Source organism: Dermochelys coriacea, chromosome 14 (genome assembly GCF_009764565.3).
Source record: "Dermochelys coriacea isolate rDerCor1 chromosome 14, rDerCor1.pri.v4, whole genome shotgun sequence".
In the NCBI taxonomy this organism is placed as follows: Eukaryota; Metazoa; Chordata; order Testudines; family Dermochelyidae; genus Dermochelys; species Dermochelys coriacea.
Window position 1 is genome coordinate 2,199,758 of NC_050081.1, and position 114,993 is coordinate 2,314,750.

At 46.8% G+C, this 114,993-nt stretch overlaps 2 protein-coding genes across 8 annotated transcripts; both read left to right on the forward strand.

Moving 5' to 3' along the window:
• Window positions 1-3,261: 3,261 nt before the first annotated feature.
• Window positions 3,262-92,249, forward strand: RNF213 (ring finger protein 213). Of its 5 annotated transcripts, none has more exons than XM_043496307.1 (67): window positions 3,262-3,418; window positions 5,690-5,837; window positions 12,757-12,950; window positions 18,996-19,721; window positions 20,803-20,987; window positions 22,384-22,542; window positions 24,264-24,460; window positions 25,059-25,348; window positions 29,286-29,554; window positions 30,573-30,791; window positions 32,129-32,329; window positions 34,126-34,179; window positions 34,456-34,609; window positions 35,317-35,475; window positions 36,526-36,624; window positions 38,058-38,180; window positions 39,000-39,183; window positions 39,895-40,068; window positions 40,290-40,448; window positions 40,786-41,372; window positions 41,872-42,037; window positions 42,752-42,969; window positions 43,540-43,680; window positions 44,283-44,444; window positions 45,027-46,170; window positions 48,020-48,213; window positions 48,899-49,051; window positions 50,589-54,185; window positions 55,672-55,814; window positions 56,125-56,220; window positions 56,724-56,842; window positions 57,701-57,823; window positions 58,840-58,916; window positions 59,759-59,906; window positions 60,429-60,564; window positions 61,028-61,219; window positions 61,567-61,706; window positions 62,426-62,580; window positions 63,001-63,219; window positions 63,686-63,867; window positions 64,785-64,905; window positions 65,828-65,928; window positions 68,096-68,278; window positions 68,911-69,080; window positions 70,396-70,498; window positions 71,663-71,777; window positions 72,163-72,373; window positions 72,721-72,914; window positions 73,438-73,560; window positions 74,720-74,830; window positions 75,411-75,653; window positions 76,689-76,770; window positions 77,233-77,267; window positions 78,670-78,764; window positions 79,607-79,766; window positions 80,843-81,023; window positions 81,996-82,090; window positions 82,858-83,109; window positions 85,243-85,375; window positions 86,293-86,376; window positions 86,781-86,961; window positions 87,117-87,318; window positions 87,500-87,577; window positions 87,952-88,149; window positions 89,084-89,173; window positions 89,269-89,447; window positions 89,991-92,249. In XM_043496307.1, exons 2-67 carry the CDS (start codon window positions 5,729-5,731, stop codon window positions 90,142-90,144), a joined length of 15,621 nt encoding a protein of 5,206 aa, XP_043352242.1. In that variant the 5' UTR covers window positions 3,262-3,418; window positions 5,690-5,728; the 3' UTR covers window positions 90,145-92,249. The 5 variants fall into 5 exon arrangements, with proteins under 5 accessions (XP_043352242.1, XP_038227099.1, XP_038227101.1 ...); XM_038371171.2 differs by having other exon boundaries at window positions 32,129-32,327; window positions 34,127-34,179; window positions 38,997-39,183; XM_038371173.2 differs by having other exon boundaries at window positions 32,132-32,327; window positions 34,127-34,179; window positions 38,997-39,183.
• A 1,169-nt stretch (window positions 92,250-93,418) lies between these two features.
• On the forward strand, window positions 93,419-109,951 carry ENDOV (endonuclease V). 3 transcript variants are annotated; one of them, XM_038372322.2, is made up of 9 exons: window positions 93,420-93,665; window positions 95,346-95,517; window positions 96,597-96,731; window positions 97,269-97,308; window positions 98,047-98,159; window positions 98,533-98,601; window positions 99,342-99,470; window positions 108,305-108,381; window positions 109,610-109,951. In XM_038372322.2, exons 1-9 carry the CDS (start codon window positions 93,610-93,612, stop codon window positions 109,635-109,637), a joined length of 819 nt encoding a protein of 272 aa, XP_038228250.1. In that variant the 5' UTR covers window positions 93,420-93,609; the 3' UTR covers window positions 109,638-109,951. The 3 variants fall into 3 exon arrangements, with proteins under 3 accessions (XP_038228252.1, XP_038228253.1, XP_038228250.1); XM_038372324.2 differs by lacking the exon at window positions 108,305-108,381 and having other exon boundaries at window positions 93,419-93,665; XM_038372325.2 differs by lacking the exon at window positions 96,597-96,731 and having other exon boundaries at window positions 93,419-93,665.
• The last annotated feature ends 5,042 nt before the right edge of the window (window positions 109,952-114,993 follow it).

Sequence of the window (114,993 nt, forward strand, 5' to 3'; positions counted from 1 at the left end):
CTTGGGACCGACATGCCCACAACAACCCTGCATACAGCACCATCTGAGCAGGCAGCAGAGAAATGAAACTGAAAGCAGAGTGAGTTTCAGAGGAGCAGCCGTGTTAGTCTGTATTCGCAAAAGAAAAGAAGGACTTGTGGCACCTTAGAGACTAACTGCTGGAAATGGCCCACCTTGATTATCACCACAAAAGGTTTTCCTCCCCCCCCCCCCGCTTCCTGCTGGTAATAGCTCATCTTAAGTGATCACTCTCCTTACAGTGTGTATGATAAACCCATTGTTTCATGTTCTCGGTGTGTGTATATAAATCTCCCCCCTGTATTTTCCACCGAATGATCCAATGAAGTGAGCTGTAGCTCACGAAAGCTTATGCTCTAACAAATTTGTTAGTCTCTAAGGTGCCACAAGTACTCCTTTTCTTTTTCCGAATACAGACTAACACGGCTGCTACTCTGAAACCTCTTAGAGACTAACAAATTTATTTGAGCATAAGCTTCCGTGAGCTTCAGCTCACTTCATCGGATGCAGAGTGAGTTGTAAGTCCCAGAGGCACCCTCAGGTGAGAGCTTCTTTCATTTCTCCCTCCAGCGAGGAAGGATTTGGCAGAAGCTTTCCCTGTTCCCCAAGGGCTGCAGAGGCAGAATGGGACGGGCTGTATCTGCCTGCAGCGGGTAGGGTGGCCAGATGTCCCGATTGTATAGGGACAGTCCCGATATTTGGAGCTTTGTCTTATATAGGCGCCTATTCCCCACCCCAATTTTTCACACTTGCTAACTGGTCACCCTAGCAGTGGGGGTTGTTTTTATGGATATTTCTAGGGTAGAGGATTTTTGGGGGTGTCTGGCTGTTAGATGCACCCAGCTGTAAACTAACACACCTCTAGCAGGGAAAGGGGGTCTCAGACCCATTCCCCACAGCGTGCCCCCTGGTTGTATATTGTTGTCTGCCACTCCCAGAGATGGCAAACTAGATGTGCCTGCAGGGCTGTGATGAGCCCATCAGCAAGCAAGTGTAGGCTGGCATGAGCTGTATTCCAGACAGAGAGAAGGGCCCTGAGCTCTTTGGAGGGGATAAGAGAAAGAAATCAGCTATCTCCTCCCACAGGCAAATGAGGCTAGACACTGGGGAAGATCAGGGCCATGCAGCAGGGATAGGTAGGATGCCAGAAGACACCGCCTGGCCTGGGAGATATGGAGACACCTCTGTAAGTACATCTACATCACAAATGATGCTTTACTCAAACTAGCACAGATGTGCAGCCTGACCAAGGTATGACCAAGAAGCTATTCAAAACCTTTAGTCTCCTCATGCACCCGAAGATCTCAAAGCTTTTCACAGTCTTTCATGCACTTATCACACCACCCCTCAGTTTACAGATGGGAAACTGAGACACAGGGAGGTCCAAGGTCACACACAAAACCTGGGAAGACACTGGATTTATGGCTTAGCTTTATTACAATAATCTGCCACCCATTAGCCCCCCTCCCCTCGACTGTTCTATGACTGCAGAGGTGTTAATGGGTTATTTCACATGGAATGGTTCCTTAGAATATCTGCTAACCACTTATGCTAAACAACCTGTTGCAGCAGCTGTGACACTCTGAGGCCTGGTCTACACTAAGGACTTACATGGGTATAGCTCTCTCTCTCAGGGGTAAATCCACACCCCTGAAGCCAGTTCTATCCTCTAAACTTACAGTGGTATAGCTCTGTCGCTCAAGGATGTGAAAAGTCCAAACCGCTGAGCAATGCAGTTGTACCGACCTAACCTCCAGTGTAGACAGAGCTATGTCGACAGGACGGCTTCTTCTGTGGACCTAGCTATCGCCTCTCACGCATGTTGGTTAACGAGGGTCTTCACTGAAGCCCTACAGCAGTGCAGCTGCGCTAGTGCATTTGTGCTGATGCAGCACTTGAAGTGTAGACCTGCCCTGAGAGATGTATCTATACGGCATGAACCCCAGTGGGGAAGTGGATTATCTATGTCAGTGGCTCTCAACCTTTCCAGACTACGGTACCCCTTTCTGGAATCTGATTTGTCTTGTGTATGCCCAGATTTCACCTCATTTAAAAATTGCTTTCTTACAAAATCAGACATAAAAATACAAAAAAGTGTCACAGCGCACTATTAGTGAAAAACTATCGACTTCCATTTTTACCAGTTATAAAACAAATCAACTGAAATATAAATAATGTACTTACATTTCAGTGTGTAGTATATAGAGCAGTATAAACAAATCATTGTCCATATAAAGTTTCAGTTTGTACCGACTTTGCTAGTGCTTTTTATGTAGCTAGGCAGATATCTGGATGAGTTGATATCCCCCCAGGGGTACACGAAGCCCTGCTCTATGCAGACGGGAGATGCCCTCTCCTAGGCATCCATAGTGTCTACACTGAAATGTTTTCCTCCTTTCCCCCCCTGCTGCTGGTGATGGCTTATCTTAAGTGATCACAAGTGAGCTGTAGCTCACGAAAGCTTATGCTCTAATAAATTTGTTAGTCTCTAAGGTGCCACAAGTCCTCCTTTTCTTTTTTCTCCTTACAGTGTGTATGATAAACCCATTGTTTCATGTTCTCTGTGTGTGTGTGTATATAAATCTCTCCTCTGTTTTTTCCACCAAATGCATCCGATGAAGTGAGCTGTAGCTCACGAAAGCTTATGCTCTAATGAATTTGTTAGTCTCTAAGGTGCCACAAGTCCTCCTTTTCTTTTTACACTGAAATGGTGCAGCTGTGCCACTGTAGGGATTTAAGAGTAGACATACTCCCAATCCCTTTTCCAGGCCTGGAGAAGAGCTCTGTGTGGACAGAAATTGGTCCCAAAAAAAGCTATTACCTCACCCCCCTGTGTCTCACACATCAGCGTTAGCAGGCTCGGGGCCTTGGACGCTACATAAATCAAGAACTGTAGATGCCCAGCGCCTGCTGTGGGACCGAGTCCGGCGCCCCAACTTGTGTGTCTAGGCTCTGGGCGCCCCGCTGCATTTCTGTCCGGGGCTGCTGCAGGGGCGTCGGGACAGGAGCCCTGCCTCTCCCCCGCGGGGCTCCACACAGGGCGGGCGCCTGGTGTCCAGCCGGCTCCGACGCGCCCCGTTAGCGCCAGTGCTTCTGCCGCAGGAGCCGCTGCGGTGCGGGGCGAAGGGACCTTTCCCCGCCCAGCCGCAGCAGCAGCGCCCCGGGGAGCCAGCTCCGCCCGGCCCCCGCCTCCGGGCGCGCGTCGCTGCCCCGGCTGCCCAGCGCTGCGCCGGGCGGGGGGCGGCTCCGAGCCCCTCGGGCCGGGGCGGAGCAGGGGGCGCCCGGGGCTGCCCCGCGGTGACGTTTGGAAAGCGAAACTCGGGGCTCTCCGGCGACGCGCACTCGCAGAAACAGAAACTTTGCCGGGTCCCTGGGCGGCGGCAGCCGGCGCGGAGCTCAGGTGAGCGGCCCCGGCTCGGGGCTCGGGGAGCTCGGCCCGGGCTCGGCGGTCGAGCTCAGCACGGGGGTGCCGGAGCCCCGGTTCCCGCCCCAGGAGCTGGTGGGGGGCTCTCGCTGGCTCGGGGCTTTGCAGAGGGCACGGACCCGCCTACCCCGCTGCCGCGCCAGGGGCCTGGCTGGGGGGGTCCCCCGCACCCCCTGCACGGCCAGGACGGGCCCGGCTGGGGGGGGGGCGCTGTGCGCACCCCGGGCCTCCCCTGCCCGGCGGGCGGGGCTGGGGGATGCGCCTAGCGGGGGCGTGGCCGGGCCGCTGCTCTCCCGCGGGCACGGGCAGGCTCCGCCGTCGCCCCTTCGCCACCCCGCTCCCCGGCGGCTGGGGCAGCTGCGGTAAATCACAGCCCGATGCATCCTGGGACTTGTAGTCAGGAAACGACTCCTTCCGCCTCGCGCTTTCCGGGGGGCGCAATTTGCATACAGCGAGCGTTCCCTGCCTTGCCATTGGCCGAGCGGCTGAGCTCATTAGCATGGGGTGCTCGAGGACAGTGAGGAAGCTTCTGTTTATGTGCCCGGCGGGCGTGGGAGGGGCTGCGAGCTGAGCTGCAGGCTGGCCCCGCCCCCTCAGGCAGGAGTGGCTGTAGGTAGGGGGCTCGTGAGGGGTGGGGGCGGCGCATCAAAGGGGAGGGGGGCCCCCTCCCCTCCCCTATGCAGGGCTGGCTGGGGGCGCTCTCCTGTCCCCCCCACTCCCCTGCCCCAGAGAGGCACTGGCAGCAGCGGGGTGACCCTGCGGCCCTGGGCTGGGGGAGTCTGGGCTGGGGGGGCCCTTTGTAACTTCGCCAGGCCTGGGGCAGGTGTTGTGACCCTTTGGCCAAGTGCCATGGTTGTGGCCTTCCCCTGCGTGCGTGCGTCCGTCCCTCCTCGGTCCAGCGTGCACCTGCCCTGTCGTCCCACCCTCCCGCCTTGGGCCTCCCAGGTGCAGCCGTGCCCCTTACGTGCCTGGTGCCAAGTTCCTTTGTCCCGAGTGTAGGCCAAGCTTGTGGTTATCATTCTTCTGCTGCTTTATTATTTGCAGGGCAGTAGTATGCCGGAAGCCCCAGTCCCATGGTGCTGGGTGCGGTACATACACGCACACACGACAACAAGCCAGTCCCAGCTCCAAAGAATTTAGGGCTGGATTTTCAATTTAAGAATTCAGCTCTCCTTTAGGCACCCAAATAAGTGGAGATGCTGGGTGCTGAGCAGCTTTGAAAATCTGGCCTTTTACTAAGGCAAGAGGCAACTGACACATACAGTAAGCAACTGTGCAGTTTGGATCCTTCCTTATCCCCTTTTTAGTCAGAGCCTTCTTTAACTGTGATCCTCCAGAAAGAGGGTATATCAGGTTCAAATCTCAGTATTGGTGGGACCTACAGCTCCCCAAAAAAGTGACTCCATCAGTGTGCATCCGATGAAGTGAGCTGTAGCTCACGAAAGCTTATGCTCAAATAAATTTGTTAGTTTCTAAGGTGCCACAAGTACTCCTTTTCTTTTTGCGAATACAGACTAACACGGCTGCTACTGTGAAATCCGTCAGTGTGGTTTCTCATGATTTTTTTTCTTTTTCTTTAAAAGAAAAAAAAAAAGTATAAAACTTAGCTTCAGTCCAGAGTTCCCGGTCAGTTTTTGTGGCTTTATAATTGCATTCCCTAGCTTTTAAAACATTTTTCTCTCCCATGTTGCTGTTTTGCAAAAATAATGCAAATACGCAAAACTGACTCTACAGCAAATGTCACCAAAGGCAAATAAGCAAAGTTAAGGGGAAAAGAGGTGGTGGGGGGGGAGGAAGCTGTGTGTGTTTTGCAGTTTGTTTATTTTATATACAATTATCTTGTTACCACATGCACACAAAGGAAAGGAAATAGTGGGTTACATTTTACAAATCTGTATTTTTGTTAAGTCTGTACGCACACATATTGTGAATGATTTAGGCTCTTAAAACAGTTTTCATTAATTTATTTTGCTTGAAATATTTGCACTTGTTTTTTTAAATAAATGAACTTAACAACTGAAGTCTCTGTCACTTGTGAAGTATGGGAAGCAGGGAGATTTTCATTTTATGCCCAAGTAATGGTTTGTAAGGCCTTGAAACATTGCCTATCTGACCTCTGTAGCTTTCACATTTTCTTAGTGTCCTGAGGGTGAAATTTAGCAAGAGCCCAGGGTCGCTAATAATGAATCAATGTTTTGCTGTCTCTCTTAACCATTTGTGTGTGTCTCTCTTCCTGCTTTGAAACAGGTGGCATAAAACTTTTCCCTGAGGTGGCAGGCTGCAGGTATGAAGTGCCCTAAATGTGACTACATTTCTCAAGATGCTTCTCCCAACTTCTGCAGCAGCTGTGGGTTCAGGCTGGTCCCCCACATCAGCACACAGAGTATGGAAAAAGGTAGGAGGATGGGGGTAACTTAGGTTTACTGCTTGGCTGACTGTAGGATATTGCAAAGAGGTGAAGTTATTTGACATGTACACATGATGACATACAAATAGTACTTCAGCAGCAGAGGTGCTCTAAACTGGATGTAGCCTGGGTCCCCGAATCAGACATTGACTGTGGGATCCCATACCCCATATGGTTGGTATACCAGATCTGAGCAGAGTTGACAGATAGATCGGAGAAGGTGGGGTCCACTGGAATATGCTCAGGCCTTGACACTTTGAACCCAAGCCAGCAAAAAGGGAGGGCGGAGGACATCCTAGTCCTACTAGCCAGGAGGCAGGTCTGGAACGAGTCACTGCGCTCCCACTGGTAGGGTGGCTCACATGGTTGGGGGATCCCTACTGGAAGAACCTGACCCTAGTCCTGGCCCCAAAGCAAGAGAAGAACAGAGTGAGGAGGTCGGGGGAGACACCTAAATCTGGTCCCATGGCTGGGGAAGAGCAGAGCATGGGAGAGGTACCTGAGGTGACCCCCCTCCCCACAACTGCTGCACAAACCAGATTGGCTGGAGGTTGAGTGCTACTCCAGAACAAGGACACAGACATAACTATGGACCACATGGGAGGGTTTGAGCCAATGAGCAGGTGGAGGGGGGCCGGTGCTGGGAACAGACAAGCCCAGGAACTGGGAAGATTTGTAGAGAGAACAAAGAAAGAGCAGCGGGAAAAGTAGCAGTGCTGAGCCAGGCAGAGAGAGACCCAGATAGAAGCAGGCAGAGCTGAACCAGGAGCTGCTTGGAGGAGAGACAAAAGGAGACTGTTAGGGATGCACAGGCTGGAGCTTCCAGGCCAGCTGATACCAAGTAGCAAGCAGCAGAGGGCATGGACAGGTTGGACTGACCCAAGGGTGGTGCGGTTGCATGGACACAAGGCAGAGAATTTGTGGCATGTCTGACTAGGTGTGGGGGTAGGGCTGCATGCTGTATCAGGGCAAGGGAGTTGGTGTAACCCCTGCTAGAGATCCTGACCTGGATCTGCTCCTGGCTTTGCTGGGTTGGATAAAAGTGTTGTGCTATTGTAAAACATGGAACTTGTTCCAAGGGTTACCTCTGATCTCATGAAGAGAGGGTTGGAATTTATGCAGAGGTGTGTGGGACCTGTTCCCCAACCCTGGGAATCTCCCATCTGACAATGGGCAGGGTGAGAATCAAGTTGCCTGCCCTGTCTCTACCTCAGAAGTGGTGTGCCAAGTCTTCATTTATTCACTCTTGTCATAAATGTAAAGGGAAGGGTAAACACCTTTAAATCCCGCCTGGCCAGAGGAAAAACCCTTTCACCTATAAAGGGTTAAGAAGCTAGGATAACCTCGCTGGCACCTGACCAAAATGACCAATGAGGAGACAAGATACTTTCAAAGCGGGGGGGGCGGGGAGAACGACAAAGACTCTGTCTGTGTGATGCTTTTGCTGGGAACAGAAAAGGAATGGAGTCTTAGAACTTAGTAAGTAATCTAGCTAGAGATGTATTAGATTCTGTTGTATTTAAATGGCTGATAAAATAGCTGTGCTGAATGGAATGTGTATTCCTGTTTTTGTGTCTTTTTGTAACTTAAGGTTTTGCCTAGAGGGATTCTCTGTTTTGAACCTGATTACCCTGTAAGGTATTTACCATCCTGATTTTACAGAGGTGATTCTTTTATTTTTTTTTCTTCAATTAAAATTCTTCTTTTAAGAACCTGATTGCTTTTTCATTGTTCTTAAGATCCAAGGGTTTGGGTCTGTGTTCACCTATGCAAATTGGTGAGGATTTTTATCAAGCCTTCCCCAGGAAAGGGGGTGTAGGGTTTGGTGAGGATTTTGGGGGGAAAGAACGTTTCCAAGCGGGCTCTTTCCTGGTTATATATCTGTTAGATGTTTGGTGATGGCAGCAATAAAGTTCAAGGGCAAAAGGTAAAATAGTTTGTACCTTGGAGAAGTTTTAACCTAAGCTGGTAAAAATAAGCTTAGGGGGTTTTCATGCAGGTCCTCACATCTGTACCCTAGAGTTCAGAGTGGGGAAGGAACCTTGACGTGGTGGCAGAGTGGTGGGATTAACTTGAAATCATTTTGAGATCAATTTGAGATTTTTTTGAACAAGAAGCACAGATCTTAAAAAGGAAATTTTTTTTTCCTTTGGGCTGCTGAAAAGCAGGTTTTTGGCTGAAAGCAGTTTGAAGGTTTTTTTTTCTCTGCTTTGGGGCCAGAGCAGAGACAAAAGGGAATTGTCTTTTATGATTTGGAGTTTTCTCTACCTAAGGACAGGGTAGTTAACCTCCTGCAGGGAAATTCACAAGTCTTCACAGACCTGACGAAGTTTTTTTTTTTTTTTAACCTAAGAGCAACTAGAGGGTTTTTTTGCCTATTTGCCTGGAGAGCAGGCTGAGTGGGGGCGGTGGCTGGGACCCCGGCTGCACTGGCAGTAAAAATCAGCACGTGTGCCGCAGGTTACTGACCCTAATCTACTTTATAGATGTCGTTGTTGTTGTTATTATTATTATTTATTATTTATTATTATTGTTACTATTTATTGCAGTAGCATCCTTAGATGTGTATTGTGTTGGGCACTGTGCAAACAAAGGATTTTTTTTAATTGTTTTTTTTCTGTTTCCTGCTTTGTTACGATGGATAAAGGAGGCCTGAAACATTCGTTTGGGGTGTTTTGCCAGAAGCTGGGTTTGGGCAACAGGGGATGGATCACTTGATGATTACTGGTTTCAGAGTAGCAGCCGTGTTAGTCTGTATTCGCAAAAACAAAAGGAGGACTTGTGGCACCTTAGAGACTAACAAATGTATTTGAGCATAAGCTTTCGTGAGCTACAGCTGAAGTGAGCTGTAGCTCACGAAAGCTTATGCTCAAATAAATTTGTTAGTCTCTAAGGTGCCACAAGTACTCCTTTTTTCTTTTTGATGATTACCTATTTTGTTCATTCCCTCTGAAGCACCTGGCATTGGCCATTGTTGGAAGACAGGATTCTGGGCTAGATGGACCATTGGTCTGACCCAGTATGGCCATTCTTATGTTTTTGTTTTTGTTTCTGAAATTTCCTGATTACTTTTTACTTTAGAAATATTTGGAGTGTCAAGGCTACTCGTCATTGGTTTGGCAGGAGTACGCAAAGAGCTCTAATGCCTTAAACTGAACGGGCGGCAGGTGCTGAATCTTTAAGCAGCTTTCTTTTCCAAATGTTAAATAATCACTGAAGTTAAATAGGTGCTAATAAAACACATGATATTGTGAGCAGTCTAATTGAAAATCCCTTCTCTCTCAGCTTTCAGTCTGTAGCAAACATATCTCACCTGTGAGCTATTTGTCTGGTTATCATCAATAGGGTAAAATGGTAATGGGGTTTAATTCAGGCCTGAGCCAAATGGCTTATCGGTGTTTTCATTCAAATCTTTCTGCTTTAAGGTTGTTTAGATGTCATGGCAATTTGAGGAGACAAAACCAATTCAGTGTATGTTTGTTTTCTCATTACAATTCATAAAACAGGCAAATATAAAGCTAACTTCCCTACAACACTAAACAATGCAATAATTAAATTGAAGTTACAGTGGTGATCAGATGAATTCATCAAAGAATTAACAGCATAAATTAAAATCAGTAATTCAGTAAGAAAGTAGATTGAGTCCACTTCTTGCTCATTTACCTGGACTTTTTGAGATTGCAATTTGAGCTGCTAACACTTCTCAGTCCCTTACCCTGATTCACTTGCAAGATTTCAGGCATTGCAGCTTTGCACCCCAGGTGCATTGTGCAATTCTGGTAGAGCGGGATCAAGCTTAACCTTTGGCTCACTTTTGAGGCCTTCCCTCCAACGGACGTTTCTCCACTGCATGTGTCTGAGGCCACAATCCTATGTTTTTCTCCCAAGAAGGTGAGAGCAGGGGAACAACAGGAGATGACTCCATCAAAACTTTTACAACTCTTTATCTGGGTTAATAGTTAGGGACTTACAGATGGGTCTCTGGACCTTAAGGCCTAGCCACTTCCTTGGACCTCACTTGTAGCCCATTGTCTTTTGACCTACACAATTGTCAGTGTCCCTTACTCATTCAAACCTCACATTTCAGCAATGACACTTAGGGCAAGTCTGCACTATAAAATTAAGTCAACCTAAGTTTTGTTGACTTACAGTCCCTCAGTAATTAAATTGCTTTTGCACGTCCACACTACGCTTCTTGTGTCAGTAGTGTGTGTCCTCATCAGGAGCGCTTGTACCGATTTAACTGTTAGTGTGGGGCATTGCTGGACATCTTCTGAAAGGCAGCAACAGTCGATGTAAGCAACACCGTGTTTACACGGACACTGCATCAACCTAACTACAACAGCCTAGGTGCTGTACCTCTTGTAGCGGTGGAGTTACTAAGTCGGTGTAGTGGGACAGTTACGTTGGTGGGAACTGCATTTTAGTGTAGATGCTTACAGAGTTATGTCAACCTAACTCTGTAGCATTGGCCAGGCCTTAGGGCCTCACAACCCACAGTAAGAAATTACAGAACTATCACCTATGGTTTGACTAGGTGAACTGAGCGAAAGGTCATCTTGCTCTAACAAAGCCCAAAGAAAAACTGCTTCAAAGCTGTTTTTGAGATCCTGTTAATATAAAATCAACGAGGAGTTTGGTGGCACCTAAAAAATATCTTAACAGATCTGTTAGTCTTTAAGGTTCCACCGGACTCCTCATTGTTTTTGTGGATACAGACAAACATGGCTACCCTCTGATACTTGTTAATATAAAGTAATTAAAAATACATTAGATTTAAGGTTTCAGAGTAGCAGCTGTGTTAGTCTGTATTCGCAAAAAGAAAAGGAGGACTTGTGGCACCTTAGAGACTAACACATTTATTTGAGCATAAGCTTTTGTGAGCTACAGCTCACTTCATCGAATCCAGGCAGTGGAAAAACTGAATGCATCCGACGAAGTGAGCTGTAGCTCATGAAAGCTTATGCTCAAATAAATTTATTAGATTTAAGTTCATACTTACACTACTATAGAGCTATGTGCCCTACATAACAAAACTTTCAGCCTAGACAGGGTCATGGGACTTGAGTTTGTAATGTAAAACACAGTGGAATTATTTCTCAAATCCTTTCCTGCCCCTTTCATGCATGATAAAGAAGCGAACAAGGGCACAACTGTGATTTCTATCCCACCTCCTTTGCAGGCCACCTTCTATATTACATTTGTTATTTAAAACCACCATTTTATTTTTTAGATTTTTTTTTTGCATTGTATTTGTTTCCCTGTTGTTTTTTTGGGAAGGGAGAGGAGATTTTATGCTTTGGCTCTTGTGATTTATTTACGTTCTTCCTGTTCTCTGAGGGATAGATAAGCTCCTGGGCTTTGTTGGCTTTGCCTTTCATACCCACGTGCGCACACCAAGGTTCTGTTCACTTCACATTCCACAATTCTGCCCTGAGGATTATGCAGGAGCAAACTGGTAACATCTGTGATACAATGGTGAATGCACCACTCAAGATGGTACTGCATAAAGCCATGGCACCTATGGGAAGCCAAAGGTGTGGGGGATTCCTGGAGGAAAAAGGAAGGAGTTGAAAGCAATTGAAGAAGATTGGAATGACATGCTGGTGAAGGCAGATAAAACAATGTGAAAAATACACAAGTTAATGATACCCTGAGCACAAAAGCACTATGAAACCCAGCTGCCATAAGCAAGTATCTGGCAGGATAGGTGACAGTGTTGATTTACTACTTGTCTGCTACCAGAATCGGTTCCTCCCCTAGAATCTGCAGCTCTCATGCTATGGCAGCATCTGCATGGTGGGATGGCAGTATGTGCAGACGTGTGGACAAAGGATAGCTCTAAAGCGTTTTCTTGTGCCATGTATCTGACCCTATCATCCGCATGCAGATTGGTTTGATTGCAAATCATGGCATGTTTCATCATATGTTTTTCTTACTTTCTTATGGACCTTTTTCCCTTCCTGTGCCTCCGGTAACAGATTTGGAGGTGCCTTGTGAAAATTTATAAAAAGAAAAGGAGTACTTGTGGCACCTTAGAGACTAACAAATTTATTTGAGCATAAGCTTTCGTGAGCTACAGCTCACTTCATCGGATGCAGACTAACACGGCTGCTACTCTGAAACCTGTGAAAATTTATGGATACTATATGCTGGCCTGGTTATTGGGATGTCTGCTGTATGAATATATTCCTTTAAGTCAATCGGGGGCTCTCTGAAATGTAGGCAGGAAGGAGAAGAATGGCTGGAGAAAGATAGGTTTCAGAGTAGCAGCCGTGTTAGTCTGTATTCGCAAAAAGAAAAGGAGTACTTGTGGCACCTTAGAGACTAACAAATTTATTTGAGTGCCACAAGTACTCCTTTTCTTTTTGGAGAAAGATAGCCACCTATCAGCCAACACTTAAGAGTCATTAAGGGACAATGCTGGAACTATTAGCTTTAAGGTGCAGCCAGCTCTGTAACTCTGATGCTTTTTATAGATGCGGCGGGCATATTTCTGCACTGAACAGAGGAAGGGATGCTTTGAGATTTCTGCCTGGGAGCTGAAATATACTTTCAGGACCAGCCCTCTCTCATCTCCTTTTTTACGCTATAAGTTCAACGGTTTGTGCAGTTTTGGTAACGTGATGCAAGTGGTCTCAGAGTGGGGCTTCCAGTTTAGTCATGTTCACTGGCCCTTCTCTCTTAACCTTGGTTTAGGGTTGAGCATTGCTCCTTTCCTCCCTTCTGAAGTTATTTCTAGTGTTCTCTTCGGAAAGGGGTGTGGAAGCAATGTTCATATCTCAGTCAGTGCGTTTAATTAGCACTTGTGATTTCTCTCCCTCCTTTCCCCCCACTCCAGTTGAGAATTACATTTTGTCTCCTCCTTGTTTCCTGACTGCAAAATTAACAGAGAACTTTTTCTCAGTTGTAGGAAGTGGAGATGTAAAGCCAGCTCCAGTCCCTGAGGGGGAAGTGGAGAGTGGGAGAGAACTGAAGGTAGAGGGCGCCTTCACAGTGCCAGCTGCTGATGGACGACCACTGATCAAAGAAACACAGGGAAAGCCAGGAGAGCTGCTGTTGCAGAGCTTGGGGACTCAAAGCGGTGTCTCAAAGAGGAAAGTGAGTATGTCGGAATGCGGACTGTGTACTGTGCAGAGACCTTGAGGAATCTTCATGTTTCCCTGCAGTATTGGAGTGGCTAAGGCCTCCGGGTGCCAAGTAGGATGATTAAAGCAAATAACTCCTCTGCTTTCTCTCTTATTTACAGTATGAGGCACCTATTACTAATGCTTTTTGCTTATGGTCTGGAACCACTAACTGCTGGTCTGGAACCACAAATTTTTTTAAAGGAAATCTGATACATATTTTAACATCATAAATTTTGTAGCGAATGGTGTCTCATTGTATGTTGCTGAGATATTGAATTATAGAGCTTCCCCTAACAATATATTTCGGGCAATAATAGAATCGATAAATGATACAGAAAAGCTTCAGGATTAAAAATCTGTCTGTCCAAAGTCAATATCTGCCTATTAGGGGGTTTGTCAGCCAATCCTGCTACGTTAGGCTGGGTCTACCCTAGAAACCTTTGCCAGTTAATAATGTTGCTTAGGGATATGAACTTTGTGTGTGTGTGTACCAACAAAAGCCCTGGGGTAGACATGGTTATACCAGCCAAAAAATGCTTTTGACGGTATAGCTTACTTTCTTTGGGGAACTAGTGTAAGAAGCTATACCAGCAAATAGCACTCTTTTGCTGGTCTGTGTTGCATCTGGACTAGGATGGTATGCTGGTACTGTATAGCAAAACCTTTCTCACGTGGACAAGTCCTTTAATGTCCGATTCTCATATTGCTGAAAAGTTTAAATGCTTGGGAAAACAGATTCTCAGAGTTACTTGGATTTCAAATCCTCTTTTATTACAACTTATAGCAGAGGACTTAAAAAAAAAATTGTTCCAAGATGTCTCTTTCTTTAATGACTTCATAATGGTGACAGCTTTTATTAAGTTCCAGAATATTCTAACTCAGATCCTCAGACATTTAAAAAACAAACAAACAAAACCCTCTGTTTCCAGTTTTGTGGGAGTTGTTAAAATCTCTCATGAACATAGAAACTTTAAATCTACTATCCTAATTAGATTTTCCAAATTCTAATTAACATTTTATGATAACTTATCTCCAATTCTTTGAATGGGATTCATGTGGTAAACATTGGCCCAAAATTATTATACAACAAACAATACTTACACAACAATGCAATAAACCATTGTATGAAATGTCATACACCAGAATACATGTGGAGAGATGAACAGGGAACTTATTTTGTAATATGACTTTGGCAGAAATACCTACAGTTATGCATTTTTGCCACTGGCATAGTACTTTCCCTGATTTTATTGTGGTGGGGGCAGTGTGTTTGGGTTTTTGTGGGTTTTTGTTGTTGTTGTTGTTTTTTTTTAAATCTGTAACTTTCAGCACTGTGATTTTGTATGTAGATAAGTGAATGTAATGATAACAGCTGAACAAATTTCACTGAGACTTGTGAGCTTCCCACTTAAAACCTGGATTTTCTGTGATGGTCGGAGAGCAATATACTTGCAGGGTGCAATGTATCCAATGCAGCGTGTAGCCCATAGGTCTAGTCTGCTGGTTTGCTTTATTATATGCTGCCTATTATCTACTGGTTTGCTCATTTGTTTTATTGTATTTCGTTTGGTTTACTCTGTTTTGTTTGGCTGTAACACAAGGAACCTACAGGTCTGTGTCCTGTATGATTAGTTTCAGCAAGTTAGCATAAATATGGTGAAGTAGGCTTGTGACCTTTGGCATAGATAAATGGCCTGAGAGTCACCCCTTAGACGTATCTACCTAAGAATAGGAGTTGGAACTCGGTGGTAAACAGTGACCACAGGGAACACCGCAGGAACGTGGAAGTAACGACCATAAACCCGTTCAGGCAAGAAGTGACAGGTCTGAGAATGAGATAATTGGCATTAATATGTATAGATATGTTAGGCTATAGAATAAGTGCACCCTGATATTGTGTGGGTGAGGAAGTTAGATTTGGGCATGGAAGGTTAGGCATTAGCATGAATAATTCATGCTCAGGCCCTATAGAGGGCAAATCACCCTGTGGAATTATTATTCTGTTAATTCTTCCTCTTCTTTTGAGTTTTAGCCTTTTTCTTTATCTTTGAATCTTTCAGCTGTCAATTGTTAACTTAGCTACTCATCATTTGACCCTTCAGCTCTATTATTCACCATCAATCTTGGGCATTGAGGAACCTGGACCGTCATAAGAACAGCCACACTGGGTCAGACCAAAGGTCCGTCTAGCCCAGTATCCTGTCAGCCGACAGTGACCAATGCCAGGTGCCCCAGAGGGAATGAACAGAACAGGGAATCATCAAGTGATCCATCCCCTGTCGCCCATTCCCAGCTTCTGGCAAACACAGGCTAGGGACACCATTCCTGCTCCTCCTGGCTAATAGCTGTTGATGGACCTGTCCTCCATGAATTTATCTAGTTCTTTTTTGAACCCTGTTATAGTTTTGGCCTTCACAACATTGCAGAGACGAGGCTGGTTCTTTGTTTCTTACCACCAGGTCCCCAAAGAGGGGTGTGAGTATACTAATCTAGGAGCTTCCGAAAAGCATGATACCCCAAGGATTGTATTATTACCTTTTGGTTCTGTGATTTGGAGCTTTTGGGGCCTTTTTCACATTTTAATAAAAGTCTCTAAGGCTGTGTTTTGCCCTCCGTGTGAGTGTGCTTGCCATATACTCCGAGGGTTCTTACAAGATTTTGAACTCACTCTATTGAATTCTGTATAGCCTCATTTTGGGACAAGAACCTTATTATCTTCTGGTCAGATCAATTGGTGAGACTATAATAATAACCTCTAAAAATTCCAGGCAACAAGAGGGCTAGCACAAGGCCTGTGTACTGCCTAAGTCCAATTTAAATCTATGGCTTAAACAGGACTTCATTGACTTATTTGGGCTGGCCTCTTTCACAAGAGTGAGCTATACTAGAATTAAGGCTCCTGGGGTCGGTGGGTGGGTGAGGTCAGTGGTTCCATTCTTTCTCTATTTTGGGTGAAAAAGTAAGTATTGCCGTTGATGGTTTGCATGGTGTCTGTGCAGGGCTGCTGTCGTGGAATCATAGAAATGTGGGGCTAGACGGGACTTTGAGAAGTCATTTAGTCCAGCCCCTTGTGCTGAGACAGGACCAAGTAAACCTAGACCATTCCTGGCAGGTGTTTGTCCAACTTGTTCTTAAAATCCTCCAGGGATGGGGATTCCACAGCTTCCCTTGGAGGCCTATACCACAGCGTAACTATTGTTCTAGTTGGAAAGTGTTTCCCTGTATCTAAACTAAATCACCCTTGCTGCAGATAAAAGCCTATTCTTGTCTTACCATCAGTCGACCTGGACAACAGTTGATCATCATCTTCTTTATAACAGCCTTTGACATATTTGAAGACTGTTATCAGGTCCCCCTCAGTCGTCTTTTCTCAAATCTAAACGTGTCCAGTTTTTTTAACCTTTCCTCATAGTTCAAGTTTTCTAAGCCTTTTATCACCTTTGTTGCTCTCCTTTGGACTCTCTCCAGTTTGTCCACATCTTTCTTAACGTGTGGTGCTCAGAACTGGTCACATTACTCCAGCTTAGAGACTAACAAATTTATATGAGCATAAGCTTTCGTGAGCTACAGCTCACTTCATCGGATGCATTTGGTGGAAAATACAGTGGGGAGATTTATATACACACACAGAGAGGAAGATGATGTCTGTCTGTATCTGTATGAGTTTTTTCATGAAGTTGATAGAATTCCACTCTATACACAAAAGCTTATGCTCAAATAAATTTGTTAGTCTCTAAGGTGCCACAAGTACTCCTTTTCTTTTTGCGAATACAGACTAACACGGCTGCTACTCTAAAACCTGTCATTAACACCTCTGTAGTCATAGGATAAAAAGGGTTGTTAGTGTATTACAGATTGTTGTACCATAATAAGCCATAAATCCATGGGAGCAACATGTCTACAACATCAGTGCATACCCTTATTTCCATTGTCACTTTGGTTCCTGTAGGGACTGCGGTGCAGATTCCTTGTACAGTCTCTCCTTCTCCAGTGTAGCAGGTTGGTGAGTGAAGTGGTAGTTGGAGAGGGTATGCTTTCTCCTCCCCCCCCCCCCCCAAGTCTCGAGCACTCTATGGATAACATTCATAAGGAGCAGCAGGAGGAAAATCTGACTTGTTTCAAGTAGGGAAAATAGAAAAATATATATTTTTTTAAAATTTCCCATGCCATAAACTAAAAATGCAAGCTACAGATAAACACCGCAATATCAAGTGCTACTCTCCCCACCCTGACAGATAAATATTGATTAGCAATTATATCTCACTTCCTGATCTCTCTGAAAGTGAAGCCATTTTTCTACAGACAGCAAAAGTTGCAAGTGGTGTAGTCTGGAGTGAGTTGGATGATGCTAATTCCCTTTCCAGAAAGAGGAGAAACCAATCCAATTTGAGGATAGCAGCCTATCTCCTACAAGCCCACAGCAGGTAGTTCTCATGAGTAGTTCCTCTACCCTGAGCAGCCTAAGCAAGTGCATTGTCCTGAAGCCCCAATTACCAGCACAGGTGTCTGTTCTGGGTCAACAGTTGGATGCCAGCCTGAAGTGATTAAACTTAATAATTGCTGTCAGCAGTTTCTTGAATGATCCCTGCCTGATGCATTGGGCATAGCCAGTGTGTCTGTAATTCCTGTGTATACGTAATTCTGAATCTGGAACCAGTCTCTGTTCACAATCTCTGTGCTGGCAAATGAGGCAGATGGTTTTGTTGTTTCTCTCCTTTCATCACATAGCTCTAAGTCTGTCCCTCCTCCACCTTAACATGGTGCTTTGCAATCGCTGTCCGTGTCCGTCCACATTCACCACTGCTCTCCCGCTATGGTTTGTGCTTGGTTACCTGCGACCCAGCTGTATGCTCATTGGAGTGACATGAGATGGGAAGATCTTTGTTTTTTTTCCCACTTACTTGAGTTTAAAACCAGCAAATATGGTGACTCCAGCCTGGGTTTGATGATTTTGACTGGCAGGTGGGTGAGGAAGCAACACAATTAGTTTTGGAAGAGGTCATAAGACAATTCTCAGCCAGGAAGAGCCTGGCTTGAGGGAAACCCACAGATACCATTCTCTCACTTTCAGCTAGTACATCCCTTCCATTGCTCCAACACTCCAAGCACTCACCAGAACCGTACTGTGTGTTGTGAAACTGACCCTTTTATTTCGTATTTTCAGTCGGAGGGATTGAATAGAATGTGTAAAAGTCTTTAGTCTGAGATCCGTCAGAGTGATGCTGCCACTTTACGGTAGCAGCATTTAAAACTGTTCTAAGAATTTTTGTATCAGATTTGGTTTCTTTATCAATAAGAAGAAGGGGGAAAAAAAGCCTTTCCTGCCTACACCCGGCTCCCTACTTACATTGCCTGGACCCTCGATTTCACCTTCCCCGAGGTGTGAAAAACTCTAGTAAATACAGCCAGCTGTAATAATGGAACAAGTGAGAAGCTGGCAGGAAGGCTTAGACTTGTCCTTTTCAGAGCATCATATTATACAGTCTACATATTATACAGAACTTTTCATTCTGCAGGTTTCCCCCAGAGACCTTTACCAACCATAGATCCTCACTCATGAAATGCAGCAACCTCTGAGCTGGAATATATATAAAACAGCGGTTCTATACCTGCAAGAGTGTAGGACATGAAGTAAGGAAGAGTAAGGTATTCACTTAAAATAGCAGTGCTTAGGTCAAATGCAGTTACCTAGTTTAGAATTTGGTTAGGCCTCTCCTAGTTTTAAGTAGTTCACACAAAGCATTTTCCTTCTTTCTGAACTAAGGTAGGATTTTATTTTATTTTTTCCTTCCAGTTGCCCTTTGTCTTTAAAATCGGAAAGTGATAGCATAAGCAAGGATGTTTTAGGGACTGGGGTTGGAGTATGACAGAGACGGACTAGTTATTCTGTCTCCACTTGCAAGGGGTTTGAGGACATACCAGCTATGTTAAGAGAAGCAGTGAATACAGGATTTCTCCGCTGTGAGTAAGCGAGGATGTTTGTGATTTTTTTGGTTTTTTTTACTTCCCTACATAGAAAAAGAGAAAGAGGAGTAAGAATAAGAAGAATCCTTCTGACTGTGGGCTGCAGGACTCTTTGACCTCTATAAGTTCAGCACCTTGTAGTCTGGACTCTTCTTTGAGCTCAGAATTGGCTGGTGCAAAAAATCCAACACAAGAAAGCCAAATCCAAGAGAATGAAGTGGCCAAAGCAGAGGCTGATTTATCTCCCTGTAACAACGAAAGTCAGATTAAAAGTGACCGTTCCTTATGCCCCTTGGGAAATGAGGGTCAAAGTCCAGAGACGATTGTGGAAGACAATCCCAGCAACAGTGACACCATGCACCAGTCAGTGCAGAATGGTACCAATGATGAGCTTGCTCAGCCTGCAGGCTCCAGAATCACAGAGGAGAAGATGGAAGATGAAAGTTCCCCAAGTGATGGACAAATGAGCAGAGAAAATAAGGAATCTGACAAGAAGGAAAATGAGAGCAGCCCTGCTGAAGTTGGCCAGCCTTCAGGAAATAGATCAGATACCCAGATGTCTGGGGGAGACAGAGATGCACTGGCTTCCAAAGGAGAGGGAGAGAGTGTGTCCTTAGGGCTCTGTTCCAATATGGAAGCACCTGCGAGGAAGGATTCAAATTCTGATGCAGACCATCAAAGTCAGAAGAAGAAAGTCTCGTTTTCTGAAGCTGAAACAACACAGAGCAGGAAAGTCGAACAAGAGAGGAAGCAGCAAGCAAGTGCTCCAGTTTCAAAGGTAAACTGCCAAATAACCATGTGATTATGTTGGAATAAGTTTCCTTCTTTTGAACTTTGAAATGGTTACTGCAGTAAAATGAAGCCTGTTCGTTTCTGCCAACCCAGTTGAACAACCTGAGGAGGTAGGGAGGAAGTAGGGGGCGCTTTGAAGCATCTTGCCAGTCTGTTTGCACAGGTGTATCTTACATCTGTGAACTTCTCTATTCACCTTTGGTTAGTTCCAGGGTGGAAGAGTTGCCCTTAGTACAAGAATAACTGTACTACAGCAGTCCAAGTGCCTCTCCATTGCTGGGTGATTTACTAAACCATCTTGGGGTTAAAAGTCTTATCCTCCCCTCTCCAAAGCCCCCCTTGGGTTCAGCTTTATCTCTGAGCAGAACTTTATTCAGTGAAATGAGTGTAATTTTCAGCATTGCTCTTGTCAGTTTTTTCTCTGTTATTAACGAAGCGTGTACAGCTGGTAAATGGCTCAGAATCCCTGTCAGTTTTTCCCCATAGAACCTGAAAAATGCATTGTGTTGAACTTTATCTCGTGATTCAGTCTCCCCTTCTCCCTCCATTCCCAATCTCACACCAGTGCTCAAAACAATCCACACACTACAGAAATGCCTATACATTGCCTATGTTGCTTCATTATGCCGGCTTTACATCTCCTCTGAATGTGGGGTTCAGTCCCAGAACGGACTGGTTGAATTGCAGATATTTTCTCTTCCTTTATACCCCCTTCTCCAGGAACCTGCAACATGGTGACTTCTGCTAGCCAACATTGGCATTAGATTCCATGTAAAACCTGATCAGAGCAGTCTTGCAGCTCTGGCTGTTAGATTGGTCAGAAGATTCACCCTCATTTTCTCTGGCCCTGGGGAGCGACGAACTGACCGGTCTTTGGAACTGAACCTAGCCCTTGTGCAGAACACTAAACACAGGCCCAACTGAATCAGTTTTGAATTGGGTTGTTTGACATGCAACATCTTACGTTAGATATCTCATGCCACCTTGAACAGATCCGGTTGGTTTCTATTAAAGTCGTGTCTTTGAGGTGCACTGCTTTTGACTCATTCTGTGTGTTTGTGTCACAGGACGTAGAAGTGGAAGCCAAAGGAGCTCCAAGAAAGGGGACAACTGAAGAAAAGGAAAAGAAGACAAATCAAACAAAGGCAATTGAAGCTCCTAAAAAAGAGTATGCATCAGCTGTTACAGGCAATAAGAAGGACAAGAAGCAGCAGAAAAATCAGGAAGCCAATGAAAATAGAATTAAGCCAAGGTAGAGTATGCCCTCTTTTTTTTTTTTTTTTTTAAGCTGTTGAAAGTGATGCGGCTCAGCCAGTAGAGGCTACTGGGTAATTGTAGCTGGGTACTCTTCCTTTTCAGCATAGACTAAGCTTAAAATAAAAGCTTCCTAGTGTTTGAATTATTCACAACTTTGCAAGCCAAGTGGTTGATTTTTGTGTGGGGGGTTTTCTGCTTTTGCAGTTCAGTGGAGTTACGCTGAGGGAAGGGGTTCTCCTATTGGTATAGGTGATCCTCCTCCGTGAGAGGTGGTAACTAGGTTGACAGAAGGATTCTTTCATCAAACAAGCACTGTCTACATGGCTACTTAGGTCAGCTTAACTACCTTGCTCAGATTGATGTAGCTGGGTCTGTCTAATTTTCTGTTGTAGACCAGCCCTTAGATTCAGTGAGGTGGAAAGATACAAGAAGGTTGTTCCAGACAGGAGGAACTACAGAGGAAGGGTTCTCTCACCAGCAGTGGTGAGATTACAGGGAGGAGGCAGTTGCTAGATGAGCAAGACGGTAATTAGAGAGAGACAGAATCTGTGAGATAGGCGGGAAGTGGGTCCATGAAGAGAGTCAAAAATAAGCAGGGTAGTTTTTCAAGTGGATTTTTCAATGAAACCAATAGGGAGCCTGTGAAGTTGCTTGAGGAGTGATGTTCTGTGATCAGATTTCTTGGTACGTGAAAAGGAGTGGGCAGTAGCATTATTCTTCACATGCAAGAATCTGGAGAGCTGGGACTTGAGGTGTCCGAATAGAAGGGATTGCAATTGTCAGGGTGAGAGTGGATGAAGACACTGGTGACTGTTTCCTTACAGGCAGTCAAAGCTGTAGCAAAAAGCAACATTGTTGTGGTTTGGTGGTGGACAGATTGCAGAGAGCAGGAGATAAGGGCAAGAGAAATATGTCAGGGTCAAGAATGATGGAGAGCAATGTAGGGACATAGGAGGTATGAAAGGTTTTTTGAGGGTGCTGCTTCATCAGAAGTGGTCTTACTGTATTTCACTGGAGCAATACTTTGCCTCCAAAATGTGTGTATATAATCACTGGTGTGTAATCCAAGGTTACATCCCAGACTGTTTTCCTATCAGACAGTAACTAGTTAGATTACAGAAGTGTGTTCTCTGTCAATACCTGGCTATAGAAAATTTCTTATTCCTAATTTTTATCTTTGTATGTAATGTTCACTTTGCTAGGAGAATACTATGTATTGGCCTTCATATCTGTCCAGATGTTGAGGAGTTTGCAATGAAACTTATATTAATGCAACTCATGGAGTTGACTACAAATAAGCAAACAAACAGCTGTTGCCTCTCATGCATTCATTTTTTTTTAATTACACAAATATTTAAATAGTATTTTAACTTTATTTTCTCTGTCATTAGTCAGGTGAATCTTGGAGAGGGTGTCACAGTGTATTTCCATGCAATATTGTCTAAAGACTTTAAGCTAGATCCTAATCGGCATAAAGTGTTCATCAGGGCACAAGGCATTTCAGGATATTTGAATTGGGAGGATAACATCTGTGAGTTGACCTGCACAAAGTAAGTACTTTTCTGTAAGTTCCAACACTGCTTAATTTTAATTTAGGCCTCTTATTTTAACTACCTGCCTCACAATAACAAGAAAGCAGCAGATGTAGGTGTGGTATTTTGTCTCTCCCCTGGCTTTTGTAATTTTTCTTATGCAGCCTTGTTTGGACTAGGAACAAAGGTACTTAGGTAATTTGACTTTTAAAATGCGGCACACCTTCAGACTTAGTGTAGAGACCATTTAACATGTTCACAGTCATGTTAGTTGGTGTTAAACTGTGTTTACACTTGATGGGGATGTTTCAAGTCACATTAGCTGAATCACATTTGCTAACTTGACTTACAAAAAAACATCATTTTTCTTAGTCTAGACAGGGCCTGTGATCTGTTATCTGAAATAAGGCTTGGCAACATTCATGTAGGATAACATCAGGGCCTCGTCTCTTAAAATGTGGACCTAGGCTAATATTTCATTTAGTACTTTGGAAAGTATGTTTTTGTTTTTGTTTTCTTTTTCCCCCCTCTGAACCTGCTGTGTGATTGTTTTATTTTCATGAAAGTGGGGCCTTTGAGCATGGTGAGACCAAATCCATGTATGTATCATTATTATGGAGGCACCTGGTAGTGAATCTATAGTAAAGGTTGCCTTTTAAAATGGGCAATAAAATATGGGGTTTTCCCTAAAAAGTAGGTGGCCAGTCAGTTTGGCATTTCAGTTAGTTAATTAGGTCCTTTGAATTTTCTAGGTAGTTTTTGTTTGGTTTCCCATAGAGTTGCCAGCCTTCTTTCATCACCTTTAACCATCCTCCTGCACACAACCCTTTATCAAACTACCCTCTCACAACCCAATCACCTAGTCCCCCCCCACCCCCAATCTATGACTGCTAGTGTTATAGAAAAATAATGTAGGGATGAGAGGTGAAAGGGGCAGAATTAAGGTTGTGGTATATGGCAGTTGTGGTAATAAGGTGTGTGCTTGTGTGTTGAAGAGCTCATGATATATACTGTTAAGTGCTTTATCTTTTCAGTTCTTTGTAAATTTGTATTGTGTGTGTGTGTGTGTGTGTGTGTGTGTGTGTGTGTGTGTGTGTGTGTGTGTGAGAGAGAACCCTAACTACTTCACAGTGATGTTTATCGTTTGTATGACCGTAGCTCCTAGGAGCCCTAGTCGGGGACCAGGACCCCAGTGTGCTAGGTGTCATGCATCACAGAACAAAAACATAGTCCCTGCCCCAGCGAGCTTGTATGTATGTGTGGGAACCACAGTTGAGGAGGGAGAGAAACCAGCACCATAGACTTTAAAAGAAATATTCTGATTATGGGCCAATCAAGAAGTATTTGCTAGGCGAGTGAATATGTTTATATACCTAAAATAAATCATAATAGCCCATTGGATGGTTGAGTGGTATCATAAAACTGCACTGTGCTCTGATGATACTTAGGCCCCCATTTGGGAAAAGGGAGCAAATATGAGCTGTCTATTTGTCGCATTTAATTTCTGTTGCTGGGTAGGGTGCTCATTGGCTGATATCATAGTTGTGCCCTCCTCAGCTGTTTAGTTGGGTATTGGGGCAAAATATCAAACATATAATGAAGAGGGGGATCATTTTAAGTCTTTCCCCTCTTTTTAAAAATTGGCAGTTTGGGAGGATAGCAAGTACTAGAGCAACCAATGTCTGACTTGCCTGTTGTCCGAGCTTGCTGCCACTGTTAAGCTGTTTTGTATTGAACAGGGACCTGGGACAGCATGGACTCCTCATTGAGGGTTGTGTGACTATTTCCAAGGACAACATGAATAAACCATTTCCCTACAAATACGTTATTTCACGTGGCAAGAACAGAGAATATGAATTCATTTACAAACCTTGCCCAGAAAGAGTGGTTGTGAATCGCCTTTTATTCATACCATCTAATTATCTAAGCTCAGGAGGTAAGGTGATTTCCACAGTGTGTGACTGTTTAGTCTTCATCATAGTTATGCATGTTTAGATACTACTTATTTGCCAGACGATGCTGATGTTAATCAGCCTTATCAGTGACACCCAGGCAAAAAACCCATGTGAGAGAGCTTGGGGTATTGTGTAGAAATATGGAAGGACAGATTTTGATGAAATCATCTAACATAAATCATTTTATCTTTAATGTCCTCTGGTTCACACATTTAACAACACATGTACATCTGTATGTATGTCATATTTATTGAAACGTAATTGCTAGTCAGTGCTGCTGCCTTTGAAGTACCAACATTCCAGTAAAAAGTTGTCACTCCAGATGTGACAGACTTGATTCCTGGAAGAGCTTAGAATCTAAATGGAGAAGTCAAAGAGAGGGTGGGAAGGGAAAAATATGTATGGAGGGGAAGTGACCTGTGGCCAAGCTGGGAACAGAACTCGGGTCTCCTTCATCCCATTCCAGTGTCCCGTGCTGGTCTGCTCCCAGGTATGTGAGGCAGCAGGGAAACTGAAACCCCTGCTTCTTGTCTTACAAGTTAATGGCTTTTTAAAAAAAAAAAATTTTTTTTAAATTAGATTGGCACCAGTATGATGATATAGTGTGCACTAGACCTCCTGATACTTTAATGAGACGCTTTAAAAATTGGGCTGGATGGGATGATCGGAAGAAAAACGTTGAGAGAGGGAAGCAGATAGCAGCAGAAATTATGCTAGAGACCATCTTCAGCATCCTCACCACTTGGACCAACATCAACATGAAGAACTTTCTCAACCAGTTGTATCAGTTTAATAAAGTCACTGGGAAGCCAATGGTGTATGAGAGCGAGCCGAAGGAATGGGCATCACTAGAGTTTGGAGAAAAGCAGGTAAACTAATTACATTTGAGAGTGTATTGGGAAAGAGGTTGAAATTCAGTTATTAAATATGCAATTTTAACTTTGCTGTTGAGATCCTTTGTCTGTTTTGCCTCCTCTGATGGAAGTAATGGATAATTTTCTATTGTGTGATGGGGTGAGTTGTCTCCCTGAACTTTTGATCTTAGTTGCAGTATGAGGTTTAGTGCACCAGTACTTGCTCACCAAGTGGAGCCAGAGCATGGGGTGTGATACTTGCTGGGATGGCTTTAACAATGTTGATATTTAAATTATTATCACTGTGCACCTGAGTTAACACTTCACTGAGATAAACCGTACGGCTCCTATCTCAGAGCTGTTGTTCCAGGCTCTTTGTAGACTTGGACATCTCTGTGTCGATTACACTTGGCTCACGTTTGTGCGGTCATCTTTGCAACTGTAACAGCTAGATACTTTTAATTTAAAATAAATAAATAAAATTTTTTTTGAGATCCTGAGCACAAGATATTGGCTTCAGAGAGGGGCCAGGATTGCATATAGACATGTTCTGGCTGTTTCCTGAGTAAAAATATTGGTAAACAATTTTTTAAAAGTCTTTGCTACCATATCTCTCTCTGGCACAGTAGGTTTTCTCTGTGCTTATTTCTAGTCCAAGCCTGACCCACTCTGGGTTATGAGGATATTGTATCCCAAATTCTCCCATCTGACTGAGCTAGATTAGACTGGATTCCTTCTGGACTCCATAATCTGCCACCAGGAGTCTTCATAGAATACTTCACCATCTCTTTAGGGTTTAGAGCTCTCCCTCCACAGATCTTCCAGACAAGGAAGGTGGGTGGGCAGGGGGAGTCCAGGCTCTAACCATGTATTTAACTTACTTTTTCTGGTGAGTTAGGAAAGTGGTGGTTTTAAAATGACTTTTTTCCTCCACCATTCACCTGTCTTTGGAATCCCTTCCCCATCTGAGGCCTAATCCAAAAGCCACTTGAGTAAATGGAAAGAATCATTTATTTGAATGGATTTTGTGTCAAGTCTATATTCCCTTTTTATTCTTTCCCCCTAATAAAAGGGCTCGATGTGGGTGGCTTACTTTAGAGCTTAGCAGCGCTCTTCCATTTGGTGTCGGAGGGAGGGTTGGCAGATAACAGTTCCTCTAGCTGAACATATAGCCTCGGCTGCATTTTTTAAAAATCAAATATGTATACTTATCCTCAAGGCAGACCAAGGCTTGAAGGGTTTAGCCATGCCCAGTGAAGCAATATTTCAAGTCAGACTTCAGGGCCTGCTATTAATGAGGCTATTGATATAACAGGCATCACAGAAACTTGGTGGAATGATGACAATCAATGGGACACAGTATACCAGGGGATACAAAGTATATAGGAATAATCGAGCAGGTTGGGCTGGTGGGGGTATTACCCTATGTGTGAAAGAGAGCATAGAGTCAAATATAGTAAAATTCTTAAATGAATCAAACTGTTCCATAGATTTTTCTATGGATATAAATTCCAGGGTTGAATAATAAGAGTAGAGCAACAGGAATATACGAGTGACCACTTGACCAGGATGGAGACAATGATTGTGAAATGTTCATGGAGATTAGAAACAGAAAACCCAATAATAATGGGTTTATTATAATATCCCCATATTGACTGGGACTATGTCCCTTCTGGAAGGGATGCAGAGATAAAATTTCTAGACACCATTAATGACTGCTTCTTAGAGCAGCTAGTTATGGAACCCTCAAGGGGAGAGGCAATTCTTGATTTAGGCCTAAGTGGCACACAGTGTCTGGTCCAAGGTATGACTATAACTGAACCGCTTGTAATAGCGAGCACAATGTAATTAAATTTAACATCCTTGTGGGGGGGAAATACCAAAGAAACCCACCACAGTAGCATTTAACTTCAGAAAGGGGAACTACACAAAAAGGAGAAAGTTAGTTAAATGGAAATGAAAAAGAATAGTCATAAGAGTGAAATGCCTGCAGGCTGGATGGAAACTTTTTAAAAATACCGTAATAGAGGCTCAAACTATATGCGTACCCCAAATGAAAAAAACAGTAAGAGGATCAAAAAAATTCCACCATGGCTAAGCAACAAAATGAAAGAGGTGCTTAGAGACAAAAAGGCATCCTTTAAAAATTAGAAGTCAAATCTTACTGCAGAAAATAGAAAGGAGTATAAACTCTGGCAAGTCAAATGTAAAAATATAATTAAGCAGGCCAAAAAAGAATTTGAAGAGCACTAGCAAAAGATACTAAGGCCTGATCTATATTACACAGTTAGCTTGATGTAAGGTAGCTTACATCAACCTGATTATGTCAGTGTGCACACTACAGCCTTGTCTTGGTGATGTAAGTGCCCTACTACACCAATGTAACTCACTTCCATGAGAGGTGTAGGGCTTATGTTGGTGTAGTTAGGGTGACACAGTGTCTGTGTTGACAAAACAGCCAACAGCTGATGTTTCACAGCTCCATGCTCCATGTCAGAGCCCAGCTGCCCCCAGCTCCCCACTCAGGGAGCCGAGAAACCCAGGCAGCTGCTCCTGGCTAGGAGCAGGTAGGTGAGAGCTGGGGGGTAGGGACAGTTTGGTTCCCAGTAGGCAACTGCGCAGAGGGCTCTCAGCGCCCCAGACTGTGCCCCCCTTCAGTCGGTGAGGATGCGCACAACCGACCGAAGGAGGGTAGTGTTGACATCAGCCACCACAGTAATTACTGTGGTGGCTGTAAATCAACCTAATATAGGTTGACTTAGGGCTGTAGTGTAGACCTGCCCTAATACTAACAGCAAAGTGTGTGGGTTTTTTTGTTGTTTTTTTTTAAGTACATCAGAAGCAGGTGATCCAGTGGTTATAGTGTATTTGGACCTTCAAGAAGTCTTTGACAAGGTCCCACACCAAAGGCACTTAAGCAAAATAAACAGTCATGGGATAAGAAGGAAGGTCCTCTCACCTATAGTAACTGGTTAAAAGTACTAAATGCAGGGTAGGAATAAGAATGGCCACACTGGGTCAGACCAAAGCTCCATCTAGCCCAGTATCCTGTCGGCCGACAGTGGCCAGTGCCAGGTGCCGCAGAGGGAACGAACAGAACAGGGAATCATCCAGTGATCCATCCCCTGTCGCCCATTCCCAGCTTCTGGCAAACAGAGGCAAAGGACACCATCCTTGCCTATCCTGGCTAATAGCCATTGATGGACCTATCGTCTATGAATTTATCTAGTTCTTTTTTGAACCCTGTTATAGTCTTGGCTTTCACAACATCCTCTGACAAGGAGTTCCACAGGTTGATTGTGTGTTGTGTGGAAAAAAAATACTTCCTTTTGTTTGTTTTAAACCTGCTGCTGTATAACTGGGTTCAAAAATAATTTGATAAGTTCATGGAGCATAAGTCCATTAATGATTATTAGCGAAGATGATTAGGGATGCAGCCCTATGTCTGGGTGTTCCTAAACTTCTGACTGCCAGGAACTGGGACTGGAAAACGGGATGGATCATTCAATAATTGCCCTGATCTGTTCATTCCTTCAGAAGCATCTGGCGCCGGATACTGGGGCTAGAGGGACCATTGATCTGACCTAGTATGGCCATTCTTCTGTTCTTAGACATAGAAACTTTGAAGTGGTGCCTTTAGGAGCAACAGATTCTGGAAGGTTCAGATCTGGTGGTGTGGAAGATGGCTTTATCTAACCAGTGTCACTTCGTCACCAATCTACAATGGTCAGGCATGATGAAAATCCAAACGCCTTTCTAGAGTCATAAGCAGCAATAAACAAACCTTTGCCCTGCAATAAGACAGTCATCATTGATACCATTGGATACCGTTCCGATAGCTATCTGAAGAATAGTGGGAAAGAGATAGAGATGACCCCTTTGGGGGGGGGAAGGGGAAGTTGATCAATGCCGTTGGATTATGTGCCTTTTCACCCCCTCCCCTTTGTTTTAGGTGAGGGAGTTACTGGTGGACTACTTGAGAAAAGTAGGTCAGCCATTTCTTGATCAGAACAGTGCTAACGTTCCACCCAAGGATGTGACAGTGAAGAGCCGGTTGGGGCTGGGGCTGATCAGTGTTGTATTGGGGGAATTCTATGGACTTCCAACAAACAAAGAGGACCTGAGTCGAGTATGCAGCCTTCTGTGTTTGGAGCAGAAACCACAAGAAATCTTACTCCATGAAATGAATCATAACAAGGCAGTGTTTTCAGTGGTTTCGTGGTAGGTATTTTATTAGTTTTGGGGTGTGTAAGGTGAGGGTGTGATATTTAGTGGATGTGTGGAATGACTAAACTTCAGAAAATACTTTTTAAGCGGAGGCAGCCATTAACTATGTATATTTGTCTTGCACTTTTCTTATCTGGATTGGATGGAACTGAAGTGTGTATCAGTCAGCAAGGTATGCAGAACAGTCATGCTGTGGTATTTTTAATAAAAATAGAACTCTAGCTTGCTAATTGCTTCAGAGTTTTTATAAATCCTCTCAATCAGCATGGGGCTTTTTTTGTGTGTGGAAGATGTTTTGGGGGTATGAGGAAGTTGGAGAGGGAGGATCTGAGATAGAATGGCTATATGCATTGATGACCACAATGGCATGCCCAAATCCACCCAGAGTTTGGTTGCAGAATGGAGGAAATTTGGCACAAACTAAAATAATTTTATAGATGGCCTGAAAATGGTATGGAAGTTTATTCTTTACCATATGATTACGTTCTTGGGGACTGTATTCTCTCTCTTCCCATTTCTCAGCATTTGTTGGTTTGTCCTTTGATGGTTAGTCGAAAGACTCATTTATTTCTTCTTAACTGCCTTCTGCAGAATGGTATACTCAACCACTGTCTTCAGACATTTCTATCTAAGGAGCATGCTATCCCAGTGCCTTCAAGCTGGCACTTACTGCATGAGATGTTTCAAATAGTTACAGTGATCACGGATGTGTGTAGTAAAACCTTGCCTCTATTTTTCAGTTGTAATATTGGGACAGGAGGTGTCAGTTTCCACAACTATAGTCATATCAGCAGATTTTGTGAAGTGAGAGACAAGGTTACAGCCGCTTTCCAGTCCTTCACTTATATGCCCCTTCTGAGGAGGTGGTTGCAAGCTGCTGTAATAAAATGTCATTTGTAAATATGTACTTGCTCAAGCAGCGCCTCTGAGATTTTTACTTTTGTGCCCAAAACTGTGTGACAAACATATTTACTAGCCATTCCTAACATGGATGATCTCTTATCCATTCTAGCATGAAACAGTACTTGAGCCACTTGTGCCAGAGATGCATCGATGAGCAAGTTGACCAGTGGGTGTGTGTCCTCCCTGTTCTGCACTTTTTCACTCCTTCCTTTGACCTTGATGAAGGCATGATGGTGGATAGTCACCTTAAATCTGAAGAGATCTGGGCAGGACTGGAAGGTCTTCCATTCATTGAGTTCAGGAAGAAACAGGAGGAGTCTTATAAAAAGTGAGTTTTCCAGAGTTACTTTAGTTTTTAAAGTGCTTTATAACTGATGATGTCTCTGTTGCTTAAAACTCTTGGCTGCTTAGCTCAGTTAGCTAAACAATTTACTACATCACCATCAGTGGTTTGGGGTATACGAATACATCTTTTATTCTTATTAATGTTTTAGGCTGAAAGTCCACAAGCGCACCTTACCATATGGGGAATATAGAAGAAGGCAGAGTATCTGCATTGCGTGCATGCGTTGAACTGAATGCTGTAAGCTTGGTGACTGTGATATGTAATAGTGCATGTGTGGAGAAATCCCGATTTTTTTTTTTCCCCAGGTTCTTCTGTCAAGGTTGCTTTAAATCTCATGTGACCGAAACATAACCCATTAGATAGATGTCTTAATTTCTCAGAGGATTTCTTTATCTTAGTGCTTAACTCAAGCATCACAAATGTACATTCTTAACAATTTCAGATACTTTTTAATTAGCTCTAATGAAATAAAGAGGCTTAAAAGAAAGAAAACTATGCATGAGTCATTTTGACACATGTAAGATGTTGAATGTAGCTGCAGTGCATGCTGGAATTGTGTGTTTTCTGGGGGGTTTTTAGTGTTGCAAGCAAAAGCATGGTGTCTTACAGTGCATAATAGTGTAAAGAGGGTGCTGCTGATGTGAAATCTCCAAAGAAGGGCAGGAGGAGCTGCACTCCATCCTGTCAAGCGGATGAACATGGCACTATCCCTGTTAAATTGGGTGCCATAGTGGTCAATCCAGGCTCTGAGCAGACTTTCCCTGCTAGTGTGAAAAGTTAAATGCTGTTTAAAATGTCTTTTATGTAAACCACAAGTAGCCAGATTCTGTCTCCCGCTCCCTCCTTCGGGCCCTTTATATTGCTCTAGTGCAATAAAGGAGTGAGAAGGGCCCGCAAGGGAATTCCTTGGTGCAGGAGCAATATGGGACTGATGTATACAGCCCAGGGCTGCAGTCCTTTTTCAGCTCCCAGCATAGAGGAGTTCCAAGAGTGGGAGCAGGGAATGGCTGGAGCGTTCTGTGCTCCAGCAGTTCTGGGCTGTGGAGCAGCCCATAAGCATTCAATAAGGCTACCGTAAGTTAGAGCAGTTTCCCAGGGTCCCAGCACAGAATCTGGCCCAAATATAAAAGGAGAGAGAGAGAGAGAGAAAATGTGTATGAATAGTATGTCCTTTTAATTCTCCCTGACATCAGGTTTGAGTACAGAAGGCACCAGAGTACAAAGGAGATGTCTCTTTTTGTTAGTTTTCTGTGTGCTGTCCCAGTCTTCTGTATAATTCACAGCCCTCCTCCCCCGTTTTTCTTTTTCTTTCTGTTCAGCAGGGTCCTATTGCAGCTGATGAAAGGAAAGAAGCATTTGATGGAAGTAGACAGAACACTGGTCAGGTCGTGGATCAGCTTGCTGCCTCTGGGGGACTTGGCAGAATTTTTGACTGATTTATCTGTTGAGCTGTTGGACTGTCTTCTAGGAATTTATCACAGGTTGCAGAACACCATGATTACATTCCGCAGTTGGGAGGTTTGTCTTCTGACTATTTTAACCAAGTAATGGTAAAGTCAATGGTATCAGTGAGAGTTGGGTGCCTAACCTGTTTTAGGAGCTTTTGAAAATCTCACTAGGCAGCGATTTTCAACTTTTGGCACCTAAATATCTTTGAAAATTTGCCCCAACTGCTTTATTGGGAGTCATTTCTGGGTTATATGGACTGGGACATAAAAGGGTTGGAGAAGATTATTTTCTTAAAGTATTGAATTTCGCCTCCAGGGCTTATTATATGAATTGGGTACTGAGAATCTAGCTAGAGTGTGGAACAAATCAATTTTTGATATATTATTCTGCATCTGTCTGAAAAATATTGACCTGTAGTTCAAATGGATATATGTTGCTCACTGTAAGATTGGTAATTTTTGCATTTGACATCACCTTTTGGTGTATGGTTTTTATTTTATTTTTCATTTTTATTCCATGTCAGTACTGATTACAGTAGATCTATATTCATATAAAACAGGACAGTGGATAAGCTAGTGTAGAAAACTTACGTTTACAGATTTAAATGATGCAGTGTTTGTGAAAATCTATTTAGTCTTGGCAGAAATCGTAATAATCTGGACCTTCTATGGAATTGCAAAATGACTGAGAATATGGCTGCAATTTGTGAATATTAATTTGCAGGATTTTTTAAAACGATTGTTGCAGAAACCAGTGAAGTTAGGGATAGTACCTATATACAACTTTTCATTTTGTAGTTCTCAGAATGCTTTGCAGGTGGGGAAACTGAGGCACGGAGAGGGGGGGAAATGATAAAAGCTTCTAAAAACCTGACTTTTGAGGAAAATTTTAAAAACTGAGCATGTTTAGCCTTGAGAAAAGAAGACTGAGGAACAACCTGATGATAATCTTCCAATATATTAAGGGCTGTTATAAAGAGGACAGTGCTCAATTGTTCTCCATGCCCACTGAAGGTAGGACAAGTAGTTTTGGGCTTAATCTGCAGCAAGGGAGATTTGGGTTTGATATTAGGAAAAACTTGCGAACTATAAGGGCAATTGAGCTCTGGAACAGGCTCCCAAGGGGGGTTGTGGAGTCCCCATCATTGGAAGCTTTTAAAACCAAGTTGGACAGACCCTTGTCAGGGATGGTCTAGGTGTTCGTGGTCCTGCCACAGTGCAGGGGCCTGGACTCGATGACTTCCTGAGATCCCTCCCAGCTCTACATTTCTATGATTCTATTCTATGAAGTGACTTGTCCAAGGTCAGCCAGCAGGCCAGGGGCAGAACCAGCAATGGAACTCAAGTCTCTGCAGTCCCAGTCCAGTGCTCTAACCTCTAGGCCATACTGCCTCAGGTGCATTCCTGCCCCTGCTATGTAATTCAGAGGAAAAGATGAAGTTTATTGTCACACATTTGAAAAGGTTAATGAAAACTGCTGAATCTACTTCTTCCTCCTGTTGGATTTACCTTATGGGTGTAATTCAAAAGTCAGGGGCCAACATTTTCAGAAGTGATAATTAATCTTGGGTGGCTCAGTTTTTGTATGCTGAACATGAAAAATCTAAAGGGACCTGGTTTGCAGAAGGTGGATGTTTAGAATGTTCTGAAAACCAGGCCCCTTCAAGGTTTCTGAAATTGGGCGCTAGTGATTACTGAAAATCCCTCCAGGATTTTTAATGTTATGTATTGTGTCTGTGATAATTTGGATTAAAATTAAGCCCTTAAACCTATATCTTTTCTCTATATTTTCTGCATTTACAGTTGTCTGGGCCAATTTTAGTACAATTGCTAGTGCTGTGGTTTAATTTTTGTGTCTTGCTTTCCCAGATAGAGAAACTTCTAGAAACGCTATTGCATGTCCTGGATCGTAACCAGCACAGGTAAACGAAAGGCTTCAGTACACTCTTCTTAAAGCTTAATTCCCCTTTTGTCTTTGACACTGAACTATGCCTCGCCTATGAAGTGAGGTTCTATCTGGAACAGTTTAGCTCTCTTACCGAACCGTAAGTCGCCCATAAAACCCCCTGGTTCTTTTGATTGTTATTTTTTTTTAATTCTCCTTCTCTTTTGATAACCTGAAAGGATTTGAAATGCCCTTGTGCTTCAGAAATACTACACTGAGAAATTTGTTTCATTTCTTTATTCTCTTTAATTAGGATGCTGCAAGTGAACTCTTGGAAATCCTGCTTGCATATCTGCCTAAAACTTCATCAGATGATTTGCCTGAGAACAAAAGAGTTAAAATATTACAAGTTACCTGCTACTAATGCTGAGATCATTTCAAGGATTTCTAGATTAGAACCTTTGGATGTGAGTGCTAGATAAATAATATTATTTGTTGTTTAGAACAGATGTGGGACGATGGCTGTATTTTTGTATTGTTTTCTAAAGCTCATTTTGATTGATGTAAATTGTCTCTACTTAAAAAAAAAAAAAAAGGCCAAAAACCTGTAATAAAACTACTTTCCAGAGTGACACACAACCATGTAATTACTTTGATTCTTCTGATCTTTTTAAAATAGTACTTATTCTTCTGAGATCCATCTGCATAATTTCGTTTTTGAAGTATAAACTACTGTACTTAAGGTCTAGTTTTATACTTCTGTAGCTTTTTTCTCTAAAATATCACTTTCTAAACTGCCTTGTGATCCATATCACTTCACTATATAGATGTTTATGTAATTTATTTTTATGTCGCTTTATGAGCCTTGGTTTCATTCTCCCAGTCTAGTTAGGGACGTTGCAGAGGTAGTCCAATGGTATGATTTCCTTTTCGCTTTTTCTCCCCATCCTATGCTGTCACCTGAGTTCCATCAGACCAAGGAAGGAGACCAGTGAGCACTCTCGAACGTGCATCTTCCAGTCCTCTTCTGTCTTGCACCCCACAAGCAACAGGGTTTTGTTGTTGGAGTGGTGCTTTAAAGTGTTATGTTTTAGACCTATAATGCATTATGTTTAAACCAGAGGTATATTGTTCTGCTGCTTAGAATAGTTGTTTTTTCTTTCCTGTATAACAGGGTTCAAGAGATGAAACTATGCAGAAGATTCCAGTGATAGAAGTGTTCCAAAGAGCTCTGTCAGCCACCAGAAGCTGGTTTCGGGAGGTGTTAAAGCAGTATTTACTGCAAGGACATACCAATTCAATTGTGACATTCAATTTTCCTGATGAACTTACGGTTTGTGTTCTTGAATGTAGCACTTCGGTACATCCCTCCCTAGATGACACATTGGGTTACGTTGGTTAGTTACACCAGTTTTTTGGTGGGTGCGACTGGTGCATCATTGAGAGGGTCTAGAGCAGTGGCATCCAAACTTTTCAGCCTGAGGGCTGAAGGTATGCTTTCAGAAATGTCAAGGGGCACCAATCAGTACATGGGGCCAGATTCTCTCCTTGGTGCACTCTGTGCTGCTCCAGGAAGCAAAAACTACCCACAATTAGCCCAGATGGGAATTCCTCTTGCATGGGGGAATTCTCTGGTCACAGAGCCAGTTTGATCTGCTTCCTGCCTCTCCTCAGAAGAGGCATGTCTGAGGCAGGGAGAAGGAGAAGCTAGACTGTGTTGTGCTCTGGCTATCCTCAGGTAGCTTATGGTGTCTACGGAATGCTTGTCGGCTGGCACAGGTTAGAGCAGATCCCCACGCTTCCCTAACCTGAGCTGGGGCAGAGAATTGGGAAGTTGTAACTGGGTGCTGCTTTGGTTTCTCTTCTTCCCCTCTCCTGGGCTGTCCTGAGTGTCTCTGTGGGAGAGGGCAGTCATGCTGGGTGCTCTCTAGCCTCTTTCAAAACTATTCAAGCTCCTATCTTGCTCTCTTGGGGCATCCCGCAGCCTTTCAGGTGAACAAACAGAGCAACAAGTTACAGCCCCCTGATTTTTTGCCCTTGACAACAGTCAGCTTCAGCTACAATAGGGAAGGACAGCAGCTGTTCAGAACATGCCTGGCTCCCACCAGAGCTGTTTCTACAGCTTCAGGAGAAGTAGGGCTCCCTGCCTCCTCCGTGTTGTGATGAGACTGACTCAGACTCTCGTGTTTAAAAATGGTAGGATGCAGCTGAGGGAGCACAGACTCAATTCATAATCAAATATAAACTTTCTTAAGAGTTGCCTTGGAGGGTCACAGCTTGGACATTACTGGTATAGAAGATGAGTGACCTTTTTTAATCACTCTGATTTCTTTCCTGGATTGCTTTTAGTTTTGATTGCACTGTGTTCATTTTTATTTTTTAGGTATGGAACCAGTTTGTGAGGATAAGCTTTCCTGATGAACGCTTCACTGAGGAGTGGAAGAAAACTTTACTTTCAGTTCTGGAAGGGAGAATTAAACAGGTACCAAGAAACTGGAGATTTCATTAATTACACATGCATGTCTCTAAAGCTCAAGGGATAATATCTAGAACCTATTGAACCAACCCTTGCATATTGCTACTAGAACCTAAATGGACTTAAAACATTCGGCTCTTTGCATTGGCTTGTTCATATGACTATAACCACTTCTGTTATAAACAACATTTTTAAAGGGTCTATGAAACTGGGCATAAACTTTTGCTATGGTGTCGTCCTGATCTCTCATGTATTTCTGCTGTCTCATCTCTAGCAGTGGCTAGTAGCTGGTGATTCAAAGAAAACTGGAAAATTTGGACAGGTTAAATATTTTATTTAGTTCTGTCAAAATGAAGTGTAAAATATTTTTGTATCTACCATGATTATTATTATTGTTGTTGTTGTTTATTATTTTATTTGTATAATGGTAGCACATAGGAGCCCTGTTGTGCTAGACACTGTAAAGAGCCATATCGGGAGGAAGAGACAGTCCCTGGTCTGAAAAATTTGCTATCTAAATTGGTAAGATCACTGTGCTAGGCAGGAAGTGATGGCTGCAGTTTTCTTATACTCATCATGGTGTTCTGAGAGTTCATGGTTAGAAATATTTCTGTTAGTAGTAGTTTAAAAATAAGTTGTAATTACAAGGCACATTTCCAACCGACCTGTTGACCAACTTGCGTGACTCTGTGTGGGCTAGGATGAGCTGGTTCCTGGCTTTAATATTAATTTTAAAACTCCAGAGAATTTACAGTCAGCATTTTGTGTGACTACTGAACACCAAAAGCTGTTCTTTCTTGTAAGCCAACCTTCCCACAAAACTGAAACTTGATTATAATTTTTTGTTTGTTCCTGTACTGTTGGGGTCCTGAATGCTACTTTTACACTAAGAGGCTCCTTCCTGCCAGTTTTCAGAAATGTCAAGTTTAATTAAAAATTTTATTTTTAAATTTCCATTTTTACATGGTGCAGCAGTGGTGTTGTCAGCATGTGAATCTTGTGGGTGCTTCACTGGAAAAAAAAAAACAGGAATTTTTCTCCCAAGCTCCTAAACACTTAAAACTCAACAGCTTTATGTGGAACTGATACTTGCCCAGAAACCTGCTTTGGAGGGATGGAAACAGATTTAATTATTAAATATCAGTGTATATAGTGAAAATGGCCAAATATTTCTTTATCTCTCTCTCTTCATGCCACACCTCTCTGCTACCTGTCACATCTAGCCAAAAGGAAATAGTGCAATGCTGGTGGCTGCATTTACTCCTATTGGGAGCCGAGTAAATAAATAATAGAAAATTGACCTTTCATCTTGTGGTGGGGTTTTTTTGTTTTTGTTGTTGTTATTGCCTCAAAATGTTCCCCTCCCTCTTCATGTTTTCAGAGGACATATTCTTAAAACATGAAATCAATGAGAAATATTTTCTGTTCATTCCCAACAGGAACGACCAGTTCGACAAATTGCAGCCTACTGCCATCACCACGACAAATTTGAAACACTAGACCATTCCATTGGCAAATCTTTTGAAAACTGTGCCATGGAAGCAGTTAATGTTGCATGCCAGGTAATATATGTTCTCTCAAGTGGGAATCTCAGATACAGGTACACCTGAAAACCTCCTGAATGTATGACCTGCTAGCTGTCAGTGGTGTTGGTTGAGACCAAAATAAAATTGTACATTGAATTGATGTTTGAACAATTGGTTTAGAAAAGCAAAATGTTGAGAAGAAATCAGGAATGTAAGGGGTTAGTGTGTGCAAAGGGACCAAGAAAAAAAATACTTTTAACACCTTCACTGGTGTTTGCCATCACAACCTCTTTGCCAGCCACTTGAAAGGCAACATACTTACATAGAATGTAAGTCAGCAAAGAAGGTGCTTTTTATCCCATATATCCAGGGATCTGAGTTACCCAGGAAAGAATTCTCTGTAGTATCTGGCTGGTGAATCTTGCCCATATGCTCAGGGTTTAGCTGATCACCATATTTGGGGTCGGGAAGGAATTTTCCTCCAGGGCAGATTGGAAGACGCCCTGGAGGTTTTCGCCTTCCTCTGTAGCATGGGTCACGGGTCACTTGCTGGAGGATTCTTTGCTCCTTGAAGTCTTTAAACCATTATATGAGGACTTCAATAGCTCAGACATAGGTGAAAGGCTTTTCGCAGGAGTGGGTGGGTGAGATTCTGTGGCCTGCGTTGTGCAGGAAGTCAGACTAGATGATCATAATGGTTCCTTCTGACCTTAATATCTATGAATCTATATCGCCCAGCCCTGGAACCCTACTAAATTACACATGAATGTGTAATGACTTTATGAATGTGTAAGGTGGACAAATGCAGTTTATTCACATCCTTGTGCATCCCCCATCCCTTTGTGTCTTAAGCAGTCTGAGAGTAATCTGCTTGATCTGGTCTCTTCCTACAATCTGGACAAATTTGGCAAGCTTGTGTCAGCAGTTATCACGAAATCATGGCCAAGCAGCAAGAGTGGGGAACCTATGGATGACTTCGATGAGGTTTTGCATCATCTGCTTGTGTGGTCTGACATTAAGCATCTTTTCAACTTCAATGGTACAGTTTTATGTGAAGTTTATATTGGAAGATTGTGAAAGAGATGTTCCCACTCTTTCCTCCATGGTACATAGTAACAAATGGAAGGAGGATTGAGATTGAGTTGATATAAATCTTAATAGTTAGATTGGATGTTGGAGAGCAAAAGTTAATGAACTGTCTAAATTTCATAGGAAAGCCCTATATGCGTAACCAGGAAGTATTCTGTGTTAACCCCAGTGCAGTCTTGTCCGGGATTTGTACTGTAAGAGGGAATCACAGGGTCTATGGATAAAGGAAAATCTACTGTAGTTTCGATTTTCGAACAGTGGATTTGGGGAGGAGTTGAAAATTTGAGACCTTATGGTAAATGAGAAACGGACAAGACAGTTGCTTCAGGTACTGAAGTGGGACTTTTTTGTTTCTCCCCAGGGATGGCATCCTAGGAATGGGGGTTGGATTTTTGCACTGTGCTGTCTGTCAGTGGACGATGTATCAAGATGTCTCAGTTTAGATCATGGGTATTTGTGAGTGACTAATGAATGATGTATATCGTTAGTATGGTGGTACTGATACAACACAACAAGATTACAGACTTTACAGTTAGGTCATGATGAAAAGAAGAGACGTAAAGTGTGTTTCTTTTCCATATAGCAATAGTTGCCTCCAAAAGCCCAGAACTAGGAAGGAGGAAGAAAGATTCAGGATTTAAATCCTTTGTTTCTCTGATAGGAGCAGATGGGAAGATCCTGGAACAACTTACTGATGTTGCTAAGAAGTTAATGGCTGTGGCTGACTCTGTGTTCACAAATGTTGCTGAAAACCTCCTGAATGGAAGTATCCTAGTAAAACATTTGGAGCTTATTATAAAGCACAAGAAACCGTTTATTTGCATATGGGAATTACGTAAGTGTGCATGCCTGTGTGTTTAAAGGGGGATGGGCTCTAGGCCTTCTCTGATAATTCTGGAGGGTGTTTTTATATGGTGCTCCCAACTCCATGTTTTTCATTACTGATGTGCAGCAGCATCACCTCCTGAAGTGTATCATTTTTGGAGGAGATGAGTACTCTCCTTCTGCCCCACAGTATGGGGTTTCCTTGGTGATTATTGCCAATTTTAATTTCAGAGCATAAGCATCTCTCATCCCAAGAGAAAAAGCAGCAGCAGAATGATCTGGAAAAAGTTCTAGCGTGGAGAAGGGAAGAAATAGTCTCTCTAAAGAGAGAGAGAAATTGGGTAGGAACCCTTCTGGACATGTGCAGGAAGGTGCACTCATTTATAAAAGGTATGTTCTTTTGGGGACCACTTTGAAGTGAGATCTTTGAGGGTTTCCAGCAGAGATGATTTTGTTCAGTAATTACTGGATTGGACAAAAAGTGGGGAATGAGACGAGCAACAATTAGGGAGAGGAGGCTGAAAAAAGTCAGTGAAGAAACTTGCAATAGGAAGAGCAGGAGAAGAAGTGTTTTGTGTATTTCATGTTACTAAGGGATTGATACGTCTAGGGATCTAAGAGACTGATGTTTTGTGGTACTGAATCATTCAGTGCCTGATCAAGAGAGCTGGAATATGAGAATAGGGTAAAAAGTTGCAAACTGATGTTTGACTTTCTTTGTTTAAAGTGGATATTGTTGCAGTTGAGGAGAAGTATCACGAAAATCTGGACACAAAAGAACTGTCTGAAGTTGTGGATGTGAGAGAGCTGAACTTTCCCATGGAGGGCACCCAAGAAACATACTACAACCTGAGCCCAGAGTTGAAGAAGGTGGCTCAGATGATGCACACATACAAGGACAGTCACATCTTCCAGCTCTGCTGGGAGAGGGCAGCCCAAATGATGGTGGAGGAATATGAGGATTCAGAAGGGCAGATTATTCCTATATTGAATCTTCATGATATATTCTCTCCTTGTTACCATGAATATAAAAGACTATATAATGAGCTGAAATCCGGAAAGCTCACGTTTGCCGAGGTAGACATTATATTCAACGATTTTACAAGCCATTATGAGCAGATCAGCACTGACCTTCAGATCATGTGCAGCCTTGACCCAGTGGACAATAGAGCATGGATAGAACAACGGCTTCAGCAAATCCAGCAGTACCATGAACTGCACTTAGCTTTCGACTCTGCTAAGGTCATTGCCAAGGTCATAGAGGGCTTAAACCTCTCCGGTGACTTTAGAATCCTACAGATGTTGTTGAACTTTGTGAGTATTTCACTTTAAACCAACCACTGTTCAGACACTGCTTAGGAAGACATTGTAAATCTGAACCCTGTTGTAAGTCTTTCTCTGTCTGGCAGGTTTAATGTTTGGTTCCGAACAGCTTTACTGAGGCCATGCACTGTGCAGTCTCCTTTAAAATAATAATAATTAATTAATAATATAATGCTTTGCATAGATCTCAAAGCACTTTACAAAGGTGGCTAAGCATTATTATCCCATTTACAGATCAGGTAGGTGAGGTGTACAGAGGTGAAATGACTTACTCAGAGTAGCACAGGAGCTCAGTGGCAGAGTAACTCAGGTCTGTGGACTCCCAGCCCTGAGTTCCATCCGCTAGACCATAGCTGCCACATACTGATTAATATCTGATGCTTCTGTTTTAGGTGTGGGAGAAGGGTTCTTCCTTCATTTCCCCCACCAGGAGGAAGTTATATTGACCCTTACTAAATTGTGGATTCTTTTTGATCCATATGCTTTGCAGACGGACACTTTTGAATCCTTTAAGAAAGAAAAATTGGACTCCATCAGCTCCGCTCTGATGCGTGCTAAGGAACGGCTGCAGGGGATCACAGAGCCCCGTCGTAGGTGCCTTGAGGAACTCGTACTCAGGAAGGACTTCATCAACTGGGTCAAAGAGGCTCTGGAAGGTAAAATAAATGTCCTCCTCCTGTTTGCTTTTGGGAATTGGGCAGGAAAAGGCACAAGTGATGGAGGGGTGATGCCATCTTCTCGGGATTTGAGGAGGTCCTGACCCATCTGGTAACCATGTTAAGCTGAGGTAGAACTGACCTATCTCATACAGAGCTTCCCTTTATGTATGTGGGTTTGAAAAGTTCTGGGCAGTGGCCCCCAGAAGATAGAATACATGTAGATACTAATTAGATGGATTTGACGAATGCTGGTACGCTGTCTGACACCTGCTGGTTGATGCCACTGCTAGCTATCAGAGATTGCAATGCTGATACACTCAGTGCAGCTTGCTTATTAATTGAGAGAACAAAGACCATCGCTCTTATTTAACAATAATAGGAGTGGCCTCGCTAATTCTCTATCCATCAGGCCAGGTACTTGCCCTTTCCCTCCCCAAAAGTAGAGAGTTCTGTTTCCTTCCCTGCTGTTGCTCTGCTCTACTCCACAGTTTACTCCTGTTAGAAAAGAAAGGACCAAGGATGTGGGTAATGGGGAAGGATCACCCAGTGAAGCTATCAGGAATGAGAGCTTGCAGCAGAAAGTGGAGAGGTCTGCACTGAGATGTTTCTAGGCGATGATTTTACAGACTCCATGGCTTAAGCATGCTGGCATCTTGTTGCAGAACGAGATGAAACAAAATAGCATTGAACCCCATTGTCCATTTCTCTAAGATATCAATGAGCTGAAGGTGTTTGTGGACCTGGCCTCCATCTCAGCTGGGGAGAATGACATGGATGTGGATCGCGTGGCTTGTTTCCATGATGCTGTGCTAGGCTACTCCTCCCTGCTGTATGAGCTGAAGCGGGAGTCGGGGTTTGAGGAGTTCATGCAGTGCTTGAAGAAGTTGTGGAAAGCCCTGGAAAGTGATGAGAACCTGCCCAAGAAACTGGTAAATCTCGCAGTACTGATCCTTCAGTTCATCTTGTTACCCTCCAGTTTTATAATACAGCTGGGGGATCGACGTGAAGGCTGGCATTCCTACGGGCAGCATATGGGGATGTAGATGCAGCTCTTTTAAATACCTGTTGTGTTTCTCATTTTAATTAACTGAAGCAACGTGATCGTGAGCCTAAGCTGCTGCTGTATGCTAATTCATCCCTGTGTATCTATGTACAACAAGAGGCTTTAGAGCAGCGCAGGCTCTTACCTACCATCTAAGCTGCGGTTGATAAGACTTGATATTCTTTGGGGTGTAATGTAGTCAGACCCCTTAGCAATCTGCTCATTGTGTGTCCCTGGATGTCAATTTTTAAAAGCTCTGGCACCCTGCATGTTACTGGGGGATTATTCCATGACTGACAACAACTCCCTTCTCCTCCTTCGCCCTTGCTGGCAACTCTGTCACTTATGATCTCTGTTGGATATGCCAGTGTTTAGGATGATCTCACTGTGTGAACCGGCAGACAAAGTGAAATAGTGAATTGGAGTAATCTGAGTTACTTCCCTCCTCTCCCTGTAGTGTGATTCTGCTCGACACCTGGAATGGTTAAAAACAGTGAAAGAGAGCCATGGATCCGTGGAACTGTCATCTTTATCGCTAGCAACTACAATCAACAGCAAAGGACTATACGTCATCAGGGCACCGCCAGAGGGCCAGAAGGTGAGACTTCGCTCATGTGCCTGCAGGGTGCACTGTCCCAGTGTTCAAGGCCTTTTTGCCCCATCCATCTGTCTGCCCATCTATCCTGACTGGCTAGCTTTACAGTGCAGCAGCTAGCAAAGAGCATTAATCCTGCAAAAAGAGTCCAGCTGTCTGGAACAGTATTGAAAGAGGTTTTGTCTTGTCTCCAATGCCACTTGAACTGTTTTTGGTGCCAGTTCAGGGAGACCTATTGTGGTAAAACTATTTCCAGCAATAGTTCAATTCCATCGTGTAGCAAAGGTTATTGTGTGACGGTAGAAGCAGCAGACAGATCATGTGGGGAGGCTAAAGGCTTTTCCTATCGAGTCCACCCTGTGCCGACAGATTTCTGCTACTGTCCTAAGCTGCTGATCTCTAATTAACACCTGATGCTTTGTTTCCTAGGTTATAGCTCTCTCACCCCCTTGTCCAGCCTCTCTTAGGGTGTAGCACTGCCCTCTGTGTTCCTAGTTACAACTGGCAAGACAGGAAAGCTCTCCACAGCTGTCCATGAGCATTGTATAAACCAGTGAAGATGAAAATAAAATGTGTTTGCACTAATGATTCGTATTCATTGGCAGGTTTCTCTGGACACTGTCCTGTTTCTCAGCCTCCCGGAGAGTCATGGTGACAGTGAAGAGATGCGACAATACTCCCTGGAGGAGCTCCGGGAGCTGCTGAACAAGCTAATGCTGATGTCAGGAAAGGGAGACCAGGGCATGGAAGTGGAGAAATTTTCTGAGGTCAGGTTTCAATAGCTACTTTCCATGTTCAAGGTATTTCCTGCTGTCCTGGGGCTGGAGGTTAGACTAACCTTACCAAGTCAGTTTTTAAATAGTCAATTAACATTAAAAGTTGCAGAGGTGGGACTGACTGCTTCAGGGATTGATAACGGGATACAAAGCCTTTCTCCTCCTCAGTTTCTCCTATTTGAATGTGGACCAGGTTGGTGTTTGAACCAGAGGTGTTATCCCCCGTTCTCCAGCCTGTGTGGAGTGAGTTGGCAGGTCTCATTCCAACCTGTAGCAGATAGCTGTCCACATAACACCTGATCCCCTTGTTGGCTGTTCCTGCAGAGTGGTCAAGGTTTGACTGGGGCCATGGAGACTGAATTCCGGTAATCCCTGCAGGACAGCTGTGAGCCCCATTAGGGCCTTCAGTCTCCAGGACTGTCAATCCAGGCACCTTTCACTAGCTCCCAAATTCTGTCCCTTTCCCTTTTAATTAAAGATAGCTGTGTTGATTCACAGCTGGGAAGAAGCACCTTAGCCTCAACAGTCCCTGTAAAATCGGTTTCTCACTGTTTTTTGTTGTCCCCCACACAGGTGTTTTCTAATGTCCAGAGACTTGCACTGTCCTTTATAGACCTTTATTCAGCTGGGAACATGCTCTTCCGATCCTGGATTGCCAGAGTGTACTGCTCACCCACGAGCGAGGTGTGTATTAGCATGGACTTCCATCTGAAAGTCGTCGGACAGCTTTTTGGAACAGGAGACATGATGACAATGCTCCTGGACCTCTGCAGGGAGATGGAGAAGATCCTAGAGAAATGGAAATGCTTCATGTCTGAGAAGCGATCTCAGTATTTTTACCTGAATTACTACACCTCTGAGCAGTTGGTTTACCTATGCAGACAACTTGGAATGCTGCAGCCGAGTGAGAATGCCATAATGATGCTCTCATTCATAAAACACAACTGCACCAGACAGGATGTGCGTATGGCCTCCAAGTACGCGATGTCTGAAAGATCAAGGAAGAATATTTCTGATCTGCGGGAGCTGCTGTGCAGTGAGAGAGACTTGACTGCACAGCTGCAGCAGGTCTGGGGCTTGTACATAGCGGACATGAGCTCATTCCTTCCGGGCTTTTGGGATATTAATACCCTCGGCAGTTGTCTGGCCAGTCTGGCCGATTTGGAGAAGGAAAGTGTCACTCGAGTTCTCCCACAAGGCCTGCACGTTGGCAGGCCCAACCTCGTCATCTGCCCTCGCTCCGACGTGCTGACTTCAGCACTGGCCATCTACATGCATAGTCCATGCCAAGCCCTGCCGACTTACGCTGAGGTGCTCTTGTGCACCCCAGAGACTGACTTTGAGCAAGTGGGGCTCTTCCTGCGGCGGTGCCTCACGCCGGTCTGCAAAGGGGAGAAGATTTACACCATGCTGTATGCAGATGAGCTAAGCTATGATGTCAGTTACAGGCTGGAGAAGCTGTTCCAGAACCTGTGCAGACAGCTCCACCAGGACAACTACCGCCTCGTGATCCTGTGTGACTGTGAGAGAGAGCACAGCTACATCCCTTCCGTCTTCAGCCAGTACAAAGTGCACATGATCCCCCAGCAGCCACTACGGGACATCCAGATGTACCTTAGGAACCATTACAAAGTCACGCAGCCAGCAGGATCAGCAGCTTCTGTGTTCAATGACAACATGTGTGTTGGGATCACGTCCTCCAAAAGAGCCGGAGTAGGTAAGGTGCCCTGGGTCCAGGGCCCCCTGCGGGGCCGCAAGCAGGTTTTAGGAGGGCCGTCAAGCAGCGCCAGCATTAGACTTGTTGGGGACTAGGGCAGAAAGCCAAAGCCCCACCGCATGGGGCTGAAGACTGGGGCCCTGAGCCCTGCCACTCAGGGCTGAAGCAGAAGCCTGAAAAGCTTAGCTTCACCGGGGGCCCCAGGCAATTGCCCTGCTTGCTACCCTCTAATGCCAGCCCTGGCTTTTATATGTAGAAAACCAGTAGTTTTGGCACAGGTGGGCCATGGAGTTTTTATAGCCTGTTGAAGTGGGCCTCAGAAAGAAGAAGATTGAGAAGCCCTGCCCTAGGCCACAGAGTCTGCTGTGGTTGTGAAATGCTGAGACTAAAACGTGTAGTCAGGCAAATAAATGTGGTGTGTGTATCTGGATGAGTGTGCAGTTTTAGAGCCTGATACAGAACACGACAGCTGAGAGACTGTGGGGGTCTGTCACTGAGACAAAGTGAGAGAGTTGATATCTATTGGACCAACTTCTGCTGGTGAGGAAGACAAACTTTAGAGCTTATGCTGAGCTCTTCTTTAGGTCTTTCTTTCAGATTTCCGTTGTCATTCTAAAAGCTTTTATGACCTTGTGCTTTAAAACCAGTTTGTTTGTGACTTCTGGGTCCTGACCTCTCTCCCAGCATGGCACCAGTGGGCTTTGCTTTTCTGCATGTACTATAAGCAGTTCAGACTTGTACAGGAGCCCTGTGACGAGGCCTAGATACTTCCACACGCCCTCTGGAACGTCTGCCTTGGCAGTGCCCTATCCGAGAGATGCTGATTAGCTGTCCCTTCCTATTGGTGCAAGGGGCTCAAAAGGGGCTGGCAGGCACCAGGTTCACTGCTGTTACGAAGCCCAGAATGGGTGGAGATCCGGCATAGCCAGCTCCAACTCCAGACTCTCTGCAGCACCCAGGGTAAGGGCTGCAGTCTGGCATTCCTGCTATGGCCTCTCGTGGCTGGAGCCAGCTGGGGTAGATTAGAACAGGGGTCGGCAACCTTCGGCATGCGGCCCATCAGGGTAATCCGCTGGTGGGCCACGAGACATTCTGTTTACGTTGACCGTCCGCAGGCACGGCCCCCTGCAGCTGCCAGTGGCCACGGTTCGCTATTCCCAGCCAATAGGAGTTGCTGGAAGTGGTGCGGGTTACCCTGATGGGCCATGTGCCGAAGGTTGCTGACCTCTGGATTAGAACAACCTCCACATTCTCTCATCTGACTGGGGCTGACATGGAACCAGCCAAGAATCTAGGAACTGCAACCAACTCCCTCTGGGCCCCCTTTCCCTCAGCTCGCCCAATGGAAGCAGAGTCAATGGCAATTGATTTGTACCCCAAAAAAGGGGTTTTATGTCCCAAATCCTACCAGAGAGGAAACTTGAGGACACTTGACATAGATACTTGGAAGCCTGCCTGCCAACTACCAGTCTTACCTGAGATTATGACTTTTAAAAACAGCCCCATGTAACCTAAAATAGTTTATGTAAGTCATAAAGAAAAGATCATGAATAGCAACATCTCTCTCACCAGACTCTTCAATGGAATCCAGCAAATATGGGCAAAGGCATCATTCTGTGGCAGGAGACAGCTTCAGCTCAGTTCCTGAGCCACCAACAACCACTCCAAACAAATTCAGGCCTTTCCTCCTCTCAGAATAGATCCTTAGTAAGATGATCAAGGGGCAGACTAGATTTAGGAAGTAGCTGTCCACTTTTTTCCAATATGTCAGTCCACCATTTTTTTACATATTTTTGTTTTCTAGCTCTCACTTATAATTAATATGTCCCCTTTTTTAAAACGATCACAGGAAAATCTCTGTATGTGAAGAGGCTACATGAAAAACTGAAGACAAAACTACATGATACTAGCGTGCCTCTAAAAACCGTCAGGTTGATTGAACCCCACGTGGATGAAAGCAAAGTGCTGAGATCTCTCCTGTCCTTCCTGCACTTGCAGTACCAGCAAAAACCCATGATATTCCATTTTGATATCACCTCATCAGTGAGTACCAGCAAAACCCCATGATATTCCATTTTGATATCCCCTCATCGCAGCTTCACCTATCATGAAGGGTATTCGATATCTTTCCTTTAAAAGTTTCCTGTCTGTTCTAAGTGAGGTGTTTTATTAGGAGGTGTTATTTCTAACGAAAAAATAGTTTAAGCTTAAATATGAGGGGAAAATGTAGGCTTGGAAGGATTAGATTTTGATTGGTAAATGTGGGTAAATGTCTATTTTACCATACACACACTCAAACTGATGAAGAAATATTTCTACAGTAATAATCAGAATTTACAGATTAATTACAAAATAAGGAAACAACTGCTTGAGAACTTCATAGAGTCAAAATCCAGTGATTTAGGCTTTGGAATTAGGCTTACCACCAATGGACTAGCAAACGAACAGTAAAAACAAGTATGATTTGTTGATTTAAGGTTGTTTACTTTGTATATTTTGACATGTGATGTTGACAGTTTGTGCTTTAATGGTTTATAAAGTTTTAGCTTTTTGAATCTCAACATCAACTGTCATTAAATAATTGTTTGATCCCCCTGTAGTTTCCTGCAACTGTGGAAAATTATCCCTGATAAAAATGATTAAATATAAACGTGTATTTCTGCCAAGCCTATAAATTTCTCTGTCTCCATTCTTTGTTCTAATGTCTCTTTCTCTGGTATTCACTAAGGTCCAGAGTGGAATTCCAGAATTTCTCTTCAAGCTGTTAGTTTTACAGTATCTGACAGACACTGATGGGAAAATGTGGCTACGCCAGCAGTGCCATTTGTATATCGTTGAAATTCTTGATGTACCTCCAGCACCTAAGAAACCAGCAAGATTTGTACGTATATGTAAATTCTCTACATTTGTCACTTGTCTGCATGTGTTTTTGTGTTACTCGTATTTATTTTGAGGTATATTCTATGCAGTGATGTAATACCTCATATTTTAATGTATTGGAATGCATTGTATGTCTTCAGTACAGAGTGCTATTATAAATGTTCCTGCTTTACATCACAAGCAGACAATAAATTAAGGCTACAATGATTTCCTTAATTCAGTCACAGCTAATTGCCACTTCTTGCTGGCTGTACGGCATTGGCTGCACTAGAACGTTTGCATGGAAAGAGAAGCGCAAAGTCTGATCTTTTAAACTATATCTTGTATTTGTGACAAAACTTGGAATTTTATTTATTTATAATATTTTTATAAATTCAGAAGTAGAGTTGGGGAGAGAGGGAAAGGACAGAAATGGCCCCCCTCTGTGAGGTGGTATTGAAAAGGTAGGGAGGCAGTAAATGGGGATAATAATGTCGTGGGGGTGGAGGGAGAAAGGGAATATACAAGGGAGAGAGAATTGCTATTGTAGCTACACTCACATTCTGCTCTACACTTTTTAAAAGTGCCCCAGCTTTGTAACCCTGCAGCAGCTAATCAGCCCTGCCAGAAAAGGGTGTTTACAATCTGCGAGGACAGGTAAAAGAAACGGCATGAGAGGATTAAGGCCAGCACCTTACAATACAATACTCTCCAGCTACCACACACCACACAAAAAATCAGTAACCCAGGAACCTATCCTTGCAACAAAGCCTGATGCCAACTCCACGTATTTATTCAAGTGACACCATCATAGGACCTAATCACATTAGCCACATCATCGGGCTTGTTCACCTGCACATCTGCCAATGTGACATATGCCATCATGTGCCAGCAATGCCCCTCTGCCGTGTACCTTGGCCAAACTGGACAGTGTCTACGCAAAAGAATAAATGGACACAAATCTGACATCAGAAATCATAACATTCAAAAACTGGTAGGAGAACACTTCAACCTCTCTGGTCATTCAGTAACAGACTTAAAGGTGGCAATTTTGCAACAGAAAAGCTTCAAAAACAGACTCCAATGAGAAACTGCTGAGCGTGAATTAATATGCAAACTAGATACCATTAACTTGGGCTTGAATAGAGACTGGGAGTGGCTGGGTCATTACACATATTGAATCTATTTCCCCACATTAAGTATCCTCACACCTTCTTGTCAACTGTCTAAACGGGCCATCTTGATTATCATTACAAAAGTTTTTTTTCTCCTGCTGATAATAGCTCATCTTAATTAATTAGCCTCTTACTCCACCTTTTCATGTTCTCTGTATGTGTATATATATGTATATGTATATATATGTATCTTCTTACTATATGTTCCATTCTATGCATCCAATGAAGTGAGCTGTAGCTCACGAAAGCTAATGCTCAAATAAATTTGTTAGTCTCTAAGGTGCCACAAGTACTCCTGTTCTTTTTGTAGATACAGACTAACACAGCTGCTACTCTGAAACCTGTCACCTTACAATGGTTTATTTGTTTCCCCCTCTCTTATAGATTTCACATGGACAGAAGTATAATTTCCTTGATGTGTTCCCCAAAATAACATGCAAGTCTCCCAAGGAAGTCCTGGATATGGATGTGCAAGGAGGCCCATCTGAGTACAGCACAGAACCTGGAATGGATCAGAAAGAGTTTTGTAGTGAGGCCTTCCAGAGACCTTTCCAGTACTTGAAACGATTTGACCGTGGGGATAACCTTGATATGTTCTGCTATGAAGAAGGCTCTGTTGAAGGGACCCCAGTGGAGTGCCTACAGCTGTTCCTGATACATTGTGGGGTGATAGATCCCACCTGGTCAGAACTGCGAAACTTTGCTTGGTTCCTGAATGTTCAGCTGAGAGACTGTGAAGCTTCTGTTTTCTGTAACCCTGCCTTTATCCAGGATACTCTGCAGGGTTTCAAAAATTTTGTAGTCACCTTCATGATTTTAATGGCAAGGGATTTTGCAACGCCCACATTAAACATTTCTGATCAAAGCCCAGGGAGGCAAGTTTTTGACATGAAAGGAGTCACAGAAGAGGATCTTATTCCTTTCCGCATTCGGAAAAAGTGGGAGTCTGAGCCCCACCCATATATTTTCTTCAACGAAGACCGTGTATCCATGACGTTCATTGGCTTCCATCTGCAGGCCAATAATGATGGTGGCATTGATGCCATTAATCCCATGAGTGGCAATATCATCAAGAAAGATGTAATGACCGTACAGCTGTACAAGGGATTGGTACTTCAGAGAGTTCCATTCAATATTAACTTCGATCGGTTGCCCAGAGATGAGAAGCTAGAGAAACTTTGCTTGGTTTTGGGAATCCAGTGGGCAATGGACCCTGATGAAACCTACGAGCTGACAACAGACAATATGCTCAAGATTTTTGCTATTGAGATGCGATTCAGATGTGGCATCCCGGTTATTATCATGGGGGAAACTGGCTGTGGGAAAACGAGGCTTATAAAATTCTTGTGTGAGCTGCGCAGGAGTGGTGTTGATGCAGAGAACATGAAACTTGTGAAAGTTCACGGAGGCACAAGTGCGGAGATGATATATGCCAAGATCAGGGAAGCAGAAGACATTGCTATCTCCAATAAGCGGCAACATCAGTTTGACACAATCTTGTTTTTTGACGAAGCCAACACGACTCAAGCCGTCGGCAGCATCAAGGAAGTTCTGTGCGACCGCACAGTAGAAGGGCAGCCTTTGGTGAGTGGCTCGGGTTTGCAGATCATTGCAGCATGCAACCCTTACCGTAAGCACGCAGAAAAGATGATTCAGCGTCTGGAGTCGGCTGGTCTAGGCTACCGTGTAAAAGCAGATAAGACCAAAGATAAACTTGGCTCCATTCCACTGAGGCAGCTTGTGTACCGTGTCCATGCTCTCCCTCCAAGCATGATCCCTCTGGTGTGGGATTTTGGGCAGCTCAACGATATCACTGAAAAAATATACATACAACAGATTGTACAAAGACTAACTGAGTCTATACAAATATCTGCAGCTGAAATTGGGGTAGTAACAGACGTGCTTTTTGCCTCTCAGAGGTACATGAGAGGAAGAAATGATGAATGCAGCTTTGTCAGCCTGAGGGATGTGGAGCGCTGTGTGGAAGTTTTCAAGTGGTTTTACAGCCACAGTGAGCTTCTGCTAAATAATTTGGAGCAGTATCTTGCAGAGAAGGGGTCTGATAAATGTAAATTAAAGAGAAACAGAGTCATCTGGTCCTTGGTACTTGCAGTCGGTGTTTGCTATCATGCATCCTTGGAAAAGAAAGAGTTGTACAGAAGGGTTATCTGTGAGTACCTTCCAAAACCTTATGATAGCCAGAAAGGGATTCTGGAAGAAATCAGCCTAATGCAAGATCTGTTCTTGAGTGGCGTGCCTCTGCGAAATACCATAGCGAGAAACTTAGCCTTGAAGGAAAATGTCTTTATGATGGTCATCTGCATTGAACTTAAAATCCCTCTGTTTCTCGTTGGAAAGCCTGGGAGTTCCAAATCCCTTGCCAAAACCATTGTGGCTGATGCCATGCAAGGGCAGGCTGCTTATTCTGATCTTTACAAGGAAATGAAACAGATCCATTTGGTGTCTTTCCAGTGCAGCCCCCACTCCACTCCTGAGGGAATTATAGGTACCTTCAAGCAGTGTGCTCGCTTCCAGGATGGAAAGAACCTGAAGGAATATGTCTCTGTGGTGGTGCTCGATGAGATTGGGCTAGCAGAGGACTCTCCAAAAATGCCCCTGAAGACTCTGCACCCACTCTTGGAAGATGGTTGCATTGATGATGATCTGCTTCCTCACAAAAAAGTTGGTTTTATTGGGATCTCCAACTGGGCCCTGGACCCCGCCAAGATGAATCGAGGTATCTTTGTATCACGTGGCGATCCCAGCAACAAAGAGCTCATAGAAAGCGCAAAGGGGATCTGCTCTTCAGAGCGCATCATCCTGCAGAGAATCGAATGCTACTTTCCCATCTTCGCGGACGCATACGAAAAGATTTGCAAGACCCAAGACCGAGAGTTCTTTGGTTTGCGCGACTACTACAGCCTCATAAAAATGATTCTAGCTTTGACTAAGGCCTCAAAAAGAGAGCCCACACCTTGTGACATAGCACAAGTTGTTCTCCGTAACTTCAGCGGCAAAGATGACATCAATGCCTTGGATATATTTACATCTAGGATCCCAAAAGAAGGAGAAATACACGCTGATGATGTCAGCACCATTGATCTGGTCTGGCAGAACATTTACAGCGACAGTCAGGATGGTGAGTGCAGATACCTGCTGGTGTTAACTGAAAATTATGCAGCGCTGCAGATCCTCCAACAGGCTTTTTTTGCCGAAAGACAGCAGCCAGAGATTATCTTTGGCTCCAGCTTTCCCAAGGACCAAGAGTACACCCAGATCTGCAGGAACATCAACCGTGTGAAGATCTGCATGGAAACTGGGCAGATGGTGGTCCTTCTCAACCTGCAGAATCTCTATGAAAGCCTGTATGATGCCCTCAACCAGTATTACGTGTACCTTGCTGGCCAAAAGTACGTTGACTTGGGCTTGGGGACCCATCGAGTGAAATGCAGAGTGCACCCAAAGTTCCGTTTGATAGTCATTGAAGAGAAAGAGGTAGTTTACAAACACTTTCCCATCCCACTGATCAACAGGCTTGAGAAGCACTACCTGGATATCAATACCGTCCTGGACAAAAGGCAAAGAGACATTGTGCAGGAGCTAATGAAGTGGGTGAATGACTTCATAGCCTTTGACACAGAGAAGCATCTCTTGGGGAGGCAGGAATATAGCCCTTCTGACGTCTTCATTGGTTACCACTCTGACACCTGTGCCTCAGTCGTCCTGCAAGTGACAGAGAAGCTGAAGCAGAGGTGCCGTCCTGATGAATTGATGCCAAATGTGCAGCAAGAAGCCCAGCTGGTGCTGCTGAACTGTGCAACACCAGATTCTGTAGTTCGCCTGGGCAGTTCGCGGCTGAGCTCCTGTGTGGCAGATCATCTGGCCAACAGATACTTTAAAGAGCAGCAGCACACCTCTCTTGTGGATTTTCTCCAGGCTCACGTCCATGCAGAGTCCAGACATTGCACAGTCTTCACGGAGGTGAGTCTCCCTAAAATTTCTCTCTCTCCAAAAAGATCCTCAGGTCCACAAACTGTCCATGTACTAGGCTTTTGAATTCTCTTTGTTGGTAATACAGTATCAGTTCACGTGGGTAGGGGTAATGTGAGCCTTCTCATTGTTTCAAAACCTAGATCTGCAATTATAGTGATGTGGGGTGAAAGGTGCATTTCAGTGATCGCGCTGATTCATCCTGGAGCCTTTAATCTCTGTGTGGCCTTGGCATCCATGAGGTAGTATTCCAGACGCTCTCTAGAAGGAGATTTTTCAAGGGCACAAATAGGAGTAAGCTGCCTAATTGCCCTTTTGTAAATCTCCCCCTCTACTCACTCAGCCAAAAAAAAAAAATTAGCCCTTACCAAGAGCTCCAGATCCAGGTGTGCCAGCGGTTTATGATACAGGAGGAGAAGTAATTGAATTGAAATGAAAAGGAAAACTGACAAAGGCGCATCCTATGCAGCGTTGTTTTAGCTGTGGCAGACCTAGAATATTGGTGTTCCACCTACACAAAGCTCTTCCTTGGGACCTGCTCTTCAAAGCTTGTCTCTCTCGCTAACAGAAATTGGTCCAATAAAAGACATTACCTCACCCACCTTGTTTCCTAAACGCGTGTCCTGGTGGTATATTCTTGTGCCATGTGAGAGATCTAGGTTTAGGTGTCGCTTGTAGGTGTTAACATCTACAGCCACGCATGGTGGGATGGGACAGGAATGACAACTCCACTTGTATAGTGCAGGGCTCAGAAAACGAAACTGTTCACTCCTCAATTTTATGCTGTTAGTTCTGAGTAGCAGCAGAGGCAGACAGTGGGGTTATTCACAGGAGAAGACGACTTAAAACAAACAGGCTGGTGGAGGTGTCGTGGAGCAGACTGTTTTTTTTTCCCCCTTGTCCTTCCTTGCAGCTATCAGAGGACTTCAGATTTTTCAGACACTTACTAGCCAGACAGTGGGTACAAACGAAGTTTATGCACAGGATCCAGGGCAGCACCCTGGTAAAAATCTTTGCACCCTACTCCTCCCACTTTCCAGCACTGTGGTTGGAAGGATGGTGGGCCTTCTGACTGGGGCATATAATACCTCTAGACCCTGCAAGTCAGGGCCTCCTGAACACTTGTCTTCTCTTTGTATCTGTCTCTGGCTAGTAGGTTTGGTCCTCCAATTAGTCCATGTGGAGCCTGAGAACTCTGATTTCAGGGGCACGTTTTAAAAAAAGCAAAACCAAAACACACCCTTTAACACAGTTCATGAGATCAGCATGTTGGGGTTTTTTAAAAAAATGTAAACATGATGCAGTTGAGACCCAAGGATCAAGAGTGCTCAGAGGAAGAGCTCTAACAGAAAGCGCCTTACAAATGAGGGCCTACAGCAATCTTCCAGAGTGTTGGCAGGCAAATGCTGTCATTCAGTTGCTACTTTCCTTGTTCATCTCTGAGCTAAGAACTCACATTGCAATTCTTGTCTCTAAGATCACCACTTTCTCCAGGCTTCTGACAGCCACTGACTCTGAGCGTTTGAAGGCAGAAGTGCAGGGTAAGGTTCAGAGCCTCTCCATCCGGTCCTGGTCCCTTCAGCAGTTCGACACAGAGCACTCATTCCTGAAGGAGATTCGGTGAGTCTGTCTGCCTTATCCAACTCTGAAGAGCGGACACTCTAGGTTAAGTTAAATGATGATAGATCATTAGAGCAATAAATAAATACCAGACCAAAGAGAGGGAAGGAAGGAAGAGTGCAGAGCTGAGGAGTGGGGTTGCTAAGGTGACTCGGAGCACAAGTTATGTTAATTCCAAGTTGTTGGGGCAGGGGAATTTGAGTTTAAAATGACACTATTCTTACACAGGTGGATGTTTAATGTCTTGTTCTCTCTGCAAGAACCCAAAGCTCATATGGAACCATTTCCTCCATTTTCTTTCTGCCCTCAGGAATTTCCTTGATTCTACATCTGGAAATAAAATCCTAATTATTCAGACGGACTTTGAAGATGATTCTCAAAGTGCCCAGCTCATTGCCTCAGCCAAGTATGTCACCTGTGAGATAATTGCTGACTGTGGTAATGTCTTCCCTAGTCTTAACTTTGCGCATTATTGGAGTGTCACTCATTGGGTCCTCCCACTCTGCAATTACCATTGTAGTAGATTTGATCTAACTTTTGCAAGGGCCAACCATGCTTGGGACAATGTTAAAAAAGACGGATCAAAATGAAAACTGGCGCACAGAGCGGGGTTGACTTGTGCTCCCTCTCTGAGGTAAGATTTATATTTGAAAGCTTAGAAATGCAGGGGGAAGGAGGGGATGTCTACCAAAATGAAGTTATTAGTGACAGGGTCAGGACAGCCTGCTGTAGGTCTGAGAGTCCCAGTCCATGTTTGCCTCTTCTTGGAGGAGAGGGGAGGAAGAGAACCCTGTAACCTTTGACCAGCGTTGTGGAAGGAGGGAATATGTGTCCTGGAAGCCTGAACAAGGTTGTCTTGTACAGGGTACTGTACTGAACTTGTCCTCGGACATTTCCCTTCCCTTGTAGATACTCAGCTGTTAATGAAATCAACAAGGTGGAGTTGGGAGAAATCTCAGTCTTTGTCTACTTTATCACTAAACTGTCCCGGATAGAAGGTGGAACCTCTTACGTGGGATTCCATGGAGGTAAGACTGGCATTTTCAGAGCTCAGCAAGTTTGTTCATTTGAACCACAATCAAAATACTGTAGTGATTTTCATTTGGTACGTTTTGCTTTTAAAAAAAATCAAGTGTCAGTGCTTCCTGTGGCTTACAGAGCTGCCCCAGCTTGCTACGAGCAGCACCCCATCTGTATCCTCCCCTGCCATGAGTCCTCCTAGTCTCTTCTGGAAGGATTCCTTATTTCTGTACTCAGTGCTAAATAAATGTTCTTCCAGTTTCATTTGAGAGAAACACCGCTAGAGCGTGACTCCAGCTGTGGCCCCTTCCCCTTCCTCCCATAGCTATCTCATGAATAGATCCCAAGGCTCTATTTTTCCCAGCAAGTCCTCCACCAACCCTGTTGTGCCCTGAGGAGTCTCCTTGTTTTAATTGGTTTCAGAGTAGCAGCCGTGTTAGTCTGTATTCACAAAAAGAAAAGGAGTACTTGTGGCACCTTAGAGACTAACAAATTTATTTGAGCATAAACTTCCGATGAAGTGAGCTGTAGCTCACGAAAGCTTATGCTCAGATAAATTTGTTAGCCTCTAAGGTGCCACAAGTACTCCTTTTCTTCTTGTTTTAATTGCATCCTCAAGGCCCCCATAACATGCTTATCCTTCCAGTCAAGGAGAATCGTACACTACTGTATCCAGAGCAAGTCATTGCAACTCTTTAATTGACAGGAAGGATTACTGTTCTTTTGATACAAGAATCAAACCCTGACAATTCAGAGCACAAACCACTAGCCTGTTGGACCAAACCTCTGTTTGTTGTTTAAAGGTGCTGGCAGAAAGTTCTTCAGAAGCTGTTACAGACCTGAAATGTCTTGTTCTCTGTTTCCAGGGCTGTGGCAGTCAGTGCACATTGATGACCTCCGCAGATCCAAGGACATGGTATCTGATGTGACTGCCCTGAGGAACCTCACTATCAGCCAGCTGTTCTGTGAGGATGTGAACAAGCCTGAACGTAAGCCACATGCTGGGTATTCCAACAAGCGTGGTGATGTACCCTAAGGGAACAGGATGAGAGGTTCATGCATCCCAGACGTACTAATGTGTGGAGATCAGAGAGTCAGCAGAGGAAAGAAAAGCATCCACATTCAGCACAGAGGTTCTAATAAGAATTTAAGTATTATAAGAGTTTTCAAAACTGTGAGAAATACCATAAATCTGAAGTAACTTTTGTACACTGGGCAATAGCTATTTATTTCTGGTAGAGCTAATCCATGTTTCTGGGCATACTAGACATAAAATCTCAATTTATACTTTCTTTGGAGGGTGTTGAGTTGGCTACAAATGATGCACTTGCACTACCCCCATCATCTTTAAAGATGTCCCTTCCAGCTGCAGGCCATCAGTGAAGTCATTTTGGTGGTTTCAATTTAAATCCCCTATTGTCTTTTGTCACAAAACTGTGACACTCATGTTGTTGGGCACCACTGGCGCACCCTGTCTTAGGACTGGAAGAGAAGGGGGTACTGCATTTCAGGACTCGGTTATGGGAGAAAGGGTCCTAGGATTTGAATAATGGGAGTTTTGCCACTCAGAAATGCACTGCTCTGGTTAAGTGTTGAAGGAAGACCAACTAGGATGATTTGACACTGGAAACAGTTTTTCTCACGGTCTTGTTTAGATTTTAGTTCACCTAAATATGTAGGAAGAAAACATTATACTTTCCCCAATTCTTCCTGCTTTCTTTTTTCAGTAGAGGACTGAAAATACAATTGCAGGTATGATGCCAGAACCTACCCCCCGCAGCTCTGAAATCATAGTCACTTGCTTTCTCTCTTTCCTTCATGAAGGCCTGCAGGATCAGCATCTGTAGCTGTGCTTAGAGAGCCATACTCAGCAGACATTTAGGTGATCTGAGACTACAGAGGATCTAGGGCTTTAGTGTCCAGTCTGTATTAAAAACTTTCATCCCATTGCCCTAGCAGTGAATTGCTTTTCTTTCTAATTAGAAGTTGTGTGTTGTGGTTGTAGCTATGATAGTGGATGGAGAAGAGCAAGAGGAGGAGATGGAGGTTGAAACATCAACGTCTGATGCTGAGGAATGTGATGTAAGTTCGGAATCCATTTGTTTTACTTGGAATTACTAAATTATGCCTCTCTACTCTCTCTGATAAGGTACATGACACATTTTATACCCAAAGTCATCTCAGATCCTTGCAACTCTGATGTTATCCCATTGTTATTCACATCAGAAATGCTGATGATTGAAAATAACCATTAAAGGAATGATTCCATACATCATTCCAGGGACTCACCTGGGCCACTCTGTCCCTCACTTTGAGTCTCTGTCGGCTGTTTTAAAGGCCTCTGTAAGTTGTTTGGGCCTTTCAAGCTGAGGCCTGCGTTTCAGAACTCTTAGCTTTATTCATCTGCCATTGTGAGTTGGTATTTGCAGTTGAAACCATGTTAGTATCGAACTCCTGTTCATCCTAACGAGCGAACCTGTGCAAGAACCTTGGTAGTGCTGGCTTGTGCTCCTCATACTTTATGTGAACTTGAAAGAATGTGTAAATGTCAGACTGACTGTGTCCTGCTGAAGTCTGCATTTCCCAGGTTGTCTTGTTGCAGCTCCTAAGTTAATATTATCACCTCCACTTCTGATTTCTGAGCTAGCTGATTATCCAGTGGGAATCTTGTCCTACCTTTCAGTTAATGTTGGGTGGAGAGCCAATTCGCAGCAGTCACGGGAGAAGTATGTCATGTAAAACGTGTAGCCTCGTGCAGAAAAGGCTGTCAATGTGAATCAAAGGTGAAAGGAAAGGAGGAAGACAGGAGAAAAGTTGCATATTTACATAGGCATGTTAATGCGAATATAGTTGTAATTTAAAAAGGGGAAACATGCACGATCATAGAGTAATACCAGGTTTGTTTTCCTTCTGTACCTGGAAAGACCCAAGTCCTGGACACCACCACTCTCCTGAGGAGCTGCGTGCAGAGTGCGGTGGGAATGCTACGGGACCAAATTGAGGGCTCCTGCCGTAGTACAAAGAGGATCGAGATTCTTCTTGGCTTTCTGTCTAAAGAAGATGATTTGAAAGGTACGAGTTCCCAAGCCTTGCCCTGGATTTGTAAGGGGGGTTGAAGTTCCTTGTGAGGCCCTCTGCTGAGTGACATTCACATCATGAGAACTGGATTCTGCCCAAAGACCCAGTGATGAATCCACTATACAATTCCAGGGCGGAGAAATACTTGGAAAACTCTGCTTTGCTTGGTTTAAGGTGGTGAGTAATGCCCTTTCCTCTTTTGGATCTGGAGCTTTTCTGAGACTAGGTAGCTGGATCCAGTGGAGAGATCCCCAGGATCCAATAGTGTCTGCACATGGTCTCCAGAATTATGCACACCTCACTGGAGTTTGTCTGCATATATTTTAATTCCATCCTTGGTGATAATGCCTTGTCTGGGGTCTCAGATCCTGGACAGCAACCTCAGGAGGTGCTATAAATCAGTCAGCTTCCTTCGTTGACTGGGTTGTGGATAGAAACTTGCTGTTAGTCACTTCAGCATTTGGCATGTGTGTGGGGGTAAGGAAAAGGGGTTGCTGAGCTCTCTGCTCTTTCCAGCTTCCTTCCTGAAGATAGTGAAGAATCGTCTCTTCAGCCTCTTGAAGAAACAAGAAGAAAATCCCTTTAACTTGAAAGACTGGGTGCTGCGGGAGGCTTCAAACATTAATGCCCTCCAGGAGGCTGGGACTTTCAGGTATGGACAGCAGCTAGGCACATTACCACTTGGCAGCTTTTTAAAAATATCGTCTGTATACATGGTAATGATAGCAGAGAAGGCACGTTCATGTGCTCTGAATATTGGATCTATTTAAGAATGGTGTAATAGTCTCAGCCCAGTGCTGGTAACTCTCTAGTCCTGTGTTCTCCTTGCTTCAGCGGAAGCATGGCTTGGGCATTGTCAGCTGGATGGGCAGTGCCAGGGGAGGGAGACCCATAAGTGCACTGTTACACTGAATGAAAACAGTGGAGAGAAAACCACACACCAGAGAACCAGGTGGAGAAATGCAGTATTGGGTCTCTCTCCCTTGCTTACAAATGTAATTGAGCCTATTTCCCCTTGGAAACGTCCCGCAACAGCCACGTGTTGACTTCTGAACATGCAGATCAGCAAAACTCACTCTCTACTTTGTCTGCGTCCGTGTCTCTGTCACCCACAGACACACCCTGTGGAAGCGAGTCCAGAATGTGGTGACTCCGTTCCTGGCTCATATGGTGTCAATCACAGACAGAGACTGCAACCTGGAGTTATTGGTCAGGCCGAATACAGAGGGCTGCGTGAAACATCTATGGATGTTCATCTTCAGTGATTTGAACCTTCTGAGCATCCCTTACAACATAGGTAACAGCAGGTGAGCTGCCGAAAAGTGCAGTGGGAGGGCTGGGGTGAGCAGCATTGAAGGCCGATGAAGTTAATGGCTCTATATCTGCATGGAGAACTAACACAAGTTGTTTTCTCTTGCAGCATAAGGGCCAGGGAGGACGTGTAATCGACGGGCCCTACCAACACTGTTCTGTGATTGGCAGGAGGGCTTGTGTTGTCCAGTCCTACAATTCTGTCCCTCTCTTCCAAGTGCTGAATTCCTTGCTTTTGGCACTCAGTCCCAGCCACCTGCTTGAAACTGACCTGAGCCCCCCAAGTGGTAGCACTGAGCACTAACTGCCCACTGTCTTCTGTTTTGCATGTGCCCCCTCTCAGCTCTCAGACAGAGACGATTCTGGTGCAGAATGACATGAAGGTGCCTGCACATGCTGGCAACGAAATGCCCTTCAGCTGGAGGATAAAGGATTATTTGGAAGAGCTGTGGTTGCAGGCTCAATACATCCCAGGCACTGAAGGTGAGAGCCCAGTTTGAGCTCAGTAAGGAAGAGCATTGCAGCTAATTCCTTTGCTGAAAACCCTGGGTTGTCACTGCAACTATTTTTTTATGACTATGAGGCTGCTTTCAGTGCCCCTGTAAGACACTAGAGTGCTGTGCATCTAACTTTATCTTTTTCACTGTCACTCTCGTTTTCTGTGCCCCCCATATTGGAAATAGCTGGGAATATCAAGAGTTGATGTGTCAGTGGACCCCAGTACACTTGTCTTTTGGGCCAGGTCTTGCCTTCAAGTCCCTTACCAGGACATGGGATCCCTTTCATAGCAGACAGCAGAGTACTGTGCTAAGGGAAGATGGGGTGTTCTAAAATTAGTCACTCAGCTGCTACAGCAATGAGCATAGACTGATGGTCACAGAAATGGGGAAATATGATGGTGCGGTTTCTGCTCACATCTGTTGTGCTGTTCAGGTAAACGTTAAAGATCTCTGGGCCTTTTACAAAGGCAGAGAGAGGTGATCTCAGTGCCTGACCAATATCCCTCCTCAGTAAAGCGGGCAGCAGCCTTTGGGGCTATGAGGGGAGGTAGCACTGAAGGTACCACAGCTGGGTGTTTTGTTGACAGTGTCACTGCCCCGCCACTGGTTAATTCAGTGCCGCGAAACCCCTTTGGGAGGGGAGCTGTAGCGAACTAATTTTCCTTGTAACATAAAACTTCTGTTTGCATCCTGATGTTCCAGGCCATACGGAGAAGTTTGTGGATATCTTCCAGAAGACTCCACTGGGCGAGTTTATTTCCAGTCTGGCTGAGGCAGAAAGGAACATGCTCTTTCACTGCTATGTCAGAGACTTCATCCTCCTGACCATAGGCCTGTCCTCTTCTGAGGAGTTACAGGTCAGTGTTTGAACGAAGGCCCAAGAATAATTTAGATGTGGGCGCAGAGCTTATTTCATACATGATACTGAAGAATGTACACTAGAGCATTCACCTGGCCTCTTCTCAGGGGACTCAATCTGAGTCCCTCTTGTGGAGGTGCCTAGCAGTTGGATGGCGAAAGAAAGATACAACTTGCCACTGGAACCACTGTTTCAAATAGATGGAACAGTACTTTCAGAAAGTCACCTGGTCACCTCTGTTAGGAGCACCTGGGGACACTGACATGATAGCATATTTACTGAATCCACTCAACAACAAAGATTTGCTCAGTAAAAAAATATTTAAAGTAATTTTCTCTGTATAGCACTGATTAATTCAGGAGCGTTCTTGTAGGCATTTTGGGGCAGAGAAAACTTTTCTTTTCTTTTAAATGTTCAGTTTCTGCAAATCGCCCTCTTATCATGCATTGAGGAACTGAAGGCAGCATCTATAGGCGGAGAGGAGAAGATGCTTTCCCTGCCCTGGGTCCACCTTGGGTACCATCAATTTAGGAACCGGCTGCAGAACTTTTCCAGGATCCTGGCTGTGAACCCCAGTGTCCTGAATAGTCTTCTCTACCAGGCTGAGAAAGGAAGCGCTTCATCCCCTTATGAGATGGTACGGTCTCTATCTGTCATGATTGGATTCTTAGCCCTGGGAGGAAGAGAGCTCCAACTAGCACAGCTCCCCTACATGGCAATTCCATTCCCTTTGACCTGTCTTTCTATTTCAGCAGCAATAAAGCACCTACAACAGTGGGAACTGAAAAATAGATATGGATCTTTAATACCCTGGATATTCAACCCATTATCAGATCTGCCCTATAGTAATGGCAAGGAATAAATAATTTACCACAATCTGGGTTAATCTACGAGATCTGCTAATGACCTGAGCCAGGGGCACATAAATCCTGTAACTCCAGGAATACAAACCAGTGTGCACAGCACTCATGAGTGACCCTACAATAACAAACCAGAGCACACAGCCCACTACTCACAAGTAGCTGTGAAACTGAGCTGGGAAGAGGATGTTGCCTTTCCAGCTCTCAAGTTATACTAAAGCCTGTGTGTGTGCGCCTGTCTAGGTTCTGGATGTGTTTGCTGCAATGGCTTGTGCTGAGATGCTGGAGGATCAAGTGTTGAAGTCCAGGCCACAGATTTGGCTACAGCAGGTGAAGAATCTTCATATGCCCATTGAACTTGTCTGTATGGAGAGCTGTTCTAAGGATAGTGGAAGTCAGTGCCATCAGCTGCTCCAGGAAGTCAAGTGAGTAACATGGATCCACTAAGAATCTGTCTTGAAAGACTCCTTGTAACTTGCTCTTCAAGGGGACGATGTCTAATATGGACTGAATGTATCTATAGTACTGTTGTTTTCAGACTAAAACTATTTTAACCCTTCCAGGGTTACTGCTGGGCTGCTTTGATTGTCATTTCCCCAGAACGTGTCTGTTCTGCATTACAGGGCTTTCTCTATTTTCCCAAGTCTGTAATAAAAAAAAAATCAAAAAAACAAATCAGCAGATCCCATTCCAAATGGGATCCAGGATCATTTTAAATCTCTGGATGAAATCATTGGGTGGCTCCTGGTGCTTGGTAGACTGCCACTGTTGATGTTACAACTCATCTCCACATTAATCTCTCACGTACACTGACTCTGGCAGACATTTGGAGCTTCACCCCAGTCTTGCTTCCTCTCCGAGGACAGTCCCAGACAGTTTAAAATTAACTAGTGTCATAGGAAAACAGGAGCAAGTGAGGGCGAGGAGAAACACTATAGATAGTGGAGATCTCTTATTAGCTCCGTGATATAGGAATCAAACCTGTATGGGGTTGTCCTTATCCGCAATCTAGTCAGCGTATGGTTGTTTACTCGTATGGTGATAGCGCCTAAGAACTCCACTGTTCTAGACGCTATATAAAGAGACAACAAAAAGGCAGTCTTTGCCCCAAGGAACTTGCAATCTAAGTATGAAATGAGACAATAGAGAGATACAAGAAACAATCGAGAGGAGCACAAGGAAACAATGAGACAGTGCTTGTCAGCGTGAAAAGCAATGGTCATATCACACTGCTCTGACTTGATCTTCTGATGTTGCCTTTTCCCTTCCTCCTCCCTATTTCATTAATTTCAGCTCAGGAGGCTCCCTTGTGATAGAATTGTAACTGCTTTCTCTCCGACAGGCTTCGGTGGAATCGGGTCTTCTCTATGTCCCTCTTTGTGGAACACATGGTGCTTGGGACTGAGTCCCTGATTCCAGAATTGCAGGATCTGGTAAAGAGACACATCTTGCTGCTAGGCAATGTAAGAGAATCCTCATTAAGCAGCATCTGGGGTTGAAGTAGGGATCCCTCCTCTCTTTCTGAAAGATTATTTGAATTTGCTAAAGGAGTGCTATCCACACCCTGTTCCTGGTCATTAGTTACAAACAGAGCTGGGTAAATCATTTAGAACAATGAGTTCTCAACACATCTCATCTCTCCTTCTCTTCATGAATTGCCTGCAAACATTGCGATTTCCTCAAATTGTCCTTCATAGCCAGTTGCACAGATCCAACAGTGTAGCTATAGGAGGCAGGACCAAACCTGTCAAATCTGTGGACTGGATGTGAGACCTGCCCTCTGAAAAGCCCCTGCTAGTTCTGTTCTGCATGCAGAGTTGCAGGCAGACTTGCTGTTTGCAGTCAATCAGAAATCCTGCTTCAGATATTAAGAATCTTTTGCTTCCATAAGTCCATTGTCATTCTGAGCTGCCTGTAGGAGCTGCTGAGCTCCCTGTTGTTTTGCTGAGGCTTCCTGCTTATTTCCTCCTCTGAATGAAGGATCCATGTCCCCACAGACCCCAGCTAGAAAGGGATCACCTGGGCCTCCCTTTTCCAAAGGTGAGTCACAGAAGCAGGCAAAGGAAAAGCCTATAAAGGAGAAAAATCTGCAACAGCACCCAGAGGGGAGCCACACAAGAGTGGTGCTTGAAAGGCCACCCTATCCCCTAGTCCCACAGCTACTGCAATTTCAGAGGTCCCCGACTGCTCTCAAGAACTGTCAACCCAGCTGCTTTTCCCTGTACCAAAAAGTGTGGTGATAGATTGCTGTGCTAATGTGAACAAATATATATAGGCATTGCTGGCTGCATTTGTGGGTTTTTCCTTCCTTTTGCTTCTCCTGTCCCTGGAAATCTCCATCTAAAGCAGCAAAGTAGAGCCACTTATTGTTGCTCTCCCTTCCAGTGTCTTCAGTGGGACTCTGACATCAAGACTCATAAAACTTTCACGGCAGTGATGAAAGTGCTGTACCAATGTAAGGAGGAAGCCAACGCAACTATTTGCAAGTAAGGTCATTGGGACGGGCATGTTCCTAAAAGGGTGTGTTTGTAGGTTTACACTAAGCATTTTAGGGTTTTGCATTGAGCCTGGAACAGATAGTGTAGCATGCAAAGCATGTGGACTCCAGGGTGAGGAGAACATAGTTCAGCCAGGACACTGACAGGCTGAGCCTTGGGAGATGGGAGTCCCTACAGAGCTTGTAGGGGGTGCGCAGGGAGGACCCTTTCATCTCCTTTTATGAGACTATAATTTTGTATTTTCCCAAGTGTTTTTTCAACATATTATGCAGTAGGCTAACTTCTGTGTATCCTGTCATTACTTCCAACTTCCCTATTCCTTCAGCAAGTGCGAGGCAGCTCTCTCATGAGCCTATGAGCTTCAGCATAGATTGAATGAATGAAATTTGCTGCTGTTGTAGGAATGGGCCAAATTTATCCTAAATGTAAGTTGCGACCATGGGCAGTGGGTGAACTACTGGCTTGGGGAGGCGAGCTCCGGCAGGTGCTCTCCTGCCTGGGGCCAACCCCACCAGCTCCAGGCCTCCCAAGCGTCTGCCCCAGCCCCGGAGCACCAGGCGGCTGGGCGGGCAGCACAGCCCCCAGCCTGAGCCCCGGAATGGCAGGCAGGCAGCTGAGTGTGGCCTCCAGCGTGGTGGGTGGGCGGGCGGTGCAAGCACCGTTTCCAGCTGTCTGGTGTCCCTGGCTGCAGGCTGGCGCCCAGTAGTCCCATCCCAGGGCAAGGGCACCGGAGCCCTCCCAAAAGTGGGGGGGAGGGCGGGGCGGGGTGGGATCCCTGCCCAAGATGGAGGCGAAAGCAGCCTCCTGCCCGTGTCCCAGGCCTCCCCAGCCAGGGCAGGTGGAGGGACCCAGGCTCCCCACACTGGCCCACGCAGCTCTTCCTGACCCGGCTCCAGCTGGTGTTGCGGGAAGCCTCAGAGCCGCAGCCTGGCCATGATAAGAGCTGGGTGGACAGCTGTGTGGAGCCACCATGGACCCTCTACCTGACCGTGGTGCGGGGAGCCCGAGCAGCCCCCAGCCTGTGTCCCCGCCCGCCTGGGGCAGGTGGAGGGTCCATGACTCCATAGCTCCCGCGTGGCTCTTACCGTGGCCAGGCTGTGGCTCTGAGCCCCCACTCCCCCCAGGCTGGAGCCGGGTCGGGGAGAGCCGTGCGGGCAGCTGTGGGGGGCCGGCATGGAGTCATGGACCCTCCTCCTGGAAATGGGCCAGGGGCCTGCTCTTGGCGCCCCAGGCAGGTGGAGGGTCTTCCGTGGTTCCTCACAGCCGCCCGGGCTCCCCAGCCACGCTCCACGATGGCCTGGCTGGGAGGGAAGAGGAGGGGAAGGGGGCAGGGTCCACTCCGGAGAAAAGCAGAAGGGCTATGGCCTCCTGCCCCCTCTCCTCCTTATTCCAGCCCACTGGCCCGGGGCCCCACCCACATGGGAAGGAAGAGCCACGCCCACAGCAGAGCTTGGTGGGAAGCAGGAGGGAGCCTGAGGTTGGAGTGTGGGCAGGGCCACGTAGGCAGTTTGGGTAGGCTTAGCTTTCCCCTGCCATTGATACCCGCCGCCCCTGCTAGTGACCTTAATATGTGGGATGAACTTCACCCTTACATTCTAGAGAATATATCTCTGTGGAGTAGGCCAGCTGGAGGCTCTAGATCACTTGGATTATCTGTTTGAAAAGGTATCTAGGCAGGTGGATAAAAATGTTCTTTTGGTTTCCTGGCAAAGGAGAAGCCAGTAATATTTGTCACAAGCACTTTTACATGCTAAGCTGTGAAAATAAGAGAATAAAATGAATAGATTATTCCATATGTTGCCCTAATTTACCTTGTGACCTAATTTTGGTGGGTGCTTACAAATGCCAGTGCAGGGTTCACGCTGAACTGTAGCAATTAATTCTCTATCTATTGGATATTCTATGCTGTAACCTGGAATCTTATTCTTGTTTTTATGCACCAACAACTTTCTGATGTATGGCAATTTTGTATTCATCATGGTGAAAGCTGGATGAATAAAAACAACTTGCCGCCTTATCCTCTTCCCTGACCTTGAGAGACGTGCCAATGAGACCCAGGTTCCCTCTTCTGATCTTTAATCTGAGTTGCAGTAGAAGACTCTCTTTAGGCCTGTAGCTTGACTGCTTGGATTTAGTTGTGTTGATTGGATTACAGATATGGTCTGAAGCCATGTCCGATTTGCCTGGAAGACCCTAAGGATCCAGTCAACCTGCCTTGTGATCATGTCTTCTGTCAGAGTTGCATCAAACAGTGGCTGACACCGGGGCAGATGTTCTGTCCATACTGCAAAGTTAACCTGCCAGATGACTGTAGTGTAACCATCTCCCAGGAGCTCAGGTATTCCATCCTTCCTATGACAACCCTGTGTCACTAACCCTGCAGCAGGAGATAATTGGGCTAGTTATGTTGGGAGACCCTGACCCTCAGCACTGAAGGTCTAAGTACAGGAAGAGTTGGCAGGATAAATTATACTGGTCTCCGGTATTTCCCCTCTGCCCTGTGTTTAAAGATATGGCGAGGAAGTTACCTCATTCCATTTAAGATGTTTCAGATATTCTGTAAAGCAAAGTGCTATTAGTGGCTGAATCAAGCAATTGAACTACTCCCTATCTTGGGTCACTGTTTTCTGCTTCTTAGCAAGAAGTCAGCGGTAACGGTGTCCTGGGTTGCTGGCAATCAGATCACAAATGGCAATGGGATACAGTTTTCATAGATAATAGCTCTGAGAAATGCCTTGTAATAATGCCTTGTTAAAACTCTGGTTGTTGATATAGAGTCTCGTTTTGCTGATAAAATCACCCTGTTGACCATGGACACTTGAGCTTTACGCACAGTGTCAGGCATAGAGTTTGAGGCCAGAAGGAATCACTAGATCATCTAATTGGACCTGTATAGCAGTGCCACGCAATTTAACTGGTTCTGCAGTTGTTTGGCTACCTTAGTAATTTCTTTTCCCACCATTTCCTCAGTGTTGCAATAAAGAGGAACGCCCAGTTCCGTCAGATGTGCAATAGCTTCTTCATAGACCTGGTTTCCACCATGTGTTTCAAAGATAATGAACCCCCAGAGAAAGCGGTGATCCAGGAGCTGCTCAAACTGCTGTTTGTTCACCGGGAGCCTTTGAGAATAGGCCCAACAAGTAAGCTCAGTTCCTCTTGCGAGTGTCAACAACCTGATTGAATCTGTTCTCCTGCCTCTCTCTGTAGCCCAGTGTTTCTCAAATGTGGCCACCAGGGGCTTTTCGTGTGGCCACAGCCTCCGGGGTTGTGAATGGGGGTGGGAGGGCAAAGTAGTCTCCTCTCCCACCCCTGAGCCACCAGCAGGGGTTGGGTCTTGCTCTCTTGTGGAGCCACAAACGCCAGAGAAGCAGGTAGCTAGTGAGTTCCCCACCCTCCTGGCGGTGGTGAGGTCAGGCTCCAGCCCTGGGGTGGCAGGTGGCAGCTTACAGCTCTGCTGCAGTGGGCTCCGTCCCCCAGCTGCAGGGCTTCAGGCTCCGGCCATGGGCTCCAACCATGGGGCTCCAGCCTCCGGCTTTAGCCTCACAGCGGCAGGCTCCATCCCTCAGCTGCAGGGTTTGAGGTTCCAGCCGTGGGACCACAGGATCCAGCTCCGGCTGCAGGGCTCCAGTCCCCGGGTTCACCCCCCACTCCTGATCCTCGCTGTGACCCCTGGCCTCAGGTTTTAGCCACATGCTCCATCCCCCTGCAGTGTGGCAATGGGTGCCAGCGGCAGGCTCAGCCCCCCATCACTCCTGGCCCCTGCTGCATCCTCTGGCCCTGGCCGCAGGGCTCTGGTCCTCGATCATGCAGCTGCAGAGCTCCCGTCTCTGGGCCCCCCGCAGTCACCCCTGGCCTCCGCTGCCTCCCCTGGTCCCCATCCATTCCCCCATTGCCCTGCTGCCTCAGTACCCCCATCTCCATCCAGGGCTTAATTTGTCCCCTGGCTTGCCAGGGCTGTGTAAGTCTGCTGTGAAAAGTGACATTTGTATGTTTGTTAATATCACTTTTCACTGCCTTCCAGCTAGCTAGCAAGTCTGCTGCTGTGAAAAGTGATATTAACAAACATACAAATATCACTTTTCACAGAAACAGATTTACTATCTAGCAAGTCTTACAAAAGCAACCAAAAAAGCAAAAGAAACAACTACAAAAAAGAAAAAAACATGCAAAGCTCCTTATTTGTTTCTATTCTGTTTAGGTCCAGTACAGAATAGAGACAACTGTAAATTATTTTTATTACTGAGTCTGCAAAAAAAAAACCAACACCCCACATAAATAAATGACAATGATTTGGACGTGTGTGCATATTTTTGTTTTTCCTAAAATTAAGTATTTTAGGAAAAATTGTCAGAGCGGTCACCAGCAAGAGTTGGTGGCCGCACTCCGAGGCCACCAAAAAATTTGTTGTGAGAACCTGTGCCCTAGCCCATGAGTCAATTTTTCCTCTGTATTCAGATCCCCGCACTGTATACACGAAACTGCTGTCCCCATTTAACGACGTGGTGGATAAGACTCCTATCATCCGCTCAGTGGTGCTGAAGCTGCTTTTGAAATACAGGTAAGTTCAGTCAAAAAGCTGATGGGTGAGCATGGGTTACATGCCATCCTTAACCTCTTCAGACAGGCCAGCTTCTCTCCCTGCTCTTTAGTCATATGCTACTCACAGAATGAGGGAGAATTTTAGCCAAGTTCTGAGATTTGAAACTCGTCCTGTGAAAACCAATCTTTGCCTCTGTATCAGCACCAGTGCTGGGTTGGGGGTGTATCTGTGTGTGCAGTATCTTTTTGTGCCCTATATTTGAGAATATGTATCCATCCAGTCCTGACCCATATGTGAGTTAATCAGAAGCTACTCCTGACCTATATGTGAAATAACTCTTAGGAAAGCTAAAGAATGAAGCTGATACACTGATGCACAAAGAACACTCAGAACACTGGCAAATGAATATTTTATAAATCTTTAATTTTCTAACTGTATGATGTGAGGATTTTTGTGTTTAAATTACTCACTCTGTACTGTACATTTGTCACATAAAGAGACTGTCACATCCAGAAAAGCTGCCTTTTGATTAAGTAAGCATGTCTGAGGTTTCAGAAGTATAGTTTATCGGTGTGTCTGTGTATAGTAACCCACTTTTGGCCAATCCATGTGGCACTGTGTAAGCCACATACAGAGAAGGAATTCCCACAAATGATGCATGTGCTGGTTTCTCCAGTGCTAGATTCAGAATAGAAAGTGAGAGGGCTTTTCTCTATACAGACATCAGTCCTTGCATACTATATATTTGTGTTTCTTCTATGGTTGAGGGTCTAATTTAAAGGAATACATGAGTGCCTCTGGAAATGGCAAAGGAAACACAGCATAGAATTTCTCAGTTTCATTTGGAGGCTGAATTAGGTTACCATGTTACCTGGCCAGCATTCAGAGCCTACTGGCTCTCAGAGCATAGGATAATGGAGCTTATATAGGACCATGCTGGGGTGTGATGGCACAACATTGTTGCCCATAGTACTGGTTCTTATCACTGTGATAGCCTTTTGGTATATCAGAGGTCCCATGCGACTCCAGCTATGACCTGCCTTGACTTTTGCTTCCCTCTCAGCTGGACCTGGAGTGAACTTCTCTGCCATGTGGACAGAATTTGCAATTTATGTTCTAAATAATGATTAGTAGCCATCAGCGTTGCAGTAGTTGGTAAGAGGAGATTTCTCTGTTTCCCAGCTTCAGTGATGTGAAAGCCTACCTGCAGGAGTACCTGGTGCAGGTAGAGCAGTGCCAGATCCTGGACAAAGATGACAAGACAGAACTTTACACACTTTTTGTCAATTGTTTGGAGGTAGGTCTGCTTGCCCCATCTCCCTCATGTCAGAGGTGCTGTGTGGGGATGTCCTGGCCCAATAGAGCAATGTTTCAAGAATACGGCTTTTTCTAGAAAATCCTGACTGAGCTAATGCACACACTGACTATGTGGGGAGGAGTTTTATCCATCTAGAAAGGGCGAGATTGAGAGAATGTTAAAACCATGGCTCTGTTCAGCAGTAGCCACTCCTGCTTTGTCAGATCCCCAGAGAAGGCTTGTGCTGTAGCATTCCATGAGCTCCTCTGCTTCAGGACACTAGGTGTGGTTTGAGCATGATTAGATCAGGCCAGGAGAGGCGTAAACTCCAGCAGTTGGGCTTGGGGCACCATGCTGGAAATTGGACTGATTTTTCCCTTTGCAGGATTCGATGTATGAAAAGATTGGAGCCTGCACTCAGGAAGACCAAATCAACCGTCTGCGGGAAGACGGACGCTTTTTGGAGAGCTATCTGAAGAGGAACAGCCAAGAAACCCTTCGGGAGTCCTCTATTGAGTACCTGCAGGAGGTGGCCAGGGTCCGGCTTTGCCTGGATAGGGTTGCAGAGCTGCTCTTGGAAACGCAGAGACCTAAAGGCAAGTTGGGCTCTGCTGCCCTCAACTGAAAATGCTAATGTGTCAAAGGCTAAATCCAGGATACAGGCCCCTCTGATGGACTTGCTAGACATGTTCCATGTCTCTGTGTCGCTTTGCAAACCATTTGCTCTCCATCATAGAAATGCCCATATCAAGATTTCTCTAGCCGCAGAATAAGGGCATTGTGATCCCTGTATATTCCTGGATAAGAACATCTGAGAAGGAAGGGCTACTAAGATCTCGAATAATGGATCAGATCAGGGAAATGGATCCCAATGCTGTGGCCAGTTCTGACAGCAACAGCTGACCAAGATAAGAAATTTTGACTTGCTTTATTCTTTCTACAGAGTGGGCTAAGGCAGTGGATAAGCAGCAATACCTTCAGAAAGTAATGCGGTTCTGTAGGCTGGCTGGGAATGACTGGTACCGAGTTTACCTGGTCCGAAAATTGACTAACCAGTATGGGATGGAGTTTGCTCAGAAGCTTTCGGATGAGAGCCAATTTCATTGGGTATTCCCCTTGGAAATCATTCAACAACAGGTAAAGCAAATGTGTCTCCCTGACTCCTGTTTTCTTAACAGTTTGTGTTTCTGAATGCCGTTTCCTCCTCTTGGGTTTTTTTGTATTTGCATTTTTTTTTCCATGTGTCTGTTGATGGTGTGCGGCTCTCTGGTACTGTCATGCAGGGCTGGAGCAGGTATGGGTGGGAGTAACCTACTCCAGTACCCCTGCCTTCCATAGAAAGGAATTTCTTCCGACCTGAAGAAAGGCCATTATTTTGCTTGTGTCAAAGCCTGGCTCCCAGAGCAGCAACATCCCCAGCAGAACCAATCTCCCTGCCTAGCAGCCTGGAAGAGGCATCACCAAACACTCATGCTAGCTGGGAAGTCACAGCCCTTCTCCCTGCACACTGCATTTTAGTTTAAAATAGAAATGAACCCCATCCCCTAACAGACAACATGGATGCTTCTGTGGAACAGTTTCCCTCTTGTAAGGTGACATTCTTAGTCTGCCCAGTATTCATGCTATGTGCACGTGGGTTGTTTGTACTTTATTGCTACAGAGGGACCAACCTAGTCAGATTGATCGGTACTTGGTATGTGGCGAGAACTACAGAGTCCTGCGTGATGCTGTGGGAAAAGCAATGATTGAGTGCCAGATGAAGGGTATTGCAGAAGCACAGAAGGTAAGACTCTTCTCCCCAGTCAGCACAGATGCTCCCTTTTGGGTAGGGCTTACAGTGATTCTTTGGAGAGATTTAGAGGGCAAGTATTTTAGCTCTTAGTGCTTTGCTTAGCCATTCCCTCCCCTCTCTCTCACATGCCTGAGATGGAGATTTTTCTTTGCTTGCTGTTTATTCTGACGGTTTTTAACTCGACCTGATCTTTGTTGACATGCATCTCGCCCATTGTATGTGAAATTTGGACGATTGTCCCCATCTCCAGTGCTGTTTGCCAGTCACATCATCCTCCCCACCACGGTCTCCTCTTTTAAAAGTGTTCTGTGAAGCACTTCTTGAATAACAGGCTTAGGCTCCTTGCAACCAACTGGCTGAGGGACTAAATGGGTTTTCCATGCAGGCTGTGCTTCCTTTCACTGCCTTTTCATACTTACTTATGTAATTTCCAAACTTAATAACTATGCATGTGTAGTGAAGTAGGTGTGCATGAAAAACATGCTGTCAGATACTGTATACATTTAATTTTCTCCTTTTCCCTACCTCTTCAAACATTGCTCGTTCTCTTTGATTGTGAGCTGCTCAGAGAATGACCTGTGTCTTCCTGTTAGTGCATCACTTCCAGGATCCTAGTTGTGATTAGAGCCTGTGGATGCTACAGTAATATGACCAGTTAATAATAGCTTCCAGTTTGGGTTAAGTATGTACTGTTTAGTTGGGGCAACAGACGAGTGGCAGGTTGGCTAGACCAGGGAAGTTCAGAAAATATTTCTGGTGGATAGAAAAAGGGTCTGCTTGACTGGGGTTTCAGATACCCAGTGAGTTTTTACATTGTGTTCAGGACAGTGGACTTCCCTGCAAGCAGGTTCTTGTGAGGCTCTGACAGGGAATGGTGGAAATCCACATAAACATAAACTGCTCCCTCTGCAGAGGGGGACTTTCTCAGAGACCGCTGGGCCAAGACAGTGGCTTTTATTATGCCGTGCCTTCTCAAGTTTGAATAGCCGTTTCCTTTGCCTGTCACCTTCTGTGACAATGGGACAGCGACATACATCGGGGTCAAGGGGAAATGTGCATGTCTGTTAATGAGCAAAGATTGCAGTGACAGCTGAGGTAGTACAGATGTAGCCCCTTATCCTCTGCATAACCAGTTTCTCTTGTTTTTCAGGCATGTAACAGCTCTGGGTCTGCACAAGCTGTTCACCTGCTCCTGGCTATTTTCAGGGAACTCACTACTCTGTATGGATGCAGGAACACAAGCCTCCACCCCAAAAAGGAGGTGAGATACCTTGCTGTTGGCAACTTGTAGACTGTCAGGGAACAGACTTGTTTCCTTCTGAGAAGAAGCAGCTTTAGGTCACAGATGTGAGAGAATGTCCTTTACCCTACTGCCCAAAATGCTATTCTGAGAGCATCTGGCAGAGATTAGCTGAAGAGAAATCTGAATGTCTTCCAAAGAGGGGATCTCCTCCCTGTCTAACATACGGCTCTATCGGACCCTATTTACTGTAGTATCTGAGCACTTCATAGTCTTAACACCCCTGTGAAGTAGGGAAGTACTATAGTTACAGGTAGGGAATGGAGACAGAGACTAAGTGGCTTGCCCAAGGTGTCACAAAATCTGTGGCAGAGCAGGAAATTGAAACCCTGATTTCTCACATCTCAGGCCACTGTCCTAGCCTAGCCACTGGACCATCCTTCCTCTGTATATACTGAAGGACCAACTCCAGTAAATAGTCAGTTACTTCAAGGCATTGTGGGTATCATTCTGCATTAGATTGTGTATAAAGAGCTGCTGGACCTTTTCGTCTGGTTGGCAATCATGTACTTTATTTTCCTTTTGTAATGTTTGCCTTCAGCAATGTGATGCTATGAATAAGTTCATCCAACACTCCAAAGCCCTGGATTCTCCAGCCCTGAAGCAATTTGCAGCATCTCTTGTGACCAACAGTCTCCCATCACTGACAGTGAGTCCCCAACACTTCAGCCCCAGTGGGGCACTGATTGAAATAGTCGTTCATGCTGCAGCCCTCTTGCTATGTGGGCAGAATCGAGTCCTCGAACCCCTGAGGAGCCTGGCCTTCTCTCCTGCCACCATGCAGGTAAGGAAACTGGTCTTTCCATGGCATCCTCTATCCGAACCTTGAAACCAGGGCACAGATTCAGCCCATCCATGCTAGTGGTGGCTCAATCGATGCTGGCACCTTGTTCGTGCTGCCTTCTTACTCTCCAGAACCTGAGCTTACTTTTTTTTTTTTTAAATGAATCTAGCTGTTACTGAGAGGTTGAGATACTCTCCTGTCATGTTTTCACGGCTAACTGATACAATGACTTCTGCCTGTGTTTTCAGACTCTGAACCAATAGATCTGAGGGGTCCCATTCATCTCCCTGAGCACTAACTGGGATACCCAGTGCTAACTCTGGATGAGCAGTGAAATAATTAATAATCCAAAAGTATGCAGGAAAGGAGTGGGAGGGTCACCCTACAAAGATCTGCACAATCTAGTCTGAGTGAAACTCGTTATGGCCGCACGAGTGAGTGGGCTTGGGAGAGTGCCAGTTTTCCCCCACCCCCTAATCAAATATTTAAGGAGCCTAGCAGTGTTCAGCAGGGTACCTAGGGGAATCCAAGCTCAAGCAACCGAGAGAGCATCATCACCTGCCCGGTCTACTGGGAGTGGTATCTCACAGGTGGACCACATTTTGTGGGCACTTGGAAAAGTAACACCACCTTTGTTTTTCTTTTAACCCCTATGTGACCCCAGCCTTAAACCATCCCCATTCTGCTTCTCCTACCTTCCTGGCCCGGGAAGACTGGCCAGGACTCCCACTGTAGCCTGTCAACCTCCTTCTTTAATTGGCTGGAGGGTTTGTGGAGTAACGCCCCCTTCTCTTCTCAGGGTTGAGCCTGCTGCTTCCTCAGCAACACATCCCATTCAAATATAAAGTTTTCTTACTTTTAAGTAGAATTCACCACTTGTTTTGCCTCTCCCTTTCTCCTTATTTCCTTGCACTGATGAGCAATTGACAATCTGCCACAGCCTTAATGTTCTCTCATGTGTAATTTAACTGGAAAACAGGTGTGTTGCTGAGCCATTGCTGTAGTAATGTATTTATTCATGTGAATGTTTTTTAGCGTTCTTTTCTGCCCACAATGCCTGAAGATCTGATGGTTCAGGCTGTGAATTGGGAGGGAATGAAGAAGCTGCATTGGTATGGTAAGTATCCCTGAGTGGATTTGGTAACAGTGTAGGAAGAGCCATCACCTGAGAATAACTGTTCCAAAAAGTCCAGTTATGTATCTGTGGAGCAGGAGAGTAGTATTATTTATGTGATGCCTAAGAGGAATTTCATATATTTGTCATGCCCTGTTATTATACGGTGGCAAAGTCTCCCAGGGATTTCTCTCTAGTTTCTTTATAAGACATAGTCAACATAGAGACAGAATGACCTCTGGCTTCTGTGTAGGCAGCTAATACGATTCCTGTGTGCTCCAAGAATTTTACTTATTTCCACTAAATCTGGATCTTGAAATAGATTTCTTGCTGTCGGGTTGCATGTGTGTGTGTGTATGCGTGCGCATGCGCGAATCTAGAGGGGAATGCGTGGGTTTTATTTGTTTTAAAAATGCACTTCTGTCCTGCTCACCATACCATGCTGTTGATTTCTTTGTCTCACAGTGTGTCCAAATGGCCATCCCTGCACTATTGGAGAGGTAAGAGTTTTTGGGCTCGAGGGTGGTTTATTTCTTTAAAAGCTGCCTGCACTATATTTTATTTGCTATTTAATTATATCCCAAAGTTAAATGCAGTCAAGCTGTATGATCAACCATTACAGCATTGCACGGTGAATACTGGAACAGCTACTGTACTCCAAGCAGTAATACAGCCTCTTTCAGTGAGTAGCAGCTTTCCAATTAACAAGTTGCATGTTGCATTCAAGTGTTGGGAAGTTGCTTCTCTCTTTATAGGCCTGTAAAATGCCTTCCTTCCCCTCCCCCCTCCCTTTTTTTTTTTTAAACTGTGTTGTTTGACAGATATGACAATATCCTGGACAAACCTTATTGAGTTTAATATCTTTGGAGTCCATTGTATTAAATATCCCAGTGTGTTGTTGAGGGATTGTATGTATGTATTTCCGTGTGGAGGGTAAAGAAGAGAACAATAGAGGACAATTAGGCAAATTCACCAGGTTGTAACATCTCCAGAGAAACACCATCCGCCGGAGACGTCTGCATATACTATTTCAAACTGGACTCTCCAGGGACCAACAGACAAGGAAAAGGGGTTTTGATAAATAGCCTGGATTTAAACTGGCTCAGGGCCTCCTTTCCAATCCAGCAAATGGACAGGACTTCTGGTCCAAGGTGGGCCCCAATTCTTAGGAAAGGGTTGAAAGGGCTTTGGCCTGCTGAGGCCCCATCAGATCAAGTGGCGGTTCTGAGTTGAAGTTGTGATGCACTTATGACTGCAGGGAACAGCCCTGTGTGGGGTTGGAAGGACCAGTCACCAATCAGAGCCCTTGTTGAAGTGAGGGGGCGATCTCTGGTTAGCGTATTTGCATGTGGGCAGGTTCTTTTATTGTTTTAATACATTTTCTATGTAATGTTTTCTACTTTAAGAATAAATTTACTTGCTTAGAAACAGCTGTGTGGTAACATATATAATGGTGGCAATTGCACTGTATACCATCTCTGAGGAGAGAAGCAAAGGATGCCTACTTAGACAGTCTGTCTTTCTTTTGTTGGGAAAATCACAATTAGTTAGAGAACTTTGCAGCCTGGAAATACCCTGGTCAGAAGGGCAAGAGACATGTGTCTCCACCCAAGAGAGGCGATGGCTGGGGAGAACAGAAGTGCCCTTGCTGTACTACTGAGGGGAAATGCAAGTGCAATTGTCCTGAACTGTGGCATCTCGCTTTTCACAGTTGTACCTGTGTAAAAGCGATGACCCACATCTGCTGGGTACCTCACTGTGTGAGGACTGCACTTAGCACTAAGTAGAGCCAAGACTGTGCCTCAGAGTCTGAATTAGCTCCATTTCTCTGGGTATGAGATGCTGCTCCTTTGCATCTGTCTGGGATTAATTAATCTGTGTAACTTCTTCTCTCTTTGCCAGTGTGGTCGTCCCATGGAACAGAGCCGGTGTGTTGATTGCAATGCTCTGATTGGAGGTTTACGACACATTCCAGTCCATGGCTTTCAGGGAGTCCAGTATGTTTTAACTACTTTAACTTATTCAGTGCTGAATTATGTAACACTTACATTCCATCCAGAAGCTATACAGACATGCCCTATCCTGGTGTCTCAGCTGAATCAATGTTCTCTTGAAAACTACTACTAGCACAGACAGTTGTTCCACCAGTAGTGAAGGGGTTAACCTGATTGCAGAGGCCAGTCTAGGTCTAGTTCTGCCGAGACCAGCTAAAAGCTAGGATTTGTCAGTCTAGTGTTCTTATGCTTTTCATCTCCTTAGTCACCCTCAGCTGGTCTGTTACTCTCTTTCGTGTACAGTTCTTAACTAATGCTGAATTATCAGTTGAATTTTCTTTGGCAACCTTCGGTTGACATCCTACCACCTGACCAGCCTGCATAGAGCATGTAGTCTACTAGAACACTTTAGGGGCTGTGATTCATGACTTCGCCCCTTGGCCCAGCCAGGTTGGCATTTACAGCCCTGACATGCTAATTTTATGATCATTAGCACTAACAGCAGCGATTTCTGACCTGCCTAGCACGTAGTGGCTAATCCTGACTCTCAGCTAACAGTGGCTGCATGGTACCTCTTAATAGAAGATGCATTTAGGGGAAGATTCCTTGTGGAGTGGGGTGGGAGCTGCCAGCTAATAAGGTAAGTGAATCAGGCTATCGCAGTGTGAAACCTGTCTGTAGTGATCAGCCTTTTCTCACCACCTTTCTAATGCAAGAGCCTTAAATTGCAGCATGGTATCAGTAGCAGTTAGATATGGAAAGGTTCTATTTGTGTTTCGACTCATCTCTCTCTCTTGGTTTTTTCATATCAAGACAGAAAATTCACTGTGCATAATTTTATACAGGCATTTCACAGACAGAACTCAAACTGGCCACATGCTCGGGGATCCCAGAAACAGAGAAGCAACGGTAGCATCTGAGAGGGAGATGTCCCCAGTTGTTTTCATTGTGATTCGCTTGCTCACGCACTTGGCAATGCTGCTGGGAGCCACAAAAGATCCGCAGGTATTGGAAACCATGCTCATTGTCTGAACAGAGTAACTTCCCATGTGGAATTCTGGTAAGACTCTTCATACAGTCAGTGCTGCAAAAAGCCTGCAGCTTCCTCCCAGTGCTTCTGGAGGAGCTGTTAATAGTGGATGCTGGCAAGACAAGCTGCTGTTGTAGGCACATACCTTTAAGCCCTCTCTCTAATTTAAGAACGTAAGAACGGCCGGACTGGGTCACACCAAAGGTCCATCTAGCCCAGTATCCTGTCAGCTGACAGTGGCCAGTTCCAGGTGCCCCAGAGGGAATGAACAAAACAGGGAATCATCAAGTGATCCATCCCCTGTCGCCTATTCCCAGCTTCTGGCAAACAGAGGCTAGGGACACCTGCCCTGCCCATCCTGGCTAATAGCCATTGATGGACCTATCCTCCAGGAACTTATCTAGTTCTTTTTTGAACCCTGTTATAGTCTTGGCCTTCGCAACATCCTCTGACAAGGAGTTCCACAGGTTGACGCTGCGTTGTGTGAAAAAATACTTCCTTTTGTTTGTTTTAATCCTGCTGCCTATTAATTTCATTTGGTGACCCCTAGTTCTTGTGTTATGAGGAGTAAATAAATTTGTACAAGTGAAAATAATAAAATTAACAAATGCATCAAGTGGTAAAACAAAGTTTCAAAAATAGTGTATCTTCCAAGCACAGTATGTCTGGTACTTTTCAGTCACAAACGGGGGTTAAAGAGAAGGGTTTTTCCATCCATTCCCCAAAGAGAGGTGAAAGTAAGAATCCTATTTTGTAGTGATTTGTTGGGATCCTTCAGAAAAGCAAAAATCTATTTTCCAGATAGTGGTGTCACATTATAATGGAGGCTGGGGCAGAAACACATCTTAAGGGCTGCTGTCTTCCCCCAAGTTTGCAGTGAATAAAAGATTGACCCTTACATGTGTAGATACCTGCATATAGTCCTGTCCCAGGGGTTGGTCTTCTCTAAGATGCATTGAAGACTCAAAGATGCTGGGTTATAACTTTGCGTGCATCAGACTAGAGTTTTACACTACTTGCTCTCACCCTTGCCTTGTTTTTGTTCTTTAAGTCCTTGCGAGGGATCATAAAGCCACCAGTGCAGGATCCAGTAGGCTTCCTCCAGCTGCACATTGAGAAGGACCTGGAGCAGCTGACAAAAACTCTGGGAAAGAGTGCTGATGAGACCATCAATGTAGTTCATCTCATTCTGTGCAGCCTCCTCAAGGACCCCCACCAGCACCCAAACCAGTGTAAGGAAGTGAGCACTTGGACAGAATGTGGAAGGCAGCAGGGGGACAGTGTCGTCATTTTAAGTGTAGCAGTTGTGTGGTTCCTCCATGGATAGCACAGCACCAGTGTGGGCAAAGCATTTCAAATTGGCAGCAGCAAAGTCAGTTGGGGAGATCCAGAGCTTTAGTGATACCTATTTCCTATTCCTGCAAGCAGATGATCTGACTGATCATCTCTCTTACTGCCCAGGGCTCTGGGGTTTAAACTGGTTTGGTAGTCTTGACTGGAATCATTGCATAACTGATGGTATGCTGTACAGAAAGGATTTTCAGCTACAGAAACTGATGAGTTGCTCAAAAAATGTAGCAGATGCATAAACCTGAAGAGATCAGGTGTAATGGTTTATATGCCACCTTCTAAGCTACAATAGGAAACAGTGACAGAGGATGATTCTCAGTAGAATTTGAAGGTCTGAATCATGACACAATAATGGTCTTGCAGCAGATCTTATTATGGGGTTATTTAAATGGAGGAGCATGGTCTTAGTGGCTAGAGCACTGAACTGGGAGTCAAGATTCCTCAAGTTCTATTCTTTGTGTTGCCACTGACTCATGGTGTGACATTGGACAAGTCACTTAATTTCTCTGTATGTTTGAACATTTGTGAAATATCTGATCTCCCTTCAGATGAGAGTGAGAGACTGAATTAAAGTTTCTTAAGCACTGAAAGGTGGTGGTGGTGGTGGCGGGGGGGGTTGGGGAGGGGTGTTAAAGTGCTCAACTGGCCCTGCATTTTCTCTCCAGTGAGATCATTTAACATGGATGCCTACCTAGACCTTAGGACCTCTGAAAGTGTAAATGGCTCATCACACGCTGACTGCAACTCACAAGGATGTCGTGTTCCCACGGGGAAATCATAGGCATTTAAAGAACCCCAAGTTCATTTTCCACTGATGTTGTAAATGTAACACGCTATATATGCCCCTGTTGCAGGGCCAGTTCGCTTTGATGGTGTACTCTCCACTAAGGAACACAGAAATGAATGGGAAAGAATTGTTGCAAACACCATTATTATTCCTGAATTAAAGGTGAGATCCCACTGGACTTTCTATATCTGACTGTTAATCTAAAAATGAACTTGAGCAGCCCAAAGACCACTTGGAATTCTGAACTGCAGCCCAGACCTGTGCTGATGTACAGACCCACCAATCCATAAATCCACTCCGCTCCATGCTTTTGAAAAGCACTGCTAATCCAGGCAGGTTAGCATTCATCTGTGCTGTCTCACTACTCAACAGCACAGCTTCTATATCTGACATCATACCCTGGGACAACCACCTTACTCTGCCTGGGCAAGAGGTAGAATCTGGGACCAAGAAGGGACTGTAGAGGATTCTGATAGACAAGTAGAAGTATCTGTTGGCTTTGGAAGAGATGTCAGACCCGGTTAGCAGCATGGAGTCAATCCCATCTGACCTTTCCTGGTGCAGAATGTAAGGAACAGAGAACTTTAGGGACCACTGGGGTTGAGTGAGAGTGTGGAGAATTTTCTAGTATCGGTGGTTGTCCTGGCATGGATGTTAAGTGCCCTGGCTATGAGCCCATCAGTGTTGACATCCTCCTGTGGTAACTGGCCATTACGCTATCAGGGAAATGTGGCAAAGCTGTTGCAAAATTCTCTCTTTATAAATGAACTACCACCATCAGCATATTCTCCCTCATAAGTCCACCCCCCTTTCCAAAGAGATCCTTGTAGTTAATTATATGGCACCACTGTTCCATTTTCCTCTGTCCTCCACAATGGTTTTGTGAGTGGAAGGGGTTGTGTTTCTGACACTAGGTCTTTTTAATGCAGGATTTGGACAAAATACTTACAAAGTTAAATAGACAAATCAGTGAAGATGAGAGAATGTGTTCCAACCCAGTGGCGAAAATTGTGTACGGTGACCCCGTGACCTTCCTGTCCCAGCTACCCAAGGACAACACCATGCATTGCTCCCGGATGTGGAGCTGCAGAAAGAGGATCTCAGTTGAGTACCTGGGGCATGTAGTCCAGCAAAAGGATGGCAAAGACGTTGTGCCCATCCTCTGGAAGTTCCTACAGAAGGTGAGTGTGCCGAGAACTCTGTCTCTGTCTCAGGACACATTGACGAGTGACTACAGGTTTGGAGATCCAGTCCCCGGCTAACACATCATCATTAACAAAAGGGAAACTCCAACAGACAGCTTCATGTCTGTCTTTTTCTTTTCAACTATTTATGAATGTGATGACTTTGATCTTGAGAATGAATGCTGCTGTCAGCTACTTGTCAAAAAGGGAAGTACATCAATATGCATCAAGAGCACTTTGATATTCTAAAATCACAGATAAAGCATAAAGGTAGTTTGTGTTAGTGTCTGTGAAGTGAAATCCATCGAGGGATCAGAAGCTAATCGGCCTCCCAAAGCCACCCTCCCTTTGGTTCAAGATTAAACTCTGGTTTGTTAGCTGTTATGTCCCTTTAAAGAGTGAAGAGAGCAAATGTGAGACGAGAAGAAAGGGCAGTTGAGCTGTTAATGATACTGTGGGATCGTTACTTGCCTCACTTTGGTTCTGTCAGCCTTTGTTTCCCTGTGGAACACAGCTCTGCATAGCCTGAAGCAGGCCATCTGGTAGCTTGTTCCAAGACCATGTAGGGGTCAGTAGTAGAGAGATTTGCAGTGGAGTGATGTGTTCTAACCCACTTAGCGGATGAGCTGCTGCATGCAGGACCAGTTTCAGTTACCAGGTGGCCTTCAGGGGCAGCTCCCAGGACAGCTGTGCAGAAGTCTTTTGGGGTGGCATGGATCCCCAGCCAAGAGGCAAAAGGGCAGTATCCTGATTTCATTTCTCATGTCTGCATGGGGGTCAGCAAGAAGTTTTCAAAAATATGGCCAAAAGTAACATCCTAAAGCACAAGATGAGATTACTCTTAGCTTGCATTGATAACAATTATATTTGTTCTTGGAATCCAAGCAATCTAATTATGCGGTTTCTTAAAGTAGAATGGAAATACCTCAATACGTCTCCATACAGGAAAGTGCAGTTTGGTCTCTCATTGCCGCTAACGTACTTCACTCTGTATCAGGGGTGGGCAAAATTTTTGGCCCGAGGCCTACATCTGGCTATGGAAATTGTATGGCTGGCTATGAATGCTCATGAAATTGGGGGTTGGGGAGCAGGAGGGGGTGAGGGCTCTGGCTGGGGGTGCAGGCTCTGGGGTGGGGCTGAGGATGAGGGGTTGGGGCTGCAGGAGAGTGCTCTGGGCTGGGACTGAGGGGTTTGGAGGGTGGGAGGGGAATCGGGTCTAGGGCAGGGGGTTGTGGCGTGGGAGGCGGTCAGGGGTGCAGGCTCCAGGCGGCACTTACCTCAAGTAGCTCCCAGAAACAGCAGCATGTTCCCACTCCGGCTCTTACGCAGAGGCATGACCAGGCAGCTCTGTGCATTGCCCCATCTGCAGGCACTGCCCCATAGCTCCCATTGGCAGCGTGCAGAGCCTCCTGGCTGCCCGTACATGTAGAAGCCGGAGTGGGGACATGCTGCTTCTTCCAGGAGCAGCATGGAACAGGGCAAGCCCCTGACCCCACTCCCTGGCTGGAGTGCCAGAGTGAAGCAAGCCCCAGACCCCACTCCCTGGCAGGAGCTCAAGGGCCAGATTAAAACATCTGGAGGGCCGGATGTGGCCCCCAGGCCATAGTTTGCCCACCCCTGCTCTATATGAATCATTACCTAAGACAGCTTCCTACTCTTCCCCCTTCCTCCCCCATCTTTGTGACCTTCACTGAACATGCAGCCTGGGTATTACAGACTCTGCTGCAATCTGCCTGGCCCTTGCAAGTGTCCTGGAGGGACTGACCACAGTGGTGATTTCCCCAGTGACAAAGCACCTGAAAACAAGCCAAGTACTTGCTTCATTGGTATATATAGTAAAATCAGATGGAAATGGAGAAGGAATAGCATGAGCCTCTCTGCAAGGAGGATGCTCAAATTCAAGACATTCTCCATATTTTTAATTACATAAACATTGTCTATAGCATTGTACACTCAGTGAGTTTTGCATGTGTAAAGTACTGTGCTTTTTGTCGTTAAACATTCAGAAATAGTTTAAATAAAAGCACACATCAAGGCTGCAAGTCTGTGTCCTTTGCAAGCTTGTCCAACCCTTTGTGCATCTCCGGTATGATCTGCCTTCATACTCCTGGCACCTCTCCCACTTTCTAGGAAGCTGAACTGAGGCTGGTTAAGTTTTTACCAGACATCCTGGCTCTGCAGAGAGACTTGGTGAAAAGATTCCAGAATATTACAGATGTGGAACACTGCACAATCCGAGACTTTATCTCTAAATTCCATTCAGGTAAGACTGACAGGAGATGGTCCAATTTTAATATTTCCAGTTTGTCATTAACAAAAGCGCACACAGAGTGCATCAGGCAAACGGTGCAAAGGGCTTGACTCTCCGGAAGGTTCAAAGTTAAAGTGGACACGTCTCCTAAGCTTGAAAGCAAAGCCTGTGGTGTGAGCTCTGACTTCCATTAAAGGGAATGACCCACCCTGACCCCTCAGCAGTCCTGGCCCCTTGTGCGTGGAAGTTTATGGCTCTGCTCAGAGCTTACAGCGGCACCGCTGCACAAATGTAGCTGTGCAGATGCTCTAAGCCAATGGGAAACAGCTCTCATGGGTACTTAATTACTCCAAGCCCCATGGGTGGCAGTAGCTATATTGATGGGAGAAGCTCTCCTGCCGACATAGCGCTGTCCACACCAGCGCTTACATCGTTGTAACGTATGTCGCTCCAGGGGTAGCTTATTCACACCCGAGTGACATAACTTATACTGACTTTAGCTGTAGTGTGTACATAGCCAAAGAGTCATCAGCCAGTTTGAGAGGACGTGAGCACATGAACGTGGAGGTTTGCTTGAGATCTGTAGGATGAATTACTGAAAGCTCAAGTGATGGTGCAAATCCCAGCCATCCGACACTGTTCCATAGCATGGACCACGTTTTAATATAGAAATTGCCCAGTGGACAGGATGGCTGACACTCTGGTAACTACAGCAATTGCTTAAAGGGAAAAGTAACATTAGCAAAGTATTTAATGCATCTTTAGCTTTTATGCTGTTAGAAGCTGCTATACCAGAAGAGCTGACACCCTCTGACCATATAGCTAGTGTTCTGGAATGCACTTGGAAAGCCTGTGTGTTAAGGGATTCAAAGGTGTTGTGAAGGCCAGCAAAGGGTGTTTCAAGGATTCCTGGTTTTTATGTTCTTCAGATGAGATGAGGAATCTGTGGCAAATCAGAGTAAACACATTTCTGTCCGTGTGGAACAAGTTGAGAAGATCATTAGATACCAATGGTGAGTGTGCTGTGTAGGCTCTTGTCATTACTGGAATGGCAGGACTGGGAGGTCACTCGACACCGGGTGATGGAAGGTTGACCCCTCGTTACCCTTTGGCAACCTAAGCTCCTTTCAGCACTGATATGTACCCTGAAAGCTGACTTTCGACATCAAGGTGTTGACAAATGGTGTGGGTGCAAAGAGGGAACTTGTTTCCCCTTCCCCTTCATCTCTCCTGCCCCTACTCACCACCCCTTAATATTTAGGATGAGCTGCAAAACAGCTGTGTTCTGGCTCCCTCTTCCTATTGAACACCCCATCCTAACCTGCCAAATGACTGGCTCCCTGTCCCAGCTCAGGAGAGGGAGCTCAGCCTCCGGGGCTGTGGGCCTGTTATGAAAGGCTTCTCTGCCCTGTTGCAGGTGAAATTAAGCTTCCCACAGGCTATTGTGATGCTGACTTGACCCTAGACAGCGAGTTTGAGAACCTCCTGCCACGCAGACGGGGTCTGGGTCTGTGCTCCACAGCCTTGATCAGCTACCTCATCAGCCTGCACAATGACTTCATCTACACAGTGGAGAAAAACACAATGGAAACCAACAGGTATGTTAATGTGTCAGCTAGACATGCCACATGCCGCTGCTTCTCTTTGGTACCAACTGTCCCCTTAGCCTCCTCTTCCCCCAGCAGCAAATCAAGACTGCTCATCACTCTGCAGCTCAGCCTGTAACATAACAAAGCTTCCTCCTTTCCCACAGCTACTCCATCAGCCCTTCAGAGGTGGCTGATCTGCATGTGATCAGTTATGAGGTGGAGAGAGACCTGGTCCCTCTGATCTTGTCCAATTGCCAGTACAGCGTGGAGAAAGGCAGGGAGACTCTGCAGGAGTTCAACCTGGAGAAGATCCAGCAGCAGGTCACCAGCAGGTTCCTGCAGGGGAAGCCGTTCATCACTCTAGTGGTAAGGAGGATGGGAGCCAGTTGCAACCTTTTGCAGACAACTCTTCAGCCAGTATTGGTGTTCATTTCACTGCTATACAGCTGGCATGTGCTACAACAGGGGCGACCAAAGCGTGTTCCACCAAGATCGACAACCTGTAGGCCTTATTTCACGTGCGCGTGCTCTCTCTCTCTCCCAACAGGGAATACCCACCCTGGTGTACAGACATGACCGGAATTATGAGCATCTGTTTAACGATGTAAAGAGCAAGCTCAATCAGGTGAGTCTCTGAGATGGACGAAGTAGCAGGACAAGCAAGTGACCAGAGGCTTTCTAACTGGATAAAAATTGGGATTTACTCCTCCCACATGCACCTTTTGAGTTATAGGGGCCCATGAGGAGGACACTCAGTGGTGCCTCATGTTTTAACTCATTTATGCCTTAAATGCACACAAACCTAGTGTTCTCTGCTCAGTACATCCTGATTCAGGAAATGGAGGTAAACATCTTTATCTTTAGCTCCCTGTACTTTGAGAATTTGTCCTATATTGGGGCTCCAGCAGGTTGGGCACCCATGAGACGCAGGTCTTCACTGCATAATGAAAGGGAATGATGAGGAATGCTAAGTGGTGACTGTGTATCCTCCAATTACAGAACTCCCTCCCCAACTCTATGATCAACATGATCAGTGGGGAACTGCAGTCCTACAATGACATCTGTGAAGCTCTGTCAGTTGCTGAAATCACGCTGGGATTCCTGGCCATGGCTGGAGAGGACCCAGATATGCTTCTGACCCATTATGTTGAAGTTATTTTGCAGATGGGGGATCAGACAAGCCCCCATGTGCTGAAGGTGAGTCCAGTGAGCAGATTCCCTGAGTGTACAAACTCGTAAACACATCCAATCAGACTGGTCTCCAAGCCCAACAACAGCCCAGCTTTAAAAATTGGTATTAAAGACTCCACATGCCCAGGGCAAGTGAGGTGATTTCATCTTTCCTGGAGACACACGCTGAGGTAGGGCTCAGCCAGCCAGCTTATGTTGTTGGGTAGCCCTTTGTAACTACTACAGCAGAGCTGGGGCAGGAAGTGTGATGTGTCAAATTCACTTGCTCTGCAGATCCTTGGTGTCCTGCTAGGATTCAGGAACAAGCAGGGGAATCATTGAGTTAGGTGATGCAAGTGCTGGGTATGATGCAGCACAGAGACCAAGAGAAGGCAGATACAATGGGACGCCTCCCCTGAAGAGTCAGCTTTCACCAGCACAAAACTGAATATCCTCCCCTTCTCTCTCAAGGATGGTGGTAGGGTTTCTCTTCTCCCACTGATGGGCACAGTAGTGCCAGAAGAGACTGTTTCTGTGACTCCTCTCCTCTTCAGCACACATGGCATTAACTCCACCTTCACTTTGCCCTCCCCTTGCACAGGTGCTATGGGGGATGAGCAGCTGGAGAGAGACGGAAGTGGGAGACTGCCTTTTGGAAAGCAGGCCTCCACACCCAGGGTGTCAGGGCTAGATGAGCTCCAGCTTGGGGAATCTTTGCTTTGTTTATGGTAATATATCCTGATGTTTACTCCTGCTGATCATTGATGTTTCACATATGCTGAGTCACCTCACCTGCTTGCACCAGCCTTCCTGCGCTTACTTTAGCATACAGGGAAAACCAGAATAGTCTAATTGTTTTAAGCCTTTCCGTGTTCTGCTGCGACAAAGACGTGAAGAGCAAGGTATTCCTGAGTGCATCCCTCGCATACAATTCTACTTCATTGGTGTGTTTCTCTTTCAGGCCCTAAGTCGATGTCACCTAAAGCACATCATAGCCCTGTGGCAGCTCCTCTCTACTCACAAGTCTGAACAACTGCTGCGTCTCAAACGGGTAGGAAAGTGTCTGGCCTCGGCATTCGGTTCAGTGTTTTTCCTTCTCCCCAGAGAAGACTGCTTACATGTGCATGTTCTTGCTGTGCCTTCTAGGATCCCTTTGTGGACGTTGATGCAGCCTATAAAGCTGAACTCAGTTCAGAAAACACCATGCTCCTCAACACCTTCCTCATTCAGTCCGGGTTGGAGACCTTCCTGCAGGAGCTGCACGAAATGATCATCCTGAAGTTGAAACATACCAAAGTTGGAGATGAGCTCAACCCCTCATGGAGGTAATGGACTGTTCAGCCCAGATCTAACCACCTTCACGTGCTCGTTTTTTAATTTCTGTCATTTACATGCATTTGCAAAGGGGCAAAGAATTCCCTTAGTTTTTCCTGGCCAGATGGACACAAAACATAAAACACCAACTGATTGCACAGTGAAAAGCTTTGGCTGGTGCTAAGAATGTTTATACAAACTTTGGGGCATGTGACTTTTCTACAGAGCCGTATGACGTGTAAAATATTCAAATGGGAATTGCTGGTTTTGAGTGCTTAATGGAATGCTCGCATTGGGCAAATCCAAACGTAGCACAGACCAGCACAGCTGGCTTTCCATACACAACTTTGCCCCTGCACCTCAGTCCTAACCTGCAGCACTTCCCACATCTACATTCTTGAGCTTCCTTGGGTGTTGCCAATATATTTCAAATCTGACCTGTAGCACCATTTAACCTATCTCACTGTAGTGTGTGTGTGTGTGTCTGTGTAGGATATATGCAGCATACTGCAATGTTATTATTAATAGCGTTTTTCCCACTCTTTATTTTCTAGCCTGAAGGATACACTTTTTTCGTACATTGAAAGGAAAGGGAGCAACGTACTTACAGAGCTGGAGTCTATGTTCCCAGAAGAGATTCTGCTCTCTCACTGTATTGCTGCCTGGAAAGCTGCTGCAGTCCTTAAAAGGGATCGTAGACTAAGTTAATATAGTAGAGGATCCTACAAACACTGCTTTTTACATGAAGTCACTGGAGGAACAGCACTGGGTCTATGTAAGACCTGCTCATTGCACTGATCCTCCTTCCTGGGGTGAATTCTGGTGCCACAAACTCGCCATGTCAATGAGATCTAGAAAATAACCTCTCTCTTACACTGGACTCAGGACCAAAACGTGATGCACAAGCATAAAGGATTTTATGCATCAGAAGCAGGAGGACTGGGGGAAATAAATGTATATACAAATATGTGCTATTTCTTGAGTAAGCAAAGCAGAGATGGAAACGCTGTTCATAGGGAGGTGCGATGAAAATTCACATATCCATCATCCTTCAGTGATCTGGGCAGGGTGGGGATGAAGCTGGGGGTATCAAAGTGTCCTGTGAGCTACTTGAACAGCCCCAGTACAGGTATGCTCTGTTCTCCATGTTTTCTGTAGGCACTGTTCCAGTTCATATGCTCCCTTACTGCCAACCTTTTCCTCTTCAGCTGGATGAAAAACAAATGTAGTCTTCCCTCATCCAGGTCTCACAAGCTTTGCTGCTGCAAAACTACCCAAGCTGCCTTCATATGTCTAAAGGGTCATATTAGCTCTTTTAGCTGTATAGCTTTATTCCTGCTCTAACATTCCATGAGTCCCGGGGTATCAGTTACCAGAGGTCAGTTAAGTTCCTCTTTGCATAACACATACAAGAAAAAAACAGTACGTTTCAAAGCTCACCACGGAAGTTGTTCTTGTAGCTGCCTTTAAAATAAAACATTAAAAGGCCACGTGGCCCAGATCCCGCATACCAGGACAATTTGATAGTCCTGAATTACTACCCCCAATCCAAGACCATTTCTTCTTCTCCCCCCACCCCATTCGCCAAGATAACTTAAATTTGCAACAGAAGGGTACTGCCAGGCTAAGTCTGGCGTGTGTGCGTGTGCAGGCAGGCATGCAGGTTGGAGCTGAGAGAGCCACTTCACTCGTGTCTCAGGCACGTTTCCTGGATAGTCTGGACTCTGCATTATGGATTTAGTTGTCAGCTTCTTAGCTGATATTGAACAAACATCAGACTATTAATAGAGAAAACAGAAATGTAAATGTCATTGGTCTGTGCTGCTTTCCCCATATAAATGTCTTGTGTCTCTGACTTAATACTTTTCAGTGTTGCCTTTCTCTAGCAGGAAGCATCTGCAATTATCAGTGCCACCCTGCTTTCCTGATGTCACAGCAGAGTCATTAACATATGTAGTTAGGACCATGTTTCCCTTTAGAAAAGTTCCTTCTGGGCCAGAAGTTTGTACTTTATAGCCAGAATTTCACTCAGGAGCAAGTTTCTGATCAAATGTAAGGAAATCCAGATCTTTTGTTAGACACACCTTCAAAATGAGAATCTTTAACCACACACATTCGATAGATTTGATCCCATTAACGTCTGTCCAATAAATTGTACAGGTCCACAAATCTGGATTTCACTAGGTGGATAATATGCATCCTAAAACCATTAGAATATGAATTCTCACTAGGAAAGGGTTTTTCCCCCTCCCCTGAACGAGGGAATTTTACAAGCTCTGCACTCCCTCTGTTCCCTGCCATTTATTGATCTGTTGCAGCATTAATATTTTAATATTTGGGATAATTTGAAATGTAAAGTTAATCATGATGGTTTGCCTATTGGAAGCAGTATGGATTTCATTTACATTTGCAGTATTTCCATCTCTTACTGCACAGTTAATGTTTTCAAGTTGCCTTTTAAAAAGAAAAAAAAAAAAAAAAGATACCTCAGGGTCTCAGTTTGGACAGAGCCCAAACTAACTTCCAACAGCAAGCATTAGGTGATCTTTTCTAGTCACTGTTTTGTTGCTGTTTCTAGCTTTAAGGTGCCTTAGCTGTAACAATTTACTTAGAGGGAATCATGCTATATGTACTTGTACTTCACTGAGTTGCTTTGTATGAAGGATTTGATTATTTTTTGTATTTTTCATTTAGTCTTAATAAACTTGATCAGATAAGTTACGACTAACGTAGAAGTGTGCATCTATTTCAGTGCTTTTATTGCTGAGGATTTTGAGGCTGTTTCTTCAATAAATATTTGCTGCTAAAGATTCCTTAGTGGTCAATAGTGATGCTTGAAACTCTGTCTTGAAAAGCACCTAATGCACAGTTGTGCTATGAGGAATTGGACACTTAAAACCTTGGCCTCTTTTGTCTTTCAAGCTGCTACTTATGCAGAAGTGCAAACTTGGACAGAGTTAATGGACGATTGCTGTGTTCAGTTCCACACAGATATGTAAAACAGGAGCAGGGAAACTTGCCCTATGTCATTTCCTTCCCTTCCCTCCGCTCCTAGATGGGTCAGAAACTCATCACCTCTCCCCAAGAGCCCCAGCTACCAGAGTGGGCCTCTCAGCTGCTGCAATGCCAGCAAAGCGATGGTGATTTCATTACAAAGCTCAGACACGGCAGGTCTCCCCCCTTTCCTGTCACCTAGTTCAGGGATTCTCCAACGGGGGGGTCACGAAGTTACTACATGGGGTGGGGGGGAAGCTATCAGCCTCCACCCCCAAACCCTACTTTGCTTCCAGCATTTATAATAGGGTGTTAAATATTTTTTTAAAAGTGTTTAATTTATAAGGAGGGTTGCACTTAGACTTGCTGGGTGAAAGGAGTCATCAAGACAAAAGTTTGAGAACCACTGGCCTAGTTTCTGCCTCAGCCCGGTCTTCCTATCTTACTTGGCACTGCAAATCAGGTTGGGGCTGGGCCTGGGCCCGGACCAGAGTGAAGCGGGGGGCTGGGCCTGAAGGGGTGGGGGGAAGAAATCTGAGCCCCGCGTGCTGGACTGTTCCCCCTCACAGATGCTGCTGCGCCATGGGTGCCACAAGCCCCAAGTCTGGCCCTGAACTAGGTGACAGGAAAGGGGGGAGACCTGCTGTGTCTGAGCTTTGCAATGACATCACCATCGCTTTGCTGGCCCTGCAGCAGCCGCGAGGCCCACCTCTGGTGGCTGGGGCTCTTGGGTCAGAAACCGCAACCAATGGGGGCGATGCCTTCAGACAGGGGCAGCATGTGGAGCTGCCTGGCAGCCCCTGCGCTTAGGAGCCGGACGGGCTGGCCGCTTCCAGGAGCTGCCCGAGGTAAGTGCTGCCGGGCCAGAGCCTGCGCCCCTCAACCCCCTCCTGCCCCCAGAGCCTGCGCCCCTCAACCCCCTGCTGCCCCCTAACCCCTGCCCTGCCCCAGCCCCTGAAAGGGGGGAGGGCGGGGCCTCGGCGAAGGGGCGGGGCGAGGGTGTTTGGGTCGCTGGGATTAGACAGTTGGCAGCCCTCGGCCGCCTTGCCCCCTCCCCCCGCGCTGAAGGCACGAAGAGCTCCCGGGAGCCCGGCCCGCCCCGGGGCCCCTAGGAACCCATCGGCTCCGCTCCGTGTCCCCGGGGGGCCGGAAAGCGGCAACCCCACCGGAAGCGGCGCCATGGCGCACAGCGAGACGGAGCCGCCGGCGGAGGAGCCCCTGCGCCGCTGGGACCGGTAATGGGAGGGGCCCCGCAGGGCAGCTCGTACTTCCGGCTGCGGGGCATGCTGGGACGAAGCGTTGTGCGCATGCGTCATATTGGGGCGTCATCTCAGGGGACCCCCCCCTTCCCAGACAGACCTCTGCTCTGCCCCGCCCCTTCCCCGAGGCCCCGCCCCTGCTCACTTCCCCCCCCCTCCATCCCCCGCTCTCCCCCATTGTCACTGGGGGGCAGGCTCTGGGATGGGACCGGGAATGAGGGATTTGGGGAGCAAGAGGTGGCTCCGGACAGGAGCTGAGGGGTTCGAAGGGCGGGAGGGGGTTTGGGGTGCAGCCTCCGGGCGGCACTTACTTCAGGGGGCTCCCAGAAGCGGCCAGCATGTCTCTGCGGCTCCTAGGCGGTGGGGCAGCCAGGGAGGTTCCACACGCTGCCCTTGCCCCTGCCCCTGCAGCTCCCATTGGCTGTGGTTCCTGGCCAACGGGAGCTGCGGAGCCGGCGCTTGGGGTGGGGGCAGCGTGCGGCGCCTCCCTGACCACCCTTGTGTCTAGGGGCCGCAGGGACATGCTGGATGCTTCCAGGAACCGCACGGAGCCAGGGCAGGCAGGGAGCCTGCCTTAGCCCCGCTTCGCCTCCAACCGGACTTTTATCGGCCCAGTCAGCAGTGCTGACCGGAGCCACCAGGATCCCTTTTCGACCAGGCTTTCCGGTCAAAAACCGGACACTTGGCAACCCTTGATTCCATTGGGATGGGGCATGGGGTGAGGTGGCAAAGTCTGGCCCTTTTAGGCCATGTCGGGCTGTGGTCCCTGCTGTCGCTCAAAGGTTGGTTCCCAGTTCTATGAGTTGCCCTGACCTGGTGGCAGCAGTGGGGACCATCTCCACATCTCTCCCTTCCCGAAGGGCAGGGACTGTTTGTCCCAGTGGCTCTTGGACATGACACCTGTTCTGCTTCCTGATTAGGGTGACCAGATAGCAAATGTGAAAAATCGAGACGGGGGTTGGGGGTAATAGGTGCTTATATAAGAAAAAGTCCCAAATATTGGGACTCTCCCTATAAAATTGGGACATCTGGTCACCCTATTCCTGATGCTCGTTGGGGCTCTCCCCTGTGCTCCCTGTTATTGGGGTGTTGTCAGGAGAGAGTGACTGTCCCAGTCTCTCCTCTGTGCCACAGGCAGTGTAGTCATTCCTCAGGGCTCAGATGGGGCTTCGTGCCCTCCAGTGTCCCCCTTCAGGTTTGTGGTCACTAACTGAGCTTGGTCAGGGTCTGCCTTAGGAATGAAAAGCCCCTGTTCTGGCACAGGATCTCAAATGTGTTGCAGTCAGCCCTCATGAACCCTGCAGCGAAACACAGGGTTCTTATCATCTCCATTTTCCAACTGCAGAAACCGAAGCACACAGGTTTGCCAAGGTCACTCAGAAGCACTGACAAATCTGAGACTAGAACCTTGGAGTCCTGATGTTCTGCTTTAGTAACTAGACCACACTGCCCTAAGGAATATGCTGTCCACCTGCCAACCCACCATGTCTTTCCTAAACCAGCAGAGTCTTGTTGAATGGAAACGTGCTGAAATAATCAAATAACACAATTTTGCATGATGCCCGTACCTGCCTGCTTCTCCTGTCATTTCAATTTGTTGTGTATGGAGTTGGGAATAAAAAGACACTATTTTTGCCTGTGGTTATCTTTTCTTAGGGAGCAGGCCCAGCTAAAGGCGAATGTGATTGAGGAGGACACTGAGGAGTGGCAGAAAGATTCCACCTTTGCAGGACTGGAGAGAGTGGGAGGGGTGGACCTGTCTTATGTCAAAGGGAACGACACAATCGCTTGCGCTTCCCTGGTGGTTCTCAGCTACCCAGATCTTGAGGTAATGGTCTTTGAGCAGTCTCATGGTTGGGATACCTGTAAGGTAAAGGCTTTGTAGAAAACCAGCCTACCCCAAAGGGCATCATGGACTGTATCTCAGCATCACAAGGCTCCAGCCAAGTATCTGACCCACGTGTTCACCCCAAGAAAAGGCTTTCTGCAGAGAGCATGGGTGAGGAGGAGAAAACAGGAGTGACGGTCTCTGGTATTACCTAGCAAAATTAATTTGGAAATATGTAGTTTGGTCACGGAGTTGCAGAGAACTTCTAGAGGCCTAGGGAGATGGTTCCAGTGTATGGCAATTGCTCAGGAGTAGGTCAGAGATGATGATGTTGAAAAGAAATAGCTCATAAACTGGCTTTGAAGATTTTGATTGAATCAGTTAAATGTTGGAAATCATCAGTTTCACCCTCTACCCAGAAACAAACCGCAGAAAGGCCGTTGTTATTCAACATTTAGGAGGAGAGCAAGTTAAAACAATGTAGCATTCCTAGACAGATGGTGCCTTCCTTGTCAGATCCCTCTGGCAATCAATTAATATGAGATGTGATTTACAATGGCACTTCCAAATCTGTTGTGAATCTCCCACATTCTGCAGTTATTAAACTTTGAATTAATAAAGATTTATCAGAGTTTATTTAGCGATTTCAGCGAATGTAAAAAGTTGACAGCGATCTCCCCCTGTTGCATACTTGAATGGGGCCGAAGCATCCCTAGCCGTTGGCAAAGTCCCTGCACTCAAGCAGGGTAGGGTAGACTAGGGTATATCTGGTCATTTTCCATCATCTGCCCATTACTTCTCTCCTCCCGTCACCCCCTATGCTCACACTGAGGGGACCAGTTGGTGGGAGCTAATGTGCAGCATTTGTGTTTAACTTTGTGGGAGTGGCCCAGCAGGGTTGGGGAGAGTATTGAAGCAAGAGAGAGAGAATATAAATACTGGAGAAGAAATATCTGAGCCGGTCAGGGTTAAACCCACGATGGCCTGGGTTCAGCACACTGATCCTAGTGTCTGCTGTGTTAAGTTGCCCCTTGCAGACATGAGTCTGTGTTCTCAGCACGGTCCTTGTTTTGTCCCAGGTGCTATATGAGGACTGTCAGATGGTAACCGTGAGCGCCCCCTATGTGGCAGGATACTTAGCTTTTCGAGAGGCCCCTTTCCTGGTGGAAGCTGCTCAGAGACTTCAGGAGCAAGAGCCTGGGCTCAGGCCTCAGGTGCAGCATGTTCCTTTCTCTCATGGGGAGGTGTCCCTGGGGTGCTGGATGTACCTGAAAAGGAACCTTCCCTAGAGGTTGCGCTGGCCAGCACCTGGGCAGCGGGCAGGGCAGGGTGCACCCTAACACAGCCTTGTTGTTGTGTCTGTTTCGCTGTCTCTAGGGAGATGGGGAAACCAAGCTAATGGGCAGCCAGACTTCATCCTGTCTGTGAACAGGGAAGGAAGACACTGGGATGACTCCCATCCTTTCTTTAGCGCTACTGGGGTGCAGGGCACTTGGCCTGCAATAGAAATATCAGCTCCCTACTCCCGGGGTGGTCATCAAAAGGGGCATGAAAGAGAGAGCGGAGCAGGCAGGGGTGAGGAGAACCTGGGTAAAGGAGCTGTGGGGGTGGGGCAAAGGATTGAAATGGAGCCTTCTCCTTCCTCACGGAGCTGGCCTCACTCGCCACTTGTTCAGGGCGGAGGTGTGTTCATTCAGCTGGTGCGTTCCATGGTGCTTGGTAACTAACATGTCACCTGGGGACTCTTCCAGGTGCTGCTCGTAGATGGGAATGGCGTGCTCCATCACAGAGGTATGAGAGAGCTCTGCCCCCCAAAAGGGACCCCCCAGGCCCTAGGAGAGAGCGCTTTCCTGCAACGGGGACCCCCAGGCTCCATGAGAGAGCACTGCTCCCCTGACAGGGACCCCCAGGCCCTAGGAGAGAGTGCTGCCCCCTGAAGGGGACCCCAGGCCCTGGAGAGGGCGCTTCCCCCTGACGGGAATCCCCAGGCTCAATGAGAGAGCACAGTTCCCCCCTGACAGGGACCCCCAGGCCCTAGGAGAGAGTGCTGCCCCCCAATGGGGACTCCAGGCCGTAGGAGAGAGTGCTTCCCCCCAATGGGGACCCACAGGCCCTAGGAGACAGCGTTTCCCCTCGACAGGGACCCCTAGGCTCCAGGAGAGAGCACTGCTCCCCCCGACGGGGACCCCCAGGCCTAGGAGAGAGTGCTGCCCCCAGAAGGGGACTCCAGGCCCTAGGAGAGAGCACTTCCCATCACGGGAACCCCCAGGCTCCATGAGAGAGCACTGTTCCCCCCAACAGGGATCCCCAGGCTCCAGGAGAGACTGTGGCCACCCCGACGGGGACCCCCAGGCCCTAGGAGAGAGTGCTGCCCCCCTGATAGGGACTCCCAGGCTTCAGAAGAGTGCGCTGCCCCCCCGACGGGGACCCTGGGCTGTTCCCTCTGAGGCGGGTTACCAGAACAGGGTGGAGAACCCCATTGCTGGCCCCTTCCTGTTTCCCTTGACCATCTCTTGGCTTCTTCGGCAGGGTTTGGGGTAGCCTGCCACCTGGGAGTGCTGACGGGCCTGCCCTGTATTGGTGTGGCCAAAAACCTCCTGCAGATTGATGGCCTGGCCAAGGATGAGCTGCACAAGGAGCAGGTAAGGCCAGTGTGAGCATCCCTCCTTCCTGTGCCAGTGGGGGAAATGGAGTAAGAGCCTGGGTGAATGGGAGCTCCTAGCAACCCCCCTCCTGGCCTCTCCTGGGGAGCCACATGCCATCTGGCAAGGGGCAGCTCCCCGTTTCTCCATCCCAGCCTTTCCCAGCAGGAAGTGCTGGTCGCACTATGGGAGCTCCATGCTGGCATCAAGTAGAGGCCAAAGCAAAGGTGGCTGCAGTGATCACTCCGTTTCCCCGCAAAACAAGCCTGTTCAGACAAAGAAGGGAAGTTCTGGAGGAGGCTCTCCTAACCCTTCCTGGAACTGATGCACTGGAGCTCTAACTAGCTGGCCCTTGGATGCTTGCTTGTTTTAGATCCGCGACCTGCAGATGGGAGGAGCTGTGTTCCCTCTGAGGGGCACCTCGGGGAGAGTCCTGGGCATGGTAAGTCATGGGGAGTCTGCTTTGCATGTTGGTCATGGATGGGCCTTCTCCATGTGCCCTAGCCTGACTCAAATGGGAAGGAGGGAGGGGACAAAGTATAGTGCAGCTCTCTGCAGCCCAGTGACAGTAAGCCAGGAGGGCAGGAGCTGGGCAGAGCAGAGCTAACGCTCCCCTCCCATTCCTTTCAGCCCATGCACTCTCAGAAAGGCGTGGGGTCCCCTCCTGGGATGCATGGCCACTTTCTCATATGTGACAGTGGTATGTGAGATGCCATGTCCTGGTCTAGCTGCCCGTGTCCTGCACCATTACAGCAAGGGGCAAAGCACGGGCAGGAATTTTTCCTGTGGCAGGTCTCCAGATTGTGAGACAGGAACCCCTGCAACTTGGTGGAAAAGGCAGTTTGGGAAATGGTGGGGCTGGCTCTGTCCCCACTCAGAACTGGCAGGTGTCAGCTGCCTCCTTTTACCTGGGTATATTTCAGTTCACTCCAGGTTCCACTGGGCAAGGTCCCTTGCTCTGAGCAGTGAAATATTGAGGGAGGGGAGCACAAGGAGCCCTAGGAGACAGACACTCCCCGTGATGCTCCCAAGCAGAGAGGAGAAGTAAAGCCTTGGGCTCTGAAGTGTCTGACACCCCCCAGCTCTGCCAAGCGTCCCCATGTGCGTGTGCAATCGCTGACGTCTTGCTTTTGTTTTAAACAAGCTCCAAATCTCTGATCTGTCCTGTTTCCAACCCTCCAGGCCCTGCGCAGCTACAACAAGAGCACGAAGCCCATCTATGTCTCCGTAGGCCACAGGACGTGCCTGGAGTCAGCAGTGCGCCTGGTCCAGTCCTGCTGTAGGTACCGGATCCCAGAGCCCATCCGACAGGTGCGAAGGCAGGGGCAGCTAGGGGAGGGGGATCTGAGCCTATCATGGGAGACGTGGCCTGTTAGATAGAAAAGGGGTGACAGGCAGCTGTGAATTACTGGGCTGCGACGGCATGTCGGCGCTCAGCTGGCCTCCCTTCCCCAAGAGCAGCCCCTGAGCCTGCTGGGCCATCCCCTCCAGCTACGGGCTACAGCCAGTCCTGGCAGTTCTGATCTACCTGTCTTCTTTATAACACGAGGAACAAACTGCTCCTTCCCTCTTTCTTTGTCCTCCCGACCTGTCCCTGACACACAGCGCATAGAAGCACCCACAGCCCTCAGTGCAGATCCAGCCTGGTGGGGCTCTCGGCTCCTCTCTGCAGGCTGGCTCTGGGGTTAATAATGCAGAGGAGCTGGAGGTGCAGTTTTCCCAGAATGTGGAGCCGAACACAGACTGCAGTGTTCGTCCTCTGGTCTATGGGGTATGCCGCACTCCGCAACAAGCTGCAGGCTGCCGGTTCCAGATGTAGCCTGTAAGTGGCAGCACTAGATCACATTCAGAGCCTCTTGCTGCCAGCGATTTTATAATTAAATCACAGCAGGGCTGGAGAAATGAGTCTCAAGAAATGTGAAGCCGCTGGAATTGCTACTGGCCAAGAGTTTCCTTCTCCTCAGGATCACCCTGCCATTAGCAGTTCAGGCAGGCTGCCCTGCTCTGCATTTGGGGAGCAGAGTCTGTTCTATTTCCCCGTTGTAACACCTTGGCCTTCGCCATGTGTCTGCCAGCCCTGGCTCTGCTGCCTCTCTGAGCAGTATTGAGAAGGCTCCTACCAAGGCCAGACACACAGGCGCTGCAGACAGAAGTTGTTCATTGGCATTGTGATATTTTCTGAAAATTGAACCATGTGACACTGTTAGTTGTGGAGCGACCAGCAAACCTCAAAGCAAAACTGCCCATTGGCGTCTCCAGACCAGAGCTGATCATGGCGTTTCTGGGCCCATATCCCACCTCCTAACAGACTGGAGCAGTCTTACAGGTTGTCTAGTCCCATAGCTCACTGCTGGCAGTGGCCAGCACTCGATGCTTCAGGAGACAGCCTCTCATAGTTGCACTGCGTGGCACTTGGGGGCGTGTTAGGAGGGAAGGGGAAAAGCCTTCCCCAGTGGAAACATGCCCGTTTTTCTTTTGGAAATCATTTTGACCCAGATGCCCTACTCATCACAGATGCTTTCTGTCACCTTCAATCCCCATTCCCTTGCCTCTTTGAGACTGGCAAGCTAGAATCCTCCAGCTGCTCCAGTTAACCTGGAGCATTAGTTAAAGGGACAAAATTGATTTCCTGGTGACTCCTTCCAGGGAAAGATTTGAGAACCATCCCCAAGGATTAGAAGGGTGTAAACCCAAGGAGGGAGGGGAATTATTCAGCGCTGGGGTTCATGGACTTTTCCATAGTACAGGTCATATCTTCATGGAGAGTGTGTCATAGAGGCTTATATGGACCTCACCAGCTCGCCAATTCACTATCTCATGGAACCTGCCCCGCATCACACAGCCTCCCAGGGGTTATGACAACAATCACCTACAGGAAACAAGAACTTGAGTCATAAAGGATGTAACTTCTTTTGATGTGATTTAGTGGCTGGAGATGAGGTAGCGGAGCCAGCACCAGGCACCAGCTAGGTCTCCACAGATGCTTTAGCTGTTCCCTGGAGCAGCATTTGGGAGCCTCTGGTTTGGGTGGTCTAGGGAGGAGGAACAGGATAAAACTGAGCAAACGCTGAAAATTCAACAACATTGGGCAATCCTTTTGCTGAGATCTAGCTGACCGTAGAACAGGGATTAGCGCGTGGTAGGGCTGAAAGCCAGAGCCCTTTGAGTTAAAGCTGGGCTGAGTAAAGCACTAGAAAATAGAATGTAGGGGTCCTTCCTGCACTAAGTGACTTGTCGGCCTTTTCTCTGTGGTATTTCTCTGTGGTGAGCCTGCAGGGCATTGAGGAGATGTGAAAGGGGAATGTCCTACAGCAGGTTTTGCCTGGGTAGTGCCTTGTGATCACAGATTTTCTGATGCTCAAGGTGAAGCTTCAGGGTTATCAGCCCTTGAAGCTTTTCCTGGTTCTGAAGGTTCTGGTAGCTTCAAACAGGTGTAGCTCACAGCTGAGCTCAGCTCTTCCATTCCCTTCTTCTCTGGGCCATGGTGCAGTCTTACATGACAGCAGTGGCTGTGTAGCTGCTGTGGGGACATAGACCTGCCCCCTGCTGGAGGCACAGCTGGCCCCATCCTGCACCGGGGTACATGTGGCTAAGTTGTACGAAGTGGGCGCCAGACATCATCTTGGCCACGGACGCGGTCGCATTTGTATTTGGAACAAGAGGTGGCTTTGCTGACTGGGATCTGTGTCTCAGATGCAGCAAGTGTAGTGAACTTTTAGAGGAAGCCGAGGGAAGTTCATTGTCTGCTACAATAAATATTTACATCCTGCTTGGACCTCATTCTGCGAGTAAATACCAGGCCGAGGCATGAGAACTCGGTGTGCGGAGTGGGAGCACTTTGTCTCATCTGGCAGGCTCATGAATATTTGAAGTTCCTCTGTGGAGATTTGATCCCAGCCAGAGGGACCTCCCAGGTGCAACCCAAACAAAGGAACCCAGGTGAACATAAACCAGCCTCCCACTGCCACAGGCAAAACACTCAACCTACAGTTACTGGTGACATGACACTAAATCTTTCTGAGCTGCCCCTGGTGTCCTGAACAAGAGCTCCTCTTGACCTGTCTGTGGGTGCAAGAATTCCAAGCCTGTCCAGATTCCAAGCTACACATGCACGGGGTATGGAGTGGAGCATTTTAGCAAATGAGCTCCCCACCTTTGACTCCCAGGAATGGAACAGGGCCTGCACTGGAATAGGCTCTGTTACCTCTGCGGTCTTGCCTTTCTGCTTTGCTGCCCATCAGACTCCTGCTCACTGCTTCACCCTTTTCACTCTAGCTTGCAGCTTGCCCAGCAGGTTCCTGCTGGGTCAGGAGCTGCCAGCAGAGCAATCTATGGGGTAATGCTGGCCCGCCACAAAGCGGCAGAGAAGTGAGTCTGAATTGGTGCCCCTGGGTGCTGCACTTTCAAGCCACTGCACCTGTGCTGTTAAACTCTCCTCCATTAAGGAACTGGAACACAAGCTATCAGCTCTGCCCTGCCTGTTACACGTACCTGCTATCCAGCAGGGGGTTGCCAACTGAGGCCCAGAACCCCCTACTCCCTGAGACCTGACCCTCCTTCTCCCTCCACCAGCTTGCTGTGCCCACTTGTGCCACTGCTGCCCATTCACAAAATAGACAAGGTAGAAATTCCAGATCCCTAATGCCAGCACTAGTCCCCTCCAAAAATAGAAGGGATTATTACGGCACAATGATCCATCTTATTGATTAGCCTCTTGGTTAATAAGCTGGGTTAAGCTGTCTCTCAGCACAGCATTAGGAGTGAGCGCTGGCAAGTAACTTGCTGCCTAATCAAGCCTTAGCTGTGTTATTAGGCGAACTTGGTTTGGGGTTTTTTCCTCCTGCAGAAGAACAGTAAGTGAATCAGGCTTTTGCTGCTTGGGCTCCCAGTAGGCATTCTGTCGAACAGTCTGTTTCCCTTGTTATGAAATTCATCACGTAATGTCTTATCCTGAAGAGTGATCAGAGTTATTTGTCAGCTGAGTTATGAAACTGTCCAATTACAAAAAGAGGAAAATATTCCTCCAAACAAACTGCTCCTTATGTAACTGTATTTCATTGTCTGGCATGTGGAGTTGGTGAGTGGCTCTTAAGCAGCATCTCCAGCACAGAACTCATAGGGAGGCATGAAGCGAGCTAGTGGGGAGTTTGGTGCGGGAATGTTCACAAACAGCATAAACATGTGAGTTACATCCAGGGCAGCCGCTGAGAGTTTTATTAATCCACCTCACTAGTCCTGGCCTTGTATGTTTGTTTAGTTCTCTTCAGCTGGAAGGAGCCCAGACTGCTTCAGAGTGAGGGTGGTATCATGAAGCCGTCTCTGGAGTGAAGCACAGCAGCTGTTCAGAGCTACCACTGTGCAGTGAGGTTTTTAAGGGAGGAAGTGAAGAATGACTTTCCCAAGTGAAGCTCTGGGGAGAGTTTAGCCCAGCACTCCCACCGTTACGCTCGTTGAGGTGGCTATGGCTCCTTTAATGACCACAGAGGGTTGTATCTCACTGGAAAGATGGCCCCTTGCACCACACCAGGCCATTGGTTCCGCGATGATTCTGACCTAGCACCAGTGCCGAGTCACCAGCAGCACATGCTACAGCTCACTCCATTTTCTTTGGAGGCCTCCAGCCAAGAACTGAGCAGGTCCTGTCCTGCTTAGCTGGAGATTTGACAAAGCTGTGTTTTCCTCTGTGAATCACACACCTGAGAACGAGCTGTACTCTGGGAAATGGAGCTATCTGACTAAGAGTTGGTTTCCACCAGAATTGTTCCTAAAGGATTTCACATGGCACATGGAGGACCCTTGATTCATGACCACTTCAAGGCATCCTCCGATGGAGGTCACTGAGTGAATGTCTGTAGCTTTGCGCTTTTCCCCATGGCATGTTGAATGCCTGATTTAAATAACAGAGTTGTTGGCCTGTGCTCTGACTCTGGGGCTTTGGTAGTGCAGAAGGGAACTGTGTGTCTAGGAACCCTAAGGAAAAAGAGAATAAAGGTATCTAGCCTGTTTGGTGAAGAGGGCGGCTGCTTGCAGGTAGCAAAGGATCAGCTGATTATCTCAGTGTTCTGTGCAGGGAGGTGCAGGCAGGATGGTTGTGTCCATTAGAACAGTCCCTATGAGAACACAGGCAGGGGCGACTGGCCTTCTGATCCCCACCCCCTTGTAGAGCCCACCTTGTCATTTGTGCGTCTTTGCCTGAGATGTTCCCATGAAAAAACCCCTGAAACACACCAAGTTAGTGGCTCCTCACTGTCCTGCTGTCTCTGGTGGGCACTGAGTGGCATTTCTCCTCCGGTGAGACGAGTGGGCGATTTCCTGTTTGCTTTCCCTGATTCAGAATGGCTCTCTCCAGGATAGTGGCCCTGGAGGGGAAGGGGCAGCCGCATTGGCAATGTAGAGTGGGTCTGAGAGAGGGGGCTGAGGCAGACATGGGCAGGGAGACCATTCTGGGGATGGGGATGGGGGCGAAGCAGCAGGGAGGGGGGGAAGCCATGTGAGCCTGTGGTCCAGCCCACTCTGCCATCCCAGCGAGAGCCCTCCCACCCCCACACAGCCCAAAGTGTACATTGAAAAGACAAGCGCAAAGGTCTTCCAGCAGCCTCTGCCCAGGAGCGGCTTCCCCAGCCAACTCAGCCCTGCCTCATCCTGGGGCACTGGAGCAGGCCGATGTGACTGGCTCAGGTGTGGGCTTGTGCGTGACCTTGCCCTGCAGCCCAGAGCTGGGGAGGGAGACTCATTCCCAGAACCAGCCTAGCTCTCAGTGGGGACACGGAACCTTTTGCCCATAGGTCACCAGTTCAAATCCAGCCCCAGACAAGTCGTTCCCAGCTGTTAGCTGGCTGGTGTACAAAGCCTTGCTGGCTCTCAGCCCCCTTCCCAATGGACAGGTGTCTGCATCCCTATAGCCACCGCTGCTGCTGGCACCAGTGGGGCCCTGGTCTCACTCTCAGCTGAGGGGCCCAAGACTGAACTAGCCAAGGAGACCAAATGACCCTCTTGCCCCTGGACGGGGCTCCCTCCTGCTGAGACCAAGGTTGCTGGAGGGGCAGTTGTGAGTAAAGTTCGCCCTGCTGCTGCAGCCCCCCTGGGTATGGCTAGAGGGACGGGTGTGGCCACGTCTACCATGGCTGGGGGGACAGTGCATGTGTGGACGGCTGCGATGTGGGAGCGAGTGACACTTCTGCCATAGCCCAGCTCTGCTGCCCCTTCGTGATGCTCCTCCCCGCAGCAGGGTGGGAATGTTCCCAGCGCGGCTGGCTCGCACAGTAGCTACCCTCATGCTGGGAGCGGCAGGTGGGGAGGGAGCTCAGAGTCCAGTGTCTATAGACAGCGAACGCCTCCACCCGGGGCGTCCCTGACCCAGCAGCTCTCGCTGCCACTCCAGGATAAAGCAATTAAAACGCCCCAGCACTTCCTTCCCCGCCTGCCTGTTTCCAGGGCAAGGAGGGAGCTGCTAGACACACGTCTGGTTGCTGGCAGGGCAAAATTGCCACAAGGCCTTTGTGCTGCTGGTCAGACAGACGTGGCTCCCAGTGGCACTGGTTCTTCCAAGCTTCCTTCCCTCTGTGGCCGGGCCCAATGGCTGTAGCAAGGGGGGTGCAGTGAGCACTGTGGCTTGAAGGTGCAGCTACTATCCAGGCCAGCGCCAGCTGTTCAGGCCAGGCTAAGGCAGCGGTGTCAGACCTCCCTGGTGTTTCAGGGAGCAGCCCCTCAAAAGAGCTTTCTCCCCCTCCCCCACTCCCTGCACCTGGGATCACTAAATACCTGTCTCTGTGGGGAGGGAGGCTGGTTTGCCCTGCCCTTGGAGTTCTGACAGGTCTTTTTTGTCTCCTGTGGGTGGCCCGATAGGACGAGACAGTTCAGATGGAGCTCACGCTGGGTCTGAGGCCTGGGCTGTACAAAGCATCCCTGCAGTTCCATTTGGAGGGGGCTTTGCACCCCCATCGAGGACGTTCTTGTGGACAGAGGGAGAAGCCAGTTAGGTTGCTATAGGCATGAAGGAGTGTACTACACCTTGAAGGGACAGTTGAAGCTTATGACTAAGAGGGAGAGTACGGGGCGGGGGGGGGGGTCATACTAAAAGGTGAACTGTCAGGCTGAAGAAAGGTTATTAGTGGAGTTCCTCAAGGCAAAGTTCCTCAAGTCTTGGGACCAACCTTATTTAACATTTTCATTCATGACCTTGGCACAAAAAGTGAGTGTGTGCTAATAAAATGTGCGGATGACACAAAGTTGGGAGGTATTGCCAATATGGAGGAGGACCGGAATATCGTACAAGAAGATTTGAATAACCTTGTAAACTGGAGCGTAGAAATGGGATGAAATCTAATAGTGCAAAGTGCAAGGTCATGCACTTAGGGACTAACAATAAGAATTTTTGCTGTAAGCTGGGGATGGATCAGTTGGAAGCCACAGAGGAGGAGAAAGACCTGGGTGTACTGATCTTGGGCTGGAGTCCGGGCTCTAGGACCCTGTGAGATGAGATAGTCCCAGAGCTCAAAAAAAAGAAAAGGAGTACTTGTGGCACCTTAGAGACTAAAAAATTTATTTGAGCTCAGGCTCTGCACCCAGAAGTCTACACTGCAATTAAACCACCCTGCGAGCCCAAGTTAGCTGCACGGGCCAGCTGTGGGTGTCTGATTGCAGTGTAGACATACCCTATGAGTCTGAGACAGCCTAGGGTGTAACCAGAGGCCCTGCCCTCGGGCTGGGCTATATTAGCAGGAACAGGAAGCCGAGCAAGAGAGAGGGGAGTAGAAGCCTGCAGCTGCAGTGGGTGGGCGGGCATTGTTTCATCAAGCAGACCAGCCTAATGAGAGCCTTTGTCCTGAGGTGAGGGCCTTATGGACTGTGAATTGAAGCCTTGTTAAAAGGGGATATGCTAGTTTGTTAGGTGCATTGGTCTCGCCTTGCCCGAGACTGCTAAAGCAAATCTATTGCTGCCCCAGTGGGGAACCTGAAGGTGGGGCACCCCTGCAGTGCTACAAGGGGGAGTACAAGGGCTGCCCACCCCTTCACACCAGGGGTGGGGCTGCTGAGCCTTTTGCTGGAATTTTGGTCCCACCCCCACTCTTCTTCTTCTCCCAAGGTGCAATCTAGACTCTGCTTCTAGGTGTCCTGCTGAGCGGGAGCATGCAGTGTCTCTGCTGCTCCATGGGCTGGGTGCACGGTGCAGCTGGGAAATAACTCAGGCTGCTTCCCCTTCACCTCAGCAATTGCCAGGGGTCTAGATTCACTCAGCAGGTCAGCGTCCACCTCCTGCTTTGCCCCTGGCCACCGTAAGTCCAGACTGGCCTGTCATGTCCCTGCACCTCATCTGAGGGCATCAGAGCTGAGGAGGAGCTGGGCTAGATGCCAGTTGGGTGAGGGCTGGGTATGGTATGAGCAGTGCAGAGGCTCAGAGGTTGCCGTGGGGGTAGGGGAGGTATGTTAATTGTATTTCTATTGGACATCCGAGGCACTCAGGTCTCTTAGAGGTCTCTGGCTGAGGCCAGCTGAACTCACCAGAGCTCCTGGACTGTGCCTCGAGAGCTGGAGGGATTTGATGGGGATTTGCTCTCCCAGCTGAGCTGTCTGGCTGTTGCCCCCCATCCTCAGTGCTTGGGAGAGGGCCAGGGCGGAGCTGGCCCTTGGCATTGAATGGTGTGCACCCGCTGCCCATTCTATGCCTTGCTGCCTTCCGTTGTGGTAAATGCAGAAATGGGGAGCTGGGCTTTAGGAAATCTCATTTCTGCTTCCAAAATGAACCGCACTGCAGTTAAGGCTGCCTGGGCTGAGACCCTTCTCCTCCATTTTGGGTATTTGTCTTCTCAGCCCAGGTGCAGTTGAGGCAGAGGGACTGAATGGAGCGGGATAAGGTCAGGGAGGCGGGGGGGGTCCCTACTTATGCGAGGGCCCAACCCGGGACTGCCAGCCGTAGGCTGTAGGTAGCTTGGGGGGAAGGGGGCTGAGCCTTCACGCCCCTCTCTCTTGCAGAGAGGATGAATGCTGCACATGGACAGCGCACCAGGGCCCTGCGGAGCGACTCCCCCTCCTGGCCTGTGCAGCGGCCCGAGAGCATCTGCCTGGCACAGCTCTTTAGAGAGCGTGGGGAGGTCTGACCAATCAAGCCTTGAGTCTTCTCTAATCCATCTCCTCCCCAATTCCAGGCTGACATCAGATCCAGAGAGTACATCCGGAAGCACCTGTCCTCCCCACTGGGGGGCACGTCTCCTGGGCCAGGGAGGTAGGTGTGTGGCAGCCTAAGCAACCGCACGTCCAGAGGGGATCTGCTCATGTAATGCTCTTGGGTAATGGCATTAAAGGGACAGTCGGGGTAACAAGGTAGGATAAAGGGCTGCAGGGCGCATGCTGCCCCCGCGAAGCAGGAGATTTCCGACGGGCACCGTCCGTGCTGCACCATGTGTTCCTGCCGAAGGTGCAGCGTCCTGGGCTGGCTGGACCACGAGACTGCGGCAGGTCACTGGGGATTTCGTCTGTTTCCAGTGTACATGATAAGCAAAGTGCAACAGTCCCCATGTGTGATGTGAGGGTGGACAAAAATACCCTTCAAGGAGCTGGCCTCTGGGCCTTAATGAATAAAGAAAGTGCCAGGCCACGTCATTCTTTTGTAATGTAGGGCTGGATTCTGCCCTGGTATATTGATGTAAATCCGGAGAAACCCCTCTGGTGTCTGTGGGGTTTCATGGGTGTCAATCCGGAATAAGTGAGAGCAGGACTCTGCTCTAAATCATTCTCTTTATATCAACCTCCTGCCCTTCCGTGCCCTTTTTATTTAAATATAGAGGCAACATTTTCAGCACAGATTCTGGCAGCTCATAGCCGTATTCTCTCAGTGCTACAGTCAGCTGCGCAAATAAGGGGATGGAGAGAGACAGGACAATAAAAATGCATGAAGATTAGCCTGGTTAGTGAGGGGCAAATTGCTCCCAGGTCTCCCAGGCTGATCTGCCCTAGAGGGGATCATAACGACCAGAACACAGCTGGGTGTGGTGTGGAGGCTGGTGCTGGTTAATGTGACACTCTGATACCACTGATGGGGGGAGGCGATGTTCAGATCCTGCAGGAACAACTCTACCTGTGCACCACAGCCTGCTCCGCTGCCCTGCTCTTGTCCTGCCTGGCATCTCCACACAGCTCTGCAATGCACCGTACCGGCCCTGCCTTCTAATCCAAGCCCAAGATCCCCACCCCCATGGCTTGGCTGATGCCCCTCAATCCCGATTTGCAGCACTTTCCTGCTGGGCCAGTCCAGGGCAGATGCTGACAGTCCCATCAAATGCATGCACTGAGTTGAGACCCCAAACTCATGGCATGAGATATCAGCACCAGTGTCTGAAGATGGTGCCCCAGAGCTCCTGTATCTCCCGTTCCAGTTCCCAGAGTAGCAGGGAGTTACCTAGGTTGGTTTGGCTTTTTTTACTCTTTGTGACTTTTCCTTGTTCTTGATCCAGGAAGGAAGAAGCGGAGCCCAAGCATTAATTTGGCACTAGGAAGAAACTGTCCAACCCCAGTGTGAACTTGAGCCCCTCTGGGATCAGAGCTCCGAGACCTCCTTTCCAGCAAGCCTTTACAGGGCACCGTGACTAACCATCCACGCCAGGAACTCAGGGTAATTCATGGGGCGAAAAGCCAGGATGACCAGAGAGAAACCAGGAGACTGTGTCCCCCTGGGCTCTGCTAATGGGGCAGGAGCCCCAGCCTTTGATGGTTTGTAAATTCTAGAGAATATTTTATATTCCAATTTTGAAAACACACGCTGTAAAAATAAATTCTCACCAGCACTCGTACACTAACAAAGCAGTGTTTTGAGTCGAGAGAGATTATTTGCTGCAAGACTGAGAATTCGCTGGGGGGGGTGGGGGTTATTAACAAACAATGAGTTAAAAATAGCATGAAGCTCCCAGTTTGACACTGGCCTCTTGCCATCTCTTTAGTGACAGTCTCATGGGCTCGCCGCTCCCCATCCTCCTTTTACCCTTTCCTCTCCCCTCCTCCAGTCTGTGTGATTGCTGTCACTTCACACATCTCAGGGGAACAGAAGCCCAATAACTAGCTCCTGCTAGTCCTGACAGACGGGCAGAGGACTCTGTGTTTTGGGTGGGCGTGTAAATCGCAAGGGAGGTGCGGGAGCCAACAATCTGCTGCATGGTCTGGAGGAGGGGAGCTGCTAGGCTCTAACACCTGAATTTGGATCCCTGGGAAGCAAACAGGCTCCCTGGTACACAGGTCAAGCAGGTCTCAATGGCTGCTGCCCCGCCTGTTGTCAGTTACCGAACCTTGGTGGCCTTATGCAAGAAATCTTTCCTCTGTGTAAATGGTGCCACAGGTTTGTCAGTCCCCATGGGATCTGCAGGGTGAGCCCTGCTGGGAGCAGCATCCACACAGCCAGCCTTGTTGATTCACATTGTTCTAGTGACCCTTCTCACAGCCAATGGCACAGGCCAACTCTTCACAAAGAAGTGAACAGAAGTGGCATTCCATAGCAAGGAGCCAGATAATGCCCGGACAGGGGGTCCGATAGCCTGAATGGAGTAGGGGGGTTGGAGTCAGGTTACTGGACAGCTGCTTGCTGGCTAACGAGCTTGGACAGACACCAAGCAGCCTTTGAACCTTCACATTGGCTACCAAACAAAGAACAAACAGAGCCTGAATCAACCCCGCCATCCTAGTCCAATTTGTGGAGTGGAAGCCTCTCCGTGTAGGGCTGGGTTCAGGGATTGGATTCAGCAGTTTGGTGGGATACACACAGTCCTGGGTTTAGGCACTACTGCAATTCCCAAAACTCCCCCACAGCTGCTGTCAAACACGGTAGGCACCTCAGCCCACTCAGCACAGAATGGTTTGCTGTAAAAGTTCCCTTGTTGCCTGTTTCTGCTGCTAAACAGTGTGTTGCAGCCCCACTGCAGGCCCCCATCTCTCACCTGAGTCCCAGAGTGAGTCATGAACGAGGGGAAGATGGCTGGCTGGCTGCCCAAGTTGCATGCAGGACCTGATCCGTTCAGTGTGCTCAGAGGCTGTCTGACTCCACAAAACAACCGGGCAGGGCCTCCTATATAACCTTTAGCCTAGTAGTTAGGCACTCCCCTGAGATGTAGGAGACCCCCAGTTCAGGTCCTCCTCCATGTTGTTCCTCTCATACAAAGCTGTCTTCAGAAAATGTCCCTGGGTGTGATTACATCCAAGGGAGGAAGGGCGCGTTCTCTAGTGGTTGGGGTTGGGGGGTCAGAACTCCTGGGTTCTGTTCCAGACTCGGCAGTGCACGTTTACCCTGCTGTAGTTCTTTGCTGTTCTTTTCTCTCTCCAGCCTGGTGCTGCTCTGGCTAAGTTTTAATGAAGAACAATCCAGCCTCTTCTCTGGGTGAGTGCAGCACCCAGCACCATGGGGCCCTGGCTTACTTAGCCTATTAGCGCTGCCCCATTAGAAACTAAGAAGAGAGAGCAAACTCCTTTCTTGTCCCCAGGAGCCTGGGCTAGGGTGACCAGATGTCCCATTTTTAAAGGGACAGTCCCGTATTTAAGCCCTCCTGCAGGGGTCCTGACTTCTTCTTAAAAATGGGCAAATTGTCCCATATTTTCTCTCCCTCCGCCCCCCATCAGTACTGGTGGGTCCTGCTGGTGGCCGGATCCCTGTTTGCCCACCACCCGCCCACCTGCAGTGAGGGGGGGTCCAGTGGCTGACAATGGGGGTGGGGGTAAAAGGCTGATGGTGGGGCAAAGCTGCAGTGCACGGGGATGGGACGCTCCCTGTGCTGGCGCATGCTGGCTCTCGGCCAGCAGGGCCCCCCGTCCTTTAGAGCAAAGCTGGAGTCCTTTAATCATGACGATGTGTGTGGGCACAGAGGGGCCAGCCTACAGAGAAGGAAAGAGAGTGGCATTTGATTTAGTGTCTGACCCCATTGCAAGGGGGAGGTGGGGAGGCACCAGGCGGAGCGCTGGTTGCAGGCTGTGCAAGTCCTCCCAAGCAACGTGCGGCTCCATTCGTCATCCGACAGGCGCAATACCGGCTCTGACACCGCCATGTTCCTGGGACCAGCCCCTGGGCATCACCTCCTGAAAGTGCTGAATGCCAGCTTGAGAAGCCAGTGAAACGGCTGAACAAACACTCCCCCACTCGCCTCTCCCGCTGCTGCCTCCTCGCTGATCCTCCACTGAACAAACTGCGAAAAGACCAGAGCTGTCAGGGGGCCAACAAGAGCTAAAGGCCTTGCAGCTGGCAGGGCCACCTGTGCTCCTCTAATGCCAGCCAAAGCCATCGTCATCGCTCAGACCTCACGGGGGCGGGAGGGGGACAGAGGGGGTGGAGAACTTGACAGGGACTCATAATCGGAGTGGCTGGTGAGAGGAGTGGCTGCAGCTCACGCACGGTTACAAGGGAGGATTATTATGAGTGTAATTTGCATCGGTGGAGATCTCTCTGTGCAACAGCAAAGTCAATCTGGCTTAACTAGCGAGTGCCAGCTGTGCACAGCTGATGGCATGCCCATGCTGCCAGATGGGGAGCTCACTCCATGGGCTAGATCCATCCAGCTACCCACCCACCCATCCAGGTTCTTTTCTCAATGCCCATCACTTTCCCCAAGGTGCATCAGACCCGTTTGAAGGAAAGTCTACAGCACAGCAAAGAAAGGGGCTGGTTGGTTTCCCCACCCTGCTCTGCTTTGCACTGTGGCTGGACTGGAGATGGGAAGGCTGGAGAAGAGTGAGGCAATGTTCAGGCCTCCCTGTGTGCACTGGGTTGACATCTCTGAAGCAGGAAGCAACCAGCTCTTGACACTCCCCCAAGTCTGGCTGTGTCCTGGGCATTTAGCAGAGGGTGAGCAGTGAGGGCATTTCTTAGGTCCCCTCCTTGCATTTATCATGTGAGTTGCAATGTGCCATCTGTGCACCATCTTGTCATGGGTGCAGCCATGGGGGCATTGCAGCCCCAGTACGATACTTGCAATAGGCACCCTAGGTTTCCAGCATCAAACTGCACGTGCACAAAGCTGGTCCCCTGGCAAAGTCTGGGCAGTTCCGGCAGCAGAGCCCAATATTTGGCATATATTCCTCACCTGCCACAAACTCCTGGCTAGGGCTAGAGTGGCTGCTTCCCTGCAGAAGGGAACAGGTGAGGCACCTACACCTGGTGTTGAAGGGGGCATGGGCACAGGGAATCCAGGGAAGAGTCGATGGCGAGTATCCTGTTAAAGAGGATGAGGGGGGAACCCTCCTACATGCCTCAGCCCGGGCTGCAGCTAAGGGAAGCTGCATGGCTTCCCTGGGGGCTCTTGGCACAGAGCAGCCTGCTCTCCACACCAGGGGGTTGGCGAGCACATTTCCCACTGCTTCCGGGGAGGAGGGTCCCCTACTGTTGGCAGGTTTGGAAGCACTTTCTGAGCTGGGCCTGGCCCACCTAGGGTGAGATGTGGTCTTCCTGGTGAAGGGGGTGACTTGTCACACTGCAGCACCCAGGCTGTGGAGCTCCATTCCACAGGGGCAGTTCCAGCCGCACTATCACACACACCTCTGGCAGTCAGAGAGAGCTTAATTCAGGTGGGTCACTAATGAGCTGTTACCTGCTAGCAAGATTCACTGGTTTCTGCTTTGGAGCAATGACCTAGATGGGCCACTTAGGGGGAGTCTCAAAAGTGCCTAATGGTTGTAGGAACACACATCCCATTCAAAGTCAATGGGACATGTGCTCCTAAATCCCTTAGGCAGGATACTAATGGAGTTTACTTCGGCCCTCATTTGCTAGTCCCCCCTGGGCCAGCCCTGCCAGCATACTGAGCTGTTCATCGCTCGGGAACCAGTGAGTGTGTGAGATCCAAGGTGCTTCTCCCCAGCTCTGCTTTATCCCAGCATTTCATTGTACATTAATCTCTTCACTTGGACCAGCTATGCAGGAGCCAGAGAACACAGGAGAGAACCCAGGAGACACTCAGGGTGAGCCAGGTGCACTGGGTGGGGGGAGGAGGAATCTGGAAATAGCCTCTGTAGGTTAGTACTAAGAAAAGGAGTACCCGTGGCACCTTAGAGACTAACAAATTTATTAGAGCATAAGCTTTCGTGAGCTACAGCTCACTTCATCGGATGCATTTGGTGGAAAAAGCAGAGGAGAGATTTATATACACACACACACAGGTTAGTACTCGCAAAAAGAAAAGGAGTACTTGTGGCACCTTAAAGACTAACAAATTTATTAGAGCATAAGCTTTCGTGAGCTACAGCTCACTTCATCGGATGCATTTGGTGGAAAAAAACAGGTTAGTACTGTGATTGCAGCAGCTGGCTCCCTCCCTGTAAATCACCCCCTTAGAAAGTTGCTTTGTTACCGGCCTTTGCCTGTAACTTCCTATCAGATGGTGGAGCCACAGCTCTCCCCGGCCTGATTATGCAAGAGAAATGAGGGAGTGTCTGAAAGCTGCAGTCCAGCACCTGCAGTGTAACCCCCCACGAGATCAGGGAAACAGGCCCTGCAGGGAGAGGGCACATGATCTGTTCCTAGGCATTGTGATGGGCTTGCTGGGGAATCCAGCCTCGGAATGAAACTGGGCTCAGCTGGCCCTAATGTCTCAATAGGGCAGGACCATGAAAATCCCTCTGCTCTGCTCCCATGGCTTCTGGGAGTCTTTCCTCTGCTGAGTTCATCCCCAGATCCCCTATATCACACAAGGGCCTGCTGAGTCCCTAAGCTGGGTCCCAAACCAATGAACCCTGGGTTGCTATGGGCCAGCTGCATTACTCTAGAATCAGGTGGGGGGAGCTAAGGTCTCTCTATTTCTGTGTGTTGATGTGCTCAGAGCAGTGAGTCTGCTCCCCCAGAGGGAACTGCCCCCTTTACCACTTGCCCCCA

Excerpts from the sequence above, each read along its gene's own strand:
- ENDOV (XM_038372322.2), top strand. The coding sequence starts at position 93,610 with ATGGCGCACAGCGAGACGGAGCCGCCGGCGGAGGAGCCCCTGCGCCGC. Across the intron at positions 96,732-97,268 it reads AGCCTGGGCTCAGGCCTCAG|GTGCTGCTCGTAGATGGGAA; the intron begins GTGCAGCATGTT and ends GGACTCTTCCAG. Across the intron at positions 98,602-99,341 it reads CGGGGAGAGTCCTGGGCATG|GCCCTGCGCAGCTACAACAA; the intron begins GTAAGTCATGGG and ends CCAACCCTCCAG.
- RNF213 (XM_043496306.1), top strand. The coding sequence starts at position 5,729 with ATGAAGTGCCCTAAATGTGACTACATTTCTCAAGATGCTTCTCCCAAC. Across the intron at positions 34,610-35,316 it reads CTAGATTAGAACCTTTGGAT|GGTTCAAGAGATGAAACTAT; the intron begins GTGAGTGCTAGA and ends CCTGTATAACAG. Across the intron at positions 72,915-73,437 it reads TGGAAATCATTCAACAACAG|AGGGACCAACCTAGTCAGAT; the intron begins GTAAAGCAAATG and ends TTATTGCTACAG.